Genomic DNA, 131,509 nt, shown 5'->3' on the forward strand with positions numbered 1-131,509 from the left:
CTATAAGGCAGCTATATCCAAATCTGCACCGATTTGGGGCAAGTTGAAGAAAGACGTCGAAGGGCCTAGCACAACTCACTGCCCCAAATTTCAGCAAGATCGGGTAATAAATGTGGCTTTTATGGGCCTAAGACCCTAAATCGGCGGATCGGTTTATATGGCAACTATATCCAAATCTGAATTGATCTAAGCCAAATTGGAGAAGGATGTCGAAGGGCCCAACACAACTCACTGTCTCAAATTTCAGCAAAATCGGACAATAAATGTGGCTTTTATGGACCTAAGACCCTAAATTCGCTATGACTTCCAACTACTGTGCTTCGTATGGTTCAAATCGGTCGATAACCTGATATAGCTGCCATATAAGCCGATCTTTGGCCTTGACTTCTTGAGCCTCTGGAGACCGCAATTCTTATCCGATTGGAGTGAAATTTTGCATGACGTGTTTTATTATGACTTTCAGCAACTGTGCCAAATAAATGTTCAAATCGGTTTATAACCTGACATAGCTGCCATATAAACCGAAACCGAAATCTCAAATACCAATCATTTAAGCCACATATTATCATGGTCGGTAAATTTGTATTCTTTGAGGAAGGGGCGGTGTCCCAAATACATGGTCACACATTTGGATATCAGATTCGTATTCTACTCCCAAATATCTTTATTTGAGCCCCATATGAGAAAGGAGTAGACCTCCAGAAAATTGAATCCAAAAGTGGGTATAAATTTTGCGCTCTACTCCCCAATACCTGTCATTTGACACCCAGAAGCTCTTAGCCCAAAAAATTATAAGCATCGTGAAATACTCTCAAATATCATTTATTTGAACCCCACATTGCCATTGGACTGAAAATTGGATATCAAATTCGTTTCCAAACCTCAAATACCTTTCATTTAAGAGGTATGGGCCCTAAAAACTATCAATAGCGAGCTCCACTCTCTTAAAGACCCAAATTGTCATGGTGAGAAAATTCGTCCTATTTGGGGTTTGTTATGGTGGTGGGTCGTGACCTAGACAGTTGGTCCCGAATGAAAGGTATTTGGGCTACTGCCAAAGGAGTAGTTGGCAAATATGTTCGGTTTGGGGGATGGGACGGCCACTCAGTGACTTATATAAAATATATATAAACTTCGTGTTCTAATCTATTAGGTTGCCCAAAAAGTAATTGCGGATTTTTTAAAAGAAAGTAAATGCATTTTTAATAAAACTTAGAATGAACTTTAATCAAATATACTTTTTTTACACTTTTTTTTCTAAAGCAAGCTAAAAGTAACAGCTGATAATTGACAGAAGAAAGAATGCAATTACAGAGTCACAAGCTGTGAAAAAATTTGTCAACGCCGACTATATGAAAAATCCGCAATTACTTTTTGGGCAACCCAATAAAAAATCTCTTGTTTGAACCTCCAATTGCAATGGTCAGCAAATACTTCCCATTTGGGTGGTGTTATGGGGGTAGGTTAGCCCCATAGACACTTTTCCCAAATATTCATATCAGATTCTTGCTTTATTTCCAAAGACCTTTGATTTGAGCCTCATATTGCTATGGTCGTAAATTTGCCCTCTTTGGGGGATGTTCTCGGGGATGAGCTCCCTCAAACACTTTGTGCCACATCTGGATATCAGATTCGTATTCTACACCAATAACCTTTTTTTTTAAGCCCAATATTGCGATGGTCAGTAAAAACGTCCTGTTTGGGGGGTGTTTTGGGGAAGGGGTGGACCCCCAATAACTTGGTCCCACAGTTGGATATCAGACTGGTATTTTACTCGCAAAAACCTTTTATTTGAGTCCCATATTGCTATGATCAGTAAATAAGTCCTGTTTGGGGGTCGTTTTGGGGAAGGGATGGACCCCTATATGTGTTAAATATGTTAAGGGGCTTAACTTAACTCACTGTCCCAAATTTCGGCCATATCGAACAATAAATGCGCATTTTATGGGCCCAAAACCTTAAATCAAGAGATCGGTCTATATGGCAGCTATATCCAAATCTGAACCAATCTGGGGCAAATTAAAGAAAGATTTCGAAGGGCTTATCACAACTCTCTGTCCCAAATTTCAGTAAAATCGGATAATAAATGTGGCTTTTATGGGCCTAAGACCCTAAATCGGCGGATCGGTCTATATGGGGGCTGTAGAAAGATATAGTCCGATATAGCCCATCTTCGAACTTAATATGTGCAAAGTTTCAGCTCAATATCTCTATTTTTATAGACTGTCGCATGATTTCAACAGATAGACGGACAGACAGACGGACAGACAGATGGACGGACATGGGCAGATAATTTTAGATTTTTACGCTGATCAAGAATTTATATACTTTTTAGGGTCGGAAATGGATATTTCAATGCGTTGCAAACGGAATGACAAAATGAATATACCCCCATCCTTTGGTGGTGGGTATAAAAATGGCGATAAATTCATAAAACTTTGACTCTAAGTTTGAGTATTGCCACTCTCTGCTTGCCATCCTTTCATGAAGGATATGAATTTTGCCTTACGCACACACAGCTTCTTTCTCACATATTACCCCTTTCCAATTTCACTTATCGTCTGTTTAGTTTTATAATAACAATATTTGGAAACATAACGCAGAAACATTCTCCCCCTTTTTGAATTGCTTTAGCCCTCATAACAAGGACGGCAAATAATCATAAATTTCATAACCATATGAAAGGGGCTGTGTAAAACCCTTCGAGTGTATAATACCCCACAACTTTGTTATGTCTGATTATATTTTCTTGTCGAAAAATGCAGACAGTCAACAAACAAACTCGGCATTCAAGCAAGCAATCTGCCAACCTGTCAACCCTCAAAACACGGAAGATTTTGAAAATGACTAAAGTATTGCAAAAAGAGGCGTTAAGGCATGTGAATGGCGGCTTTATTGCAGATAATAGCAAGAAATTTTTGTGCCCCAAAAAAAAAAAAAAAAAATTATTTCATATTCGTATATTAAACACGTGTCTCTAGAATTTATATTTTCGAGGAATTTTGAATTCAGTCATCAGTAAAAGAAAAAGGTCCACCACTGGGCTGGGGTCGTTCCCTGTAGCAAAAAAAAAAAAAAAGAAGTATACAAAAAAATTTAAGCTATTTTCCTAAAATGAGGAATAAGAGAATGGCAAATGTAATGAAAATGAATTATTTCAGAAAAAAAAAAAAATGATGGAAAACAGCGCACAAATGTCATTTTTATTTGCAAATTCCTTGAACCTAAGGCATCATTTTGTGAGGGAGTATGAGAAAAAGGAAACATTTTATGCTCATTTAAATGCAAGACAATACACAGAGTTTGAATTGTTTTTTCTCTTTGGTAGGCTCACTGTCAGCAATAAGTAATTTGTATTGCTCGTATTACTTCAACTAAATATTCAAGAATTTATGAAATTATCTTTACACGTTAATGTCATTTACACAGTGAAATTAAAACCAAGAACACGTTCTAGCATATCATAGCGGAATGTCAATATCATTAGAATCTTTTTAATTTGACAACAGAAAACAAGAGCTAAGAAAATAGACAAGAACAAGTAGAATGGTATTAAACACATCCGGAACGAACTTTGGTTGCATCTTATATATAACCAGCAAGGAAAGGCAAAAGTCGGGCGGAGCCGACAGTATAATACCCTACACATACCCAATAAGTATTTACAATGTGGGAGCTATATACGATTCTGAACGAATTTCGATGGACCTCGGCGAGCAAATATGTTATGTACTGATTTGAACTATTCTGAACACAGTTGTTGAAAATCATAACAAAACATCTCATGCAAAATTTCAGCCAAATCGGATAATAATTGCGTCATCTAGAGGCTCAAGAAGTCAAGACCCCAGATCGGCTTATATGACAGCTATATCAGGTAATGGACCGATTTGAACCGTACTCAGCACAGTTATTGGAAGTCATAATAAAACACCTCATGCAAAATTTCAGTCAAATCTGATTGGAATTGCGTCCTCTAGAGGCTCAAGAAGTCAAGACCCAAGATCGGTTTATATGACAGCTATATCAGGTTATGGACCGATTTTAACTATTCTTAGCACAGTTGTTGAAAGTCATAATAAAACACCTCATGCCAAATTTCAGCCGAATCGGATAATAATTGCGGTATCTAGAGGCTCAAGAAGTCAAGACCCCAGATCGGTTAAATGACAGCTATATCAGGTTATGGACCGATTTAAACCATACTCAGCACAGTTATTGAAAGTCATAATAAAACACCTCATGCAAAATTTCAGTCAAATCGGATAATAATTGCGTCCTCTAGAGGCTCAAGAAGTCAAGACCCCAGATAGGTTTATATGGCAGCTACAACAAGTTATGGACCGATTTGAACTATTCTTGGCATAGTTGTTGAAAGTCACAACAAAACACCTCATGCCAAATTTCAGCCAAATCGGATTGAAATTGCTCCCTGTAGAGGCTCAAGAAGTCAAGACCCCAGATCGGTTTATATGGCAGCTATATCAGGTTACGTACCGATTTAAACCATACTCAGCACAGTTATTGGAAGCCATAACAAAACACCTCATGCAAAATTGCAGCCAAATCGGATAAGAATTGTGCCCCCTAGCGGCTCAAGAAGTCAAGATCCCAGATCGGTTTATATGGCAGCTATATCAGGTTATAGACCGATTTTAACTATTCTTAGCATAATTGTTGAAAGTCATAACAAAACACCTGATGCAGAATTTCAGCCAAATCGGATAATAATTGCGTCATCTAGAGGCTCAAGAAGTCAAGACCCCAGATCGGATTATATGACAGCTATATCAGGTAATAGACCGATTTGAACCGTACTCAGCACAGTTATTGGAAGTCATAATAAAACGCCTCATGCAATATTTCAGCCAAATCGGATAATAATTGCGTCCTCTAGAGGCTCAAGAAGTCAAGACCCCACATCGGTTTATATGGCAGCTATAACAGGTTATGGACCGATTTGAACTATTCTTAACACAGTTGTTGAAAGTCATAACGAAACACGTCATGCAATATTTCAGCCAAATCGGATTGGAATTGCTCCCTGTAGAGGCTCAAGAAGTCAAGACCCCAGATAGGTTTATATGGCAGCTATATCAAGTTATGGACCGATTTGAACTATTCTTAGCATAGTTGTTGAAAGTCATAACAAAACCTCTCATGCGAAATTTCAGCCAAATCGGATAACAATTGCGACCTCTAGGGACTCAAGAAGTCAAGACCCCAGATCGGTTTATATGGCAGCTATAACAGGTTATGGACCGATTTGAACTATTCTTAGCATAGTTGTTGAAAGTCATAACACAACACCTCATGCAAAATTTCAGCCAAATCGGATAATAATTGTGTCATCTAGAGGCTCAAGAAGTCAAGACCCCAGATCGGATTATATGACAGTTATATCAGGTTATGAACCGATTTAAACCATACTCAACACAGTTGTTGGAAGTCATAGCAAAACACCTCATGCAAAATTTCAGCTTTTTTTCAGCTTCAGCTTTTGGAGGGCATAATTCTTCTACGATTTGGCTGTAATTTTGCACGTGGTGTTTTGATATCACATCCAACAACTGTGCTAAGTATGATTAAAATCGGTTCATAGCCTGATATACCTGCCATATAAACCGATCTTGGATCTTGACCTTTTAGTCCTCTAGAGGGCGCAATTCTTATCCGATTTGTCTCAAATTTTGCATGAGGTGTTTTATTACGACTTCAAAACACTGTGCAAATCGGTACATAACCTGATATAGCTGCTATATAAACCGATCTTGAGTCTAGTCTCCTTCAGCCTCCTTCAGCCTCAGCAATTCTCGTCCGAATAGACTAAAATTTGGCACGTAGTGTTCTGGTAATTACTTTCACTAACTGCACTATGTATGGGCCAAATCGGTTCATAACCTGATATAGCAGCCATATAAACCTATCTGAGGTCTTGACTTCTTCAGCTTTTAGAGGTCATAATTCTTCTACGATTTGGCTGTAATTTTGCACGTGGTATTTTGATATCACATCCAACAACTGTGCTAAGTATGATTAAAGTCGGTTCATAGCCTGATATACCTGCCATATAAACCGATCTTGGACCTTGACCTTTTAGGCCTCTAGAGGGCGCAATTTTCATCCGATTTGTCTCAAATTTTGCATGAGACTTTTTCTTATAACTTCAAAACACTGTGCTAAGTATGGTACATAACCTGATATAGCTGCCGTATAAACCTATCTGAAGTCTTGACTTCCTCAACTTTTAGAGGGCGTAATTCTTATCCGATTTGGCTGTAGTTTTGCACGTGGTGTTTTGGTTTCACTTCCAACCACTGAGCTTAGTATGATTGAAATCGGTGCATAACCTGATATAGCTGCCATATAAACCGAAAACTGGGATCTTTACTTCTTGAGCCTCTAGAGGGCGCAATTCTCATGCGCGTTGATAAAAATTTTGTACATCGGCTTCTCCCATCACCTTCAACATACGTGTCCAATATGATCAGAATCGATCTATAGCTTGATACAACTCCCATATAAACCAATCTCCCAATTTAGCTTCTTGAGCCCCTACAAGACGCAATTCTTATCCGAATGGACTGAAATATTACACAATGACTTCTACAATGTTCAGCATTCAATTCATTTGTGGTCAGAATCGAACTATAACTTGATATAGCACCAGTAGCATAGCAGTTCTTATTCATTATTCTTTGTTTGCCTAAAAAGAGATGCCGCGCAAAGAACTCGACAAATGCTATCCATGGTGGAGGGTATGTAAAATTCGGCCCAGCCGACGCTCAGATGTTCTCTCATGCAAACCTCTGCACTACTGTGGATTCCAAATGTGGTGCAATGTTTCAAGCGGATATTGTTATTCATTCTACCACAATCGTAGTTTCCACAGACGGATGGACCGACGGCCAGAGGGAGTGACTGATGGACAAACAGGCGGACATTGCTGTATCAACTTATTGGGTTGCCCAAAAAGTAATTGCGGATTTTTTAAAAGAAAGTAAATGCATTTTTATTAAAACTTAGAATGAACTTTAATCAAATATAATTTTTTTTAAACTTTTTTTCTAAAGCAAGCTAAAAGTTACAGCTGATAACTGACAGAAGAAATAATGCAATTACAGAGTCACAAGCTGTGAAAAAATTTGTGAACGCCGACTATATGAAAAATCCGCAATTACTTTTTGGGCAACCCAATAGAATATCAAGATTATCAAGAATTTATATACCTTAAAGGATAGCATATTTTAAGGCGTTGCCATCCTATGGTAATCTGTATAAAAGTTATGTGCTACCATTATATTTATTGCATAGGTACCATGGATAAAAGATAAAATATCCATCATTTGTGAATATTTTAGTATATTTTCTTAAGATACAACTAAAACAAAACAATAAAAATCATAATTCAGATTAGGAACATTTTAGTCTTCCTTGTCATCATCTTCAAAATGGTTATTCTTGCAGTTTTCTTCGCCATCATCCTCATCCATCATCATTTCTAAATGAGCAGGACCTTTGTCATCCTCAGTGGATTCAATCCCATTATTATTTTCTTTCAAATGGATATACCGGCGGTTTGTTACTCCATCATCTTCATCCATCATTCTTTTCAAATCTGCTCGATCTTTGCCATCCTCTATGGGTGCAATGAAGAGATCACGAACAACACGAAATTGTCCTACATTGTTGAGATGTTCATTTTCTAATCGTATGTAATTCCATAGAAAGCGTCTATAAAAAAAATATATATATCTTTAAACGAGTGTAAATACAGCGATACGTTGAAACACATAGCGTTAACAGGTACCGTGATGGTTACATAGACGGATGCATCAGGACTACAATATGGTGTAAACTAAGTGAAACTTTTTATTACAGTTGACTAAAACCTAAAGCTATAGACCATGTTGTACATGCATTATCCCAACCTACTTTATTCAACCAAATGACACTTCGAACTAATGCGTTTTGCATATCACCATTAGCATATCTCCAGATGTCTTCAAGAGGTTAAAATGGCCCTAAGATAATTATCTATGCGCTGGCCTTCCAAGCTCTGACAGTTGAGTTGAATATTAAAACATTTCCTCATTCCATACCCTTTTTTAGACAGTTTCTCAACAAAATTAAATTTTTAGATATACTCACCTAAAAATTTCCAAACATCCTGCTGCAGTATCCACTAAATAATTATTCACTCCACAATTTGCAGTTACCATCATAGCAAGCAGCCAAAAGAAACGCAGAAACAAATTCACCACAATGACAAAATAGTAAAATTTAGCTGGATATACAATTTGATTGCGTAAAAAAATATTTTCTCCTTGGAATTTTTCAAATAAACCAAAATCTCGTAAAATATCCCAACTATAGCAATACAATGATTGTATGCAAGTAGCAAAAAAGTAACACCAAACATATGGATTTTGGAAAAAAGGGGAATAGTCAGCTGAAACAAAAAACACTTCATTCTTCACAACTATATATTGGAATTTCATCAACTTCTTACCTTTATGATAGGCCATTAATGTTGCAAACAACACCATGGGGAAGGTGGTAAAATACTTTCCAGCATTCACCAAAAAGGGATGCACCTGTTTGGTATCACGATAACGCCTCAATGATTGGGCAAATCTAAACCAAGCTGGTAGACAAAGTACAATGGCATTTACCAAATAATCAGTTTCCAGGCATTTAGAAGCTTCAAAGTTATCACTCCACTTGGGATTGCAAGTGTAGAAGCACATCATATATTTAAGATCTAGCAAACATGATGCAAGAGAACATAGTTGATCACCAAACCAGAAGTCAGCAAAACCCACAGGGAAAAATGGAGCAGCAAACACCCTGCCCTATATATAAAATTAATTGTTTTAGCTAAAAACAAGTAAGAGCGTGCTAAGTTCGGCTGGGCTGAATCCTATATACCCTACACCATGGATCGCGTTTGTCGAGTTCTTTGCGCGGTATCACTTTTTTGGGCAAACAAACGCCTCCACCCAATATCTAAAAATTATATAGCCTATGTTTCCTTCCACACGAACAAACACAATCTCTGAAAATTTCAATAAAATCGGTTCATCCAAGTGTCATATAATCACAAAGGGTGTATTAGCGTTTTTGAGGGGCGGCGTGACCCCCTATACTTCGATCTGATTTTGTATGCCAGATTCGAAATCTACTCTCGAATACCTCTCATTTGAGCCCCATATTAAAATGAATTTCTAATATGTCTGTTTGGGGGAGTTTTGGGGTTGGGACGGCCCGATGGATTCTTAGACTCAAATTTTAATACCATATTCGTATTCTATTCTCCAACAACTTTCATTTGATTTTGAATTGTGTTTTTGGGGACCCGACCCCTTTCGATACCGAATAATTTTATAGCCTATGTTTTCTTCCAGACCAACCTACACAATATGCGAAAGTTTCGAGAAAATCGGTTCTGCAGTTTTTCAGTCTATACGTAACAAACAAACCGAGTCATATGTATCCGTGATTGGCTAATGTGCCCATTTTGGGCGTTTTTGTGGGGGTGGGGTGACCTTCTATACTTCCACATGAATTTGTATGCCAGATTCGTTATCTACTCCCGCATACTTATCATTCAATACCCATATTGTCCTTATCGGTCCACTTTCGATTTTTGGGGTAATGGGGGAGGGTCCGCCCCCTTCCGTATCAATAAATTGTAAAGCCTATTCCTAATTCCTGACCATATTCGTAATCTACTCCCGAATACCTTTCATTTGAGTCCCATATTGTCATGTCGGTCAAATAAACCTATTTTAAGAGGTTTTGGGGCTGGGGTGGCCCCCCCCCCCAAAAGAACTTGGACCCAACTTTTATTATGAAAATCGTACTCTACTCTTGAATATCTTTCATTTGAATCCCGATCGGCCCACGTCAATTTTTGGGCAGTACTTTTGTGGTAAGGGGGAGGGTCCGCCCCCCTCCTGATAACAAAAAATTATATATCCTTCCAGACCAACCTACACAATCTGTGAAAATTTCAAGGTAATCGGTTCAGCACTCATTGATATGTGAGAAGTTTACCCCTGTTCCTTAGTGGAATGTTCATGGGCAAAATTTCCATTTGCATTTCCGAAATTAGTATACCCCCAATCCTATGGTGGAGGGTATAAAAAAACATAAACCAATTAAAAAAGGCATTAAGTAAGGGCCGCACACAAATCCACAAATTCTGTGGAAAATGCACCATTAACGAACCCGAAGAAGCTTTGTCGGAATATGGTCTGATTTATGCCAACACCAGCACGGACGATGGTCTAACACCACTGTTCGAAAATTCAGCGAAATCGGGTTATAAATTAGTCGATTATGGGCGAAAGACCGTTAATCGGGAGTTCAGTGTATAGCAATTTTTATACCCTCCACCATAGGATAGGGTTATATTAATTTCGTCATTTTGTTTGTAACTCCTTGAAATATTCCTCTAAGACCCCATGAAGTATATATTTATTTTTGATCGTCATGAGATTTTAAGACGATCTTGACATGTCGGTCAATCTGTCCCTTCGTCGGTCCGTCTGCCCGTTCGTCTGTCGAAAGCACGCTAACCTTCAAAGGAGTAAAGCTAGGCGCTTGAGATTTTGCACAAATACTTCTTATTAGAGTAGGTCGGCTAGGATTGTAAATGGGCCAAATCGGTCCATGTTTTGATATAGCTGCCATATAAACCGATCTTGAGTCTTGACTTCTTGAGCCTCTAGAGGGCGCAATACTCGTCCGATTTGACTGAAATTTGGCACGTGGTGTCCTGGTATCACTTTCAACAACTGTGTTAAGTATGGTTTAAATTGGTCCATAACCTAATATAGCTGTCGTTTTAACCGATCTTGGTTCTTGACTTCTTGAGCTTTTAGAGGGAGCACTTCTCATGCGATTTGGCTGTAAGTTTACACTTGGTGTTTTGGTATCACTTCCAACAAATGTGCTAAGTATGGTTGAAATCGGTCCATAACCTGGAATAGCTGCCATATAAACTGATCTTGGGTCTTGACTTCTTGAACATCTAGAGGGCGCAATTCTCATCCGATTTGGCGGAAATTTTGTACAACGGCTTCTCTCATGACCTTCAACAGACGTGTCTAATATGGTCTGAATCGATATATATAGCTTGATGCAGCTCCTATAAAAACCGATCTCCCGATTTTGCTTCTTGAGCCCCTACAAGGCGCAATTCTTATCCGAATCATCTGAAATATTACACAATGACTTCCACAATGTTCAGCATTCATTTATGGTTTGAATCGGAATATAACTTGATATAGCTCCAATAGCATAACAGTTCTTATTCATTATTTTTTATTTGCCTAAAAAGAGATACCGCGCAGAGAACTCGACAAATGCGATCCATGGTGGAGGGTATATAAGATTCGGCCCGGCCGAACTTAGCACGCTCTTACTTTGTTTATACTTTCACATTTGTACATTAAAATGCCGTATAATTTGAGACACTTGCAAAATAAAGGTTTTTTGCTTCATGGAAGTATAATTTTTCAGTCATGAGTTGAGTAAAGCGTTGCTTAAACCAAATTTTAACTTGGCCATACCTAACTGATATAAAAATCAATCTATTTAACTTCTTACCATCAATTTAAGCAGCCACAATCTACCGCTCAAGTGAAAGACATTAAACGGCCAAAACAAAAATATCATCATTGCCATCAGCAAAATCAAAGGGAACCAATAACGGGAGATATTCAACTGTGGACCATAAATAAAACCCAAAACGCAGAGGCACCACAAAACCCCAAAGCCGCCATGCAATTCCAAGATATGGGAATAAGTTAAGCGCTTTCGGGGATTGATTTCAAATATCAAGACGTGGTTAACTCCATATTGGCGCCAATGCAAAACATTAATGCCCAAAAAGAACAAATACAGTATGACATAGAAGGGGCCGCGAAACAAAAGCACACCGTAAAACTTATCCTTGACTGTGGCGGGACGAACCAAATCTGGAAAAATAGTTTTTGGTTAATAACATGGTTTTGATTTTCAATATCTTTGCAACCTGTCAAAACCACTTGGATGAATAGCGCCATAAAAGCTCCCAGCAATAATCCCATTCTAAACACCGTTCCTACTTGTTGGACTTCCTCCAGGGGAGGAACCCTTAAACGTTTCATGGCTTGGGCTCGATCGCCATTTTCCAAATATTGCGTGACATTATACTCCGTCTCCTCTATAAGCCTATCCACTTCAGGATTTTTAAAGAAATAAGCCATGTCAACATTTTCGGAAAACCACCTGGATCCCAGATCATTGTGTAAAAGCTGCAAGACCAAAACGATAGCAAAACTGTCGACTTCATATTCATCCCTAACCTTATCATGTTTCTTCAGAATCTTCCGAAATCCTGTGTGATTTAAAAATTTATAGTTTTGCAGCAGCACCAAACTCAAGTATAGCTCGCTATAGGCATTGCGTAATTCTTCCAATGTGGCCTTTTTCGATCTTGTCGACAACTTGTCCTTGGCATTGATGCAGCTATAACGTGAGTGGGAGCTCTTTTTCAAACAAAATTCATCTACAATGGCAGTCAAGGATATGAATAGGGCGTTGTTACGCCTAGTAGCCTCGGCCAATTTTTCCGCATAGAACGTATTGATCTTTTTAAGTTCTTTTCTACATTCTGAAAAGAATTCCTCTTCGAAAGCTTGGTTAAAAACATTAATGGCTCGGCGAGAATCTATTTGTGGAATCGGGCCGTTCTCGCTGACATTTAGAATCATTTGCTTCAAGTCCTAGAAGAATTCCATTGTGAGGGTAATTTAGATGATTAATACACAACTTACCTTGTAAGAAACATATTGCTGGCGCCATTCAGGTGTTAAATGTGCTTCCAATTTTTTCGAAAATTTCATTATGAATGACCATACACTACTGCTTGCTTTGAAGGCAACTTAAAGGCAAATGAATGCTGGCACAATTTTTGGAAAAAAAATTGTATTGAAAAATAAATAAAACAAATGTTTTCTGTACATGCCAACTATGTTATTTAAGAACAATTAAAAGCGTGCTAAGTTCGGCCGAGCCGAATCTTATATACCCTATACCATGGATCGCATTTGTCGATTTCTTTTCCCGGCATCTCCTCTTAGGCAAAAAATGATAAAAGAAAAGATTTGCTCTGCTATAAGAGTGATATCAAGATATGGTCCATTTGGAGACCTGTGTAAAATGTGAGCCAATTCGAATAAGAATTGAGCTATTATGGGCTCAAGAAGTAAAATGGAGAGTTCGATTTATATGGGAGCTGAGCGATTCAGACCATAATAAACAGGTATGTCGATGGTCATGAGAGGATCCGTCGTATAAAAGTTCAGGAAACTCGGATAATAATTGCGACCTTTAGAGGCTCAAGAAGTCAAGATCCCAGATCGGTTCATATGATAGCTGCCATATAAACCGATCTGGGATCTTGACTTCTTGAGCCTCTAAAGGTCAGGTTAGGAACCGATTTAAACCTTATTTGGCATAGTTGTTAGATATCATAACAAAATACTTCGGGCAAAATTTCATTCCAATCGGTTTAGAATTGCGCCCTCTAGAGGCTCAATAAGTCAAGACCCGAAATCGGTTTATATGGCAGCTATATCAGGTTATTGACCGATTTGAACCATACTTGGCACAGTTGTTGAACATCATAACAAAACACGTTGTGTAAGTTTTCATTTCAATCGGATTAGAATTGCGCCCTCTTGTGGCTCTAGAAGTCAAGAACCAATATCGATTTATGTGGCAGCTATATCAGGTTATGGACGGATTTGAACAGTTGTTGGATGTCATTACAAAACACATTGTGCAAAATTTCATTCCATTCGGATGAGAATTGCGCCCTCTAGAGGCTCAATAAATCAAGACCCGAGATCGGTTCATATGGCAGCTATATCAGGTTATTGACCGATTTGTCAGGTTATTGACCGATACTTGGCACAGTTGTTGAATATCATAACAAAACAAACAAATATCATTCCATTCGGATAAGAATTGCGACCTCTAGAGGCTCAAGAAGTCAAACCCCAAGATCGGTTTATATGCCAGCTATATCAGGTTATGGTGTGATTTGATCCATACTTGTCAAAGTTCTTGGATATCATAACAAAACACATTGTACAAAATTTCACTCCAATCGGATAAGAAATGCGCCCTCTAGAAGCTCAAGAAGTAAAGACTCAAGATCGGTTCATATGGCAGCTATATCAAAACGTGGACCGATTTGAGCCATTTACAATCCCAACCGACCTCCACTAATAAGAAGTATATGTGCAAAATTTCAAGCGCCTAGCTTTACTCCTTTGAAAGTTAGCTTTCTATAGACGGACGGACATGGGTAAATCGACTTGAAATGTCATATATGCCGATTTATATTGTAGAATCGTCACGTTTAATTGTGGTAGGACACTCGATATTTGTATCGAGTATGATTCGGATTGGTATATAAAAATCAATTTGTGTTTGTTTGTTTGTTTGTTTGAAATAGGGTACGTGGTGAAAATAGGGTACTAAATTTTTTGATATCTGGAGGGGCGGCGGACCCTCCCCCTTACCCTAATTGTCAGAAACGACTGATCTGGGAGATAGGTGGTGCGTTTTAAGCGTTTTTGTGTGCTCTCATATAGTACCCTAGAAATAACAAGTAAAAAGGCGTTAAGTTCGGCCGGGCCGAACTTTGGATACCCACCACCTCGGCTATATATGTAAACCACCTTTCGTCAAAATCCGGTGCAAAACTCATAACTTATGTCCCATAGCAGAAATATGTGGAGGGGCTTAACTTAACTCTTTGTCCCAAATTTCGGCAACATCGGACAATAAATGCGCTTTTGATGGCCCCAAAACCTAAAACCGAGAGATCGGTCTATATGGCAGCTATATCCAAATCTGAACCGATCACTGCGATAATGCAGAAGTATATCAAGGGGCTTAACTTAAATCACTGTCCCAAACTTCGGCGACATCGGACAATAAATGCGTGTTTTATGGGCCTAAGACCCCAAATCGGAGGATCGGTCTATATGGCAGCTATATCCAAATGTGAACCGATCTGAGCCAAATCGACGAAGGACGTTGTAGGGCCTAACACAACTCACTGTCTCAAATCATAGCAAAATCGGCTAATAAATGTGGCTTTTATGGGCCTAAGACCCTAAATTTGAGGATCGGTCTATATGGCAGCTATATCCAAATCTAGACCGATCTGAGCCAAATTGACGGAGGATATCGAAGGCTCTAACACAACTCACTGTCCCAAATTTCAGCAAAATCGGATAATAAATGTGGCTTTTATGGGCCTATGACCCTCAATCGGAGGATCGGTCTATATGGCAGCTATATCCAAATCTGGACCGATCTGAGCCAAATTGACGGAGGAAGTCGAAGGGCCTTACACAACTCACTGTCCCAAATTTCAGCAAAATCGGATAATAAATGTGGTTTTTTATGGGCCTAAGACCCCAAATCGGAGGATCGGTCTATATGGCAGCTATATCCAAATCTGGACCGATCTGAGCCAAATTGATGGAGGATGTCAAAGGGCCTAACACAACTCACTGTCCCAAATTTCAGCAAAATCGGATAATAAATGTGGCTTTTATGGGCCTAAGACACTAAATCGGAGGATCGGTCTATATGGCAGCTATATCCAAATCTAGACCGATCTGAGCCAAATTGACGGAGGATGTCGAAGGGCCTAACACAACTCACTGTCCCAAAATTCAGCTAAATCGGATAATAAATGTGGCTTTTAAGGGCCTAAGACCCTAAATCGGCAGATCGGTCTATATGGGGGCTATATCAAGATATAGTCCGATATGAGATTAGAAAACGAATTCCAATCCGATTTTGAGGCCAATGGCAATACGGGGTCAAATTAATGATATATAGATATATGAGAGTAGAGCATGTTGCCGATATGTTTTCCGGGCTTAGTGGTTGGGGGACCACTCCAACCCCCAAAACACCCCTAAATCGGGCATATTTACCGACCATGTCAATTTGGAGCTTAAATGAAAGTTATTGGGGGGTAGAGCAAGAATTGAGCAATTTTCTGGGGGTCTACACCTTTCCCAAAATAACCCACAGATAGCAATTTTTTACTGACCATCGCAATATGGGGCCCAAATAAAGGTATTTCGGAGTAGAATACGAATTTGATATCCAAATTCAGGACCATGTATTTAGGGCATCACCCCTTCTCTAAAACACCTCCCAAAGGGCTAAACATTTTTCGACCATGCCAATATGTGGCTCAAATTAAGGGCATTTGAGATAAAAAAACAAATTTGATAAACTTTTTTGGGGTCATGTGTTTGGGGGACGCCTCATTGTGTAAACTCCCCTAATCCAATGGCAATATGGGGTTTAAATAAATGGTATTTGAAAGAAGAGCACGATGCTGATATGTTTTCAGGGCCAAGTGTCTGGGGGACCACCTCACCCCCGAAAACACCCCTAAATCAGATATCATGAGAATATCGGGCTGAAATAAAGTATTTTAAGAATGGAGTATACCTTACATCCAAACTTAAATTCAAAGACCAATAAAGTTCATATGGGGTTCAGATAAAGCCACTTATATTATTAAATTGTTAGCTTTTTAATTGTCGAAAATAAATATTCCAAGGAAACTTTTGTCCCATATAAAGTAAAAGAAGGCGCAGCGGAGCGGGCCCGGGTCAGCTATAATTTATTCAAACCATAAATTGTTTCTATTGATTCAATTATATTTTTTATTCATTGACAAAAAAAGTCAAACTTCAAAACTAATTGAATAATATCCAAAAATGAAATCTATTATGCCCAATGTGGTAGGCCTTTGTTAGTATTATTCAAAAGGGGTTAGGCAAAGGGCTGTTTGCAATTTGTTATTATCCTTGAAACATATTTCTCTCTCTCTCTCTCTCTCTCTCTCTCTCTCTTGAGTAACTTTCTTAATCTAACTGGTTAATGGTTATTGCTTTCGACGACCGGCCATAAATCTTTGCCAGTCAAGTTTTCTAAAGTCATAATAATTCTTGGGGTTTTCAATAAGTCGACACCCGCCAACACACAAAACCACTCACCCATACCACATCATCGCATAGACTATACGTGTGTCAGCACTTTCCACCCTTTTGCTTAATATTTTCATATTTTCGCGTTCGATATTTAAAAACAACAAAAATAAAAGAAGTGGAAAATTTGTTTCTAATTCCTTTGTAAATCTCAAGTACTTGGCTTTGAGTTAGACAGAGGCCCTTTTGGGCTGTTTTGAGTTAAGGTACATTGTGAAAATAAATATGATTCCAAGAAGATAACAATTCATTCAAAAGTTATAATGAAGTTTCTACACCATAGGCAGACATAGACCGACGGACGGACGGACGGACATGGCTAGATCGACTTTAAATGACATGACGATTAAGAATATAAATACTTTATGAGGTCTCAGACGCATATTTCGAGGTGTTACAAACAGAATGATGAAATTAGTATACCCCCTTCCTATGGTGGAGGGTTGCATGAAGTGTTTTGCTAAGACTTCCAATGACTGTGCTAAGTATGGCGTAAATCGGTACATAACCTAATACAACTGCCATATAAACCGATCTGGGATCTTGACTTCTTGAGCCTCTAGAGGGCGAAATTCTAATCCGATCTGGCTGAAATTTTGTATTACAATGGCTTCTCCCATGCGTGTTCAATATGGTCAGAATCCATCTAGAGCTTGATACAGCTCCTATATAAACCGATCTCCCGTTTTTGTTTCTTGAGCCCCTACAAGGAGCAATTCTTACCCAAATGGACTGAAATATTACACAATGACTTCTACAATGTTCAGCATTCAATTCATTTATGGTCCGAACCAGACTATAACTTGATATACCTCCAACAGCATAACAGTTCTTATTCATTATTCTTTGTTTGCTTAAAAAGAGATACCGAGCATAGATCTCGACAATGGCGATCGATGGTGGAGGGTATATAAGATTCAGCCCGGCCGAACTTAGCACGCTCTTACTTGTTATTGTTTCATTTAAACCAGTTTTCATAAAAAATTATTTTTTTACCCATCAGCGAAGGATGAGGGTATATTCATTTTGTCATTCCGTTTGCATCACATCGAAATATACATTTCCGACCCATATCCATATATTCTTAATCAGCGTAAAAATCTAAGACGATCTAGTCATGTCCATCCGTCCGTCGGTCTGTTTAAATCACGTTACAGTCTTTAAAAATAGAGATAATGATCTGAAATTCTTTATTTGTCCATTGGCAGGTTAAGTTGGAAGATGGGTTACATCGGATATAGCCCCCACATAGATTGACCCGCCGATTTAAGGTCATAAACCCACATTTATTATCCGATTTTGCTGAAATTTGGGACGGTGAGTTGGGCTCTTCACCATTCGTTAGGCCCTTCACCATTCTCCTTTAATTTGGCCCAGATCGGACCAGATTTGGATATAGCTGCCATATAAACCGATCTCTAGAGTTATGGTCTTAGTCCCATGAAATGCGCATTTATGGTCCGATGTCGCCGAAACTTGGGACAGTAAGTTGTGTTGGGGCCTTCGACATCGTTCTTCAATTTGAGCCAGATCGATTCAGATTTGAATATAGCTACCATATAAACTGATCTGATTCATTTATTTTCTGATTTCGGCTAAATTTTGGGCAGTGAGTATAGTCAGGCCCTTCGTCATCCCTATTTAATTAGGCACAGAGCTATATCAGATTTGAATATAGCTGACATATAGATCAATCTCTCGATTTTAAGTCTTGGCCCCATAAAAGGTGGATTTATAATCCGGTTTCGCTGAAATTTGAGACTGTGACTCATGTTAGGCGACATCCGTGTCACATATGCTTCAGATCAGTCTATATATGAGGCCACCATTTGTAGCTAACCATGGCTTGTACTTATGGGGGCCACCGTAGCGCAGAGGTTTGCAAGTCCCAATCCTGACGAGACCATAAGAAAAAAATTTGTATACCCTCCAGCATAAGATGGGGGGTATACTAATTTCGTCATTCTGTTTGTAACTACTCGAAATATTCGTCTGAGACCCCATAAAGTATATATATTCTTGATCGTCGCGACATTTTATGTCGATCTAGCCATGTCCGTCCGTCTGTCCGTCCGTCCGTCCGTCTGTCCGTCCGTCCGTCTGTCTGTCGAATGCACGCTAACTTCCGAAGGATTAAAGCTAGCCGCTTGAAATTTTGCACAAATACTTCTTATTAGTGTAGGTCGGTTGGTATTGTAAATGGGCCATATCGGTCAATGTTTTGATATAGCTGTCATATAAACCGATCTTGGGTCTTGACTTCTTGACCCTCTAGAGGGCGCAATTCTGAATTCTGAAATTTGAATGAATTTTGGCACTACGTATTTTGTTATGATATCCAACAACTGTGCCAAGTATGGTTCAAATCGGTCCATAACTTGATATAGCTGCCATATAAACCGATCTTGGATCTTGACTTCTTGAGCCTCTAGAGGTCGCAATTATTATCCGATTGGAATGAAATTTCGCACGACGTGTTTTGTCATGATATACAACAACTGTGCCAAGAATGGTTTAAATAGGTTTATAACCTGATATAGCTGTCATATAAACCGATCTTGGGTCTTGACTTCTTGAGCCTGTAGAGGGCGCAATTCTTGTCCGACTTGAATGAATTTTGGCACGACGTGTTTTGTTATGATATCCAACAACTGTGCCAAATATGGTTCAAATCGGTTCATAACCTGATATAGCTGCCATATAAACCGATCTGGGATCTTGACTTCTTGAGCCTCTAGAGGTCGCAATTATTATCCGATTTGCCTGAAATTTTGTACGACGAATTCTCTCATGACCCGATACAGCTCCCATATAAATCGATCTCTCTATTTTACTTCTTGAGCCCACAAAGGGCGCAATTCTTATTCGAATTGGGTGACATTTTACACAGGTCTCCAACATATAATTTAATTGTGGTCCAAACCGGACCATATCTTGATATCGCTCTAATAGCAGAGGAAATCTTTTCTTATATCCTTTTTTCCCAAAGAAGAGATGCCGGGAAAAGAACTCGAAAAATGCGATCCATGGTGGAGGGTATATAAGATTCGGCCCGGCCGAACTTAGCACGCTTTTTTTTTTCATCTGTGGTTGTCCCCTCCTAGTGCTGGGAACATTTGTGAGGTACTATGCCATGTAAAACTTCTCTCCAAAGAGGTGTCGCACTGCGGCACGGCGTTCGGACTCGGCTACAAAAAGGAGGCCCCGTATCATTGAGCTTAAACTTCAATCGGACTGCACTCATTGATATGTGAGAAATTTGCCCTTGTTCCTTAGTGGAATGTTAATGGGCAACATTTGCATTTTCCTTGTACTTATTAGGCCACCACTCAATGTCCGTGCCGAATTTGGTCGATATAGATGCTAGGGGGGCATAAATTGTGCATTTTTCACCGGATTATGACAAAATGTGGTTTACATACATACCCGAGGTGGTGGATATCCAAATTTCGGCCCGGCTGAATTTAAACCCTTTTTACTTGTTTCTTCTAGCATCTCCTTCATAATTAAACTGCAGTCATTTTCAACAACAACAAATTTTTCAGCTGTAATAGCAGAACTATTTTTCAGCTGTAATAGCAGAACTATTGCTACAGTAGCAGCAAAACTAACTACGAGTAATCAGCAGACAGTGTTTGCTATTTTCAGAAAGCTTTTTTCTATGAGAGTAATCTCCTATTTTCTGTGTGTAAATCAAGTGGTCCTTAGAACTCTGCAACGGGTTTATAGTACATCCCTTAGCAATGCTTTACTCAATTCTTTTGTTTTACAACTTCCATTTTGGTCTTGTCCTATTCGCGCGTTTACATTGGTGTTATAATTTATGACAAGAAAGTGTCTGACTTTGCACGTGGTAACTTTTACACCAAGACTCTGTGTATCATCTGCACATAACCTGGTGATGGGATGGATGGATGATGGTTAGGACGTTGTCGGCGTTGGCATGGCTGTGGTGTTGTGCCAGACACCATGACTACGGTAATGTAATAACATTAATTCTTTATGGTCTTTTAGGCAAGGGTTCATAAAGTCAGGTAGTTGGCGGTCGGATAACTTCTTACCAAAAGGAACAAAAAACTTATTTATGTAAAATATTATAATTGTGGAAAAAGAAAAATTTTTAGAAATGCATACAAATTTTGCTTAAAAATAAATTTTTCATGAATTTTGCTTATAAAACTTAAAAAACTAAAAAAACGTTCTTAATGTGGCCGCTTCGAATTGGCAAACATTCGATATTTTCGATATTTCTATTAATATTGGGTTGCCCAAAAATTAGTTGCGGATTTTTCATATAGTCGGCGTTGACAATTTTTTTCGCAACTTGTGACTCTGTTATTGCATTCTTTCTTCTGTCATTAATCAGCTGTTACTTTTAGCTTGCTTTAGAAAAAAAGTGTAAAAAAAGTATATTTGATTAAAGTTCATTCTAAGTTTTATTAAAAATGCATTTACTTTCTTTTAAAAAATCCGCAATTACTTTTTGGGCAACCAGATATCGATAGTATCGATATTATTGTCAATTTCCCATCACCTATATTTTAAAAGAAACAACAATACACAGACCGAAAACATCCAAATTTAATAGATTCAGTTCAAAGTAATGAGAGAAATCATTGTAAAAAATTGTAGCCTAATCGGATGAAAATTGCGCCCTCTAGAGGCGGAGTTCCGTGCTGTTTCCGTTCGGTGCGGAGTTCCATGCTACTTCTCCCTAGGTGTTGGATTGGGGACAGCTCATCAGATATGTAGGGTACCGCAGAAATAAAATATGCGAGGCGAACCAACAAGTAAATACAAGCAAGGGGTGTCCCGCTTGCACGGATACGAATAGGATCACGATGGGTTCGTGCAAAAGGGTCGGCAGCGGATGAGCCAAAGGAAATGGCCAACGGGTGGCGCACACAGATCTTGAGAAGATACACCATCAAGAATGCACGGCCTAGTGGGTCGCTGGCAGCACAATCCGCCATCCATCTAAAAACAAGTAAAAAGGCTTTAAGTTCGGTCAGGATATCGGTCTATATGGCAGTTATATCTAAATATGGACCGTTCAAATTCTTATTTAGGTCAGATGTCGGACGGCTTAAAATAACCCACTGTTGCAAATTTCAGCGACATTGGGTAATAAATAAAGCTTTTATGGTCTTCAAACCCTTTATCGGGAGATCGGTCTATATGGCAGCTATATCTAAATATTGTCGGAATTGTAACTACTCACTGTTTCAAATTTCAGTGAAATCGGATGAAAAAATAAAACATTTATTAGACCCTTTAGCGTCAAATCGGTCTATATATAGCAGCTATATCCAAATATAGACCGATTTGGCCAGGAAATGGATATTTCGATGCGTTGCAAATGGAATGACTAAATTAATATACCCCCATTCCTACGATTACATTACCCCCGATGACGGCCTATGGATTTTGAACACGGTTTATGTTGGAACATGGGACGTCAGGTTAACTTCAAAATTGAGCAAAATATCCTTTGTACAATGCGCCAACCGAACCCGACGACGACGAAACAAACGATCAATTTTACTCCCAACTCGACTCAGTGACACGCTCTCTACCAAAATGAGACATTAAACTTGTTATGGGAGATTTTAATGCCAAGGTGTCCAATAACAGCTATATCGTACAATCAATCGTGGGAATGCAAGGACTTGGCGATACCAGAAACATCAATGGCAACAGATTGGTTAATTTCGGCGCAAGAAACCGATTCTTTATTGGAGACACAAAAAAAAGCCACGTAACAAGTAAAAAGGCGTTAAGTTCGGCCGGGCCGAACTTTGGAAACCCACCACCTCGGGTATATGTGTAAACCACCTTTCGTCATAAGCCGGTGAAAAATGAATATTGTATATTATGCCTCCATAGCCGTTTTATTGAAATATACTACGATTTGGACCACATTTGACACGGATATTAAGTGGTCTAATAAATACATGTCATTGTTCAATTTTGTAGATTGAAATATTGGTAATTTTGGTAGCTATATCCATATATAGACCGATCTGAATCATATAGGTCACGGATGTCGAAAAGCCAAACATAAGTCACTGTGTCAAATTTCAGCGAAAACGGATTATAAATGCGCCTTTTATGGGGCCAAGACTTTAAATCGAGAGATCGGTCTATATGGCAGCTATATCCAAATCTGAACCGATCTGGGCCAAATTGAAAAATATTTAAGAAGAGCCTAACGCAACTCACTGTCCCAATTTTCGGCGAAATCGGACAATAAATGCCTCTTTTATGGGCCCATAACCTTAAATCGAGAGATCGGTCTATATGGCAGCCATATCCAAATCTGGACCGATCTGGGCCAAATTGAAGAAGGATGGCGAAGGGCCTAACACAACTCACTGTCTCAAATTTTAACAAAATCGAATAATAAATGTGACTTTTATGGGCCTAAGACCCTAAGTCGGAGGATCGGTCTATATGGCAGCTATATCCAAATCTGAACCGATCTGAGCCAAATTGAAGAAAGATATTGAAGGGCCTAACACAACCCACTCTCCCAAATTTTTGCAAAATCGGATAATAAATGTGGCTTTTATGGGCCTAAGACCCTAGATCGGCGGATAGGTCTATATGGGGGCTATATCAAGATATAGTCCGATATAGCCCATCTTCGAACATAACCCGCTTATGAACAAAAAAATCGCAATCGCACCACATATCTCCGAGATATGGCGTTTCTGAAATTTAGGGTAAGGGGGAGGGTCCACTCCCCCTTCAGATATCAAAAAATGTAGTACCCTACTTTTACCACGGAATCATTGTGCACCATCAGAGAAATTTTTAAGAAAATCGGTTCAGCCGTTTCTGAGTCTATAAGGAATACACAAACAAACAAACAGACCTTCAAACAAACACAAATTGATTTTTATACCCTCCACCATAAGATAGGGGTATACTTCGTCAATTCTGTTTGTAACTCCTCCAAATATACGTCTTAGACCCCATCAAGTATTGTATATATATTCTTCATCGTCCAAACATTTTATGTCGGCCTAGCCGTGTCCGTCCGTCACTCAGTTCGTCCGTCCATCTGTCTGTCTGTCCGTCCGTCTGTCCGTCCGTCTGTTCGTCCGTCTGTCCGTCCGTCTTTCCGTCTGTCCGTCTGTCCGTCCGTCTGTCCGTCCGTCTGTCGAAAGCACGCTAACTTTCGAAATAGAAAAGCTAGCCACTTGAAGTTTTGCATAAAAACTTCTCATTAGTGTAGGTCGGTTGGGCTTGTAAATGGGCTATATCGGTCTATGTTTTGATATAGCTGCCATATAAACTGATCTTGGATCTTGACTTCTTGAGCCACTACAGGGCGCAATTTTGATCCGATTTGGCTGAAATTTTGCATTAGGTGTTTTTTATGATATTCAACAACTGTGCTAAGTGTGGTTGGAATCGGTCCATAACCTGATATAGCTGTCATATACCGATCTGGGGGCTTGACTTCTTGATCCTCTAGAGGGCGCAATTCCTTTCTGATTTGGCAAAAATTTTGTACGACGTATTTCGTTATGACTTCCAACAACTTCGCCAAGTATGGTTCCAATCGGTTCATGACCTAACATAGCTGCCATTCAAACCGATCTTGAATCTTGAAATTAACATTACACGCTTAAGTTCTGACAAATCGGACAAAAAATGTGGCTTCCAGGCGTTCAAGAAGTGAAATCGGGAGATCGGCTTATATCAGAGCTATATCAAAATCTGAACTGATATGGCCCATTGGTACTTCTCAAACGACCTACATCAATATTTAGTATCTATTTCAAGCGGCTAGCTTTAGGCGTTCGACCGCTATCGTGATTTCGTGCGGATTTTTTAAAAGAAAGTAAATGCATTTTTAATAAAACTTAGAATGAACTTTAATCAAATATACCTTTTTTACACTATTTTTCTAAAGCAAGCTAAAAGTTACAGCTGATAACTGACAGAAGAAAGAATGCAATTACAGAGTCACAAGTTGTGAAAAAATTTGTCAACGCCGACTATATGAAAAATCCGCAATTATTTTTTGGGCAACCCAATATATACCTTATGGGGCCGCAGATCAACATTTCGAGGTGTTACAAACGCAATGACTAGATTAGTATACCCCCGTCCTATGGTGGTGGGTATAAAAATGAATGACTGAATATATGAGAAAGTATGAGCGTACTAAAGCACTAGTATCCCCATGTGGCCCAGGAAATGATAATGCCTTTTTGTACTTTATTTTTATTCGTACTCGATGCCTGTATCCCAAATAGAAGAAAACGAAATCTATATGGGATATCAGAATATGGGTAGCATGAGCGAGCATAATCAATACTGCACGGATTTTGCCATCGCCCAACTTAGCACCCAGCCTGCATGCCCGGAATTTCCTATGGCAGTTATGGAAACTTTGGCATTGATACGCCCACTATAAAATCAATGATGCATAATTATTGTTTTATTTTCCTTCTCGGGTTTCCTTGGCCGGCTTTATGCCATAAAACAATTTTCTTCATATCTTTCCGTTTCCTTCGTTTTTTTGTTTTCTGGTTCCCCGAAGTTCATTTTGTTGATCCCATTTGCAGACATGGGCCAGCAAGGTAAGCTGCTGGGGGGAAAGTGTTGAGCAAGGAATATCTTACTCCTGCTGTTGATGGTGAACATGGTAAAAAGGGGGTTAGGTTTCTTCAACAGACACATTATGAAAATTATGTGATAAGGGTAAAGGTCGCTGCTCAGGATGAAAGGGTAATGGAACACCAGCATTGGCCAACCAAAACGTTGATGATGAAGATGACGATGAAGCGATGTAAAAAGGATGTGTGAATTATGGAATTATTAAATTTTATTTTCATCGGTAAATTTTCCATGCCATAGTAAATCTTTGGGCCAGAGCGCTTACAAAATTTTGTGTTGTAAATTGATTCAGGGTATGGTGATAATAATTTTCGGTTACGGCTGTTCAATTATTAATGAAATCTCACATGATAGGTGATTATGGGGTTGCGGGAATCTTTTGAACCCTTGTAGTGATAGCAAGCTAATTGTATGGTTAGTTGGCAATGTTTTGAGGTAAAGCATAAAGAAGATTTGAATATGGAAATGAACATTTGCTGGTAATAGTTACGTGGTTCAATAAAAAATTAATAATAATAATAAAACAAATAATATAAAACAAAAACAAGTAAAAACGCGTTAATTTCGGCCAGGCCGAAATTTGAATAACATGGGTCAGAAATTGCAGAAAGATTACGGGTGGCCTAACACAACCCACTATCCCGAATTTCAGCGACATTCGTCAATAAATGCGCATTTTATGAGCCCAAAACCTTAAATCGAGAAATCGGACTATATGGCAACTACATCCAAATCTAAACCGACCTGAGCCAAATTGTACACGAATTTCGAAGGGCCTAACACAACTCACTGTCCCAAATTTCGGGGACATCGGGCAATAAATGCGCTTTTTATGGGCCCAAGACCTTAAATTGAGAGATCGGTCTATATGGCAGCTATATCCAAATCTAAAACGATCTGAGCCAAATTAAAAAAGGACGTCGATGGGCCTAACACAACTCACTGTTCCAAATTTTGGCAAAATCGGGCAATAAATGAGCCTTTTATGGGCCCAAAACTCTAAATTGAGAGATCAGTCTATATGGCAGCTATATCCAAATCTGGACCGATCTGAGCCAAATTAAAAAAGGATGTCGAGGAGCCTAACATCACACACCGTCCCAAATTTCAGCAAAATCGGATAATAAATGTGGCTTTTATGGGCCTAACACCCTTAATCTGAGGATCGGTCTATATGGCAGCTATATCCAAATCTGGACCGATCTGGGCCAAATTGAAGAAATATGTCGTAAGGCCTACCACGATTCACTGTTCCAAATTTCAACAAAATCAGATAGTAAATGTGGCTTTTATGGGCCAAAGACCCTAAATATGCGAATCGGTGTACATGGGGTATATATGAAGATATAGTTCGATATAGCCCATCTTCTAACATAACCTGTTTATGGACAAAAAAAGAATCTGTGCAAAGTTTCGGCTCAATATCTCTATTTTTAAAGACTGTAGCGTGATTTCAGCAGGCAGACGGACGAACATGGCTAGATCGTCTTAGATTTTTCCGCTTATCAAGAATATATATACTTTACTAACCGAACCGGGCCCGCTCCGCTGCGCCTTCTATAACTCTCTAATATCCTTTTAGGGTGGGGGACACGTCGCCCTGAATGCGGATATCGAATTCGTGCCATTGTAGCCTATGACGCTAAACGCGTTCGAACCCTGGCGAGAACATCGTACAAAGCGGTGTTTATCCCCTCTTAATATTGACGATGTAAGCGAGGTACAAAGCCATGCGGGACGGTTCCTGGTGGTATTGTTCTTTCTTAGGGTATTGTTCTCATTAGGGTAGGGATGGCACCTCATTCGTTTCGACTTAAATATGGTTATCAAATTCGTGCTGCACATCCATATCCGTTTAATTTGAGTCCCATATTGCCATGGCCGGTAAATATGAACCATTTGGAGTTTTTGGGGTAAGGTCCGCCTCCACCAGATATCTAAAAATTATATAGCCTATGTTTCCTTCCAGACGAACAAACACAATCTATGAAAATTTTATGAAAATCGGTTCAACCAAGTATCATATAGTCATAATGGGTGTATTGGCGTTTTTGAGGGATGGCGTGACTCCCTTATACTTCGATCTGATTTTGTATGCCAGATTCGAAATCTTCGCCCGAATACCTTTAATTTGAGCCCCATATTGAAATGAACCTCCAATATGTTTGTTTGGGGGGAGTTTTGGGGTTGGGTTGGCCCGATGGGTACTTCGACCCAAATTTTAATACCATATTCGTATTCTATTTTCCAATACCTTTCATTTGATACCCATATTGTCCCGATCGGTCCACTTTTGATTTTGGGTTGTGTTTTTGGCATAAGAGGGAGGCTCCGTTCCCCTTCCGATACCGAAGAATTATACAGCCTATGTATGCTTCCAGACCAACCTACACAATCTGGTAATCGGTTCAGCAGTTTTTTAGTCTATACAGAACAAACAAGCCGAGACCCATATATCTGTCATTGGCTAATGAGTCCATTCGGGCGTTTTGGTGGGTGTGGGGTGACCCTCTATACTTCGACATGAATTTTGTATGCCAGATTCGCTATCTACTCCCGCATACTTTCATTTGATACCCATATTGTCTTTGTCAGTTCACTTTAGATATTCGGTGGTGTTTTCGTATCCGTATCAATAAATTGTGAAGCCTATTCCTAGTTCCTGACCATATTCGTAATCTACTCCCGAATAACTTTCATTTGAGTCCCATATTGGCATGATCGTCAAATAAATCTATTTTATGGGGTTTTAGGGCTGGGACGGCCCCCCAGGTACTTGGACCCAACCTTTGTGGCCCAAAAACCTTAATCGAGATTCAATTTGTGTTTGTTTGTCTGTTTGTTCCGTATAGACTCAAAAACGTCTGAACCGATTGCCTTGAAACTTTCACAGATTGTGTAGATTGGTCTGGAAGGCAACATTTCAATATAATTTTTTGATATCGGGAGGGGGGCGGACCCTCCCCCTTACCCCAAAAGTACTATCCAAAAATAAAAGTGGACCGATCGAGACAATATGGGATTCAGATGAAAGGTATTCAAGAGTAGAGTACGAATTTCATAATAAAAGTTGGGTCCAAGTACCTGGGGGACCGCCCCAGCCCCAAAACCCCTTAAAATAGGTTTATTTGACCATCATGACAATATGGGACTTAAATGAAAGGTATTCGGGAATAGATTACGATTATGGTCAGGAAGAAGAAATATGCTTTACAATTTGGTATCGGAAGGGGGCGGACTCTTTCCGTTCTCCCAAAAATACCACCCAAAATCACAAGTGGACCGATAAAGACTATATAGATATCAAATGAAAGGTATTGAAGATTAGAATACGAATATGGTATTAAAAATTGGGTCAAAGTACCCAGGAAGTCGCCCTAACCCCAAAATATCTAAAAACAGAAAAATTGGTTATCCATATCAATATGGGGCTTAAATGAAAGCTATTCGGGAGTAGATTACGAATCTGGCATACAAAATCGGATCGAAGTGTAGGGGGTCATCCCACCCCCCAAAAACTCCCCAAAAGGGCATATGACCCATCATTGCTATATGGGACTCGGTTTGTTTGTTTGTTCCGTAGAATCAAAAAAAGGAAACATAGGTTATATAATTTTTAGATATCGGATGGTGGCTAATCCTCCCCCTTACACCAAAAACGCCACCTAAATCCAAAAGAGGACTGATGGGCACAATATGGGTATCCAATGAAAGGTATTGGAGACTGGAAAATGAAAATCATATTAAATTGTGGGTCCAAGTACCTAGCGGGCCGGCCCAACCCAAAAACTTCTCTAAACAGAAATGTTCGACGTTCCTATCAATATCAAATGAAAAGTATCCGACAGTAGATTACAAATATGGCATAAAAAATTAGGTCCAAGTAATGGGAGGTCGCCGCACCCCCAAATCGGCATATCAGCCTAGCATGGCTATATATTGTTCGAATAAAAGATATTTTGGGATTAGATTAAAAATATGTCATTAAAACTTGCGTTCAAGTCGAGGTGGCTCTTTTCCTCCTAAAAATACGTCGAATAGATTTATTGACCCATTATGGCAATATGGGACTCAATTGAAAGGTACTTGAGAGTAGAAAACTAATTTGATATCCAATTTTGAGGGTACGCCCGAAATCACCCCTTAAACGGAACTTTATTTCCAACTATAGCAATATGGAGCATATTTGAATCGAAACGTCTCCCCTAAAACGCACTTCTCATTATCCTAATTTCAAAAATACTAGACCTCGGAGATTGGTAATGCGATTAGTTCAAAATTTTTCGCACTCTAAAAATCACAAAAAAAAAAAAGCATGGTGTCTATTGTTGGAGATGGGTGCCTCGGGGACAGCCCAAAACCCGCCAAATGGATATATAGACCAATCACGGCAATATAGAGCCGTGTGTTTGGGGAGCAGCCCCAACCCAAAATACCACCCTATTATATAAAAGCTATTTTGGGGTGGATATTTATGGATATTTACGGGACAAAGACCCTGAGGTCCACCCCACCTTCAAACACAACTTATTTACCGATCATGCCATTATGGGACTCTTACGAAATGTTACTGAAAGTAGAGATCGAATCTTATATTTACTTTGATGGCCAAGTGATCACCCACGAAATACCCCTTACACCCGAAATATTTACCAATTCAGTAATATGGGGCTCAAAGGAATAACATTTGGGAGTAGAGTAAAAATTTGCCAAGGAACCAAAGCAGGGCAAAATTTCTATACATCAGTGAGTGCTTTACGATTCAAGTTGGGTTTATCTACGATAAGGAGCATTTTTTATAGTCGACCCCGTACGGTGTGCCGCAATGCGACACCTCTTTGGGGAGAATTTTTTACGTGATCATTCATGGTACCTCATAAATGTCGACAGCATTAAAAGGGGGTAACCACCGCCAGGGCAGGCGTTCAGCGTCATAGGCGGACATAGGCTACAGTAGCACGATATCCCCATTCAGCGCGAAGTGTCCCCTCCCTATATAGAAGGCGCAGCGGAGCGGGCCCTGTCCTGCTAATTTTATATATAAGATAGGTTCGGAAATGGACATTTCGATGTGTTGCAAACGGAATAACAAAATGAAATATTATGCAAAATTTCGTGAAGATCGACAAAAAAAAATACGCTAGCAGTGGCTCTGGAAGCAAAAATCGAGCAAGATATGTATATCTCAGGTCAACATTTCGATGAGTTACAAACGGAATGATGAAAGTAGTATACCTCCATCAAAGATCTACGAGCCAAAGAAATATTTATTATTGAAGCGTTTGGCTCAAATCCTGAGTTATATGTCACCCAATACCATACACGTGATTGATCACTTTGAATCTTAATGCAGTAGATGCTATTTTCTCACTTTGAGGTATGCCATTTTTAAGGACGCACTTAGATTTCGAATACCATATCAAATAGTAAATGTTTATTGTGCCAATTAGGCATCAACTTGTAAAAGAACATGTTTTATTTTTTTATTGTTAATGGAACAGCCCTTTTCATGTTCCTTTTTTTTGGTAAGAGAATCACGTGCAACTCTAATTATATCCTGGAATGCTTGCTTAAATCTTACCCCAACCACATCTCTGCTATCTTAGAGTCTGTAACACTGCTTTTAGGTCTCAAGTACAACTACCTCTTCTCATTGCCCGTGTGCTGACCATAACAGTTGGTCCTTTTTACAAAGACACACAATGCCGGAGAGTGTTCATCATGCGAAAAATCATAACAATAACAATAATCGTAATTTTTATTTTATTTTTTCTTTCCTTTTTGCAATTTTCATTCCTGTAATTGGTATTGATACGGACGGATATTTTATGCGCTCACATTTATGAGGTTGCTCCAAAATAAATTTCAAGATATGTCGGAGGTGGTGTTACAATTGTTGGCCCGCACAGCATTAAAAAATGGGCTCTGCCGCAATGACTGTGATGCTGGTTGTGGTGGTGTGAAATGCAATGCAGGCTGCCATTTCATCCCTTTCATTTGGAAATTATTTGGTGTTTTACGTTGGTTTTTTCTTTTATTTTATTCTAAATCTCTCCATAGCCCTTAGATAACCAATTTTGTATATGCTGGTTTTTTTATAAGGATGTGTTTTTTTTTGCCATATGACTCATATGCCGAGTGTTGTTGAGAGAAGGGTTTGAAATTTAATATTTTTTTTTTTGTTTTTTTGGCAAGTTGTTTATGAGCATAGATAAAGTCTGCATGCATCATTCGACCATCATGATGGCCTAGGAAACCGCCCCCTTTGGAGTGATTTTGTGCACTTCATATTTATGTTCTACGCTAACATTGCAAAAGTACAAATCTTTGTTTTATTAAAAAAATAGTATACATTAGTGGGTGTGAGGAATATTTTGTTTCCGAACTAAAGGGGGTATTCAACACATGAAGAAATTAGTGTAGAACGCACTGAACAATAGTAGCAAAAACAGTGGTACAACAGACAGACAACTGAACATCATTTAGTAGATTTTAAAGATGATCGAAGATGGCTACATATATGTTACAATAAGTTCTTGGTATTTTTATACCCTCCACGACATAAGTGATTTTTACTAGCGTAGGTCGATTGGGTGATTGGGATTGTAGTTTGATAAAAAGGTTAGATATCTTATATAAAAAACTAGCTGACCTGGGCCGGCTCCGCTGCGCCTTCTTTTACTTTATATGGAACAAAATTTACCTGGGAATATTTATTTTCGACAATTAGAGAGCTTTTAGTAAAATACAATGCTACGAAAATAGTATATCGCTTGAAAAACAGTTTAGCAATATGAGTGCCCATTTGAATCCCATATGATCTTCACTGGTCTACGAATTTAAGTTTGGATATAAGGTGTACTTCATTCTTAAAATACTTTATTTCAGCCCGATATTCTCAAGATGTCTGATTTAGGGGTGTTTTCGGGGGTGAGGTGGTCCCCCAGACACCTGGCCCTGAAAAAATATATGCATCGTGTTCTTCTTTCAAATACCATTTATTTAAATCCCATATTGCCATTGATTTTGAAGGGAGTTTAGACGATGAGGTGTCCGCGAAATACATGGCCCCAAAATAGGTTTTATAATTCGTTTTCTAATCTCGAATACCTTTCATTTGAGGCCCATATTGCTATGGTCGTAAATTTGTCTCCTTTGGGCGATGTTTTTGGTGAGAGGTGGCCCCCCAAACACTTGGTCCCATATTTGGAAATCAGATTCGAATTCTACACTCAAATACCTTTTATTTAAGTCCCATATTCTCATGGTTAGTAAATAAGTCCTGTTTGGGAAAAGGGTGGACCCCCAGAAACGTTATCCCACATTTGGATATTAGATTCGTATTCTTCTCGCAAATACCTTTCATTTGAGTCCCATATTACCATGGTCGGTAAATATGTCCGATTTAGGGGTGTTTTGGGGGTTGGGGTAGTCCCCCTAACACTTGGTCCGACAATTGGATATCAGATACATTTTCTTATCCTAACTACCTTTCATTTTAATCCCATATTGGTTTTAGGGTGGGGCGGCCCCCCTAGGTGCCCCACCCAAAATTTGGATACCAAATTTTTATTTTTAGAGCACTATATGAGAGCACACAAAATTTTGCTTAAATCGCACCACACATTTTCACCACGGGGTCATTTGAAGAAAATCGGTTCAGCCGTTTCTGATTCTATAAGGAACACATAAACAAACAAACAAATTGATTTTTATACCCACCACCGAAGGATGGGGGTATATTCATTTTGTCATTCCGTTTGCAACACATCGAAATATCCATTTCCGACCCTATAAAGTATATATATTCTTGATCAGCGTAAAAATCTAAGACGATCTAGACATGTCCGTCCGTCTGTCTGTTGAAATCACGCTACAGTCTTTAAAAATTGAGATATTGAGCTGAAATTTTGCACAGATTCTTTTTTTGTCCATAAGCAGGTTAAGTTCGAAGATGGGCTATATTGGACTATATCTTGATATAGCTACCATATAGACCGATCCGCCGATTTAGGGTCTTAGGCCCATAAAAGCCACATTTATTATCCGATTTTGCTGAAATTTGGGACAATGAGTTGTGTTAGGCCCTTCAACATCTTTCGTCAATTTGGCTCAGATCGGTCCAGATTTGGATATAGCTGCCATATAGACCGATCCTCCGATTTAGGGTCTAAGGCCCATAAAAGCCACATTTATTAACCGATTTTGCTGAAATTTGGGACAGTGGGTCGTGTTAGGCCCTTCGACTTCCTGCGTTAATTTGGCCCAGGTCGGTTCAGATTTGGATATAGCTGCCATATAGACCGATCCTCCGATTTATGGTGTTAGGCCCATAAAAGCCACATTTATTAACCGATTTTGCTGAAATTTGGGACAGTGAGTTGTGTTAGGCCCTTCGACTTCCTCCGTTAATTTGGCTTAGATCGGTCCAGATTTGGATATAGCTGCCATATAGACCGATCCTCCGATTTAGGGTCTAAGGCCCATAAAAGCCAGATTTATTATCCGATTTTGCTGGAATTTGGGACAGTAAATTGTGTAAGGCCCATCTACATCCTCCATGAATTTGGCTTAGATCGGTCCAGATTTGGATATAGCTGCCATATAGACCGATCCTCCGATTTATGGTGTTAGGCCCATAAAAGCCACATTTATTAATCGATTTTGCTGAAATTTGGGATAATGAGTTGTGTTAGCCTCTTCGACATCTTTCTTCCACTTGGTCCAGATCGGATCAGATTTGGATATAGCTGCCATATAGACCGATTTCTTGGTTTATGGTTTTGGGCCCATAAAATGCTCATTTATTGTCCGATGTCGCCGAAATTTGGGACAGTGTGTTAGGTTAAGGGCCTTGACATACTTCTGCAATATCGCACAGATCGGTCCAGATTTGGATGTAGCTGCCATATAGACCGATATCTCGATTTAAAGTCTTGGCCCCATAAAAGGCGCATTTATTGTCCAATTTCGCCGAAATTTGGGATAGTGCTTTGTATTAGGCTCTTCGACATTTTTGTGCAACTTGACCCAAATCGGTCCAGATTTGGATATAGCTGCCATGTAGAGCGATATCTCTATTTAAAGTATTCGCCCCATAAAAGGCGCATTTATAATCCGATTTCACTGAAGTTTGACACAGTGTCTTACATTAGGCTTTTTGACATCCGTGTCGTATATAGTTAAGATCGGTTTATTTTTAGATTTAGCTAGTATATTTATTAGTATTTGATCCAAATCGGAACCTATTTTGATGTAACTGATATGGGACATAAGGTATGAAATTTTCACCGAATTTTGATGAAAGGTGGTTTACATATATACCCGAGGTGGTGGGTATCCAAAGTTCGGCCCGGCCGAACTTAACGCCTTTTTACTTGTTATATATAAGAGATTCAATTTGTGTTTGTTTGTTTGTCGGTTTGTTTGTTTGTTCCGTATAGACTCAAAAAACGACTGAACCGATTACTTTTTCACAGATTGTGTAGGTTGGTCTGGAGGGAAACATAGGCTTTATAATTTTTTGATATCGGTAGGGGTCGGACCCTTCCCCTTACCACAAAAATACAACCTAAGAATAAAATTGGACCGATCAGGACAATATGGAATTCAAATGAATGGTATTCAAGAGTAGAGTACGAATTTCATAATAAAAGTTGAGTCCAAGTACTTGGGTGGCCGCCCAGCCCCAAAAACCCTAAAAATAGGTTTATTTGACGGTCATGACAATATGGGACTCAAATGAAAGGTTTTCGGAAGTAGATTACGAATATGATCGGGAATTAGGAATAAGCTTTATAATTTATTAATGCCGGAAGGGGCAGACCCTCCACCGTAACCCCAAAAATACCACCCAAAATCAAAAGTGAACTGAGAAGGACAACATGGGTTTAAAATGAAAAGTATGCAAGAGTGGATAACGAATCTGGTCGAAGTATAGGGGGTCACCCCACTCCCACAAAAATGCCCAAACATTAGCCAATCACGGATATATGGGATTTGATTGGTTCATTCCGTATAGACTGAAAAGCGGCAGAACCAATTATCTCGAAATTTTCGCATATTTTATAGGTTAGCCTGGAAGGAAACATAGGCTATATAATTTTTCGGCATGGGGAGGGGGAAGGACTCTCCTTCTTATGCCAAAAACACAAACCAAAAACAAAAGTGGACCGATCGGGACAATATACATATCAAATAAAAGGTATAGAAGAGTAGAATACGAATGTGGTATTAAAATTTGAGTCTAAATACCCATTGTGCCGCCCCAACCCCAAAACTCCCCCCCAAACACACATATTGGACGTTAATTTCAATATGGGGCTCAAATGAAAGGTATTCGGGAGTAGATTTCGAATCTAACATACAAAATCAGATAGAAGTATAGGGGGTCACGCCACCCCTCAAAAACGCCGTTAGGACACATCATGACACTTGGCTAAAACGATTTTCTTAAAATTTTCATAGATTGTGTACGTGTGTCTGGAAGGAAACATAGGCTATATAATTTTTAGATACCGGATGGAGGTGGACGCTCCTCCTTACCCCAAAAACGCCATCCATATGCGAAAGTGGTCCGATGGGCACAATTAGGGTATCAAATGAAAGGTATTGGAGAACAGAAAACGAATATGGTATTAGCATTTGGGTCCAAGTAACCAGGGACCTTTTTTTATAGTCGAGTCCGAACTGCGTCCCGCAGTTTCTACACTTCTTTGAGGAAAATTTGTTAAATGACGATGCATGACATTGTACATCGCAAATGTCGCCAACATTAAGAGCGGATAAACACCGCTTTGTCCGATGTTCTCTCCAGGATTAAGCGTCATAGGCTACGAATTCGATATCCGCATTCAGGGCGAAGTACCCCCACCCTAAAAAGATATTAGAAAGTAAAAGAAGGCGGAGCGAAGCGGGCCGGGTTGTTTTCTTAGCCCCTGGCAGCAACAATTTTTGTCCGATTTGGCTGAAATATCGCATATAGTGTTATGTTATTACTTTCAACAACTGTGTCAAGTGCAGTCCAAATTGGTCAAGAATCTGATATACTTTCCATATAAACCCGTCTCCTGATTTGTTTTCTTTAGCTGCTGGAAGCCGTAATTTTTGTTCGATTTGGCTGAAATTTTGCATGCGATGTTCTGCTATGACTTCCGAAAAATGCACCAAATCGGTCTATAACCTGATATAGCTCCCATATAAACCGGTCTCCGTATCATGCTAATTCGGTTCCTAGAAGCTTTAATTTTTGCTGTTTTGACAGAAGTTTGGTATGTGGAATAAAATAAGTAAACAGAGTTCTAAGTTCACCCGGGCCAAATCTTATATACCCTCCACCTGGGATTGCATTTGCCGAGTTCTTTTCCCGGTATTTCTTTTCAGGCAAAAAAATGATAAAAGATAAGAAATAATGTGCTATTGGGGCTGTATCAAGTTTCGGTCCGATTAGGAGAATTGCAATCTTTAGGGGCTCAAGATATAAAATAGGGAGATCGGTTTATATGGGTGATGTTTCAGGCCATAGACCGATTCCGACCATATTTGACACGTATATTGTCATGGCAGGAACCATTGCACAAAATTTCATCCAAATCGGATAATAATTGCGCCCTAAAGAGGCTCAAGAAGTCAAGATCCCAAATCGGTTTATATGTCAGCGATATCAGGTTATGACACGATTTGGGTCTCAGGTCGATATTTGAGTTGCTACAAACGAAATTACTAGATTAGTATACCCCATTCCTATGGTGGTGGGTATAAAAATATCAAATTTCTTTGGTTTGGAAATAGTCTACCATTTCCGCTGACCTTTCTTAGAAATTTGAGACAATGCTGACAAACTGATGCAATCACATGATCCCAATTTTCCTTTTTCCCATTTGTGCTTTAAATAAAACCATGTTGCCCTCAAATGACCTTTTGATTTTTTTTTTTCTTATTTTCAAACCTTATTTTCTTATTCTCACAAATTTTAGCACATTAAGAAGAGAAATGCTACAAAAACAAATTGTATCGAATAAGTGTGGGTAAAATGTTAACAAGAAAATATGGCAAAAAAAAAACCAAATCTCCTGGGAATGATGAGATGTCGTAAACAATCTGCTGTATTGTAAAGGGTGATTTTTTTGAGGTTAGGATTTTCATGCATTAGTATTTGACAGATCACGTGGGATTTCAGACATGGTGTCAAAGAGAAAGATGCTCAGTATGCTTTGACATTTCATCATGAATAGACTTACTAACGAGCAACGCTTGCAAATCATTGAATTTTATTACCAAAATCAGTGTTCGGTTCGAAATGTGTTCAAATTTTGACAAATTTTGTTCAGCGATGAGGCTCATTTCTGGTTGAATGGCTACGTAAATAAGCAAAATTGCCGCATTTGGAGTGAAGAGCAACCAGAAGCCGTTCAAGAACTGCCCATGCATCCCGAAAAATGCACTGTTTGGTGTGGTTTGTACGCTGGTGGAATCATTGGACCGTATTTTTTCAAGATGCTGTTGGACGCAACGTTACGGTGAATGAACACATTTCGAACCGAACACTGATTTTGGTAATAAAATTCAATGATTTGCAAGCGTTGCTCGTTAGTAAGTCTATTCATGATGAAATGTCAAAGCATACTGAGCATCTTTCTCTTTGACACCATGTCTGAAATCCCACGTGATCTGTCAAATACTAATGCATGAAAATCCTAACCTCAAAAAAATCACCCTTTTGGTGATGAATTTTTTTTTTTTTTTTGCAAGTAAACCAACTGATTGTTGTGATGAAAGATAATTTTGATGATACACTAGAAAATAGCAAAGTCATGATGAGGATATAGAATATATTTTTACTTCAGTAAAAAGTGTCTCTTTGTGTAGGTGATTTGGAGATATTTAGCCGAACTGAATTCGATCCTGAGTAGCCGTCTTACTAAAAAATAAATCTCCTAAAACCCGCTTTCAAATATGTCCTAACAAAGAAACAAATAAAAAGGCGTTAAGTTCGGCCGGCCCAAACTTTGGATACCCACCACCTCGGGTATATATGTAAGACACGCTTTCATCAAAGTTCGGTGAACCATATATGACATGTATGTCGAAAAGGCTAACATAAGTCACTGTGTCAAATTTCAGTGAAATCGGATTATAAATGCGCCTTTTTATGGGGTCAAGACTTTAGATCGAGATATCGGTCTACATGGCAGCTATATCCAAATCGGGACCGATATGGCCCAAGTTGCAGAAAAATGTCGAAGAGCCTAGCACAAAACACTGTCCCAAATTTCGGCGAAATTGGACAATAAAAGCGCCTTTTTTGTTCCCAAAACCTTAAATCGAGAGATCGGTCCATATGACAGCTATATTCAAATCTGGACCAATCTGGGCCAAATTGAAATAGGACGTCAAAGAGCCTATCTAAACTCACTGTCTCAAATTTCACCAACATCGGACATAAAATGCGCCTTTTATGGACCCAAAACCTAAAACCGAGATATCGATCTAAATATATGGCAGCTATATCCAAATCTGAACCGATCTGTGCGATATTGCAGAAGTTCGTCAAGGCGCTTAACTTAACTCATTGTCCCAAATTTCGGTGACATCGGACAATAAATGCTCATTTTATGGGCCCAAAACCTTAAATCGAGAAATCGGTTTATATGGTAGCTATATACAAATCTTAACCGATTAGGGTCAAATTGAAGAACAATGTCAAAGGGCCTAACACAACTCACTGTCCCAAATTTCAACAAAATCGGATAATAAATGTGGCTTTTATAGTCCTAAAACCCTAAATCGGCGGATCGGTCTATATGGCAGCTATATCCAAATCTTAACCGATTAGGGCCAAATTGAAAAAGGATGTCAAAGGGCCTAACACAACTCACTGTTCCAAATTTCAACAAAATCGGATAATAAATGTGGCTTTTATGGACCTAAAACCCTAAATCGGCGAATCGGTCTATATGGCAGCTATATCCAAATCTGAACCGATTAGGGCCAAATTGAAGAAGGATGTCGAATGACCTAACACAACTCACTGTCCCAAATTTCAACAAAATCGGATAATAAATGTGGCTTTTATGGGTCTTAGTCCCTAAATCGGCGGATCGGTCTGTATGGAGGCTATATCAAGATATAGTCCGATATAGCCCATCTTCGAACGTAACCTGCTACGCTAAGAAGGAAAAGGGCTTGACCCATCGATAAGTGTACGGAACGGCTGAGAATCCCTTCCAAATTCGATTTAGCAATCTGTCTGTCTGTCCATATAATCTTGCAATCAAGGTACAGGTCGCATTTGTTGTCCGATTTTCACAAAATTTTGCTCAAGTGTCTTTCTTGGTCCAAGGACTAATACTGTTGATTTTTGATTATAGCTCCCATATATATCTTTCATCCGATATGCACTTTTAAAGCTGTAGGAGCCACAATTTTGGTGCGATCTCTACCAAATTTGGCATGAATTGTTTCGTGTGACGTTCCAATATGTGTGCAAAATTTCATCTAAATCGCTTCAGATTTAGATATAGCTCCCATATATAACTTTCGTCCGATTTGACCTATTAAGGCTGTAGAAGGCACAATTTTGGTCCGATCTTTACAAAATTTGCCATTAAGTGCTTTTTGTGACGTCACTAAAAGCACTCAAGCGAGGCGCTTGCTTCAAGTTCTGACGCTCGCTTCCAGCCGCCCCTAGAACACTCATAGAACACCATCTCCAAAATTTCAGGAAAATCGAGTAATAATTTCGCCCTCCAGAGGCTCAAAAAGTCAAACTGGGAGATCGGTTTGTATGGCAGCTATATCAGGTTATGGACCGATTTCAACCATACTTAGCACAGTTGTTGAAAATCATAGAAAAACACCTAATGGAAAATTTCCACCCAATGGGATAAAAATTGCGCGCTCTATTGGCTCAAGAAGTCAAGATCCTAGAACGGTTTATATGACAGCTATACCAGATTATGAACTGATTTAAATCATACTAAGCACAGTCGTTGGAAGTGACACCAAAACACTACGTGTAAAATTTCAGTTAAATCGGACGAGAATTACGCCCTATAGAGGCTCAAGAAGTCAAGACCCAAGATCGGTTTATATGGCAGCTATATCAAAACATAGACCGATTTGAACCATACTTGGAGCAGTTGTTGAAAGTAGTACCAGAACACCATATGAAAAATTAGCTTAGTCAAATCTGATGAAAATTGCGGCCTCTAGAGGCTCAAGAAGTCAAGACCCAAGATCGGTTTATATGGCAACTATATCAAAACATGGACCGATATGGCCCATTTACAATCCCAATCGACCTACACTAATAAGAAGTATTTATTCAAAATTTTAAGCAGCTAGCTTCACTCCTTCAAAAGTTAGCATGCTTTTAACAGACAGACGGACGGACGGACGGACGGACGAACGGACGCAAGGACAGACGGACGGACATGGCTAAATCGACGTAAAATGTCACGACGATAAAGAATATATTTATATATACTTCATGGGGTCTCAGACTAATATTTCGAGTAGTTACAAACAGCATAACGAAATTATTGGTTTGCCCAAAAAGTAATTGCGGATTTTTTAAAAGAAAGTAAATGCATTTTTAATAAAACTTTGAATGAACTCTAATCAAATATACTTTTTTACACTTTTTTTCTAAAGCAAGCTAAAAGTAACAGCTGATAACTGACAGAAGAAAGAATGCAATTACAGAGTCACAAGCTGTGAAAAAAATTGTCAACGCCGACTATATGAAAAATCCGCAATTACTTTTTGGGCAACCCATAGTATGCCCCCCATCCTATGGTGAAGGGTATAAAAGAGAATCTGTGCAAAGTTTCAGCTCAATATCTCTTTTTACAAAAACTGCAGCGTGATTTCAATAGACAGACGAACAGACATGGCTAGATCTTCTAAGATTTTTACGCTGATCAGGAAAATATATACTTTATGGGGTTGGAAATGGATATTTTGATGTGTTGCAAATGGCATGACAAAACAAATATACGCCCCTCCTTTGGGGGTGGGTATTTGATGGGTTATTGAAATTTTTGACCAATATTGCACAAAAATGTGCACAACTCTTTCCTCGATGCCTACCACAATATTTAAGGAGTTTACTTGAAATCGGTTCAGATTTAAATGTAGCTGCCATATATATGTTCGTCAGATTTTGGATAATTTGCAATAATGTTGTCATTGGTCAACCGTATTTATTACAGTTGGAACATATTTGCTCGAAATTTGAGAGGGATTATTTAACAACCCATCTGAAAACATTCACCGAGGCCCATCAAAATTGGTTCAGAATTGGATATAGCTCCCACTTTGTCCTAGGTGTAGGGTATTATAAAGTCGGCACGGCCCGACTTTTGCATACCTTTACTGGTTTTTATCGAAAAAAAAAACGTTTCATTTAGCAGTTTCAATAGACAAATAGTTGTTGTTTATTTATAAAGGCATTTTTAGGTTACATAGGTGCATACTAACTTTTGTAAGCCAGTGTACACGCCCCATTATAGTTTACATAGAAGGAGCAACATTTTCACCATTTCGGCGACTCTTTAGTTAGTAAATAGGACTAATCAAAACTTTATCGAGCGGTTAAGTCTTCGTCCTCAAGGGGTTAATAATGATGAAATGACTGCATTTAAACACTTTTCGAAGAGTTCAAATTGATGTCCCTGTACCTATAGACAAGGTAAAAGCAAGTTTAATGTAAGCCAAGTTAAAATGGTTAAAAATTTAAATCCAAAGCCCGCAGTCAAATTGAAATTTGTAGTAAGGGCTGCTGCTATGTTCGCCGTTACCGGCCTTAATGGGGCTCATGCCGTAACACCATGCCAGGGGCTATAATTGTTGAGCAACTTATCTATACATATATATATTGATTGTAGGTGGGTTCATTGTCCAGCGCACGTTTTTAAAAGCCCATATTTACACCGGATGTACACCAGCTCTGGTCATAGCAACCGTTTTGTTCCAGACAACCAAGAGATTGGGGATAACTTAGACAAAATTGTTGTTGACTAAGATAAGAACAGCTGAGCGATGGGCAAATATAGCGGCTACAATACCTAGAACACCTTTGGCCAATGCTCTGGCTGCATCCAGAGCAATCATAACCATCTGAAAGCAGGAAGAAGAAGAATATGTTAATTTTTAAGTGATTTGTTTTGAGGTTAATGGTCCTATTTATGATTTTTTTATTTAACTATGACGTGGTAACTGTTTTTGGAATCGATACCCGAGACCGAAAGACATGGAGTATTTTTTACAACTTTCCAAAGCAATTTTTAAGTCTTTTTATTACAGCTAACATTTTTGCTTTTTATACCCTCCACCATAGGAGGGTAACACCTCGAAATATGCGTCTAAGACCCCATAAAGTCTATATATTCTTGATCGTCGTGACATTTTACAATAAGTCAAACTAGCCATGTCCGCCCGTCTGTCCGTCCGTCTGTCTGTCCGTCCGTCTGTCTGTCCGTCCGTCTGTCTGTCCGTCCGTCTGTCTGTCCGTCCGTCCGTCTGTCTGTCCGTCCGTCTGTCCGTCCGTCCGTCTGTCTGTCTGTCCGTCCGTCCGTCTGTCTGTCGAAAGCACGCTAACTTTCGAAGGAGTAGAGCTAGCCAGTTTTGCACAACTACTTCCTATTAGTGTAGGTCGGTTGGGATTATAAATGGGCCAAATCGGTCCATGTTTTGATATAGCTGCCATACAAACCGATCTTGGGTCTTGACTTCTTGAGCCTCTAGAGGGCGCTATTCTCGTCCGATTTGGCTGAAATTTAGCATGAGGTATTTTATTATAACTTCCATCAACTGTGCTGAGTATGGTTTAAATCGGTCCATAACCTGATATAGCTGCCGTATAAACCGATCTTGGGTCTTGACTTCTTGAGCCTATAGAGAGCGCAATTCTCATCCGATTTGACTGAAATTTTGCACATAGTGTTTTGATATCACTTCCAACAACTGTGCGAAGTATGGTCCAAATCGGTCTATAACCTGATATAGCTGCCATATAAACCGATCATGGGTCTTGACTTCTTGAGCCTATAGAGAGCGCAATTCTCATCCGATTTGACTGAAATTTTGCACATAGTGTTTTGATATCACTTCCAACAACTGTGCGAAGTATGCTCCAAATCGGTTCATTATCTGATATAGCTGCCGCACAAACCGATCATGGGTTTTGACTTCTTGAGCCTTTAGAGAGCGCAATTCTCATCCCATTTGGCAGAAATTTTATACAACGGCTCCTCTCGTGGCCTTCAACACCTGTGCAATATGGTCCGAATCAATTTATAGCTTGATGCAGCTCCCATATAAACCAATCTCCCGATTTTGCTTCTTGAGCCCCGAATCGAACTTGATATAGCTCCTCCTCCTCCGTCCTTATTCATTATTCTTTGTTTGCCTAAAAATAGATACTGCGTTAAGAACTCGACAGATGCGACCATGGTGGAGGGTATATAAGATTCGGCCCGGCCGAACTTAACACGCTCTTACTTCTTTTTTCCTAACAAATCTCTCGGAGTGTACGACATTCGCCTAGATCGCTACCAACTGATCTACGGCGGGCGCTTACTAACGAAACATCGATGCGAATTGTCATTGGGGGCAACAATACCTTCTCTCTGTCCATAGATATAAGTTGGTGGCATGACAATAACATTTTGCTTTTCGTATATCTTAGGAGGTGTTAGATATATTGTTGGCTTAGTACAAAAGTCACCACAAGCTTTATATTGACGACTGGAGCATTTCCATTGTTTATCAGAAGGTGCGCAAGCTCTTGGGGTCTTTATAGTGCAACACCGATCTGATGGTTTTGGTGCAGCTGTGACCACCTCGTTATCGCAACATTGCTGTCCTGCCAGGTTAAGAGAAATATTTATTGGGATGTTATTGTTGTTGGGTATAATGATAGGATGCGATGAAGAGTTTAAGTGCGTTACGAAATGATGGTGGGTTGTGATGTTGTGGACAATTGGAGTGATCACGGCACACTTATCGCCATCCCAGTGCGTTCCGTCTGGGCAGACAATTTGAATGCACTTGTTATCCTCCATTCTAGTGCCCCAAGGACAGTACAGAGGTTGGCAGACAACACCGACGAGGATGGTTCCACTGGGACATCTAGTTAATGGAACAGGTGGTTGTGTTGTAGGTGGTAGTGTCGGAGCAGATGTCGGTGGTGGCCTTGTGGGAACTGGATAATTGGGTGGAATATGTGGTGGAATTGGTGGTGGAATTGTTGGTGGACTTGGATAAGGTTGGTTACAACATGTTTGACAGTTTTGGTTACAGCATGTCGGGCCGGCTTGGTTACAGTTTGTCTGACCATTTCCACAGGGTTGGTTAGTACATGTTTGACAGTTTTGGTTACAGCATGTCTGGCCGGCTTGGTTACAGTTTGTCTGACCATTTCCACAGGGTTGGTTAGTACAGGTTTGACAGTTTTGGTTACAGCATGTCTGGCCGGCTTGGTTACAGTTTGTCTGACCATTTCCACAGGGTTGGTTAGAACATGTTTGACAGTTTTGGTTACAGCATGTCTGGCCAACTTGGTTGCAGTTTGTCTGACCATTTCCACAGGGTTGGTTAGTACATGTTTGACAGTTTTGGTTACAGCATGTCTGGCCGGCTTGGTTACAGTTTGTCTGACAATTTCCACAGGGTTGGTTAGTACATGTTTGACAATTTTGGTTACAGCACGTCTGACCGGCTTGGTTACAGTTTGTCTGACAATTTCCACAAGTGTTTGCGCAGTTGGAACACAGTTGAGTTTGAGTGCAGACTCCATTATTGCAACATCCTGTGGCACAATTTTGACATTGGGATGTTTGAGCCGTAGAACCGATCGAAGTGCTAGGACTCGGTATTATTGCAGTTGGGTTTGTGTAACTTTGCTGATGCGAGACTGGAGCTACTTCCCTTGGCATACAACAATTCCAGCAGTTCTCACCCACACAATTATGCACACATACTTCAGAGCAGCATTCATGGTGGATAAGCAAATAGTCTTCGATGGCAAATTGCAAGTAGAGAATATTCAACGAATTAATACACCGAATTTATTTACAAAAATTTGAAAAACACTTACTTTGGGGGCAACCCACTCGTACTATTGAATAACACTCACGATCGAAAGCAATTGTGTCTTCGGGACAAAGCTGATTATAAACAATAAGACCATAAGATACAGTGTATAGACACAGGATGTTCATATTATTGAATCACTTACACAAAAGGCCACATTAAAAATTCCAAAAACTATTAACAAATAAATAATTGTTGACGATCGATGTACAATCATTGTCGCTTGCAGATGGAAACCGAATAGCAAGAATCGTTGCATCTGAATGGCTCGCCAGCAGTTTTTCTTATCATCAAATATAGCCTTAACCTAAACGATTGTTAACAACGAAGTTCACGTCTCAAGTCTTATCAACATGTTGTGAATCTTTGTTTCAAATAATCTTTTGAATGGAATATAAGTGGTGAATATTTAGTGACATAATCAAAACTGCGATTATGTGGTGGCACACAATAACTCTACGCAAGAAAAAAATTGCACACAAACTAGAGAGCGGCAAAATTGCACCTTTCGTTTATGGGCGGATTTTGGCCATAATTTGTATTTAGCCATAAATGCCTTAGGAAAAGCTCTAAAAGTGAAGTGAATTGGAAGATTTCTATGAAATGTACCCTTGACCAGAAGAGTCATAAGAGAAGCTTTAGTGCCAAATTGTTATACCGACCACCCAAGGATGGGGGTATACTCATTTTGTCATACCGATGGCAACACATCGAAATATCTATTTCCGACCCTATATAGTATGAATATTTTTGATCAGCGCAAAAATCCATGACCAACTAGCCATGTCCGTCCGTCCGGCTGTTGAAATCACGCTACAAACTTTAGAAATAGAGACATTGAGCTGAAACTTTGCACAGCTTCTTTTTTTTTGTCCGTAAGCTGGTTAAGTTCGAAGATGGGCTATATGGGACTATATCTTGATATAGCCACCATATACACTGATCCGGCGATTTAGGGTCTAAGGCCCATAAAAGCCACATTTAATATCCGATTTTGCTAAAATTTGTGACAGTGAGTTGTGTTAGGCCCTTCGACATCCTTCTTCAATTTGGCCCAGATCGGTCCAGATTTGGATGTAGGTATCATCTGGACCGATCCGCCGATTTAGGGTCTTAGTCCCATAAAAGCCACGTTTATTATTCGATTTTGCTGAAACTGAAGACAATGAGTTGTGTAAGGCCCTCCGATGTCAATTTTCAATTTGGCCCAAATCGGTCGAGATTTGGATATAGCTGCTATATAGACCGATTTCTCGATTTAATTTCTTGCGCCCATAAAAGGCGCATTTATTATCCGATTTTGCCAAAATTTGAGACAATTGGTTGTGTTAGGACCTCCGCCATCTTTCTTCAATTTGGCTCATATCGGTTCAGATTTGGATATAGTTGCCATATAGACCGATCTCTCGTTTTAAGGTATTGGGCCCATAAAAAGCGCATTTATTGTCCGATGTCGCCAAAATTTGGGACAGTGAGTTATGTTGGGCCCTTCGACAATCATCTTCAATTTGGCTTAGATCGGTCCATATTTGGTTATAGCTGTCATATAGACCGATTTCTCGATTTAAGGTTTTGGGACCATAAAAGGCGCACTTATTGACCGATTACTATGAAATTTGGGACAGGGAGTTGTGTTAGGACCCTTGATATCATTCTTCAATTTGGCTCATATCGGTTCAGATTTGGATATAGCTGCCGTATAAACCGATCTCTCGATTTAAGGCTTTGGGCCCATAAAAGGAGCACTTTTTGTCCGATATCGCCAAAATTTGGGACAGGGATTTGTGTTAGGACCCTTGATATCATTCTTCAATTTGGGCCAAATCGGTCGAGATTCGGACATAGCTGCCATATAGACCGATGTCTCGATTTAAGGTTTTTTGTCCATAAAAGGCGCATTTATTGTCCGATTTCTCCGAAATTTGGGACTGTAGGTTGTGTTAGACTCTTCGGCATTTTACTGCTAATTGGGTCAAAACAGTCCAGATTTGGATATAGCTGCCATATAGACCGGCCACATAAAAAGCGCCTTTATAATTTTGTGCAGATCGGTTAAAAATTTTAGTAATTACGTCGATTTAAGTGTAATTTGGACGATACGTAGATATGGGAGCTATATCTAAATCTGTACCGATTTTTACCAAAATCAATAGCGTCCGTCCTTGCGTTAATCATATTTGATTCAGGCGCCTAGAACTTTTATATAAGTTTAAGCAAAATCTGGCAATATATCCGAATTATTTTCAGCCCATGTAAAGTATTAGACTCTAACTTGGAAGATCGGTCTTAAACCATATTTGGAAGGTATGACGGGAGACTTTAAACAACTCCTTTCATCAAATTTCAGAGAAATTGTATAGCAAAAGCGACTTTTGTAGGCAGGCTTAACCATCTCCGACTGACGTGTAGTCTAGCAGCCACCAACAATTACAAAAAGTTATTTTGTGCCGTTATTTTCCAAGCAACTTCTTTCGCTTTCTCTATACCTTTTCATTATGTGTTCCCAGCAAAAAGTCTGATTACCAAATAACCAGAAAGGTAAGCTCATTCCTAAACTAATAACTACTTTATTTTTAGGTATCGTTTTTAATAACTTTTACATGCCGATATCCTTGGAGAAAAGTCCTTCCGCACATGCGGAATATATTTCGGAAATATTTCCTTATACCACAGCATACGAAAATATATACTTATACCACAGCATACAAGTTGTCAAAAAATAATGACATATTATCTAAGGTGAACGTAGGTTTGTTTGTTTGTTTGTGTGTTTCTTATAGACCCACATATGGTGTAAAATGATCCCGTGGTGAAAATAGGGTACTACATTTTTTGATATCTGAAAGGGGGGGGGGGCGGACCCTCCCCCTTACCCTAATTTTCAGAAACGCCCTATCTCGGAGTTGGTTCGTGCGATTTAAGCGAAATTTTGTTTGCTCTCATGTAGTACCCTAAAAATAAAAATATGATATTACAATTTCGAATGGGGTACCTAGGGAGCCGCCCCACCCTAAAGCATCCTAAACATATATTTACACCAATCACACCAATATGGGACTCAAATGAAAGGTATTTAGGATAAGAAAATGTATCAATATCCAATTGTCGGACCAAGTGTTAACACCCCTAATTCGGACATATTTACCGACCATGGCAATATGCGACTCAAATGAAAGGTATTTGCGAGTAGAATACGAATCTAATATCCAAATGTGGGAACACGTTTCTGGAGGTCCACCCCTTCCCCAAAACACCCCCCAAACAGGACTTATTTACTAACCATGGGAATATAGGGCTTAAATAAAAAGTATTTGAGTGTAGTATTCGAATCTGATATCCGAATATGGGACCAAGTGTTTGGGGGGCCGCCTCTTACCAAAAACATTCCCCAAAGGGGACAAATCTACGACCATAGCAATATGGGGCTCAAATGAAAGGTCTTTGGGAGTAAAGCACGAATCTGGTATCAATATTTGGGAAAAGTGTCTATGGGGCCACTCCACCCCCACAACACCACCCAAATAGGAATTATTGTCTGACTATTGCAATATGAGGCTCAAATAAGAGGATTTTTAGAGTAAAACACGAATCCGATATATATTTTTAAAGCCAACCCCAAAACACCCCCAAGCCGGTCATGTTTGCCGACTATGGAAATATGGTGTTCAAATTAAAGGTACTTGGGAGTTGACCATGGATCTGTCATCAACACTCGGAGCCAACTGTCTATGGGACGTCCCACCACCAAAATAGGACATATTTGCTCACCACGACAATTTGAGTCGTAAAGAGAGTAGAGCTTTTGGGGCCAATACCCCAAACCGGACATATTTGCTGACTTTTGCAGTAAGGAGTTTAATTGAGATTAGTAAACGAATTTGATATCCAATTTTGAGGTCAATGGCAATATGGGGTTCGAATAAATGATATAAAGATATATGAGAATAAAGCACGTTGCTGATATATTTTCCGGGCTTAGGGTTTGGGGGACTACCCCAATCCTCAAAACACCCCTAAATCGGTCATATTTAACGACCATGTCAATGTGGAGCTTAAATGAAAGGTATTGGGGGATAGAGCAAGAATTGATACCCATTATAGGGACCAATTTTCTGTGGGTCTACCCCTTTCCCAAAATATCCCACAAGCAGGAATTTTTTTGTGACCATCGCAATATGGGGCTCAAATAAAGGTATTTGGGAGTAGAATACGAATTTCATATCCAAATATAGGACCATGTATTTAGGGCATCGCCCCTTTCCCAAAACACACCCCAAAGGGTAAACATTTTTCGACCATGTCAATATATGGCTCAAATGAAAGGTTCTTGAGATTAGAAAACGAATTTGATAACCAATTTTGGGGCCATGTGTTTGGGGACGCCTCACTGTGTAAACTCCCCTAAACCAATGGCAATATGGGGTTCAATAAATGGTATTTGAACGAGGAACACGATGCTGATATTTTTTCAGGGCCAAGTATCTAGGGGACCACCTTTCGCCCGAAAACACCACTAAATCAGACATCATGAGAATATCGTGCTGAAATGAAGTATTTTAAGAATGGAGTACACCTTACATCCAAACTTAAATTCGTAGACCAATAAAGATCATATGGGATTCAGATAAAGGCACTTATATTGTTAAACTGTTAGTCAAGTTAGCATGGTATTTCACTAAAAGCTCTTTAATTGTCCAAAATAAATATTCCAAGGAAACTTTTGTTCCATATAAAGTAAAAGAATACGCAGCGGAGCGGTCCCGGGTCAGCTAGTATTTTATAATAATAACGCCAAAGTTTTTCCATCCTAGTACTACTAAGTGGTGTCGTGACCTCTGCGCTACGGTGGCTGCCAATTTACATAGGAACTATAAAACAAGTAAGTCGGCCGGACCTAATCTTATATACCCTCCACCATGGATCGCATTTGTCGAGTTCTTTTCCCGGTGTCTCTTCTTAGGCAAATAAAGGAAAGGAAAGGATAAAAGAAAAGAATTGCTATGCTATTGGAGCTATATCAAGTTATGGTCCGATTCGGACCATAATGGAATGAATGTTGGAGACCACAGTAGAGTCATTGTGTAAAATTTCAGCCAAATCGAATTAGGGTTTCGCCCTGTAGGGGCTCAAAAAGTAAAAAAGGGTGATCGTTTTACAGAGAAGCCGTATTAGGTTATTGACCGATTCAGACCATATTTGATACGTATGTTGATGGTCATGGCCGAAGCCGTTATATAAAATTTCATCCAAATCAGATAATAATTGCTCCCTATAGAGGCTCAAGAAGTCTAGAACACAGATTGGTTTATATGGCAGCTGTAACAGGTTATGAACCGATTTGAACTATTCTTGGCACAATTGTTGAAAGTCATAACGAAATGCGTCATGCAAAATTTCAGCGAAATCGTATAGGATTTGCGCCCTCTAAAGGTCCACGAAGTCAAGACCCCATATCGGTTTATATAACAGCTATATCAGGTTAAAGACCGATTTGAAACATACTTGGCACAGTTGTTGGAAATCATAACAAAATACTTCGTGGAAAATTTCATACAAATCGGATAAGAATTGCGCCCTCTGGTGGCTCAAGAAGTCAAGATTCAAGATCGGTTTATATGACAGCTATATGAGATTATGAACCGATTTGAACCATACTTGGCGCAGTTGTTGAAAATAATAAAAAACACCTCATACAAAATTTTAGCCAAATCAGATAATAATTGCGCCATCTAGAGGCTAAAGAAGTCAAGACCCCAGATCGGTTTATATTATTGTATATAACACAGTTGTTGAAAATAATAAAAATAAAAACAAGTAAAAAGGCGTTAAGTTCGGCCGGGCCGAACTTTGGATACCCACCACCTGGGGTATATATGTAAACCACCTTTCATCAAAATTCGGTGAAAATTTCATACCTCATACCGATCTGAACTATATACGACACGGATGTCGAAAAGCCGAACATAAGTCACTGTGTCAAATTTCAGTGAAATCGGATTATAAATGCGACTTTTATGGGGCCAAGACTTTAAATCGAGATATCGGTCTACATGGCAGCTATATCCAAATCTGAACCGATTTGGGCCAAGTTGCATAAACATGTCGAAGAGTCTAACACTAAGCACTGTCCCAAATTTCGGCGAAATCGGACAATAAATGCCTCTTTTATGGGCCCTAAACCTTAAATCCAGAGATCGGTCTATATGGCAGCTATATTCAAATCTGGACCGATCTGGGCAAAATTGAAGAAGGACGTCGAAGAGCCCAACCAAACCCGCTGTCTCAAATTTCAGCGACATCGGACAATAAATGCGTCTTTTATGGCCCCAAAACCTAAAAGCTAGATATCGGTCTATATGGCAGCTATATCCAAATCTGGACCGATCTGTGCGATATTGCAGAAGTATGTCAAGGGGCTTAACTTAACTCACTGTTCCCAATTTCGGGGACATCGGGCAAAAAATGAGCATTTTATGGGCCTAACACCATAAATCGGAGGATCGGTCTATATGGCAGCTATATCCAAATTTGAACCGATCTAGATCAAATTGAAGAAATATGTCAAAGGGCCTAACACATCTCACTGTCCCAAATTTCAGCAAAATCGGATAATGAATGTGGCTATTATGGGCCTTAGGCCCTAAATCGGAGGATCGGTCTATATGGCAGCTATATCCAAATCTGAACCGATCTGAGCCAAATTGACAAAGGATGTCGAAGGGCCTAACACAACTCACTGTCCCAAATTTCAACAAAATCGGATAATAAATGTGTCTTTTATGGGCCTAAGACCCTAAATCGGCGGATCGGTCTATATGGGGGCTATATCAAGATATAGTCCGATATAGCCCATCTTCGAACTTAACCTGCTTATAGACAAAAAAAAGAATCTGTGCAAAATTTCAGCTCAATATCTCTATTTTTAAAGACTGTAGCGTGATTTCAACAGACAGACGGACAGACGGACGGACATGGCTAGATCGTCTTAGATTTTTACGCTGATCAAGAATATATATACTTTATAGGGTCGGAAATGGATATTTCGATGTGTTGCAAACGGAATGACAAAATGAATATACCCCCATCCTTCGGTGGTGGGTATAAAAACACAAAATTTCAGCCAAATCGCATAAATTTGCGCCCCGTAGCGGCTCAAGAATTTAAGATCCAATATTGGTTTATATAGCAGCTATGTGAAAACATGGACCGATTTGGCCCATTTACAATCCCAACAAACCCACCTACCCTAATAAGCAGTGTTTGTGTAAAATTTTAAGCGGCTAGCTTTACTACTTCAAAAGTTAGCGTGCTTTCGACAGACAGACGGACGGACGGACAGTCGGACGGACATTTCAAGTTCGACTTAGAATGCCACTACGATCAAGAATATATACACTTTATGGGGTCTTAGACGCATATTTCGAGGCCATACAAACAGAATGACGAAATTAATATGCCCCCTTCCTATGGTGGAGGGTATAAAAATATACCTGAGATATCAACTCCTTTCCTACCGTGCAAAGCTAGAGAAGTCGGGAGTTCAATGTGTGGCTTTACGAAAGATAACACCCTGCAATGGTATGTGCCGAAAAAAAATAAAGCTGTTCTGCTTATTTTGTCTTCTCACCATTGTCAAGAGATAGATACTGACAAGAAAAAAACTGTTATGATAATCCTCTTATATATAAAACTAGCCGAATCGGGCCCGCTGCGCTGCGCCTTCTATAACTCTCTAATATCTTTTTAGGGTGGGGACACCTGAATGCGGATATTAAATTCTTGCCATTGTAGCCTATGAAGCTGAACGCGTTCGAATCCTGGCGAGAATATCAGACAAAGCTGTGTTCATCCCCTCTTGATGATGGCCACATTTGCGAAGAGCAATGCCATGCATGGTCATTTAAAAAATTTTCCCCAAAGAGGTGTCGCACTGCTGGACGCCGTTCGACTCGGCTATAAAAAAGGTCCATTATCATTGAGTTTAAACTTGAATCGGAAAGCACTCATTCATGTGTTAGAATTTTCTCTCGGTTTCTGGTGGCAATGTTCTTCCTTAGGGTAATGTTCTCATTAGGGGAGGGATGGCACCTCAGACATTTCGACTCATATATGGATATCAAATTCGTGCTGCACTTTTAATTTGAACCCCATATTGCCATGGACGGTAAATATGAACCGTTTTGTGGGAGTTTCGGGGCTGGGGCAGCCATCGGAACTTTGCACTGAAAATAGATATAAAATTCGTTTTTATTCCCAACGGAAATGAAGTTCAATTGAGGGGGTGCTTTAGGGCGTACCCCAAAACTCTTTGCTTCAAAATTGGATATAAAATTAATTTTCTACCCTCAAATACCTTTCATTTAAGTCCCATATTGTAATAAAGGTCAAACAAACCATTTTACGTGTCTTTAGGAGAAAAAGCGCCACCTAGACTTGAACGCAAATTTTAATGTTTTATTCGTAAACGACTCTCAAATACCTTTCATTTGAGTCCCATGTAGTCATGGTCGGCTAATATGCCCATTTGGGGGTATTTGGGGGTGGACGACCTCCCATTACTTGAACCTAATGTTTTATGCCATATTTGTAATCTACTGCCTAGTACTTTTCATTTGAGTCCCATATTGACATAAACTTCGAATATATCTGTTTAGAGGAGTTTTGGGGTTGGGGGGGCCCGCTGGGTACTTGGATCCAAATTTTAATACCATATTAGTTTTCTGGTCTAGAATACCTTTTATTTGATACCCTTATTGTGCCCATCGGACCACTTTCGGATATGGATGGCGTTTTTGGGGTAAGGGGGAGGGTCCGCCTCCATCCGATATCTAAAAATTATATAGCCTATGTTCCCTTCCAGACGAACAAACACAATCTATGAAAATTTTAAGAAAAGTATCATTTAGTATGGCATTATATATAAATGGCATTTCTGAGGGGCGGCGTGACCCCCTATAATTCGATCTAATTTTGTATGCGCCATTCGAAGTCTACTCTCGAATACCTTTCATTTGAGCCCCATATTGAAATGAATGTCTAATATGTCTGTTTGGGGGAGTTTTGGGGTTAGGGCGGGCCCGATGGGTACTTAGACTCAAATTTTAATACCATATTCGTATTCTACTCTCCAATACCTTTCATTTGATACCTATATTGTCCCGATCGGTCCATTTTATATCGGTCCACTTTGGGTTGTTTTTTTGGCATAAAAGGGAGAGTCCGTCCCCCTTCCGATACCGAAAAATTATATAGCCTATGTTTCCTTCCAGACCAACCTACACAATTTGCGAAAATTTCTAGAAAATCGGTTCTGCCGTTTTTCAGTCTATACGGAACAAACAAACCGAGTCCCATATATCCGTGATTTGCCAATGTGCCCGTTTTGGGGGGTTTTGTGAGGATAGGGTGACCCCCTTATACTACAACATGAATTTGTGTGCCATTGGTTATCTACTCCCGCATACTTATCATTTGATACCCATATTGTCCTTATCAGTGCACTTTTGATTTTGGGTGCTGTTTTTGGGGTAATGATGGAGGGTCCGTCCCCTCCTGTATCAATAAATTGTAAGGCCGATACCTAATTCCTGACCATATTCGTAATCTACTCCCGAATACCTTTCATTAGAGTCCCATATTGTCATGATCGTCAAATAAGCCTATTTTAAGGGGTTTTGGGACTGGGGCGTCCCCTAGGTACTTGGACCCAACTTTTATTATGAAATTCGTACTCTACTCTTGAATAGCTTTCATTTGAATCCCACATAGTACCGATCGGTCCACTTTTATTTTTGGGTAGTACTTTTGAGGTAAGGGGGACGGTCCGCCCCCCTCCCGATATCAAAAAAATTATATAGCTTATGATTTCTTCCAGACCGACCTACACAAAATTTAAAAATTTCAAGGTATTCGGTTCCGCCATGCAAATGCAAATACAAATTTTGCCCATGAACATTCCACTGAGGAACAGGGGCAAACTTCTCACATATCAATGAGTGCAGTCCGATTCAAGTTTAATTTCAATGATAAGGGACTCCTTTTATAGCCGAGTCCGAACGCCGTGCCGCAGTGCGACACCTCTTTAGAGAGAAGTTTTACATGGCATAGTACCTCACAAATGTTGCCAGCATTAGGAGGGGAAAACCACCGCTGAACATTTTTTGATGGTCTCGCCAGGATTCGAACCCAGGCGTTCAGCGTCATAGGCGGACATGCTAACCTCTGCGCTACGGTGGCCTCCATTCGGTTCCGCCGTTTTTGCCGGAACAAACAAACACAAAACCGACAAACAAACACAAATTGAACTTTAAATAAAAGATATTTGTAGAACGAAGGAAAGCCCAAAAGACAGGTTTATGCTTTGTGTCATTTCCAAACATTTGGGATCTTATTTGATACGAAATTAAGCCCTAACTTTTAAAGTGAAATAAAGTCACACTAAACGAAATAAACCCCTATAAATCGCAATAAAGCCCCAATTAACGTTGTTTTTGTTTCATTCAAAACATTTTGGGGTTTAATGTAATTTTCCGTTAGGTCTTAATACATTTGGGCCTAATTTCATTCAGCCAATTTCAACACTCGGACTCTTAGACACAGGGACATTGTTAGATCGTCTTAGAATTTTACGACGATCCGAAATATATAGAATTTGTATGGTTGGAAATGGATATTTCGATATTTTGCTGAGTGAATGACTTAATGACTATACCCCCTAATCTATGGTGGTGGATATAAACATGTCAAAGCGTGCTAAGTTCGGCCGGGCCGAATCTTATATACCCTTCACCATCGCATTCGCATTTTTCGAGTTCTTTTTCCGGCACGTCTTCTTAGACAAAACATATAAAAAGGCATTAAGTTCGGGCGGGTCGAAATTTGGATCCCACCACCTTGGGTATATATGTAAATCACCTTTCATCAAAATCTGATGAAAATTCCATACGTTATGTCCCATAGCAGTTATATCAAAATACAATATTATCCAACAACTGTGCCAAGTATGGTTCAAATCGGTTCATAACCTGATATAGCTGCCATGTAAACCGATCTTGGGTCTTGACTTCTTGAGCCTCTAGAGGACGCAATTCTTATCCGATTTGAATGAATTTTTGCACGAAGTATTTTGTTATGATATCCAACAACTATGCCAAGTATGGTTCAAATCGGTTCATAACCTGATATAGCTGTCAAATAAACAGATCTAGGGATTTCTTGAGCTTCTAGAGGGCGCATTTCCTATCCGATTTGGTTGAAATTTTGCATGACGTATTTTGTTCTTACTTTCAACAACAGTGTCAAATAAGTTACAAATCAGTTCATAGCCCATAGATGCCATATAAACCGATCTGGGATCTTGACTTCTTGAGCCTCTAGAGGTCGCAATTATTATCCGATTTGCCTGAAATTTTGTACGACGGATCCGATCATGACCATTAACATACGAACTTTATATGTTTTACATATATACCCTTCTCGGATATATATGTAAAACACCTTTCATCAAAATCCGGTGAAAATTGCATATACTATGTCCCATAGCAGTTATATCCAAATATGTTCCGATTTGGACCAAATACTTATAATTACAAGTAATTGTTCAATTGTGTATAACAAAATATTGGTCTTTTAAGTAGTTATATTTAAAAATAAACCGATCTGAACCATATACGACACGGATGTCAAAAAGCCAAATATAAGTCACTGTGTCAAATTTTAGCGATATCGGATTATAAATGCGCCTTTTATGGGGCCAAGACTTTAAATTGAGATATCGGTCTACATGGCAGCTATATCCAAATCTGGACTGATTTTGGTCAAGTTGCAGAAAAACACAACTCACTGTTCCAAATTTCAGCAAAATCGGGTAAAAAATATGGCTTTAATGAGCTTAAGACCCTAAATCGGAGGATCGGTCTATATGGCAGCTATATCCAAATCTGAACCGATCTGGGCCAAATTGACGAATGATGTCGAAGGGACTAACACAACTCATTGTCCCAAATTTCAGCAAAATCGGATAATAAATGTGGATTTTATGGACCTAAGACCCTAAATCGGAGGATCGGTCTATATGGGAGCTATATCCAAATCTGAACCGATCTGGGCCAAATTAATGAACAATGTCGAAGGGACTAACACAACTCACTGTCCCAAATTTCAGCAAAATCGGATAATAAATGTGGCTTTTATTGGCCTAAGACCCTAAAACGGCGGATCGGTCTATATGGGGGCTATATCAAGATGTAGTCCGGTATAGCCCATCTTCAAACTTAACCTGCTTATGGCCAAAAAAAGAATCTGTGCAAAGTTTAAGCTCAATATCTCTATTTTTAAAGACTGTAGCGTGATTTCAACAGACAGACGGTCAGACGGACTGACATGTCTAGATCGTCTTTGATTCTAAGGCTGATCAAGAGTATACATAATTTATAGGATCGGAAATGGATATTTCGATGTGTTGCAAACGGAATGACAAAATGAATATACCCCCCATCCTTCGGTGATGGGTATAAAAAGGATAAAAGAAAAGATTTGCTCTGCTTATTGGAGCGATATTAAGATATGGCCCGAGTCGGACCACAATTAAATTATATGTTGGAGACCTGTGTAAAATGTCAGCCAATTCGAATATGAATTGCACCCTTTGGGGGCTCAAGAAGTAAAATAGAGAGATCGATATATAAGGGAGCTGTATCACGCTATAGACCGATTCAGACCATGATAAACACGTATGATGATGGTCATAAGAGGATCCGTGGTACAAAATTTCAGGCAAATCGGACAATAATTGCGACCTCTAGAGGCTCAAAAAGTCATGATCCCAGATCGATTTATATGGCAGCTATATCAGGTTATTGACCGATTTGAATCTTACCTTTCACAGTTGTTCGAAGTTATAGCAAAACACCTCATGCAAAATTGCATTCCAATCGGATAAGAATTGCGCCCCCTAGAGGCTCAAGAAGTCAAGACCGCAGATCGGTTTATATGACAGCTATATCAGATTATGAACCGACTTGAACCATACTTGACACAGTTATTGGGTATCAGAACAATTACTTCTTGCAAATAGGATAAGAATTGCGCCCTCTAGTGGCTCAAGAAGTCAAGATCGGTTTACATGGCAGCTATATCAGGTTATTGACAGATTTCCACCTAACTTAGCACAGTTATTGGATATCATAACAAAACACGTCGTGTAAAATTTCATTCCAATCGGATAAGAATTGCGCCCTCTAGAGGCTCAAGAAGTCAAGACCCAAGATCGGTTTATATGGCAGCTATATCAAAACATGGACCGATATGGCCCATTTACAATCTTTTAAGAAGCATTTGTGCAAAATTTCAATCGGCTAGCTTTCTTCCTTAGAAGTTAGCGTGCTTTCGACAGACAGACGGATGGACGGACGGACGGACAGACGAACGGTCGTACGGAAGGATAGACAGGCGGACAGACGGACGGGCGGGCGGACAGACGGACGGAAATGGCTAGATCAACATAAAATGTCACGATGGTCAAGAATATATTGGGTTGCCCAAAAAGTAATTGCGGATTTTTTAAAAGAAAGTAAATGCATTTTTAATCAAAAAATTAGAATGAACTTTAATCAAATATACTTTTTTTACACTTTTTTCGAAAGCAAGCTAAAAGTTACAGCTGATAACTGACAGAAGAAAGAATGCAATTACAGAGTCACAAGCTGTGAAAAAATTTGTCAACGCCGACTATATGAAAAATCCGCAATTACTTTTTGGGCAACCCAATATATACTTTGTGGGGTCTCAGACGAATATTTTGAGTAATTACAACCAGAATGACGAAATTAATATACCCCCATCCTATGGTGGAGGGTATACAAGTGCAAAAAGTATGAAATATATGAAGTTTGTATAATATAAGCAAAATATGCAAAACTATATTAGCGTTTTTCCAATATGCATTAGATGGCAAGAATTTCTGTGTTTTCAAATTTGTTTTTCAATGCTCCAAAATATATATATTTGCATATGTTTTCGATGTCCCAAACCAAATTTCATAAAAAATTTGTTTACTTAAAAAATCATGAATGACTTTATGACCTGTTTTTTGGAAGTGGAAAAAAACAAGTTCTGACCTTTTAAGTTGTGGTTACTGTATTTATTAGAATTAATCAATATAAGTGTATGTTTATACCCTACACCACCACTGTGGTACAGGGTAATGTAGATTTGTGCATTTGTTTTCAACGCTAAGAAAGAGAAGATCTAGACCCTTCGAAAAGTATACGGATCGGCTTAGAATCACTTCCTGATTGGATTTGGCTATGTCCGTCTGTCTGTCTGTCTGCCCATGTATTCTCGTAATCAAGGTACAGGTCGAATTGGTTGTTCGATTTTCACAAAATTATGCATAAGTGTCTTTTTTGGACCAAGAACGAACGCTATTGATTTAAAAAAAATCGGTATAGATCTAGATATAGCTTCCATATATATCTTTCATCCGATGTGCCCTTTTACAGCTGTAGAAGCCACAATTTTGTTCCGAACTTTACAAAATTTGGCATGAAGTATTTTTTTTAACGACCTAAAATGCTAGCAAAATTTCATTGAAATCAGTCCAGATTTAGATATAGCTCCCATATATATCAGTCATCCGATATGCCCTTTTAGAGCAGTAGGAGCCACAATTTTAGTGCGATCTCAAATTTAGTGCGAATGCAAATTTGTTTGCAAATTTTTCCCATGAACATTCCTCTGAGGAACAGAAGCATACTTCTCACATATCAACGAGTGCAGTCCGATTCAAGTTTAAGATCAATGATAAGGGGTCTTCTTTTTAGAGCCGAGTCCGAACGGTGTGCCGCAGTGCGACACTTCTTTGGGGAGAAGTTTTATATGACATAGTACCTCACAAATGTTGCCGGCATTAAGAGGGGAAAACCACCCCTGAAAATTGATTTTTTTCCTGATGGTCTCGCCAGGATTCGAACCCAGGCGTTCAGCGTCATAGGCGGACATGCTAAACACCGCGCTACGGTGACATAACATAACATAACACCTCATGCAAAATTTCAGCCAAATCGGACAAAAATTGCTGATTCCAAGGGCTCAAGAATTCAAATCGGGAGATCGAATTCTTGAGCCCTAATAGCTAACCTAATAGCTATATTAGGTTATAAACCTATGTTGACCGTACTTGGCACCGCTGTTGAAAGTCTACGTGCAAAGTTTCCGCCAAAACGGACAATAATTGCGGCTTTCAGAATATGGTGAAGTTAAATCGGGAGATCGGTTTTTAATAGTAGCCAGGGACGTAGGCAGGGGGTGTGGTGGGGTCCTAGAACCCGAGCCATCGCCCTTGTCTTAAGAAAAAATTTAAATTAAATTTATTCTAAACAAAAATTTCATTAACATTTTTATACCCACCATCAAAGGATGGGGGGTATATACATTTTGTCATTCCGTTTGCAACACATCAAAATATTCTTTTCCGACCCTATCAAATATATATATTCTTGATCATAGTAAAAATCTGAGACGATCTAGCCACATTTATTATCCGATTTTGCTGAAATTTTGGACAGTGAGTTGTGTTAGGCCCTTCGACATCCTTTGTCAATTTGGCTCAGATCGGTCTAGATTTGGATATAGCTGACATATAGACCGATCATCCGATTTAGGGTCTAAGGCCCATAAAAGCCACATTTGTTGTCCGATTTTGCCAAACTTTGGGACAGTGAGCTGTGTTAGGCCCTTCAAAATTTTTCTTCCACATGACCCAGATCGGTCCAGATTTGGATATAGCTGTCATATAGACCGATCTCTCGATGTAGGGTTTTGGGCCCATAAAAGGCGCATTTATTGTCCGATGTCGCTGAAATTTGGAACGGTGAGTTGTGTTGGACCCTTCGACATCCTTCTTTAATTTGGTCGAGATCGGTATAGTTTTTTCTCTCGATTTACGGTTTGGGGCCATAAAAGGCGCATTTGTCGATGCCGACGTCGCCGAAATTTGAAACGATGGGTTAAATTAAGCTCCTCGACAAACTTTTGCAATATGGCACAGATCGGTCCATATTTGGATAAAGCTGCCATATAGACAGATCTCTCGATATAAGGTTTTGGCCCCATAAAAGGCGATTTTGCCAAAATTTGGGACAGTGAGTTGAGTTAGGTTCTTCAACATTTTTCTTCCACATGGCCCAGATCGGTACAGATTTGGATATAGCTGTCATATAGTCCGATATCACGATTGAAAGTCTTGGCCTCATAAAAAGCGCATTACATATATACTCAGACTGGTGGGTATCCAAAGATCGGCCCGGCCGAACTTAACGCCTTTTTACTTGTTACTTGTTTATAATGACGAAATTTCATATTTTGACTATTCTAGAAAGGCAACATTTTGCTGAGGCCTAATTGTTTTGAGGGCCGCCTTAAAATTAGTTTTCTAAGGACAAAAATGTTATGACAATCATAGTAAAAACAAAATTTGAATGAAATTTTGTTTTTGAAAAAATTTTAATATATTTCTAGAGACAAAATTTTAGCGTAATATTCTCTTATGGCATAACTTTGGCATGTGACAAAATTTCTGTCCTTTTGAAAGACAGAATTTTTATAAAAAAAAAATTTACTAATTTTTTTAAAGGCTGCATTTTAACGACATTTTTTAAAGACTAACTTTCATCGAAAAACTAACCTCAAGATTTTTTTTTAAAACCAAAATTTAAATTTTGCATAATTTTTTTTAAAGTCTTTTTATATTCCCTAAAATTTTTTTTGTAGCAACATTTTTTCGTTTCGTTGTTTTTCAAGTCGAGCTTAATGACCAAGCGAACACAACACCCAAAGGAGAGATTGTTTAATGAGCCTTGAAGAAAAGAAATTGCCAGTTCCTCAGACAAGACAGGACACTTGTCACCCCACTGGTGAATGCGTTTCGATAATTGGGTTGCTTTTATCTCATCGGGACCATCGTGAACCAAGTCCGTCCGTCTGACCGGCCTACAGTTCACAGCCTGTTGTTCGTAGTACTTATAATTTAGATCATAAGCTCAAATCCTATGTGAAATCTCAACTACTACTACAAGACAATGAAAATGAAATTTTTTTTCTATAATAAATATTTTACACATTACGTCTGACCCTCGATTACGTTGTTCGACTTTCACGACATTTTATCTCTATATATATAAAGGAGACGCGAGATTGACTGATTGGCTAACTGACGGATGGCGCTAGAATTATGAAATTGGACTCAAATTAAATGGTGTCTCTAAAAAATAAGATTTTGAGACAAAAATTTCCCGTAATACTACCGGAAGTGGAAAAATGATACGCAATTGGTATTTTTTTGTGCCTTGTTTGTTAGTTGAGCTAAAACTTTGAGTTTTGGGATTAAGGTACACTATGGCAACCTCAATTGGGGGTGACAAAAGAGTTTTTGGACATTTAGAAATAAAAAAGTACCATAACAGGTACAAAATAGGTGAACTTTGTAAACGGCGAACGGGTGGGCTGGAACTACGAAATTTTTCCTCAATGATTGTTGTTGCGAAATAATGGGGGGTAGAAAGAAAAAATATGAAAAATAGTAATGGAAACGGAAGAAACTTATATGACAGCTGTATCCACATCTGGACCGATCTGAGCTTAACCTAACTCACTGTTCCAAATTTCGACGACATCGGACAATAAATGAGCCTTTATGGGCCCAAAAACGGATGTCGAAAAGCCTAATACTATCCCAAATTGCGGCGAAATCGGGCAATAATTGCACCTTTTATGGTCCCAAACCCGTAAATCGTGAGATAGGTCTGTATGGCAGCTATATCCAAATCTGAACCGATCTCTGCTATATTGCAGAAGTATGTCGAGGGGCTTAGCTTAACTCTCTGTCCCAAATTTCGGAGAAATCTGACAATAAATGCGCCTTTTATGGACCCAAAATCGGATAATAAATATGGCTCTTATGGGCCTATATGGCTGCTATATCCAAATCTGAACCGATCTGAGCCGTATTGCAGGAGTATGTCAAGAGGCTTAACTGAACTCATTGTCCCAAATTTCGGCGAAATCGGACAAGAAATGCGCCTTTTATGGGCCCAAAACCTTAAATCAATAAATCGGTCTATATGGCAGCTATATCCAAATCTCAACTGATCAGCGCCAAATTCAAGAAAGATGTCGAAGGGCCTAACAAAACTCACTGTCCCAAATTTCAGCAAAATCGGATAATAAATGTGGCTTTTATGGGCCTAAGACACTAAATCGGCGGATGGGTCTATATAGGGGCTATATCAATATATATTTCGATATAGCCCATCTTCGAACTTTACCTGTTTATGGATAAAAAAAAGAATCTGTGCAAAGTTTCTGCTCAATATCTCTATTTTTAAAGACTGATTTCAATAGACAGACGGACAGATATGCCTAGATCGTCTTAGATTTTTACGCTGTTCAAGAATATATCTACTCTATAGTGTCGGAAATGGATAGTTCGATGTGTTGCAAGCGGAATGACAAAAGGAATATAGCCCCATCCCTCGGTGGTGGGTAAAAAAATTGAGGTATCATTACCATTTTCACAGTAACAGGAATTGTGGCAATTGTCGATTTTAAAAAAAATGTGGGTTGCCCCCCCCCCCCCCCCAAACACCCCAAAATAAATTCCTGGCTACGTCCCTGATGGAAGCTGTATCGAAATCTGAACCTATATGGCCCTGTGCAAAATTTCAAGCGAATGGCTTTACGCGTTCGACCGCAAACATTATTTCGACAATTGCACCGACGGACGGACGGACATGGCTTGATCGACTCAGAACGTCAAGACGGTCAGGAATATATATGTACCTTATGGGGTCTTAGACGAATATTTCGAGGTGTTACCAACGGAATGACTAGATTTGTATGCCTGGAGGTGGGTATAAAAACCAAGATAAGAAATTTTTTTTTTTTTTTTATTTTTGAAACACATTGAATGATAGCCTTTTGCTGATATGATGCACATTTTAGTACCTAGTTCAAATGTATTTAGGATGTCTCTGTCTTTTTTTTTTTTTTTTTTGTTTTTATGCGACACATTAAAATTTATATCATCCGGTTGTCGCTTCCAATTAAAAGCTGTCTCCATTTCCGGCTTCTGTTATGCGTTTTGTTCCATCTATCGTTCATGTGCTAAAAAATAAAGTAAACATGGCTTCAAGAAAATGAAAGTTGTATAAAACACCAGCTGACCCGGGCCCGCTCCGCTGCGCCTTCTTTTACTTTATATGGAACAAAATATTCTTTGGAATATTTATTTTTGACAATTAAAGACCTTTAAGTGAAATACCATGCTACGAAAAGAGTATATCTTTATCTGAATCCCATATGATCTTTATTGGTCTAGGAATTTAAGTTTTGATGTAAGGTGTACTCCATTCTTAGAATACTGTTTTTCAACCCGAAATTCTCATGGTATCTGATTAAGAGGTGTTTTCGGGGGAGAGGTGGTCCCCCAGACACTTGGCGCTTAAAAAATATCAGCATCATGCTCTTCTCTCAAATACCATTTTTTTAAACCCCATATTGCCATAGGCTTAAGAGGAGTTTACAGGATGAAGCGTCCCCCAAACACATGGCCCCAAAATAGATTATCACATTCGTTTTCTATTCTCAAATACCTTTCATTTGGGCCACATACTGGCATGGTCGAAAAATGTTTTCCCTTTGGGGGTGTTTTGGGAAAGGGGTGATGCCCTAAATACATGGTCCTACATTTGGATATCAGATTCGTATTCTACTCGCAAATACCCTTCATTTGAGTCCCATATTGCCATGGTCGGTAAATATGTCCGGTTTAGGGGTGTTTTGGGGCTTGGGGTGGTCCCCCTAACACTTGGTCCGACAATTGGATATCAGATACGTTTTCTTATCCTAAATACCTTTCATTTGAGTCCCATATTGACGTGATTGGTCTAAATATATGTTTGGTAGGTTTCAGGGTAGGGCAGCCCCCCTAGATACCCCATCCGAAATTTGGATACCAAATTTGTATTTTTAGGGTACTATATGAGAGCACACAAAATTTCGCTTAAATCTCACCACCCATCTCCGAGATCTGGCGTTTCTGAAAATTAGGGTAAGGGGGAGGGTCCGCCCCCCCTTCAGATATCAAAAAATGTTGTAGCCTATTTTCACCACGGGGTCATTTTGCACCATCTGTAAAAATTTCAAAAAAAAAAATCGGTTCAGCCGTTTCTGAGTCTATAAGGAACACACAAACAAACACAAATTGATTTTTATATAAAGGGTGATTTTTTTGAGGTTAGGATTTTCATGCATTAGTATTTGACAGATCACGTGGGATTTCAGACATGGTGTCAAAGAGAAAGATGCTCAGTATGCTTTGAAATTTCATCATGAATAGACTTACTAACGAGCAACGCTTGCAAATCATTGAATTTTATTACCAAAATCAGTGTTCGGTTCGAAATGTGTTCATTCACCGTAACGTTGCGTCCAACAGCATCTTTGAAAAAATACGGTCCAATGATTCCACCAGCGTACAAACCACCAGCGTCAAAATAGGGTGTTGTTCAAAACGTAAAGCGAATAATGCATTTCTTAAGAAATATTTATTTAGTGTCTTATGAGGTTATGATCCCCATATCCACTGCTACTGATGGCTGAGTTTTACCACCCACCACCATAGAACGGGAGTTTACCTATCTAGCCATTCTGTTGGTAACACCTTGCAATATTGATCTGTGAAAAAATAGGAACAGCTACTAGGCAGACAATTAACGGATTCTAAAGCGCGTTAAATGAGATCTAGCTCGATGGTTTCTTGCAATTTTTTAATGCATATAGATTGCAAACACATTTTCCGTTGTGTATACTGTTTTAATACCCACCATCGAAGGATGTGGGTATATCCATTTTTTCATTCCGTTTGTAACACATCGAAATATCCATTTCCGACCCCATAAAGTATATGTATTCTTGATTGCAGTAAAAATCGCAGACGATTTAGCCATGTCCGTTCGTCTGTCTGTTGAAATCAGCCTACAGTGTTTAAAACTAGGGATATTGAGCTCAAGCAAATCTTGATCGATCCAGGTCAAATAAATGTGGCTTTTATGGGCCTTAGACCCTTAATCGGCGGATCGGTCTATATGACAGCTGTATCCAAATATGGACCGATCTGGGCCAAATTAGGGGGCTCAACACAACTGAAGAGCCCAACACAACTCACTGTCCCAAATTTCGGCGACATCGAACAATAAATGCGCCTTTTATGGCCCAAAGGCCTTAAATCGAGAGATCGTTCTATATGTCAGCTATATCCAAATCTTGACCGATCTGGGTCATATTGCAAAAGTATGTCGAGGGGCTTAAGCTAACTCATTGTCCCAAATTTCGGCGACATCGGACAATAAATGCGCCTTTTATGGGTCCAAAGCCTTAAATCGAGATATCGATCTATATGGCAGCTATATTCAAATCTGGACCGATCCGACCGAGTATATCTAAGGGCTTAATTTAACCCACTTTTCCAAATTTCGGCGCAAGCCGACAATAAATGCTCGTTTTATCGGCCCAAAACCTTAAATCGAGATATCGGTCTATATCCAAATCTGGACCGATTTGGGCCATATTGCAGAAGTATGTCGAAAGGCTTAATTTAACTCACAGTCTCAAATTTCGGCGAAAGGAACAATAAATTTTCCTTTTATGGGTTCAAAGCCTTAAATCGAGAGATCGGCTATATGGCAGCTCTATTCAAATCTGGACCGATCAGAGCCATATGGAAGAAGGATTTCGAGGGTCCTTACACAACTCACTGTCCCAAATTTCGGCGACATAGGACAAAAAATGCTCCTTTATGAGCCCAAAACCTTAAATCGAGATATCGGTCTATATGGCAGCTTTATCCAAATCTTGACCGATCTGGGCCATATTGCAGAAGTATGTCGAGGAGCTTCAGCTAATTCACTATTCCAAATTTCGACGACAAAGGATAATAAATGCGCTTTTATGGGCTCAAAACCTTAAATCGAGAGATCGATCTATATGGCAGCTATATCCAAATCTGGACCGATCGGGGCCAAATTGAAGAAAGATGTCGAGATGTCAACTCACTGTCTCAAATTTCAGCAAAATCGGATAATCAATGTGGCTTTTAAGGGCCTAAGACCCTAAGTCGGTGGATCGGTCTATATGAGGACTATATCCAGATATAGTTCGATATAGTCCATCTTCGAACTTAACCTGCTTATGAACAAACAATTAAAAGCGTGCTAAGTTCGGCCGGGCCGAATCTTATATACCCTCCACCATGGATCGCATTTGTCGAGTTCTTGCCACAGTATCTCTTTTTTTAGGCAAACAAAGGATAAACGAAAAGAATTGCTATGCGTTTGGAACATTATCAAGCTATGGTTCATTTCGGACCATATATTGAATTGAATATTGGAGACCATAGTAGAAATCAATGTGTAAAATTTCAGCCAAATCTAGTAAGAATTGCGCACTTTTGGAGCTGAAGAAGAACAAGTAAAAAGGCGTTAAGTTCGGCCGGGCCGAACTTTGGATACCCACCACCTCGGGTATATATGTAAACCACCTTTCATCAAAATTCGGTGAAAATTTCATACCTTATGACCCATATCAGTTATATCAAAACATGTTCCGATTTGGACCAAATACTAATAAGTACAGTAGCTATATCTAAAAATTAACCGATCTGAACCATATACGACACGGATGTTGAAAAGCCTAACATAAGTTACTATCTAAAATTTCTGTGAAATTGGATTATAAATGCGATTTTTATGGGGCAAAGACTTTAAATCGAGAGATCGGTCTACATGGCAGCTATACTCAAATCTGGATCGATTTGGGCAAAATTGAAGAAGGACGTCGAAGAGCCTAACTAAACTCATTGTCTCAAATTTCAGCGACATCGGAAAATAAATGCGTCTTTATGGCCCCAAAACCTAAAACCTAGATATCGGTCTAATGCAGCTATATCTAAATTTGGACCGATCTGTGCGATATTGCAGATGTATGTCAAGGGGCTTAACTTAACTCACTGTCCCAAATTTCGGCGACATCGGACAATAAATGAGCATTTTATGGGCCCAAAACCTTAAATCAAGAAATCGGTCTATATAGCAGCTATATCCAAATCTTAGCCGATCTGGTCCAAATTGAAGAAAGATGTCGAGGGGCCTAACGCAACTCACTGTCCCAAATTTCAGCAAAATCGGGTAATTAATGTGGCTTTTATGGGCCTAACACCATAAATCGGAGGATCGGTCTATATGGCAGCTATATCCAAATCTAAACCGATCTGGGCCAAATTGACAAAGGATGTCGAAGGGCCTAACACAACTCAATGTCCCGAATTTCAGTGGAATCGGATAAAAGATGTGGCTTTTATGGCCCTTAGACCCTAAATCAGAGGGTCGGTCTGTATGGCAGCTATATCCAAATCTGAACCGAACTGAGCCAAATTGACGAAGGATGTCGAAGGGCTTAACAAAACTCACTGTTCCAAATTTCACCAAAATCGGGTAATAAATGTGGCTTTTATGGGCCTAACACCATAAATCGGAGGATCGGTCTATATGGCAGCTATATCCAAATCTGAACCGATCTGGGCCAAATTGACAAAGGATGTCGAAGGGCCTAACACAACTCACTATCCCGAATTTCAGTGGAATCGGATAAAAGATGTGGCTTTTATGGCCCTTAGACCCTAAATCGGAGGGTCGGTCTATATGGCAGCTATATCCAAATCTGGACCGATCTGAGCCAAATTGACGAAGGATGTCGAAGGGCCTAACAAAACTCACTGTCCCAAATTTCAGCAAAATCGGATAATAAATGTGGCTTTTATGGGCCTAAGACCCTAAATCGGCGGATCGGTCTATATGGGGGCTATATGAAGATATAGTCCGATATAGCCCATCTTCGAACTTAACCTGCTTATGGACAAAAAAAGAATCTGTGCAAAATTTCAGCTCAATATCTCAATTTTTAAAGACTGTAGCGTGATTTCAACAGACAGACGGACAGACGGACAGACGGACGGACATGCCTAGATCGTCTTAGATTTTTACGCTGATCAAGAATATATATACTTTATAGGGTCGGAAATGGATATTTCGATGTGTTGCAAACGGAATGACAAAATGAATATACCCCCATCCTTCGGTGGTGGGTATAATAAGGAGATTGGTATATAGGGGAGCTGTATTAGGCTATAAATCGATTCATACAATAGTCGACACGTATGTTAAAGGTCATGAGAGAAGCCATTGTACAAAATTTCAGCCCAATCGGATAAGACTTGCACCATTTAGAGGCTCAAGAAGTCTAGATCCCATATAGGTTTATATGACAACTATTGGGTTGCCCAAAAAGTAATTGCGGATTTTTTAAAAGAAAGTAGATGCATTTTTATTAAAACTTAGAATGAACTTTAATCAAATATACTTTTTTTACACTTTTTTTCTAAAGCAAGCTAAAAGTAACAGCTGATAACTGACAGAAGAAAGAATGCAATTACAGAGTCACAAGCTGTGAAAAAATTTGTCAACGCCGACTATATGAAAAATCCGCAATTACTTTTTGGGCAACCAAATATCAGGTTGTGGACCGATTTGAACTATTCTTAGCAGAGTTATTAAAAAACACAACCAAACACCTCATGCAGAATTTCGGATAATAATTGCGCCTTCTAATGGCTGAAGAAGTCAAGACCCCAGATTAGTTTATATGACAGCTATATCAGGTTATAGACCGATTTCAACTATTCTTAGCACAGTTGTTGAAAGTCATAACACAAAACGTCATGCAAAATTTCAGCTAAATCGGATAATAATTGTGCCCTCTAGTGGCTCAAGACGTCAAGACCCCAGATTAGTTTATATGGCAGCTATACCAGAATATGAACCGATTTGAACCATACTTAGCCAATCAGTTGAAAGTCATAACACATCATGTTTCAGCCAAATCGGATAATAACTGTGCCCTTTAGTAGCTCAAGAAGTCAAGACCGCAGATCTGTTTATATGACAGCTATATCAGGTTATGGACCGATTTCAAATATTCTTAGCACAGTTGTTGAATGTCATAACAAAACAACTCATGCAAAATTTGAGCCAAATCGGATAATAATTGCGCCCTCAAGAAGCTCAAGAAATCAAGACCCCAGATAGGTTCATATGGCAGCTATATCAGGTTATGAACCGATTTGAACCATACTGGGCACAATTGTTGGATATCATAACAAAATACTTCGTGCAAAAATTCATTCAAATCGGATAAGAATTGCGCCCTCTAGAGGCTCAAGAATTCAAGACCCCAGATTATTTTATATGACAGTTATAACAGGTTATGGACCGATTTGAACCATACTCAACACAGTTGTTGGAAGTCATAAAGAGACACCTCGTGCTAAATTTCAGCCAAATCGGATAAAAATTGTGCCCTCGAACGGCTCAAGAAGTCATGATCCCAGATCGGTTTATATGGCAGCCATATCTAAACGTGGACCGATTTGGCCCATTTACAATCCCAACCGACCTACACCAATAAGAAGTATTTGTGCAAAATTATAAGCGGCTAGCTTTAGTTCTTCAAAATTTAACGTGCTTTCGACAGACAGACGGACGGACGGACAGAAGGACGGACGGACGGACAGAAGGACGGACGGACGGACAGAAGGACGGACGGACGTACAGAAGGACGGACGGACGGACAGAAGGACGGACGCACAGACGGACGCATATGTCTAGATCGACTTAAAAAGTCATAACGATCAAGAATATATATACTTTATGGGGTCTTAGACGAATATTTCGAGGAGTTACGAACACACCGACGAAATTAGTATACCCCCATCCTATGGTGGAGGGTATAAAAAAGAATCTGTGCAAAGTTTATGCTACATACCTCTACTTTTAAAGACTGTAGAGTGATTTCAACAGACAGACGGACAGACGGATGGTTATGGCTAGATCGTCTTAGATTTTTACGCTGATCAGGAATATATATATGCTTCATAGGGTCGGAAATGGATATTTTGATGTGTGGCAAACGGAATGACAAAATGAATATACCCCCATCCTTCGGTGGTGGGTATGAACATATTTGTAAGCAGCGTCATAGAAAATCTGTTCTTATACATATTTACAGACAGTAGGAGATGACTTAACAAACATCGTTGCTTTGTTAAGATCAAAATGTTACTTTTGATGGCTGCCGTATATGAGCCTCCTCCAATGTCTAACAATTAACCATGACAACTCTATAAAAGGATTTAAATGATTCAGGACAAACTTACACACTTCGAAGACAGTGAGTGAGAGACGAAGAACAGGGGGAACAAGACAAAATACAATTTACCTAAGAAAGCAATCTTGGGTTAATGAGCAAGAACAACAATTTTGGGAGGAGAATGGAATGGAGTGCTACAGACTCGTAAAATCAACCTACAAAACACGCAACAACTTAATTACTTGACTTCTTTTTTATAATTGGTTTAATTAATTTATGCTTAACCATTTTACTTCTTGAGCATTTGTTAACGAACACTTGAAACGATAACAAGGGGACGGCACACAGCACAGAGGAATGTTTGATGGTGCCCCTTTACAACTAAGGATGAATGAAAGGTTAGCTGACAGAGGGCGGACTTGGTAGGTGGGAAGTTTGGTGGCTTGTCACAAGAAGGATTGGCAACAATTTGTTAAGGGTTATTGCTGGTACTTACTTATTTTCCCACCCAGAGGTATAAGGTGGCGGCGGCGGCACGTTTCCTCCCCCCCACCCCAGCTCTACATAGTGCAATAGAATCGGACCTATGTCCGTAGAGTAGCCTATGTTGGGTTTCGTGCGTTTCCCTTTCAGTTGTGATTTCGAATGATTTTCAAGTGATGTGTTTAATAAGAGACACGTGACAATTAAAAAAGATGAGAGAGTTTAGAATTGCCATTGGTGGGTAACTATTTGAAAGGATTTTGCCCAAACAAAAAAAAAATCTGGAAAAATGTATTTCAATCAGAACACAGAACACAAGGTAAGTCCAAATTGTATCAAATGTGGGAAAACATTTCTTTATCTATGCTATGCACACTATCCAGGTCCTTACAACTTGGGCCCTGGACATTCTCAAGTACCCACTTAAGAGGCTTACAAAGCAAATCGCACAAATTTGATAATCCCACCCTTATCCATGCACTCATTCATTTGATTTCATCTACATTTAGCACGAGTACAAATTTATGCGCTTTTGTGTATGTGTGTGTGTGTGTGATGGCCCCCTGATCGTCTGTATTTTAAATCTCAAACATTTTGCCAGAGTTGATGACACCTTTAATCCCATAAAAATATTTTATTCATTCACATCTTTGTCAGAAAAGCCAAAAACCAAAAACCAAAAATGCGCCAATAATTCACTGCCAGCAATGAAAATTAATTGCTGTGTTTGATTCTATGGCTCTTGCTGCTGGCACTGCTGATTGTACTGTCCTCTGGCTCCACAGGAAGGGAGAGCAAAAATTCCATAAAACAGCGGAAGCCTATTTTTAGCTTTCTTTAGCACAGTTTCAAGGATGGCGAGTATTGAATAACAACCATGGATTTGATAAAAGCGAACAACCCACCCAGTGTGAGATTAAAACAAATTGCGGGTTTTTTCTTTAAATGTAATGTTTTTTATACCCTCCACCAAAGGATGGGGTATATTCACTTTGTCATTCCGTTTACAACACATCGAAATATCCATTTCGGACCCTATTCTTGATCAGCGTAAAAATCTTAGACGATCTAGAGATGTCCGTCCGTCTGTCTACTGAAATCACACTAGAGTCTTTAAAAATGAAGATATTGAGCTGAAACTTTGAACAGATTCTTTTTTTGTCCATAAGCAGGTTAAGTTCAAAGATGCGGTATATCGGACTATATCTTCATATAGCCCCCATATAGACAGATCGGTCGATTTAGGGTCTTTGGCCCATAAAAGCCACATTTATTATCCAATTTTGCTGAAATTTGAAACAGTGGGCTGCGTTAGACAATTTGACATCCTTCGTCAATTTGACTCAGATCGGTCCAGATTTCGATATAGCTGCCACATAGACCGATCTTCCTAATTAGGATCTTAGGCCCATAAAAGCCACATTTATTATCTGATTTAGCAGAAATTGGGACAGTGAGTTCCGTTAGACCCTGCGACATTTGGCCCAGATGGGTCCAGATATAGATATAGCTGCCATATAGACCGATTTTCCTATTCAGGGCTTTGGGACAGCGAGTTGTCTCGGGCCCATCGTCATCATTCTCCAATTTAGCCCTGAACGATTCAGATTTGGATATAGCTATCATATAGACCAATCTCTTGATTTAAGGTTTTGGGCCTATAAAAGGAGCAATCTTTTTCCGATGGCGCCAAAATTTAGGACAGTGATTTAAGTTAAGCCCCTTGACATACTTCTGCAATATGGCACAGATCGGTTCAGATTTGGAAATAGCTGCGACATAGATCGATCTCTCGGTTTTAGGTTTTGGGGCCATAAATGGCGCATTTATTGTCCGATTTCGCCGAGATTTGGGACAGTGCGTTGTGTTAGGCTTTTTGACATCAATGTCGCATATGGTTCAGATCGGTTTATTTTTAGGTATCTTCTTCTTATATATAAAAATCAATTTGTGTTTGTTTGTAGGTTTGTTTGTTTGTTTGTTTGTATGTTTGTGTGTTCCTTATAGACTCAGAAACGGCTGAACCGATTTTCTTGAAATTTTCACAGATGGTGCATATTGATCCCGTGGTGAAAATAGGGTACCACATTTTTTGATATCTGAAGGGGGGGTGGACCCTCCCCCTTACCCTAATTTTCAGAAACGCCTGATCTCGGAGATGGGTGGTGCGATTTAAGCGAAATTTTGTGTGCTCTCATATAGTACCCTAAAAATTTGGTATCCAAAATTCGTATGGGATACCTAGGGGGGCTGCCCCACCCTGAAACCTACCAAACATATTTTTAGACCAATCACGACATTATGGGACTCAAAAGAAAGGTATTTAAGATAAGAAAACGTATCTGATATCCAATTGTCGGACCAAGTGCTAGGGGGACCACCCCAATCCCCAAAAGACCCCTAAATCGGACATATTTACCGACCATGGCAATATGGGACTCAAATGGAAGGTATTTGCGAGTAGAATACGAATCTGATATCCAAATGTGGGACCAAGTTTCCTGGGGTCCACCCCTTTCCCAAAACACCCGCCAAATAGGACTTATTTACTGTCCATGGAAATATGGGGCTTAAATAAAACGTATTTGAATGCAGAATACGAATCTGATATCCAAAAATGGGACCAAGTGTTTACGGGGCAGCCTCTCCCCAAAAACCATCCCCCAATGGGGACAAATTTACGACCAAAGCAATATGGAGCTCAAATGAAAGGTCTTTGGGAGTAAAACACGAATTTGATATCAAAATTCGGGAAAAGTGTCTATGGGGCCACCCCACCCCCACAACACCACCCAAATAGTAAGTTTTTTCTGACTATTGCAATATGAGGCTCAAATAAGAGGGTTTTTTAAGTGAAACACGAATCCGATATATATGGTCAAGGCCAACTCACTGAGTGGCCGCCCATCCCCCAAAACACCCTCCAAGCCGGTCATGTTTGCCGACTATGGAAATATGGGGCTCAAATTAAAGGTATGTGGGGGTAGACCACGTATCTGATATCAACATTAGGGGCCATCTGTCTAGCGGATATCCCACCTCCATAACAACCCAGAAATAGGACGTATTTGCTCACCAAGGCAATTTGGGTCTTAATGAGAGTGGAACTAAATCTTCATAGTTTTTAGGGCCAATACCCCAAACCGGACATATTTGCTGACTTTTGCAATAAGGAGTTTAAATGCGATTAGAAAACTAATTTGTTATTAGATTTTGAGGGCAATGGCAATATGGGGTTCAAATAAATAATATATAGTTATATGAGCACGTTGCTGATATATTTTCAGGTCTTAGTGTTTGAGGGACCACCCCAATCCCCAAAACACCCCTATATCGGCCGTATATACCGACCATGACAATGTGCAGCTTAAATGAAAGGTATTGGGGGGTAGAGCAAGAATTGATACCCATTTTCGGGGCCAATTTTCTGGGGGTCTACCCCGAGTCAGCTAGTATATATACATATACTAGCCGAACCAGGCCCGCTTCGCTGCGCCTTCTTTAACTTTATATGGAACAAAAGTTTCCTTGGAATACTTGTTTTCGACAATTAAAGATCTTTTAGGATGATGACACTTCGTACTGCATGCGGATATCGAATTCATGCCATTGTAGCCTATGACGCTGAACGCGTTCGAATCCAGGCTAGAACATCGTACAAAGCGTTGTTTATCTCCCCTTAATGTTGGCGACATTTGCAAGGTAGAATGCCATGCCTGGTCATTTAAAAAATTTTCCCCAATGGCTATAAGAAAGAGCCCATATCAATGAGTTTAAACTTGAATCGAAAAGCTTTCATTGATGTGTGAGAGTTTGCCCCTTCTCGATTCCTGGTGGTAATGTTCTTCCTTAGGGTAATGTTCTCTTTAGGGGATCGATGGCACCCTAGACATTTCGACTCAAATATGGATATCAAATTCGTGCTGCACTTCCAAATGTCAAAAAGCTTAACATAAGTCACTGTGTTAAATTTCGGCAAAATCAGATTATAAATGTGCAGCTATAACTAAACCTGAACCGATCTGGACCAAATTGCAGAAAGATGTCTATTGGCCCAACACAATTCACTGTCCCAAATTTGGGTGAAATAGGAGAAGAAGGCCTAACACAATTCACTGTCGCAAATTGCACCAAAATCGGATAATAGATGAGGCTTTTGTGGGCCTAAGACCCTTAAACGGAGGACCGGTCTATATGGCAGCTATATCGAAATCTGGACCGATCTGAGCCAAATTGGCAAAGGATTTTGAAAGGCCTAACACAACTCACTGTTCCAAATTTAAGCTAAATCGGATAATAAATGTGGCTTTTATGGGCCTAAGACCCTAAATCGGCAGATCGGTTTATATGGGGGCTATATCAAGATATAGTCCGATATAGCCCATCTTCGAACTTAACCTGCTAACGGACAAGAAAAGATTCTGTGCAAAATTTCAGCTCAATATCTCTATTTTTAAAGATTCTATCGTGATTTCAACTGACAGACGGACGGATAAGTCTAGATCGTCTTAGATTTTTTCGCTGATCAAAAATGTATATACTTTATAGGGTCGGAAATGGAAATTTCGATATGTTGCAAACGGAATGACAAAATGAATATACCCGCATCCTTCGGTGGTGGGTATAAAAAAAGACTAAATGATGACTATTTAATAGGTAGTCATATGGTATGGTGGTTGTCTATGAATGACTATTCATAGACATCCACCATACCATATGATCCACTCTAAACGAGTAGCACTATCATTTAAATTAGCGCCATCTGGCAGTCTTTTAGTTGATACAATTAAAATCATGCCAACATAAATAGAGAGAGGGCAGTGTGGTAAAAATTAATCATCAGCATGTATTTTTGTTATGACAATCTATCGGTTCTTTGAATAAAGAAAAATAAAATATAGAAAGGATCTAAAAGCAAAAATTTTGGTATCAAATTCTGGGGTGGGATGCCTAGGAGAGCCGCCCTGCCCAAAACCCGGCAAACGGATTAATAGACCAACCACTACAATATGGGACTCAAATTAAAGGTATTTGAGAGTAGAAAACGAATCTGATACCCAATTGCGGAACTAAGTGTTTCGTGGGTCACCCCACCACTATAAAACCCCTCAAATCGGACATATTTACCGACCATGGCAATATGGATCTTAAATGAAAGGTCTTTGGGAATAGAGCACGAAATTGACTTTCACTTTTCGGACCAAGTCTCTGGGGGTCCACCACACCCCAAGAAGGACTTTTACCGACCATTGCAATGTGGGGTTTAAATAAGAGGTACTTGAGTGTAGAAAAATCCATAGGTAAAATGGAATATATTTTCAACTACAATTAGGCAGAAATTTTCAAATTTAGAGTACTCCTCTCCAACATAGCATAATCGGGCGCAGCAGAGCGGGCCGGGCTCAGCTAGTGACATATATATTGGATCACTCAATGTCCGTGCCGCATTTGGGTGCTTAAGTTACCCAATTTTCACCTGATTGTGACGAAATGGGGTTTACATATATACCCGAAGTAGTGGGTATCCAAAGTTCGGTCCGGTCGAAAATAATGCCTTTTTACTTGGTTTATAGCTTGATATAGCTCTTATATATATTGAATCTGGAAGAAGTAATTGCTATCCGATTTGGCTATAATTTTGAACAAAGTGTTTTTTCATGACATCCAACAACTGTGCAAAGTACGGTTCAAATCTGCCTATAACCTTAGGCTTATACGGCCCTAGAAACTTCAATTTGTGCCTGATTTTCTGAAACATATTCTTTATGTTGCTGATAACTTCAATCTTGCTCCAGAGAATTAATCAAGCGAATTACAAATAGAAACATATTTTTGGTGAACAACTAATAGAATGCCAAAAACAGAAATAAACAAGCGTTCAACGCATAATGCGCATAAATTACCTGGTTGAGAGGTGGGGGTCGGGTCCAGGTAAAAAAGTATGTTTTCATAGTTTATAGAACATGATGATTAATAGACATTGGAAGCAAGGTTTATGGCCAACGCCCCAATGCCTCTCATAAATTCACGCAGTCATCGTTCATTGCTGTCGTAAATTAAATTCAAATATTGTTGAAAAGGAAACAATGCCGACATACGCAAAACTGTCAAGATATTGAATTATTTCCATGAGAACTTCCCAGCGAATCGCCACCATTTGCGCAATCATAGATGAAATGGTTGCCCAACAGAAATTTGTTGCTGCCACCACGAGTAAGCGGGCGCACGTAATGGTCAGTGTGGAGCGTCCATAAATCGAATGGATTTCGGGGTTTCCTTTATGTTTTTCGTTTTTGCTTTGAAAAGAGGGTTAGCAGCAAATGCCGAAGAGTGAATAAAAGTCCCAGGTACCAATATTAGGCCTACATACATAAGTCCTGTGATCACTTGCGAGCCGTTCCAAACAACTGCTACGCGAATAACTTCCGCCAGAAAGTCATTTGGCTCTTTCTAATTTTAATGGATGTTTGGTAAGCACGACATTTGTACCCCTTTTGCTGGTTGGTTTTTTTTTCTTCTTCACTGGGCTGTTACTTAGTAATGGGGAAGAGTTTCTTTTTCATTTTTGGTTTCTCTTGGGCCAAAATGCTGAAATGAAAGAGTTTGAACACCAAAAATTGTTTGCCCCACCTAAGGGATGTTCGAGTGACCACCAACGCTAAGCTACTATGGCTATGAAGGACAACAGATTGTTTGTCTCCGATAAACGAGTACAGAGTTTTATTTTTCTTCTTTTCTCTGGTAGCAGTTCTTGAATGTAACAAACTGTGTGCTTGAGTATAGAGAAAGGTGTTGGTATTTTGGAGTGACTTTTTTTAAACTCAAAAAATTTAACCCAATTTTAAATAGAGGGAATTAGACATTAATATCTAAATATCTTTATTTTCCAAGGATGATGTGTCAAGAGAAAGGTGTTGGTATTTTGATGTGAAATTTTTTATACTTTCCACCATAGGATGGGGGTATACATGGTGTTCAGGTATCACTTCCAATAACTGCGCTAAGTATGGTTAAAATCGGTTCATGTTTGTAGGAAGTGACACCAAAACACTTCGTGCAAAATTTCAGTACAATCGGACGAGAATTGCGCCCTCTAGAGGCTCAAAAATTCAAGACCCAATATCGGCTTATATGGCAGCTATATCAGGTTATGAACCGATTTGAACCATACTTAGCGCAGTTGTTGGAAGTGATACCAAAACACCACGTGCAAAATTTCAGTCAAATCGGACAAGAATTACGCCCTCTAGAGGCTCAAGAAACAAGTCCCAAGATCGGCTTATATGGCAGCTATATCCAAATCTTAGCCGATCTGAGCCAAATTGAAGATGAATGTCGAAGTGTCTAACACGACTCACTGTCTTAAATTTCGGCGAAATCGGACAATAAATGCGTCTTTTATGGCCCCAAAACCTTTTATCGAGAGATCGGTCCATATGGCAGCTATATCCAAATCTGGAGCGATCTGGGCCAAAATGAAGAAGAATGTCGAAGGGCCCAACACAACTTACTGTCCCAAATTTCGGCGACATCGGACAATAAATGCGTCTTTTATGGCCCCAAAACCTTATATCGAGAGATCGGTCCATATGGCAGCTATATCCAAATCTGGACCGATCTGGGACAAAATGAAGAAGAATGTCGAAGGGCTCAACTTAACCCACAGTCCAAAATTTCGGCGAAATCGGACAATAAATGCGCCTTTTATGGCCCCAAAGGCTTAAATCAAGAGATTGGTCTATATGGCGGTTATATCCAAATCTGTACCGATCTGGGGCAAATAAAAGAATGATATCGAAGAGCCCAATACAACTCACTGTCCTAAATTTTGGCGAAATCAGACAATAAATGCGCCTTTTTAGGGGCCCAAAACCTTAAATCGAGAGATCGGTCTATATGGCAGCTATATCCAAATCTGGACCGATCTGGGCCAAAATAAAGAAGAATGTCGAAGGGCCCAACACAACTTACTGTCCCAAATTTCGGCGAAATCGGACAATAAATGCGTCTTTTATGGCCCCAAAACCTTATATCGAGAGATCGGTCCATATGGCAGCTATATCCAAATCTTCGCCGATCTGAGCCAAATTGAAGATGGATGTCGAAGGGCTCAACTTAACCCACAGTCCAAAATTTCGGCGAAATCGGACAATAAATGCGCCTTTTGTAGCCCCAAAACCTTATATCGAGAGATCGGTCTATATGGCAGCTATATCCAAATCTTAGCCGATCTGAGCCAAAATGAAGAAGAATGTCGAAGGGCTCAACTTAACCCACTGTCCAAAATTTCGGCGAAATCGGACAATAAATGCGCCTTTTATGGCCCCAAAACCTTATATCGAGAGATCGGTCCATATGGCAGCTATATCCAAATCTAAGCCGATTTTGGCCAAATTAAAGAATAATGTTGAAGGGCCTAACACAACTTACTGTCCCAAATTTCGGCGACATCAGACAATAAATGCGTCTTTTATGGGCCCAAAACCTTAATCGAGAGACCGGTCTATATGGCAGCTGTATCCAAATCTGGACCGATCTGGGCCAAAATGAAGAAGAATGTCGAAGGGCCCAACACAACTTACTGTCCCAAATTTTGGCGAAATCGGACAGTAAATGCGCCTTTTATGGCCCCAAAACCTTATATCGAGAGATCGGTCCATATGGCAGCTATATCCAAATCTGGACCGATCTGGGCCAAAATGAAGAAGAATGTCGAATAGCCCAATACAACTCACTGTCCAAAATTTTGGACAGACAATAAATGCGTCGTTTATGGGCCCAAAACCTTAAATCGAGAGACCGGTCTATATGGCAGCTATATCCAAATCTGGACCGATCTGAGTCAAATTGAAGAAGAATGTCGAAGGACCCAACACAACTTACTGTCCCAAATTTCGGCGAAATCGGACAATAAATGCGTCTTTTATGGCCCCAAAACCTTATATCGAGAGATCGGTCTATATGGCAGCTATATCCAAATCAGGACCGATCTGGGCCAAAATGAAGAAGAATGTCGAAGGGCTCAACACAACTTACTGTCCCAAATTTCGGCGAAATCGGACAATAAATGCGTCTTTTATGGCCCCAAAACCTTATATCGAGAGATCGGTCCATATGGCAGCTATATCCAAATCTTAGCCGATCTGAGCCAAATTGAAGATGGATGTCGAAGTGTCTAACACAACTCACTGTCCTAAATTTCGGCGAAATCAGACAATAAATGCTACTTTTATGGGCCCAAGACCATAAATCGAGAAATCGGTCTATATGGCAGCTATATGCAAATCTGTACCGATCTGGACCAAATTGCTGAAAGATGTCGATGGGCCTGACACAACTCACTGTCCTAAATTACGGCGAAATTGGACAATAAATGCGCCTTTTATGGCTCAATACCTTAAATCGAGAGTTCGGTCTATATGACAGCTATATCCAAATCTGAACCGATCTGAGCCAAATTGAAAATGGATGTCGAAGGGCCTAACACAACTCACTGTCCCAAATTTCGGCGACATCGGACAATTAATGCGTCTTTTAGGGACCCAAAAGCTTAAATCGAGTGATTGGTCTATATGGCAGTTATATCCTAATAAGGACCGATCTCTGCCATATTACAGAAATATGTCGAGGCTCAGACCCTTAACCGGCTGATTGGTCTATATGGCAATTATATCTAAATATTGTCCCATCTGAACCATATGTGGGTCGGATGACGGGAGGCTAAGGACAACTCGCTGTTTCAAATTTCAACGAAATCGAGTAATAAGTGCAGCTTCTATGGGTACCAGACCCTGAACCAGCGGATCGGTCTATATGGCAGCTATGTCTAAATAAAGTCCGATCTCAACCATATTTGTGTCAGATAATGGAAGGACTAAAGCTACTCACTGCATAAAATTTCAGCGAAATCGTATAAAAAATAAAGCGTTTATGGGCTTTAGACCCTTTATCAGGAGATCGGTCTATATGGCAGCTATATCTGAATATAGTCCGATCTAATTCATATTTGGTTCAGATGTTGGCTTAAAATAACCAACTGTTTTAAATTTCAGAGAAATCGGTTAAAAAATTAAGCTTTTATAGGCTTAATTTTTTTAACCGAGATCGGTCTATATGTCAGCTTTGTCTAAATATAGTCCGATCTGAACCATATTTAGGTCCTATGTTGGAAGGCCTAAAACTACTCACTGTTTCAAATTTCAGCGAAATCGGTTCAAAAATAAAGCTTTTATAGGTTTCGGACCCTTTATCGGGAGATCGGTCTATATGGCAGCTATATCCAAATATAGTCCGATCTGAACCATATTTGGGTCGGGAAGGCTTAAGCTACGTTCTATTTAAAATTTCAGTGAAATCGGATAAAATATAATTATTATGGGTTTCAGACCCTTTATCGGCTGATCGGTCTATATAGCAGCTATATCCTATAGAGTGATTACAACAGACGGATTGACAAACGGACAGACACACAGACATCGTTAAATCGTCTTAGAATTTTACGACGATCCAGAATATATATACCTTGTAGGGTCAAAAATGTATATGGTGGTGGGTATAAAAAATCGGTCATTCCTTTGTACACTCACTTTCAGCTTCAAACACTGAAACCCATAGCGGCGAGAAAACACGCTTGTATTAGCGCACTTTCAAAAAATGATATTTATCTCACAATAGGGGGCAATGGTCATTTAAATTTACTATTACTCTCCAAACCACGATGCCATTGTGTTAAGGTCGAAAATCCAGGGCACAAGGGAGAAAGTGTAGTGTAGTGGCACGTCTTCTAGGCGTAGAAGGGCCACTCGAATTGTGCCACCATATATGGTATTATGAGCTTTGTAATGATATTTGGTATTGGATTTGTAGGGGTTTAAATTTTGCCTTGGGTTGCCCTTAAAGGAAATTGCTTAGGGATAGTTGAAAACCACCACCAACGTGATGCATACAGGCCTGGATAAATTAAAATAACACTCTGGCCCCCTACCATTGTTGGGTAACTTGTCTTCTACTAACTCTCTGCCGAAACAAAAGTGTGTCAATGTGGTGTATGAGTGCTGTTGGTATCCTTTTCATTTAGTTTGGTGAAGATGCACCCGAGTGCGAGGACTCCTGTGGCGAATGACACAAAAGGAATGATGCGTTTCCCTAATATGGGCCTTAATGCCTAGCCATTTCATTTCATTCCATTCACAAGGCACTGTTTAGTGGCTCACGAACGTTTTTGCGCATTTTCGTGATCCTGTTTAGTTTATGATACTTGAAAATGCACCGATATCCTGAGCTTGCCTGTGAATCTCCCCCAGTATATGTGTGTGTGTGTGTTGCACGATATTCTATCAAGGGATGAATAAATGTTTTGTCATTAGTTGGCTATTAGAAAATATGTGTTCATGTTCTTCAAACATTGTTGTTGGGTAAATATCCTTTACAAAGTTGTCCTGCCTTGGCCAAGGATATGCAAGTCATTAAATTAGCCATTATCATATTAGGATGACTTAATCCATGGCCTGATGGATAATAAGAGGACTCTTCGCTTTGTATCTGATGCAATTATCGCGACTGTTCAGTGGGTGATAAAGGAACAAAAAACCTATTTACAATTTTGTGTTTTTGGGTGAGTGTTTAGGAACGCTAGGCACAAAATGTTTTCCTAAACTTGCTGAGAATGTAGTGTAATGAAGCATTGGGGTTAATTACACCAAGTAAAGTAATGACCCATTGAAACATTTGCTTTACCTTTTCTGCCGCTAGGTAAGCCATTTTTATACCCACCACCGAAGGATGGGGGTAAATTCATTGTGTCATTCAGATTGCAAGACATTGAGATATTCATTCATTCATTGATAGTCGTAAAAAGCTAAGACGATCTAGACTTATCCATCGGTCTGAGGTGAAATTTTGCACAGATTCTTGTTTTTATACCCTACACCATAGGATGGGGGTATACTAATTTCGTCATTCTGTTTGTAACTACTCGAAATATTCGACTGAGACCCCACAAAGTGTATATATTCTTGATCGTCGTGATATTTTATGCCGATCTAGCCATGCCCGTTCGTCTGTCCGTCCGTCCGCCCGTCTGTCTGTCGAAGGCACGCTAACTTTCGAAGAAGTAAGGCCAGCCGCTTGAAAAGTTTTGCAAAAATATTTCTTATTAGTGTAGGTCGGTTGGGATTGTAAATGGGCCAAATCGGTCCATGTTTTTATATAGCTGCCATATAAACTGATCTTGGGTCTTGACTTCTTGAGCCTCTAGAGGGCGCAATTCTTATCCGATTGGAATGAAACTTTGCACGATGTGTTTCGCAATGACTTCCAACAACTGTGCCAAGTATGGTTGAAATCGGTCAACAGCCTGATATAGCTGCCATTTAAACCGATCTTGGGTCTTGACTTCTTGAGCCTCTAGAGGGCGCAATTCTAATCCGATTGGAATGAAATTGTGCACAAAGTGTTTTGTCGTGATATCCAACAACTGTTTTAATCATGGTTCAAATCGGTCTATAACCTGATATAGCTGCCATATAAATCGATCTTGGGTCTGGATTTCTTGAGCCCCTAGAGGGCGCAATTCTTATCCGATTGGAATGAAACTTTGCACGACGTGTTTCGCTATGACTTCCGGCAACTGTATCAAATAAGGTTCAAATCGGTTAATAACCTGATATAGCTACCATATAAACAGGTCTCGAATCTTGACTTCTTGAGCCACTAGATGGCGCAATTCTCGTCCGATGTGAATGAAATTTTGCACGAAGTATTTTGTTATAATATCGAACAATTGTGCCGAGTATGGTTCATATCGGTCTACAACCTGATATAGCTGTCTTATAAACCGATCTGGGGACTTGACTTCTTGAGATTCTAGAGGACGCAATTCCTATCCGATTTGACTGAAATTTTACATGAGGTGATTCGTTATGACTTCCAATAAAAGTGCTAAGTATGGCGCAAATCGGTACATAACCTGATATAGCTGCCATATAAACCGATCTTGGATCTTGACTTCTTGAGCCTCTAGAGGCCGCGATTCTCATCCGATTGGACTGAAATTTACAACGGCTTCTCTCATGACCTTAAACATACGAGTCTAATATGGTCGACATCGATCAATAGCTTGATACAGTTCCCGTATAAACCTATCTCTCGATTTTGCTTCTTGAGCCCCTACAAGGCGCAATTCTTATCCGAATGAACTGAAATATTACACAATGACTTCTACAATGTTCAGCATGCGATCCATGGTGGAAGGTATATAAGATTCGGCCCGGCCGAACTTAGCACGCTTTTACTTGTTTGTTTTTGGTGACATTAGGTTAGGTTAAAAAGAGGGTGCAGATATTAATCTGCCCCATGCCACTATAGACATACACCTAAGCCAGTAATCGGCGTGTTATGCGATTACTGGCTTAGGTAAATACTAAAAAGTAACCTCGAAGAAGAAAATTTTAATTTTTAGGAAATGCTTCAACGTCTCATCATCTTCCTAACATGCCCCACACATGCTATCACTTGCCTTACAGATTTTGCATAAGTGAGCTCGTGGTCTTATGTGTCCCGTTATGCCATCAAAAGCAATACTGACCTTCATCTTACTTCCTTTCAGTAATAGCCTCGTCCCCTTACGATCCGCATCACCCCATAAGATTTTCGCCGTCCTACCTACTGTTTCGCTGTTCCACAGTATTTCATGCGTTTATCGCCCACGCTCTTAAATCGGACTGCGTCGACCTGAAAGGCTTCGGGATAACCAAGTGTATTGACGACAGTCCTCTGGTTTTCACAGCCAAATGGTCTGACGTTTCATTCCCTTTTTCATCGTTATGGCCCGGCAACTCAATTGAGGAGGCAACCGTAGCGCAGAGATGAGCATGTCCGCCTATGACGCTGAACGCCTAGGTTCGAATCCTGGCGAGACCATCAGAAAAATTTTCAGCGGTGGTTTTCCCCTCCTAATGCTGTCAACATTTGTGAGGTACTATGCCATGTAAAACTTTTCTCCAAAGAGGTTTTGCAGTGCGGCATGCCGTTCGGACTCGGCTATAAAAAGGAGGCCCCGTATCATTGAGCTTAAACTTGAATCGGACTACACTCGTTGATATGTGAGAAGTTTACCCCTGTTCCTTAGTGGAATGTTAATGGGCAATATATCGATTTCCAGATCTAAGTCCAGAGGCCATGGAAGGTGCATTTATTACCTGATTTCGATGATCGGACCACATTTGGATTTGGTACGGGGTGCATTAGTGCATTGGTAGTAACACCCAGAAGGAAGAGAGCAGGACCCATTGATAGGTATTCCGATCGACTCAGAATCGCTTTTTGATTCGCATTAGCTATGTCCATTTGTCTGTCTGCCCATGTTCTGAGTAGATCTAGCCATGTCCGTCCGTCCGTCTGTCGAAATCACGATTGCGGTCGAACGCTTAGAGCTAGCCACTTTAAATTTTGCAATGATACTTAATACTCATGTAGGCCGTTGGGGATTGCAAATGGGTAATATCAGTTCAGATTTAGATATAGCTCCCATATAGACCGATCTCCCGATTTGACTTCTTGAGCCCTTACAAGCCGCAATTTTAGTTCGAATTGGCTGAATTTTTGCATGTGGTGTTCCGTAATGATCCATATCGGTTCAGATTTATATATAGCTTCCATATAATCCGATCTCCCGATTTGACTTCTTGAGCCCTTACAATCCGCAATTTTTGTCCGATTTGGCTGAAATTTTGCATGTGCTGTTCCGTTATGACTTCCAACAACTGTGGCAAGTACGGTCCGAATCGGTCTATAACCTGATACAGCTCCCATTTAAACCGATCTCACGATCATCCTTGTTCGGTTCCTAGAAGCTTTAATTTTTGCTGATTTGATAGAAGTTTGGAATGTAGAATAAAATTATGCCCATCAAGAAAATTAAGTTTGTAGGAATTTTTAGCAAAATACATGGTGCTGGGTTTCCAAGATTCGGACCGGCCGAACCTTGGGTATTCCACGAAAATCCCTTGCCAATGATCTGAACGCCCGCTTGCTGGTAACCGACAAAAAGAGGCTCCCTTCTCTGTCTTTGGTTTTCAGCCTTTTGCCCGTTGGCAAACAAACAGCAAAATTATAATAAAAAGAAGCACCGCACAACGCCTTTGGGGCAAAGGAACAAATAAGCACCACTGATTAAAACACTAGCGGGTTACTATTTAGTTTTATTGAGTTTATTTTGAATTCAGTCTTTTTGTGATTTATATTATGTGTTTGACCGAATATATGTATATTACCGAACACTTTTCTTGCCTCTGTGGAACAAAACAAAGTTCAAATTTTCTTGCCTAGTAGCGCGAGCTGAGCAACAATAACAATAATTGAAACAAACAAAAGTCCTAGGCGTTCAATATTATATGCTACCGGCGACAAACAAACTGCAGACGGCGACGTTCACGGAGAACTAGTTATTGCAACGCAACAAATCTCAGCGTGAACACACCCTTATATATGTTCGTCCGATGTGAATTAATCTTAAGCCCATAATAGCCACATTTATTATCCGATTTTGCTGAAATTTGAGATATTGAGTTGCGTTTGGCCAGTCGACATCCATCTTTCATTTGGCCCAGATCAGTTCAGATTTGGATATAGCTGCCATATAGACCGATCCGCCGATTTAGGGTCTTAGGCCCATAAAAGGCGAATTTATTATCCGTTGTCGGTGAGATTGGGGACAGTGAGTTGTGTTGGGCCGATTTCTCGTTTTAAAGATTTGAGCCTATAAAAGACGCATTTATTCTCCGATGTCGCCAAAATTTGGGACAGTGAGTTGTGTTAGTCTCTTCGACAACTTTTTGCATTTTGGCCCATATCAGTCCAGATTGGGATATAGCTGCCATATAGACCTGATCCCTCGATTTAAGGTTTTGGGCCCATAAAAGGCGCATTTATCGTCCGATTTCGTTGAAATTTAAGACAGTGAGTTGTGTTAGGCTCTTCGACATCTTTTTGCATTTTAGCCCATATCAGTCCAGATTGGAATATGGCTGACATATAGACCGATCCCTCGATTTAAGGTTTTGGGCCCATAAAAGGCGCATTTATGGTCCGATTTCGTTGAAATTTGAGACAGTGAGTTGTGTTAGGCTCTTCGACAACTTTTTGCATTTTGGCCCATATCAGTCCAGATTGAAATATAGCTGCCATATAGACCAATCCATCGATTTAAAGTTTGGGACCCATAAAAGCCACATTTATTATCCGATTTTGCCAAAATTTTGGACAGTAAGTTGTGTTAGGACCTTCGACATCCTTTTTATACCCTCCACCATATGATGGGGGGTATACTAATTTCGTCATTCTGTTTGTAACTACTCGAAATATTCGACTGAGACCCCATAAAGTATATATATTCTTGATCGTCGCTACATTTTATGTCGATCTAGCCATGTCCGTCCGTCTGTCCGTCCGTCCGTCCGTCTGTCTGTCGAAAGCACGCTAACTTCCGAAGGAGTAAAGCTAGCCACTTGAAATTTTGCACAAATACTTCTTATTAGTGTAGGTCGGTTGGAATTGTAAATGGGCCATATCGGTCCATGTTTTGATATAGCTGCCATATAAACCGATATTGGGTCTTGACTTCTTGAGCCTCTAGAGTGCGCAATTCTTATCCGATTGGAATGAAATTTTGCACGACGTGTTTTGTTATGATATCCACCAACTGTGCCAAGTATGGTTCAAATCGGTTCATAACCTGATATAGCTGTCATATAAACCGATCTGGGGTCTTGACTTCTTGAGCCTCTAGAGTGCGCAATTCTTATCCGATTGGAATGAAATTTTGCACGACGTATTTTGTTATTATGTCCAACAACTGTGCCAAGTATGGTTGAAATCGGTTCATAACCTGATATAGCTGCCATATAAACCGATCTTGGGTCTTGACTTCTTGAGCCTCTAGAGTGCGCAATTCTTATCCGATTGGGATGAAATTTAGCACGACGTGTTTTCTTACAATATCCAACAACTGTGCAAAGTATGGTTCACATCGGTTCATAACCTGATATAGCTGTCATATAAACCGATCTGGGGTCTTGACTTCTTGAGCCTCTAGAGTGCGCAATTCTTATCCGATTGGAATGAAATTTTGCACGACGTGTTTTGTTATGATATCCAACAACTGTGCCAAGTATGGTTCAAATCGGTTCATAACCTGATATAGCTGCCATATAAACCGATCTTGGGTCTTGACTTCTTGAGCCTCTAGAGTGCGCAATTCTTATCCGATTGGGATGAAATTTAGCACGACGTGTTTTCTTACAATATCCAACAACTGTGCAAAGTATGGTTCACATCGGTTCATAACCTGATATAGCTGTCATATAAACCGATCTGGGGTCTTGACTTCTTGAGCCTCTAGAGTGCGCAATTCTTATCCGATTGGAATGAAATTTTGCACGACGTGTTTTGTTATGATATCCAACAACTGTGCCAAGTATGGTTCAAATCGGTTCATAACCTGATATAGCTGCCATATACACCGATTCTTATTCGAATTGGCTGACATTTTACACAGGTCTCCAACATATAATAATTTAATTGTGGTCCAAACCGGACCATATCTTGATATCGCTCTAATGGCAGAGAAAATTTTTTCTTATATCCTTTTTTTGCCTAAGAAGAGATGCCGGGAAAAGAACTCGACAAATGCGATCCATGGTGGAGGGTATATAAGATTCGGCCCGGCCGAACTTAGCACGCTTTTACTTGTTCTATTTGTTCTAGATCGTTTCAGATTTGGATATAGCTGCCATATAGACCGATTTCTCGATTTAAAGTTTTCGGCCCATAAAAGGCGCATTTATTGTCTGCTTTCGCTGAAATTTGGGACAGTGAGTTGTGTTAGGCCCTTCGACAACTTTTTTTCATTTTGGCCCATATCAGCCCAGATTGGGATACAGCTGCCACATAGACCGATCCCTCTATTTAAGGTTTTGAACCCATAAAAGGCGCATTTATTGTCCGATTTCGCCGAAAGTTGGGACTGTGAGTTGCGGAAGGCCCTTCGACATCCTTTTTCTACTTGGCCTAGATCGGTCCATATTTAGATATAGCTGCCATATAGACCGATTTCTCGATTTAAGGTCTTGGGCCCATAAAAGGCGCATTAATTTTCCGATGTCGCCGGAATTTGGGAGAGTGAATTTATTTAAACCCCTTGACATACTTCTGCAATATGCCACAGATCGGTCCAGATTTGGATATAGCTGCCATATAGACCGACCTCTCGGTTTTAGGTTTTGGGGCTATCAAAGGCGCATTTATTGTCCGATGTCGCTAAAATTTGAGACAGTGAGCTGTGCTAGGCCCTTCGAAATTTTACTTAAATTTCGCTCAGATCAGTCCAGATTTAGATATAGCTGCCATATAGACCGATATCTCGATTTAAAATCTTGGCTCCATAAGAGACGCATTTATAATCCGATTTTACTGAAATTTGATACAGTGACTTATGTTAGGCATTTCGACATCCGTGTCATAAATAGTTCAGATCGGCTTATTTTAAGATATAGCTACTTTACTTATTATTACTTACTTATTATTACTTATTAGTATTTGGTCCAGATCGGAAGATATTTCGACATAACTGCTATGGGACATAAGGTATGCATTTTTCACCAGATTTTGATGAAAGATGGTTTACATATATACCCGATGTGGTGGGTGTCCAAGGTTCGGCCCGGCCGAACTTAATGCCTTTTTACTTATTTTTGATATAAACTTTTAAAGAAGCCCCATGATTAAACATGCTTTTTTGATCCTTTCAATGCGGTACATTGTCGTCTCAAAGTCAATTTCTAAACATTTAACAACATTTTATCTTAACTAATTTTCGTCTTCAAAAATAATTTTTGTCTTAAATGCTTGGAAGCGTAGATATCTTTTAATTTAGTTCATTATCTTTGGCTTAAACTTTTAAATGTACACAAACAAAATTTATAATACCAGATAAAGCTCCTCTTTTCCATATTGCATTCCATACAACGATTTTCTTGCTAAATACTTTTTTCTGCCATTCTTTGGTTTCCTCTCTCTATGGTTTTTTATCTTGTTCTGGCGAAAAGCTTTTAGTGAAATCTAAACGTTAATTACAAACTTATCAAGGTCATTACCGCATATCCTTGTCGTTATTATCTGCGGATTATGTGGTAATACTTTTCATTAAAATTTTGTATAAGAACCAACGCAATTTTGATGTTAAAGGAAAGGTTGAAAGAAAAAACAACAAACAAGTATAACAAGTATGGATGAGCTAAAGTCGGGCAAATGCGACCTTTTGATATCCTACACCACATTGGGTATGCAGGTTAAACCGTCGAAACTACAATTGCCTTAAATTTGAAATGGGGAGATATAGAAAACCAGTAAGGAAGGGCAAAACCCTACACCTACCATATAAGTACAATGTGGGACCTAAATCCAATTCTGAACCAATTTTGATGGACCTCTGCGAGCAAATTTGTTTAAACTGTAAAAACTACGGTTGACAAATGACAACATTATGGCAAATTACCCAAAATCTTACGAAGGTATATATGGGTGCTATATCTAATTCTGAACCGATTCCGAGCAAACTTCTCAGATAATGTGGTAGTCGTCGAGGAAAGCGTTGTGCAAAATTTTGGTAAGATTGCTCAAACAATGCGCTTGCCGTGGTTCTTGGGATGAAAATCTGGCGATATACATATATGACAGCTATATTTAAATCTGGGTCGATTTCTATGAAATTCACCAGAAATATTGAGAGTCATAAGAAAATCCTTCCTGATAAGTTTCGACAGAATCGGGTAATAAATGATCACTTTTTTGGAATATTTCTCAAAATCGGACGAACATATATATGAGAGCTATATTTAAATCTGAACCGAAACGACTCCACGACAAATTTGGTGAATATCGGAGCAAAATTGTGGCTCTACAGCTTTAATATTGGGTTGCCCAAAAAGTAATTTCAGATTTTTCATATAGTCGGCGTTGACAAATTTTTTCACAGCTTGTGACTCTGGAATTGCATTCTTTCTTCTGTCAGTTATCAGCTGTTACTTTTAGCTTGCTTTAGAAAAAAAGTGTAAAAAAGTATATTTGATTAAAGTTCATTCTAAGGTTAATTAAAATGCATTTACTTTCTTTTAAAAAATCCGCAATAACTTTTTGGGCAACCCAATATATGGGAGCTATATCTAAATCTGAACCGATTTTTACCAAAATCAACAGTGTTCGTTCTTGGGCCAAAAAGTGACATGTGCAAAATTTCGTGACGATTAGTTAACAAATAGGACCTGCACGTTGATTACAAGGATACATAGACTCACCGACGGACAGGCGGACGGACGGACATGGCTAAATCAAATCAGAAAGTGATTCTGAGCCGATCGGTATACTTATCAATGGGTCTATCTCTTCTCCTTCTTAGCGTTGCAAACAAATTCACAAACTTATAATACTCTGTACCACAGTGGTGATGTAGGTTGTAAAAATGCTGGTCTTTTTAGTAGGTATATCTAACAATAAACCGATCTGAACCATATACGACACGGATGTCAAAAAGCCTAACATAAGCCACTGTGTCCAATTTGAGCGAAATCGAATTATAAATACGCCTTCTATAGGGCCAAGATTTTAAATCGAGATATCGGTCTATATGGTAGCTATTTCCAATTCTGGACCGATTTGTGCCAAGTTTTAGAAAAATGTAGAAGAGCCTATCACAACTCACTGTACCAAATTTCGGCGAACTCGGACAATAAATACCCCTTTTATTGGATCAAAACCTTAAATCGAGAGATCGGTCTATATGTCAGCTATATCCAAATCTGGACCGATCTGTGCCACATTACAGAAGTAACTCGAGGGGCTTAACTTAAGTCACTGTCCCAAATTTCGCCGACATCGGGCAATAAATGCAACTTTTCTGGCCCAAAGCTTTAAATCGAGAGGACGGTCTATGTGACAGCTATATCCAAATCTGGAGCGATCTGGGCCAAATTGAAGAAGGATGTCGAAGGGCCTAATACAACTCACTGTCCCAAATTTCCGCGAAATCGGACAATAAATGCGACTTTTATTGGCCCAAGACCTTAATATGAGAGATCGGTCTATATGGCAGCTATATCTAAATCTAAACCGATCTAAACCAAATAGAAGGAGGATGTCGCAATACCTAACACAACTCAATGTTCCAAATTTCGACGAAATCGGACAATAAATGCGCCTTTTATTGGCCCAAGGCCTTAAATCGAGAGGACGGTCTATATGACAGCTATATCCAAATCTGGATCGATCTGGGCCAAATTGAAGAAGGATGTCGAAGGCCCTAACACAACTCACTGTCCCAAATTTCCGCGAAATCGGACAATAAATGCGACTTTTATGGGCCCAAGACCTTAAATCGAGAGATCGGTCTATATGGCAGCTATATATAAATATGAACCGATCTGGACCAAATTGAAGAACGATGTCGAAGGGCCTAGCACAACTCACTGTCCAAAATTTTGGCAAAATCGGATGATAAAAGTGGCTTTTATGGTCCCAAGACCTTAAATCGATAGATCGGTCCATATGGCAGCTATATCCAAATCTTGACCGATCTGAGCCATATTGAAGATTAATGTCGATGGGCCTAACTTAACTCACTGTCTCAAATTTCGACGCAATGGGACAATAAATGCGCCTTTATGGGCCCAAAACCATAAATCTAGAGATCGGTCTATATGGCAGCTATATGCAAATTGGAACCGATCTGAACCAAATTGAAGAATAATATTTAAGAACCTAACCTAACTGATTATCCCAAATTTCGGCGCAATCGGACAATAAATGCGCCTTTATGGGTTCGAAACCTTAAATCGATAGATCGGTCTATATGGCAGCTCTATCCTAATCTGGACCGATCTGCGCCATATTAAAGATAATTTTCGAGGGGCCTAAACAAACTCCCTGTCCCAAATTTCGACGACATCGGACAATGAATACACCTTTTTTATGCGCCCAAAACCTTAAATTTAGAGATCGGTCTATATGGCAGCTATATCGAAATCTAGACCGATCTGGGCCAAGTTGAAGAAGGATGTCGAAGGGCCTAACACAACTCACTGACTCAAATTTCAGCATTATCGGATAATAAATGTGGCTTTATGGGCCTAAGACCCTAAGTCGTCGGAACGGTCTATATGGGGGCTATATCAAGATATAGTCCGATATAGCCCATCTTCGAACTCAACCTGCTTATGGACAAAAAATAATCTATGCAAAGTTTCAGCTCAATATCTCTATTCTTAAAGACCGTAGCGTGATTTCAACAGTCAGACGGACAGACGGACGGACATGGCTAGATCGTCTTAGATTTTTACCCTGAACAAGAATATATATACTTTATAGGGTCGGAAATGGCTATTTCGATGTGTTGCAAACGGAATGACAAAATGAATATACCCACATCCTTAGGTGGTGGGTATAAAAATTAGTATCGCTTAAAAGCTGTATGCATAAAACCAAAAACTATCAGAGAGACACTGGACAGGCACTCAAAAAGCAAAGGACCTTTTTTGTAGCACAAATGTAACATTTGTTGTGATTAAAAGGAGAAACACAAATAAGGGAAACATTGTTATGCCCACCACCATAGGATGGGGGTATATTAATCTCGGCATTCCGTTTGCAAAATCCCAAAATATTGATCTGCGACCCCATAAAGTATATATATTCTGGATAGTCTCGACATTCTGTGTCGATCTAGTCATGTCCGTCCATCCGTTTGTCTGTTGAAATCACGATAGCGGTCGAACGCGTAAAGCTAGCTGTATGAAATTTTGCACAGATACTTCTTATTGATTTCCAATAGGCCATATCGGAGATTGCAAGTAAGCCATATCGGTTCGATTTGGATACAGCTCCCATATAGACCGAACTACTGATTGAGGTTCTTAGGCCAATAAAAGTCATATTTATTATTCGATTTCGCTGAAATTTGCCACAGTGACTAATGTTAGGCTTTTCGACATCCATGTCCTTTATGGATCGGATCGGTCTATATTTGGATATAGCTGTCAAAAAGACCAATATTTTGTTCTACACAATGCAGCAGTAGCTTGTATTTTTAAGACTACTCAATGTCCGTGTCTATTTTGGTCCAAATTGGACCACATTTGAATGTAGCTTCTAAGGGTGCATAAATAATGAATTTTTCACCTGATAATGACAAAAGGTGGTTCACATATATACTCCAGGTGGTGGATATCCAAAGTTCGACCCGGCCAAACTTAATGCCTTTCAACTTCTTTTTATGCCTAATAGAGACTAAAGGATATTCCAACCACCACATTACCAAATCATCATCCATATGCCTCCTTGAACTCCAGTCAGCAGCCTTTAATCCTTCCTTACACAACCATTGACAACGAATTGATATAAAAGCATTTATCACACTGATAGATCTTTTTTAAACGGCTTATAATTATTAAAACTGCACTTTATCAACATCTTTGAAAAATACCAAGCAACGAGTTTTCGCTTTTGAAGTATTAAATCATTGCAAATCAATATGAGCTCACACGGAAATCGCCTGCTCAGCACGAAACAGACAACAAAAAGAATTTCAGTGAATTTGCAAAAGGGGCATTTTTTTTGAACAGCTCCACACAGTCTGTTAAGCAGGATGGCATTGCGACGACAGCGACGACCATTGTTATTGAGTTATAAAATATGTAAAAAATTTCTTTACTCTCTTCCAATATGCAATGCTAACAAGTGTGGTTAATGGTATTGGTTATGCTATGCCCTGGAGTACAGTGTGTCAAAAAACGGGCAACAGCAAAAATTTATCGATTTACTTTTTATACCCACCACCATAGGATAGGGGAGTATATTCATTTAGTCATTCCGTTTGCAACACATTGAAATATCAATTTCCGAACCTACATCGAACAATCGTCGCAAAATTCTATGACGATTTAACGATGTGCGTATGTCTGTCCGCCCGTCGGTTCAGATTTGGATATAACTGCCACATAGACCGATCTCTCGATTTAAGGGTTTGGGGCCATTTATTGCCCAATGTGCCTTTTATGTCGCCGAAATTTGGGACAGTGAGTTGTGTTAGGCTCTTCGGCATTTTTGTGAGACTTGGGCCAAATCGGTCCAGATTTGGATATAGCTGCCATATAGAAAGATCTCTCAATTTAAGGTTTTGTGCCCATAAAAGCCGCATTCATTGTCCGATTTTGAAAACATTTGGGACAGTAAGTTAAATTAACCCCCTCGACATACTTCTGTAATATGGCACAAATCGGTCCAGATTTGCATATAGCTGCCATATGGACCGATCTCTCGGTTAAAGGGTTTGGGCCCATAAAAGGCGCATTTATTGCCCAATGTCGCGAAATTTTGGACAGTGAGTTGTTTTAGGCCCTTCGACATTCTTCTTCGATTTGGCTCAGAGAGGTCCAAATATAGCTCCCATACGACCATTGTCTCGATTTAAAGTCTTGGCTCCATAAGATACGCATTTGTAATCCGATTTTACTGAAATTTGATAAAGTGAGTTATGTTCGGCTGGCTTCCACGTCATATATGGTTCAGATCGATTTATTTTTATACCCCCCACCATAGGATGGGGGTATACTAATTTCGTCACTCTGTTTGTAACACCTCGAGATATGCGTCTAATACCCCATCAGGTATATATTCTTGATCGTCATGTCATTTTAAGTCGATCTAGCCATGTCCGTGCGTCTGTCCGTCCGTCCGACAATTGAAAGCACGCTATCTTGCGAATAAAGGAGTAAACCTAGCTGCTTGAAATTTTGCACAAAAACTATTTATTAGTGTAGGTCGATTGGTATTGTAAATGGGCCAAATCGGTTTTTATATAGCTGCCATATAAACCGATCTTGGGTCTTGACTTCTTGAGCCTCTAGAGGGTGCAATCGTCCGATTTAACTGAAATTTTGCACATAGTGTTCTAATTTCACTTCCAACAACTGTGCTTAGAATGCATAAAATCGGCTCATAATCTAGTATAACTGTTATTTAAACCGATCCTGAATCTTGACTTCTTGAGCCAATAGAGCGCGCAATTCTCATCCGATTTGGCTGAAATTTTGCATGGTGTGTTTTTATACCCTCCACCATAAGATGGGGGGTATATTGATTTCGTCATTATGTTTGTAACTACTCGAAATATTCGTCTGAGACCCCATAAAGTATATATATTCTTGATCGTCGCGACATTTTATGTCGATCTAGCCATGTCCGTCCGTCTGTCTGTCCGTCCGTCCGTCCGTCTGTCTGTCGAAAGAACGCTAACTTCCGAAGGAGTAAAACTAGCCGCTTGAAATTTTGCACAAATACTTCTTATTAGTGTAGGTCGGTTGGTATTGTAAATGGGCCATATCGGTCCATGTTTTGATATAGCTGCCATATAAACCGATCTTGGGTCTTGACTTCTTGAGCCTCTAGAGTGCGCAATTCTTTTCCGATTGGAATGAAATTTCGCACGACGTGTTTTCTTACGACATCCAACAACTGTGCCGAGTATGGTTCAAATCGGTCCATAATCTGATATAGCTGCCATATAAACCGATCTTGGGTCTTGACTTCTTGAGCCTCTAGCGTGCGCAATTCTTATCCGATCAGAATGAAATTTTGCACGACGTGTTTTGTTATTATATCCAACAACTGTGCCAAGTGTGGTTCAAATCGGTCCATAACCTGATATAGCTGCCATATAAACCGATCTTGGGTCTCGACTTCTTGAGCCTCTAGAGGGAGCAATTCTTATCCGATTGGAATGGAATTTCGCACGACGTGTTTTGTTATGATACCCAACAACTGTGCCAAGTATGGTTTAAATCGGTTCATAACCTGATATAGCTGCCATATAAACCGATCTTGGGTCTTGACTTCTTGAGCCTCTAGAGGGCACAATTCTTATCCGATTTGAATGAGTTTTTGCACGAAGTATTTCGTCATGATATCCAACAATTGTGCCAAGTATGGTTGAAATCGGTTAATAACCTGATTGAGCTGCCATATAAACCGATCTGGGATCTTGACTTCTTGACCCCTAGAGGTCGCAATTATTATCCGATATGCCTGAAATTTTGTACGACGGATCCTCTCATGACCATCAACAAACGTGTTTATTATGTTCTGAATCGGTCTATAGCCCGATAGAGATCCCATATAAATCGTTCTCTCTATTTTACTTCGTGAGCCCCAATGGGCGCAATTCTTATACGAATTGGCTGAAATTTTGCACAGGTCTCCAACATATAATTTAATTGTGGTCCGAACCGGACCATATCTTGATATCGTTTTAATAGCAGAGCAAGTCTTTTCTTATCTCCTTTTTAGCCTAAGAAGAGATGCCGGGAAAAAAACTTTACAAATGCGATCCATGGTGGAGGGTATATAAGATTCGGCCCGGCCGAACTTAGCACGCTTTTACTTGTTTTATGGTACTTCCAATAGCTGTGCTAAGTATGGCGAAAATCGGTATAGAACCTGATATAGCTGCCATATAAACTGATCTGGTATCATGATTTCTTGAACCTCTAGATGTCGCAATTGTCATCCGATTTTGTTGAAATTTTGTACAACGGCTTCTCCAATGACCTTCAACATACGTGTCTAATATGGTCTCAATCGATCAATAGCTTGATACAGCTCCCATATAAGCATACCTCCCGATTTTGTTCCTTGAGCCCCTACAAGGCGCAATTCTTATCCGAATGAACTGAAATATTACACAATGACTTCTACAATGTTCAGCATTCATTTATGGTCCGAATCGGACTATAACTTGATAAAGCTCCAATAGCATAAGAGTTCTTATTCAATATTCTATGTTTGTCTAAAAAGAGATACCGTGCATAAAACTCGACAAATGCGAACAATGGTGGAGGGTATATAAGATTCGACCCGGCCGAACTTAGCACTCTCTTACTTGTTACTATTCCTATATTTCTAATAGTGATTTTCATAGTTCTTCGGGGGCGAGTTACTGGCCCGAAATTTGATGCGGATGTTTTAATAACCCAACTGAAAACATCCGCCGAGGATGCACCGCCCTACTTATGCATTTCCTTGCTGGTTTTTCTTAACTTATTGTGAAATAACGTTCACACATTTAAAGCATTGATTTCCCTGATCCTACACATTTTTGATCATGGGTTAATTCACATAATAAACTGAAAAGGTTTACCTCTCCCCCCTCCAGGGAATTAGATAGAATGTCATGTATCATTTGCCATAATTTAGAATATCAAAGCTAATGAAATATTTTCGTGGCCCTTCTGTATATCAATTAACAATGAGAAATATAAGTCTCTCAAATCTTCCAATACCACCACCAAAGCAAAGATGCACATATGCTTAACACACTCGCATTGTGTGTTTCCTATCCACTGTAACATCCGGCAATGTCATTGCCATCGGGAGAAGTAGCATTTTTATTATCTTCCCAACGCCGATGGCTGTTATAGTTAACCAGTCACATGGAAAACGAATTTAGCGTTTTTTTATCCATTGCCTCCTTCATCCCTTTCCTTTATGCATTGTTTCCATAAACTGCCACCAACCTAACTGCCATACCATTCTCGTTCCCGGCGACTTGATCCATTTGCACGTAAATTGCTCTATCGACTGTTCGAGTGAACGAACACAAAAGGAGGCAAGTAGACAGACGGGCTTGAAGGCTTATTGTGTGGCCTTTGTGTCCTTAACATTCATAACACTTAAATGGATACCCAAGCAACAATCGACCAAAACCCACCAACCCTCCCACCAACCCACCAACTAACGGACGGCCACTTTAAGCAACAATCGCCAAAAGAAAAATATTTTGCGAAAAAATTTAATCGTTGCAATGGAAAAATTGCACTTTACTCTTTCTGCACCATAAACTTTGAAAAATAGAGGAAAATTGGGTGCAAGCTACTCACTAGTCCTACATTGCCGTTGAAGTAGCGAAAGTTCATAAAAACCATATGTGTTAAAAATTTTTTTTTTCGCTGCTGACACTTTTAGTACTTTGCAAGTGTGTTACAGCTCTCGGCAATCGGCAATATTATGAAAGTTTGTGCTGTACAACCACTCAAACCCTCTTTGCAGGAATTTCTAATTGCCCTTAAGCCATGCGTGAAATATGCAATTTAATTTTATTGAAAGAGGGAGAGGAGTGAAAGCATTTCATGAATTACTCCGTATTGTTCGAGTGCTACCATTTTCCAATAATAACTGAAAATTTTTGATTATGATTAAGGTTTATAGGAATTTGTAAGGCATTAATTACATATTAATCACATCACATACTTTTACAGTTTTGCAACAAGCATCAAGATTGAATGCATAAGTGAAACAGCAAAGCTGGCAGATTGAATCTGTGAAGGATGCCAATAATGATTTGTATACCATATGCAAAAATTGTAGTACAGGACTTTGAAACTTTGGATATTTGTTAGTATCATGCAAAAGGAAACAAGTAACAAGCCGTTAAGTTCGGTCGGGCCGAACTTTGCATAACCTCCACCTCGGGTATATATCTAAACCACCTTTCGCCAAAATACGGTGAAAAATGCATACCTTATGTCCCATAGCACCTATATCGAAATATGTTCCGATTTGGACCAGACACTAATAAGTCATTGTTCAATTGTGTATAACAAAATATTGTTTTTTTTAGAAGCTATATCTTACAAAAAAAAACTCGATCTGAACCCTATATGACACGGATGTCGAAAAGCCCAACACAAGTCACTGTGCCAAGTTTCAGTGAAATCGGATTACAAATGCGCCATTTATGGGGCCAAGACTTTAAATCGAGATATTGGTCTATAGAGCAGCTATATTTAAATCTAGACCGATTTGGGCCAAGTTGCAGAGAAAGATCGAAGAGCCTAACACAACTCACCGTCCCAAATTTCGGCGAAATCGGACAATAAATGCGCCTTTTATGGCCCCAAAACCTAAAATCGAGAGAGCGGTCTATATGGCAGCTATATCCAAACCTGGACAGATCTGAGCCAAATTGAAGAAGAATGTCGAAGGGCCCTACAAAAGTCACTGTGTCAAATTTCAGTGAAATCGGATTACAAATGCGCCTTTTATGGAGCTAAGACTTTAAATCGAGATATCAGTCTATATGGCAGCTATATTCAAATCTAGACCGATATGAGCCAAGTTGCAGAAAAAAATCAAAGATCCTAACACAACTCACCGTCCCAAATTTCGGCGAAATCGGACAATAAATGCTACTTTTATGGCCCCAAAACCTAAAATCGAGAGAGCGGTCTATATGGCAGCTATATCCAAATCTGAACCGATCTGTGCTATATTGCAAAAATATGTCGAAGGACTTAACACAACTCACTGCCCCAAATTTAAGCGACATCGGACAATAAATGCGCCTTTTATGGGCCCACAACCTTAAATCGAGAGATCGGTCTATATGGCAGCTATATCCAAATCTGAACCTATCTAAACCATATTGCAGAAAGATGTCGAGGGGCTAAATTTAACACACTGTCCCAAATCTCGGCGCCATCGGACAATAAATGCGCCTTTTATGGGCCCAAAACCTTGAATCGAGAGATCGGTCTATATGCCAGCTATATCCAAATCTGAACCGATCTGTGCTATATTGCAAAAATATATCGAGGGACTTAACACAACTCACTGTCCCAAACTTCAGGGACATCGGACAATAAAAGCGCATTTTAAGGGCCCACAACCTTAAATCGAGAGATCGTTCTGTATGGCAGCTATATCCAAATCTGGACCGATTTAGGCCAAATCTAACAAAAATGTCGAAGAGTCTAACACAACTTACTGTCCCAAATTTCGGCGACATCGGAGAATAAATGCGCCTTTTATGGGCCCAAATCCTTAAATCGAAAGATCGGTCTATATGGCAGCTATAGGCCAAATTGAAGAGAGATGTCGAGTGGCCTAACATAACTCACTGTCCCCAATTTCAGCAAAATCGAATAATTAATGTGGCTTTTATGGGCACTTAACCTTAAATCGAGAGATCGGTCTATTTGTCAGCAATACCCAAATCTGAACCAATCTGAGCCATATTGCAGAAAGAAGTCGGGGGGTTTATATAACTCACGATCCCAAATTTCGGCGACATCCGACAATAAATGCGCCTTTTATGGGCCCAAAACCTTACATCGAGAAATCGGTCAATTATTGTCTGATTTTCCCAAAACATGGGGACATTGAGTTGTGTTACGCCCTTCGACATCCTTCTTCAATTTAGGCCAGATCGGTCCAGATTTGAATATGGCTACTATATAAACCGATATTTCGATTTAAGGCTTTGGGCCCATAAAAGGCGCATTTATTGACCGATGTCGCCGAAATTTGGAACAGTGAGTTGTGTTAGGCCCTTCGACATTCTTCTTCAATGTGGCTCAGATAGATATATAAACACGAGATGGTGGGTATCCAAAGTTCGGCCCAGCCAAACTTAACGCCCTTTTACTTGTTATACCCTCCACCATAGGATTGGGGTATACTAATTTCGTCATTCTGTTTGTAACTACTCGAAATATTCGTTTGAGACCCCATAAAGTATATAAATACTTGATTCTCGTGACATTTTAAGTCGAACTAGCCATGTCGGTCCGTCTGTCCTTCTGTCTGTCGAAAGCACGCTAACTTTTGAAGGAGTAGAGCTAGCCGCTTAAAATTTTGCACAAATACTTCTTATTAGTGTAAGTCGGTTGGGATTGTAAATGGGCCAAATCGGTAAATGTTTTGATGTAGCTGCCATATAAACCCATCTTTGGTCTTGACTTTTTCAACCTCTAGAGGGCGCAATTCTTATCAAATTGGAATGAAATTTTGCACTTAGTGTTTTGATATCACTTCCAACAACTGTGAGTAGAATGGTCTTAATCAGTTCATAACCTGATATAGCTGCCATATAAACCGATCTTGGGTCTTGACTTCTTGAGCCTCTAGAGAGCGCAATTCTCGTTCGATTTGACTGCAATTTTGTACATAGTGTTTTGATGTCACTTTCACCAACTGTGCTAAGTATGGTTCAAATCGTTCTATAACTTCATATAGCTGCCATATAAACCGGTCTTGGGTCTTGACTTCTTGAGCCTTTAGAGGGCGCAAATCTCGTCCGATTTGACTGAAATTTTGCACATAGTGTTTTTATATTACTTCCAAAAACTGCGAGTAGTATGGTCCTAATCGGTCCATAACCTGATATAGCTGCCATATAAACCAATCTTGGGTCTTGACTTCTTGAGCCTCTAGAGGGCGCAATTCTCGTCCGATTTGACTGAAATTTTGCACATAGTGTTCTGATATAACTTCCAACCACTGTGAGTAGTATGGTTCTAATCGGTCCATAACCTGAAATAGCTGCCATATAAACCGATCTTGGGTCTTGACTTCTTGAGCCTCTAGAGGGCGCAATTCTCTTCCGATTTGACTAAAATTTTGTACAACGGCTCCTCCCATGGCCTTCAACATACGTGTGCAATATGGTCAGAATCGATCTATAGCTTCATACAGCTCCCATATAAACCGATCTGCCGATTTCGCTTCTTGAGCCCCGAATCGGACTATAACTTGATATAGCTGCTCCTCCGTCCTTATTCATTATACTTTGTTTGCCTAAAAACAGATACTGCGCAAAGATCTCGACTCGATGCGACCGTGGTGGAGAGTATATAAAATTCGGCCCGGCCGAACTTAGCAGGTTCTTGCTTGTTTTTATTTAACGGATTTTGTCATCGTAAGCCCTCGCAATATCTATATCCTGCAAAGATCAGGTTCATAGTCCCATTACAAACTTGCGGTGTGAACCTTAGAGTACGAAAAGCTGCAAAACTGCTGCCTATAGAGATTTAATAATATTTGAAAAACAAGGTGGACATTGTCCTTCACACCGTTTCCCCGGCGCATTAAGTGTTCTAATAGCCTATCGGCATGAAATATATTTACTCAGCTTTGGTGTCCTTTTGTCTAACACTCCTCACTCATTAGTGGGTAATAAAGTACGAGTATGTATGTTAACTATTTGGGGAAATTGTTGGCTACAAATTAGTGTAGAAAAACATTTGGTTGCAAGGCTAATTAGTTGCACCCTTAGACGGCAAGCCTTTGACTTGGTGTCTACCCCGGCCCTTTTCCGCAAGGACTTGTCATGGTGTCAGGCTGTCTATAGTTCTGAGCAACTTCAGACGATTACTAAATTCTCAGAAGAGTTGAGGAGGGGGATGTTTTTAGCTTGAAGCAGTTGTAGTTGCAGTTGCAATAATAAGGGGTTTTTTGTGCACTCAACCTTGACGTTATGGTTATTTATCGCCCAATGGCGTGTAGAGCGACTAATTTTCTAGAAATGTGCCAGTCAAATGTTTTGGTTAATATCTTCCCTTTACGTTTTTTTTTTATTCTTTTGTTTGTTTTATCATATCTCAGCAATTAATTTGTACAAATATGTGCATACACGTCCCAAGATTTTACTGGGGTACCGCTCCGGTAGGTGTGAGTGGAAGAGTGGGAGGTGTTGTTAATTTAAGACTACGTTTGACTAGCAAGTACAGTGTGTGGCATAAGTTTGGTGATAACATCAAATTTCACAAGAATAAAAATTAGGCCTATATCAAAAATTTAAATATGTAATAAATGCTTGCCCCTGTAGTTCTAGGAAGTTGTGTGATTTATTTGTTTTTTTTTTTTGTTTTTCGTGAGCAATAGGCAAACTTATTTACTCTGGTAATGAAGTGAATATCCGCTAATGGAAATCTGTTAGGAAAATTAACTTTGTTTGCCTTATTTTTCCAGGTATTCATATAGTACGCATAAATAACAATAATAACAAAAAATAAAATGGAAACTTGTTTGAATTGAAAAATAGATGTCGTTTATCAAGTTGTGTGCCTTTTTGTTCCCAACGAATAATAATTTTGGAATAACTAAGACAAAATATTAAAAATTCAGTTCGGAGTAAGGCACGCTTCAAGAAAAGAGTCTGTTGAGAATAGCACACTGCTGTTATAGCTGTTTGCAATTTTCAAACAGCAGACTGACTGCTGGAAAGTCTGTTGTTTGCCAAAAATGTTTGCTACTCAATTTTTTGGTGGTAAACATAAAATAAAACAAGTAAAAAGGCATTAAGTTTCGCCGGGCCGAACTTTGGATACCCACAACCTCGGGTATATATGTAAACCCCCTTTCGTTACAATCCGATGAAAATTGGATAACTTATGCACCCAAATTAGGCACGGACATTGAGTGGTCTAATAAATATAAGTCACTGTTGAATTTTGTATTTCAAATTTCATCGAAATCGGATAAAAAATAAAGTTTTTATGGGCTTCTGACCCTTAACCGGCATATCGGTCTATATGGCTGCTATATCCCATCTTTACCATTTTTGGGTCGGAGGGCCTAAAACTACGCACTGTTACATATTTCAGCGAAATCGGATAAAAAATAATGCTTTTACGGGGTTTGGGCCCTTTATCGAGAGATCGGTCTGTATGGCAGCTGTATCTTAATATAGTCAGATCCGAACTATATTTGAGAAAGACATCGGGAGACTTGAAACTATACACTATTCCAAATTTCAGCAAAATCGGGTAATAAATAGGGCTCTTATGGGCTTCAGAACCATTATCGGAAGATCGGTCTACATGACAGCTATATCTGAATATAGTCCGATCAGAACCATATTTAAGTCGGATATCGGGAGACTTAAAACAACCCACAATTTTAAATTTTAGCAAAATCGGGTAATAAATAGGGATTTTATGGGCTTCAGAACCTTTATCGGGAGATCGGTCTACATGGCAGCTATATCTATATACAGTCGGATCTAAACCATATTTAAGTCAGATGTTGGTAGGACTAAAACTACTTACTGCTTTAAATTTCAGCGAAATCAGGTAAATAATAAAGCATTTATGGGCTTCAGACCCTTTATCGGGAGATCGGTTTATATGGCAACTATATATAAATATAGTCAGATCGGAACCATACTTGGGAAGGACATCGGGAGACTTAAAACTATCCACTGTTTCAAATATCAGCGAAATCGGACAATAAATGCGCCTTTTATGGGCCCAAACTCACTCACTAAGGCAACTCACTGTCCCAAGTTTCAGCAAAATCGGACAATAAATGTGGCTTTTATGGGCCTAGGACCCTAAATCGGAGGATCGGTCTATATGGCAGCTATATCCAAATCTGGACCGATCTGAGTGAAATTGAAGAAGGATGTAGAAAAGTTAAACACAACTCACTCTCTCAAACTTCAGCAAAATCGGATAATAAATGTGGCTTTTATGGGCCTAAGACCCTAAATAGGCGAATCTATATATATGGCAGCTATATCCAAATCTGGACCGATCTGAGCCAAATTGACAAAGGATATCGAAGGGCCTAGCACAACTCACTGTACTAAATTTCAGCAAAATCGAGTAATAAATGTGGCTTTTATGGGCCTAAGACCCTAAATCGGAGGATTGGTCTATATGACAGCTATATCCAAAACTCTACCGATCTGAGCTAAATTGAAGAAGGATATCGAAGGGCATAACACAACTCATTGTCCCAAATTTCAGCAAAATCGGATAATAAATGCGGCTTTTATAGGCCTTAAACTATATGAAGGCTATATCAAGATATAGTCCGATATAGCCCATCTACGAACTTATCCTACTTATGGACAAAAAATATCTCTATTTTCTCAATATCTCTATTTTTAAAGACTGTAACGAGATTTCAACAGATAGACGGACAGATGGACGGACGTGTCTAGATCGTCTTAGATTTTTACGCTGATCAAGAATTAAGCCCCTGGAAGTCGCAATTTTCATCCGATTTAGCTAAAATTTTGCAGATCGACTTCCAAAAACTCTGCCGAGTACGGTTCAAATCGGTCAAGAACCCGATATAGCTCCCATATAAACCGATCTCCCGATTTGATTTATTGAGCCCCTGGAAGACTCAATTTTCATCCTATTTGGTTGAAATTTTGCACAAAATGTTCTATTGTGACTTCCAACAACTGTACCAAGTACGGTCAAGAACCTGATATAGCTCTCATATAAACCGATTTCCCGATTAAACTCTTGTGCCTCCGAAAGCCTTAATTTTCATCCGATTTGCCTGAAATTTTGCATGTAGTATTCAGTTATGACTTCTGTCAGTTATGACTTCGTCCGATTTGTCTGAAATTTTGCACATGGTGTTTTGGTATCACTTCCAACAACTGTGCCATGTATGGTTGAAATCGGTCCACCGCCTGCTATACCAGGCTATATAAACGGATTTTGGATTTTGACTTCTTGAGCCGCTGGAGGGCTCAGTTTTTAAAATTTTGCGCCAGGTGTTTTGTTATGACTTCCAACAACTGTGCTAAGTATGACGCAAATCGGTACATTATCTTATATAGCTGTCATAAAAAACCGATCTGGGATCTTGACTTCTTGAGCCTCTAGGGGGCGCAATTCTTATCCGATTTGTCTCAAATTTTGCCTGATTTGTTTTGTTATGACTTCAAAACACTGTGCTAAGTATGGGACGCAAATGGGTACATAACCTGATATAGCTGCTATATAAACTGATCTTGGGTCTTGACTTTTTTCAGCCTCTAGAAGACGCAATTCTCGTCCGATTTGACTGAAATTTGGCACTTGGTGTCTTGGTTTTACTTTCAACAACTGTGCTAAGTATGGTTCAAATCGGTTCATAACCTGATATAGATGCCATATAAACCGATCTGTGGTCTTGACAACCCGTAGCTTTTAGAAGGCGCAATTCTTATCCGATTTGGCTGTAATTTTGCACGTGGTGTTTCAATTTCACTACCAACAACTGATCATATAAACACATCTGGGATCTTGAGTCTCTAGTGGGCGCAATTCTCATCCGATTTGGCAGACATTTTATACAACGTCTTCTTCGGACCATTCTTTATGCATCTGCAGGAGATCATCGTGCAAAAAAAATGGCTAAATCGGGTAAGAAGTGCGCCCTCTATAGGCTTAAGAAATATCATTATATACTACACTACTACTGTGGTACAGGGTATTATAACTTAGGGAATTAGTTTGTAACACCCAAAAGGAAGAGAGATAGACCCATTGATAAGTATACCGATCGACTTAGAATCACTTTCTGATTCGGTTTAGCTATGTCCGTCTGTCTGTCTATGTTAATTTGTGTACAGAGTACAGGTCGCAGTTTTCATCCGATCGTCTTTAAATTTATTACAGGCATGTTTTTTGGCGTAGAGACTAAGGCTATTGAAATTGGAAGAAATCGGTTCAGATCTGGATATAGCTCTCATATATATTTTCGTCCGATTTTCAGTAATAATGCAATAAAATTGCTATTTGTTAACCGATTTTCTCGAAATTTGGCTGGAAGGATTTTTTTACGACTGTCGACATTACTGGTGAATTTTATGGAAATCGGCTCAGATTTAGATATAGCTCTCATATGTATATATAGCCCGATTTTCACTCCTAGAGCCACTGCAAGCACATTTATTCACCAATCTTGCCAAAATATTGCACAACGCTTTCCTCGATGACTACCACAATATACATTGAGTTTGCTCGAAATCGGTTCAGATTTAGATATAGCTCCAACATATATGTTCGTCCGATTTGCAGTAATATTGCAATAAAATGGTCACTGGTTAACCGAATTTCTCGAAATTCGGCAGGGGGAATTTTCTCTTGACTCTCAATATTAATAGTGAATTTCATGGAAATCGGTTCAGATTGAGATATAGCTCCCATATCAATATATCGCCCGATTTTAGCTTCTAGAGTCACAGCAAGCGCATTTATTGATCCATCATGCCAAAATTTTGCAAAACGCTTTCCTCGATGACTACCAAAATATACATTGAGTTTGCTTGAAATCGGTTCAGATTTAAATATAGCTCTCATATATATGTTCGTCTGATTTTGAGAAATATTGCAAAAAAGTGATCATTTCTGATTCGATTCTGTCGAAATTTTGTAGGGATTATCTTCCTTTCACTCTCAATATTACTGGTGGATTTCATAGAAATCGGCCCAGATTTAGATATAGCTGTCATATATGTATATCACCCGATTTTTACTTTAAGAGCCACTGCAAGCTCATTTTGTGACCAATCTTGCCAAAATTTTCCACAACGCTTTCCTCGACGACTACCACTTTATCTGAGAAGTTTGCTCGATATAGGTTCAGAATAAGATATAGCTCCCATATATATGTTCGTCAGATTTTGGTTAATTTGCAATAATGTTGCCATTTGTCAACCTTAGTTTTTATAGTTTGAACATATTTGCTCGCCGAGGTCCATCAAAATTGTTTCAGAATTGGATTTGGGTCCCACATTGTACTTATAGGGTAGGTATAGGGTATTATACAGTCGGCACCGCCCGACTTTTGCCCTTCTTTACTGGTCCTTACATCAGTTTGGCCCATTTACAATTTCAATCGAACTTCATTAATAGGAAGTATTTGTGCAAAGTTTCAATCGTCTAGCTTTCCGCCTTCAAAAGTTAGCTGGCTTTCAACAGACAGACGGATGGACGGACGGACATGGCAAGAAGGACATAAAATGTCATGATAGTCAAGAATATATATATTGGGTTGCCCAAAAAGTAATTGCGGATTTTTCATATAGTCGGCGTTGACAAATTTTTTCACAGCTTGTGACTCTGTAATTGCATTCTTTCTTCTGTCAGTTATCAGCTGTTACTTTTAGCTTGCTTTAGAAAAAAAGTGTAAAAAAGTATATTTGATTAAAGTTCATACTAAATTTTATTAAAAATGCATTTATTTTCTTTTAAAAAATCCGCAATTACTTTTTGGGCAACTCAATATATACTTAAAGGACGAAGTAAAATAGAGAGAACGATTTATATGGGATCTGTATCGGGCTATAGACCGATTCAGATCATAATAAACACGTTTTTTGATGGTCATGAGAGGATCCGTCGTACAAAATTTCAGGTATATCGGATACTAATTGCTACCTCTAGGGGTCAAGAAGTCAAGATCCCAGATCGGTTTATATGGCAGCTATATCAGGTTATGAACCGATTTGAACCTTATTTGACACAGTTATTGCAAGTAAAAATAAAATACGCCATGCAAAATTTCAGCCAAGTCGGATAGGAATTGCGATCTCCGGAAGCTCAAGATGTAAAATCCCCAGACCTGTTTATATGACAGCTATATCAGGTTATAGACCGATTTGAACCATACTTGGTACAGTTGTTGGATATCATAACAAAACACGTCGTGCAAAATTTCATTCTGATCGTATAAGAATTGCGTACGCTAGAGGCTGAAGAAGTCAATACCCAAGATCGGTTTATATGGCAGCTATATCAGGTTATCATCCGATTTGAACCATACTTAGCACAGTTGTTGGGTATCATAACAGAACACGTCGTGCGAAATTCCATTCCAATCGGATAAGAATTGCGCCCTCTGGAAGCTCAAGAAGTCAAGACCCAAGATCGGTTTATATGGCAGCTATATCAGGTTATGGACCGATTTGAACCATACTTGGTACAGTTGTTGGATATCATAACAAAACACGTCGTGCAAAATTTCATTCAAATCGGATAAGAATTGTGCCCTCTAGAGGCTCAAGAAGTCAAGACCCAAGATCGGTTTTTATGGCAGCTATATCAGGTTATTAACCGATTTGAACCATACTTGGCACAGTTGTTGGATATCATAACAGAACACGTCGTGCGAAATTCCATTCCAATCGGATAAGAATTGCGCCCTCTAGAGGCTCAAGAAGTCAAGACCCAAGATCGGTTTATATGGCAGCTATATCAGGTTATGGATCGATTTTAACCATACTTGGCACAGTTGTTAGATATAATAACAAAACATGTCGTGCAAAATTTCATTTCAATCGGATAAGAATTGTGCCCTCTAGAGGCTCAAGAAGTCAAGACCCAAGATCGGTTTATATGGCAGCTATATCAGGTTATGGACCGATTTGAACCATACTTGGCACAGTTGTTGGATGTCATAACAAAACACGTTGTGCAAAATTTCATTCTGATCGTATAAGAATTGCGCACGCTAGAGGCTCAAGAAGCCTAGACCCAAGATCGGTTTATATGGCAGCTATATCAAAACATGGACCGATATGGCCCATTTACAATACCAACTGACCTACACTAATAAGAAGTATTTGTGCAAAATTTCAAGCGGCTAGCTTTACTTCTTCGGAAGTTAGCGTGCTTTCGACAGACAGACGGACGGATGGGCGGACAGACGGACGGACATGGCTAGATCGATATAAAATGTCGCGACGATCAAAAATATATATACTTTATGGGGTCTCAGACGAATATTTCGAGTAGTTACAAACAGAATGACGAAATTAATATACCCCCCATCCTATGGTGGAGTCTATAAAAATCATGGGTTCTTACAACAGCAGATAATTCAGTGCTTTTTACATGATAAAGACCCCTAAGTGCTAAGTTACGACAAAATGCTCATGTTTATCAAGTTTCAACTAGGTCGCTTCGATTATTTATAAAGTGGCTTGATAACAGCCTACATACAGAGAGATGAACGCAACCAAACTGTATAATCAATCCCATCATTTTAAACCTAACTTCTCATCCCAAAGTGCTGCACTAAAAAACACACTTAAAAATGTTATAAAATATTAAAAACTAAATGGGCATTTGTAAATTGCTGAGTTATGCTTAAATCCAGTCCCTTCTGTAAACAAAAACCGTCTCTGTGACAAGTGATGCATGGAGGCGATGTTAAATAATTAACAGCGTTTCATCTTGACCTATCAATATAAAGGTATTTATTTGTTAAGCCTCTATTCTCACTTGCTTGTAGTCAATAATGCCGGGTACATAAATTTCTTATTGAGTTAAAGGATTAACAGATAATTTGTACTTGATAAATGGGCCAAATGACAGCTTTGTTATCTCATTAATGACATTAATTTAACAAAGAGTCTTGTGGCAGATTTCTCCAGAATATTGATGGCTGCTTATAGGGACTACACTGTGTTCAGGGTAGGCACATTCAAGTGTGTCTGCAAGAAAAATGTTCTTTGAATATTTAATGTGACAGATTTTGTGTAATGACAGCTGTGATACTGGCACTCTTTTTTTTCCCTTTCCAAAATTAAGAAAAAGATAGGAAGGTGTTTTTTCCGTTCTAATAGGATTAGCAAAATAAAAAAGTTGCATACCAATGGAAACAAATTTTGGCTAAGAATTTATGGATATAAACGTTGAGGCATTATTTAAATAAGAAAGAAAATATAATCGGTACATACAATTCTTATAATCAGATCACACTAACCACTTGAATTACCGTTCCATGTAGCATCGTTCAAACTATACAACAGTCACAGTGCTTCACCCCCTTCTCCATCTTCCAATAATAGGATAACAGCGTACACCATAAGCCACAGAAGAAACAGACCCTGCTAAAAGCAGCCAGAGTTTTATACCCTCCATCATAGGATGAGGGTATACTAATTTCGTCATTCTGTTTCTAACACCTCGAAATATGCGTCTGAGACCCAATAAAGTGTATATATTCTTGATCGTCATGTCATTTAAAGTCGAACCAGCCATGTCCGTCTGTCTGTCCGTCCGTCCGTCTGTCTGTCGAAAGCACGCTAACTTTCGAAGGAGTAAAGCTAGTCGCTTGAAAATTTGCACAAATACTTTTTATTAGTGTAGGTCGGTTGGGATTTTAAATGGGCCAAATCGATCCATGTTTTGATATAGCTGCCATATAAATCGATTTTGGGTCTTGATTTCTTGAGCCTCTAGAGGGCGCAATTCTCGTCCGATTTGACTGAAAGTTTGCACGTAGTGTTTTGGTATCTCTTCACTTGATATAGCTGCCATATAAACCGATCTTGGGTCTTGACTTCTTGAGCCTCTAGAGGGTGCAATTCTCGTACGATTTGACTGAAATTTTTGCACGAGGTGTTTTGGTATCACTTCACTTGATATAGCTGCCATATAAACCGATCTTGGATCTTGACTTCTTGAGTCTCTAGAGGGCGCAATTCTCGTCAGATTTGACTGAAAATTTGAACGTGGTGTTTTGGTATCACTTCACTTGATATAGCTGCCATATAAATCGATCTTGGATCTTGACTTCTTGAGCCTCTAGAGGGCGCAATTCTCGTACGATTTGACTGAAATTTTGCAAGTGATTTTTGGTATCACTTCACTTGATAAAGCTGCCATATAAACCGATCTTCGGTCTGATCTTCTTGAGCCTCTAGAGGGGGCATTTCTCAACCGATTTGACTGAAAGTTTGCACGTAGTGTTTTGGTATCACTGTACTAGGTATGATTCAATTCAGTTCATAATCTGGTATAGCTACCATATAAACCGATATGGGGTCTTGACTTCTTGAGCCTCTAGAGGGCGCAATTCTCGTTGGATTTGACTGAAATTTTGCATGAGGTGTTTTGTTATGACTTCCAATAACTGTGCTTAGTATGGCGAAAATCGGTATATTACCTGATATAGCTGCCATATAAATCGATCTGGGATCTTGATTTCTTGAGCCTCTAGAGGGCGCAATTCTCAACCGATTTGAAAGAAATTTTGTACAACGGCTTCTCTCATGACATTCAACATTTGTGTCTAAAATGGTCTGAATCGATCAATAACTTGCTGCAGCTCCCATATAAACCGATCTCTCGATTTTGCTTTTTGAGCCCCTACAAGGCGCAATTCTTATCCGAATGAACTGAAATATTATACAATGACATCTACAATGTTCAGCATTCATTTATGGTCCGAATTGGACTATAACTTGATATAGCTCCAATAGCCTAAAAGTTCTTATTCAATATTCTTTGTTTGCCTAAAAAGAGATACCGCGCATAGAACTCGACAAATGCGATCAATGGTGGAGGGTATATAAGATTCGGCCTGGCCGAACTTAGCACGCTCTTATTTGTTAGATATCGGGTGGAGGCGGCCACCCATATCCGAAAGTGGTCCGATGGGCACAACAAGGGTATCAAATGAAAGGTATTTGAGATCAGAAATCGAATACGGTTTTAAAATTTGGATCCAAGTACCCAGCGGGCAACTAACCCCAAAAATCCTCTAAACAGATATATTCGAAGCTAATGTCAACTGAACTTCATTTCCGTTGGGAATAAAGATCGAATTTGACATCTAATTTCAGTGCCGGTGGCCTCCATAACCCCAAACCTCCTTCAAACGGTTCATATTTACCGGTCATGACAATATGGTGCTCAAATTAAGCGGATTTGGTAGTGCTGCACGAATTTGATATCCATATTGGAGTCGAAATGTCTGAGGTGCCATCCCTCCCCTAATGAGAACATTTCCCTAAGGAAAAACATTACCACCAGGATGGTGGTAATGTGAAATTTTATGTGTGAAATTTTCACAGATGGTGCAAAATGATCCCGTGGTGAAAATAGGGTACTACATTTTTTGATATCTGAAGGGGGGCGGACCCTCGCCCTTACCCTAATTTTCAGAAACGCCAGATCTCGGAGATGGGTGGTGCGATTTAAGGGAAATCTTGTGTGCTCTCATATAGTACCCTAAAAATAAAAATTTTGTTTCCAAATTTCGGATGGGGTACCTAGGGGGGCCGCCCCACCCCCACAAAAAACCACCCAACCCCCAAAACACCCCTAAATCGTACATATACCGATCATGGCGATATGGGAGTCAAATGAAAGGTATTTGCGTGTAGAATACAAATATGATATCCAAATGTGGGATCACGTTTCTGGGGGGGTGGACCCCTTCCCCAAAACACTTCCCAAACAGGACTTATTTACTGACCATGGGAATATGGGTCTTAAGTAAAAGGTATATGAGTGTTGAATACGAATTTGATATCCAAATATGGGACCAAGTATTTGGGGGTCGCCTCTTCCCAAAAACATCCCCCAAATGGGTCAAATTTACGACCATAGTAATATAGGGTTAAAATTAAAGGTTTTTGCGAGTAAAGCACTGATCTGATATGAATATCTGGGGAAAATGTCAATGGGGCCACACCACCCCCACAACACCACCCAAATGGGAAGTTGCTGACTTTTGCAATATGAGGCTCAAATAAGACGGTTTATAAAGTGGAACACGAATCCGATATATATTTTCAAGGCCAACTCACTGAGTGGCCGCCCATCCCCCAAAACACCCCCAAAGTTGGTCATGTTTGCCGACTATGGAAATATGGGGCTCAAATTAAAGGTATTTGGGAGTAAACCACGTATCTGATATCAACATTAGGTACCAACTGTCTAGGGGACGTCCCACCACCATAACAACCCCCAAATAGGATGTATTTGCTCACCAAGACAATTTGGGTCGTAAAGAGAGTGGAACTAAATAGTTATAGTTTTTAGGGCCAATACCCCAAACCGGACATATTTGCTGACTTTTGCAATAAGGAGTTTAACTGCGATTTGAAAACGAATTTCATATCCAATTTTGAGGCCAATGGCAATATGGGGTTCAAATGAATGATATATAGATATATGAGAATAGAGCACGTTGCTTATATATTTTTCGGGCTTTGTGTTTGGGCGGACACCCTAATCCCCAAAACACCCCTAAATCGGGCATATTTAGCGACCATGACAATGTGGGCCTAAATGAAAGGTATTGGGGGGTAGAGTAAGAATTGATACCCATTTTCGGGACCAATTTTCTGGGGGGGTCAACCCCTTTCCCAAAATACCCCACAGACAACAATTTGTTAGTGACCATCGCAATATGGGGCTCCAATAAAGGTATTTCGGAGTAGAATACGAAGTTGATATCCAAATGATAACATATTTTAGGGCCATGTGTTTGGGGGACGCCAATTTCCATATTGAAATTGACGCCAAACAAACAAATGTAAACAAAATTTCGCGCATTTTTTTTCTAAAGCAAGCTAAAAGTAACAACTGATAACTGACAGAAGAAAGAATGCAATTGCAGAGTCACAAGCCGTTGAAAAAATTTGTCAACGCCGACTATATTACTACTATATTACCGACAATTACTTTTTGGGCAACCCAATATATACTTCAATAAGTTCGGAAATTGATATTTCGATGTGTTGCAAACAGAATGACAAAATGAATATACTCCCATCCATCGGTGGTGGGCATAAAAATGTGATAAATCTCTTTTCCTTTCCCGAAAAGAACTGCACAATGGTATGTTTTTACACCCAACACCACAATACCCTGTACCACTGGTATTGTTTGTATTACCCAGAAGGAAGAAAGACAGTTCCATTAATAAGTATACCGATTGACCCTGAATCACGTTCTGATTCGATTTAGTTATGTCCGTCTGTCTGTCCACGTTAATTTGTGTACAAAGTAGAGGTCGCAATTTTCATCCGATCGTCTTCAAGTTTGGTACAGGCATGTTTTTCTGCCTAGAGACGAAGTCTATTGAAATTGTAAAAAGTAGTTTCAGATTTGGATGTAGCAATGCCCGACTTTTGCCTTTTTACACTCTTGAAAGGAAAACCACACCATATAAAATAATATCAACATTTCTAATTTATTTAACTAAAACTAAAAAACAATCAACAAAAACAACAATGATCTTTGGCTACGACTACGACGTACTTAAGCGCGGAAACGCAACACCGACGAAGGCAAATAAGAGTTCTGGGGAGTATGAGGAGCAGCAGAGCGAACTTGAGCTTGAGAAGCAAAGTTGATGACGGGAGCAACACCACCATTGACATTTTGGGAGTTTCCGCCCAAGGAGTCGTATTGAGATTGGATGGTTCTTTGGGCATTGGCGGCATCCTCAGCGGTGCGGTATTTGACAAAGTGAACCTCGGGTTTGGTGCTGGAAGCGCTGTTGATGGCATTCAGTTTGTTGGCCAAATCTCCGATATCGGTTTGTTTGTTCAGCACATAGATGGCGGTCTGTTGGGCAGAGGCTTGTTTGGCCAAGGCGAGGGCAGCATCTTCGAGTCCCTTGTTTTCGGGGCCCTTGATGAAGACCACACGCAGAGCTTGTTTCAAATTGTTGGCAATTTGTTCAGCAGCATTAGGATCTTCGAAGTCGCCTTCGGAAGCAGAATAGGTGATGAATTCCTTTTCAAATTCAGCTGAGGGAGCAAAGTTAGAGGGGGCATCGTTGGCAGCACCACCAAGGGCTTGACCGCCGAAACCACCAGCAGCGGGACCTCCAGCAGCTGGACCACTAGCAGCTGGACCACTAGCAGATTGACCACCAAAACCACCAGCAGCTTGACCACCAAAGCCTCCTGAGGAACCAGCCGCACCAGGAGTGAAAGACAAACCATTGTCTGAGTGACCAACTGGTTGATAGTTATAGCCCAATTTATCGGCGCACGCCACTGCGACCAAGCACAAAACCTTAAAACATAAACAAAATTTTCACGATTACTATGGTCCTCGATCTTGTGTGTAAATGACAATAATGTAACGCTGTCGTTTACTTACAATGAAAGCACGCATCTTTGTTATTCGTTTATTATTGTTGTTCTTCTCCCGCTTAGTCTTACTTGAACTCGCAACTGTTTCTGTTTATATCGATCTAAGCAACGACCTCTTTTATTTATACCCAAAATACTTTACAACGCTACATCTGTTTGCAAAGAAACGCCACCATCATAGGCATCATCATCATCACTCCATTCCACATCTCCATCGTTTAGTGAGCTATATGCGATGGTGTCTTCTTTTTGACCCTAAACAAATACCGGAAGTTTTGGTTGGAAGCCACCTACAAATCGTTAAACGACCCATAATCACCTTTGTTGTTGGCATTGTTAATGCCTTTCGGCGACACTCATCGCTGATGAGTGCTGACTGCGGCTAATGTTGGCCTACACTTTGAAATGGTAACCTGTTTTGGAACGTTTTAAAACCCTACTTTGATACGCTTGACATAGGTCAATTTACATTTTTTGGCCGGCTTTCATTTGTATTTTAGCTGTAAACTTGTCATAATTGAATTTTTGAGGAATGCATAGCTCCCTACCAGCATCTTTTATCTTTGGCTTTGGGTTACAAGAAAACTTAAAAAGCGTGCTAAGTTCGGCCGGGCCGAATCTTATATACCCTCCACCATGGATCGCATTTGACGAGTTCTATGCGCGGTATCTCTTTTTAGGCAAACAAAGGATAATGGATAAGAACGGCTATACTATTGGAGTTATATCAGGTTATGAACCAACTCGAGCCATACCAGGCTTGACTAAATTGGAAGAGAATAACGCCCTCTAGAGGCTAAAGCCTTTCATTACCGATAACCTCTATAGAGGACATGACTTTGAGAGTCCTATTTTTATTACTCATATTCCGAAATAGTCATTTCATTGTTAGTGGACATCGGTAGCTAAAGATTATAAAATCATTGCAATGTATTTAAGCAATAAATATTGGGTTGCCCAAAAAGTAATTGCGGATTTTTTTATATAGTCGTCGTTGACAAATTTTTTCACAGCTTGTGACTCTGTAATTGCATTCTTTCTACTTTCAGTTATCAGCTGTTACTTTTAGCTTGAAAAAAAGTGTAAAAAAAAGTATATTTGATTAAAGTTCATTCTAAGCTTTACTTAAAATTTACTTTCTTTTAAAAAATCCGCAATTACTTTTTGGGCAACCCAATATGTTATAATACCGTTGTATACCTATTTAGACCAAACTTGTCATATTGAAACCCATAACAGAATCATTGTACATTGTACCGACTCCTTGGGCGGAAACTCCCAAAAAAAAGTACCAAAAAGTACGAATTGGTACATATTTGCCCACCGCAAACAGAAAGGGCTAAAATTATCTTTTTGAGCTCAAAAAAAAGCGTCTCAAAAAAAAGGTGTGGTAAAAAAGAAATTGGAAGATCGTACCGGAAGTGGGGGATTAGTACGTTTAGTGACACAATTGGTACCATTTGGTACTTTCTGTACGGATGGAAATTGAGGTTTGAAATTTGGGATGCAGATACAACTATATATATACTATGGTTGACTATGTCCTTTTTATACCCACCATCAAAGAATGGTGGTATATTCATTTTGTCATTCCGTTTGCAACACATCGAAATATCCATTTCTGAACCTATAAAGTATATATATTCTCGATCAGCGTAAAAATCTAAGACGATCTAGCCATGTCCGTCCGTCTGTCTGTTGAAATCACGCTACAGTCTTTAAAAATAGAGATAATGAGCTGAAACTTTGCACAGATTCGTTTTTTTTTTTTTTTTTGTCCATAAGCTATGATCGAAGATGGGCTATATCGGACTATATCTTCATATAGCCCCCATATAGACCGATCCGCTGATTTAGGGTCTTAGGCCCAAAAAAAGCCACATTTATTATTCGATTTTGCTGAAATTTTAGACAGTTAGTTGTGTTAGGCCCTGCAACATCTTTCTTCAATTTGGCCTAGATCGGTCCAGATTTGGATATAGCTGCCATATAGACCGATCCGCCGACTTAAGGTCTTAGACCCATAAAAGCCACATTTGTTTTCTGATATTGCTGAAATTTGGGACTATGAGTTGTATTAGCCCCCTCGACAACTTATCTCAATTTGGCCAGGATCGATTTAGATTTGGATATAGCTGCCATATAGACCGATCTCTCGATTTAGGTTTATTTTCCGATTTTTCCAAAATTTGGGACAGTGAGTTATGTTAGGCCTTTCGACATCTTTCTTCAACTTGGCCCAGATCTGTCCAGATTTGGATATAGCTGTCTTATAGACCGATCTCTCGATTTAAGGTTTTGGGCCTAAAAAAGGCGCATTTATTGTCTGATGTCGCCGAAATTTGGGACAGTGGGTAAAGGTAAGCCCCTCGACATATTTCTGCAATTTGGTTCAGATCGATCAAGGTTTGCATATAGCTGCAACATAGACCGATCTCTCGATTTATGTTTTTGGGCCTATAAAAGGTGCATTTATTGTCCGATATCACCGAAATTTGTAACTGTGAGTTGTGTTACGACCTTCGACATCCTTTTTACAATTTGGCACAGTTCGGTCCAGATTTGAATGAAGCTGATATTGGATAGCAGATTTAGATATAGACCGATCTCTCGATTTAAGACTTTGGGCCCATGAAAGGCGCATTTATTGTCCAAGGTCGCTGAAATTTGTGACAGTTAGTTAAATTAAGCCCCTCGACATACTTCTGCAATATGGCGTAATCGATCCAGATTTGGATATAGCTGTCATATAGACCGATCTCTCAATTTTAGGGTTTGGGCCCATAAAAGGCGCATTTATAGTCCGATGTCGCCGAAATTTGGGACAGTGAGTTATATTGGGCCCTTCGTCATACTTCTGCAATTTGGCTTATATCGGTACAGATATAAATATAGCTGTCATATAGATCGATCTCTCGATTTAAGGTTTTGGACCAGTAAAAGGCTTATTTTTAATTCTATTTCGCCGAAACTTGGGGCTTTTCGACATCCGTGTCATATATGGATCAAATCGGTTTATTTGTAGATATTGCAACTAACAAGATCAATATTTTGTTATATACCCAGTTGAATGGTGACTTGTATTTATTAGGATTTGGTCCAAAACGGAACATATTTCGATATAGCTGCTATGGGGCATAAGGTAAGCATTTTTCAACGGAGAATGGAATGGTTAACTTATCCATGTTGGTGGGTATTTAAAGATCGGTATGGCCGAACTTAACACGTTTTTATACCCCCCACCATAGGATGGGGGTATACTAATTTCGTCATTCTGTTTGTAACACCTGGAGATATGCGTCTGAAACCCCATAATGTACATATATTCTTGATCGTCATGTCATTTTAAGTCGATCTAACCATGTCCGTCCATCTGTCCGTCCGTCCGTCTGTCTGTCGAAAGCACGCTGACTTTCGAAGGAGTAAAGCTAGCCGCTTGAAATTTTGCACAAATACTTTTTATTAGTGTAGGTCGGTTGAGATTGTAAATGGGCTATATCGGTTCATGTTTTGATATAGCTGCTATATAAACCGATCTTGGGTCTTGACTTCTGGTGTTGTTTTGGTATCACCTTTCAACAACTGCGCTTACTTCAAATCGGTTCATAACCTGATATAGATGTCATTTAAACCGTTCTTGGGTCTTGACTTCTTGAGCCTCTGGAGGGCCCAATTTCTATCCGATGTGGCTGAAATTTTGCACGTGGTGTTTTGGTATTAGTTCCAACACCTGCGCTAAGAATGGTCCATGTTTTGATATAGCTGCCATATAAACCGATATTGGGTCTTGACGTCTTGAGCCTCTAGAGGGCGCAATTCCTATCTGATGTGGCTGAAATTTTGCACGTGGTGTTTTGGTATTACTTCCAGCACCTGCGCTAACTATGGTTCAAATCGGTTCATAACATGATATTGCTGCCATATAAACGGATCTCGGGTCTTGACTTCTTGGACCTCTAGAGGGCGCAATTCTCGTCCGATTTGACTGAAATTTTGCACGTAGTGTTTTGGTATTAGTTCCAACATGTGTGTTAAGTACGATTCAAATCGGTTCATAATCTGGTATGGCTGTTTTATAAGCCGATCTTGGATCTTGACTTCTTGAGCCAATAGAGGGCGCAATTCTCATCCGATTTTGCAGAAATTTTGTACAACGGTTTCTCGCACGACCTTCAACATACGTATCTCAAATGGTCTGAATCGATCAATAGCTTGATACAGCTTCCATAAAAACCGATCTCCCGATTTTCCTTTCTGAGCCCCTACAAGGCGCAATTCTTATCCGAATGAACTGAAACATTACACAATGACTTCTACAATGTTCTGCATTCATTTATGGTCCGAATTGGACTATAACTTGATATAGCTCCAATAGCATAACAGTTTTTATTCAATATTCTGTGTGTGCCTAAAAAGAGATATCGCGCTTCGAACTCGACGAATGTGATCCATGAACTTAGCACGCTCTTACTTGTTACTTGTTTATACCCTACACCACTACTGTGGTACAGGGTATTATAACTTAGTGCATTTGTTTGTAACACCCTTCCTTTGTAACGCCCAAAGGAAGAGAGACAGACCCATTGATAAGTATACCGATTGACTCAGAATCACTTTCTGGTTCGATTTAGCTATGTCCGTCTGTCTGTCTGTCTGTCCGTCCGTCTATCTGTCAGTTCGTTTTTCTGTCCGTTTGTCCTTGTTAATTTGTGTACTAACTACAGGTCGCAATTGTCATCCGATTGTCTTCGAATTTGGTACAGGCATGTTTTTCGGCCTAGAGACGAAGCCTATTGAAATTCGAAAAAATCGGTTCAGATTTGGATATAGCTTCCATATATATGTTCATTCGATTTGCAGTAACAATGAAATTGGGCAGGAAGGTTTTTCTTATGACTCTCGATATTGTTGGTGAATTTCATAGAAATCGGTTCAGATTTAGATATAGCTCTCATGTGTATAGCCCGATTTTCACTCCTAGAGCCATTGCAAGCGCATTTATTGACCAATCTTCCCAAAATTTTGTACAACACCTTTCTCGACAACTGCCACAATATCTGTGAAGATTGCTTGAAATCGGTTCAGATTTAGATATAGCTCCCATATATATATATATATATCCGTCCGATTTTGAGTAATATTGCAATAAAGTGCTCATTTGTTAACCGATTCTCTCAAAATTTGGCAGGAAGAATTTTCTTATGATGAATCAGTCCAGATTTATGTATAGCTGCCATATATATATATTGGGTTGCCCAAAAATTAATTGCGGATTTTTCATATAGCGTTGGCGTTGACAAATTTTTTCACTGCTTGTGACTCTGTAATTGCATTCTTTCTTCTGTCAGTTATCAGCTGTTACTTTTAGCTTGCTTTAGAAAAAAAGTGTAAAAAAAGTATATTTGATTAAAGTTCATTCTAAGTTTTATTAAAAATCCATTTACTTTCTTTTCAAAACTCCGCAATTACTTTTTGGGCAACCATATATCGCCCGATTTTCACTTCTATGATGACTGCAAGCGCAGTTATTGACTAATCTTCCATAAATTTTGTACAGCGCTTTCCTCGACGACTACCACAATATCTTTAATGTAAGCTCCAAATCGGTTCAGATTTAGATATAGCTACCATATATGTATTTCGCCGGATTTTCACCTATAGAGTCACTGCAAATTTGATACGGATTGTTTGATAACCCATATGAAAATATCCGCCTAGGTCCATCAAAATTGATTCAATTTCAAATATAGCTCCCAATTTGCCACTATAGTGTAAGTGTAGGGTATTATTAAGTCGTCACCGCCCGACTTTTGCCTTTCCTTACTGGTTTTGGATTAAACTAAAGATGAAAGGTCATATTTTGCAAAATATTTACTTACATGTTTGATTCATCCTATTGGCTTAATGGCAACTCTGCTTAGGAATCTAGTGTTAACCGAATGTGGGTTAGAATGAGTTTGTTGAACTTGTGTGAACCAGCCAATTTGGCCCAGAATCTATTTTAAATGCCTACTGCTATGTGGCATGGGGCTGCTCGCCTCCTCTTCCATCTCCAACCCAACATGTGACCCCTACAATGACATCTTAAATTATGCGAGGTTAGATCTGATTAGTCTCTTTTTTCTTCTTTTGTTCGCTTCTATTTTTTTTTTTACTTCTTTAGGCCTAGTCTAGATGGGCGCCAGTATTTGATTATTTGTTTTTTAATTTTTTTCTTTCGCTATCGTTACCAGCTATACCCTTTCAGCACTGACAGCTGAAAGATAAATTAATTAACTTTGAACAAAGAAAAAACACACACACACAAAGCAACACAAAAAGATCAAAGCGAGGCTTAGCAATGAACATGTCAACGGCACTACTTCAAACCTTGATGGCCAGTTCAATGTGAACTTCGAACTTCGTTGAATGGAGATGCATTTTTTTCTTTGTTGCTTCTTGTGGAAAACCCAAAAATAACCAAAATTGATTTTGCTGCAGATTGAAAAAGAAGCCATGCTGCTGTTAATCGCATCTTCTACAGAGGCGGATTTGATCTTAAATTGAAAATTAAAATTTGATGAATGGCATTAAATGTTTATGCTTAGCCGCCTTTAAATTTATTTCAAAACTGATAAACCGACCAGAAATATTAGAAAAGTTGTTCAGCTAGCAAATAGGCCTAGTAGTTTGTGTTGTGAAGCGCTGGGTGGTTAGACGAATGGTGTCCATATTAAAGGAACGTTTAAGATTCAGAATTTGTCTAATGATAAACTCACCAATCCGATCCTAATATGATTCTTAATACATTGTTTCAAATATTCAAAAATTTTTACAGTTTTAAACTTAAGCAGCCTCACACAAATGTTAACTGTGAACATTAAACAACATTCTAAACTATTTTCCCGAACATTTTAAAAATATTGGGTTGCCCAAAAAGTAATTGCGGATTTTTTAAAAGCAACTTCACACAAATGGTAACTGTGAACATTAAACAACATTCTAAACTATTTTCCTGAACATTTCAAAAATATTGGGTTGCCCAAAAAGTAATTGCGGATTTTTTAAAAGAAAGTAAATGCATTTTTAATAAAACTTAGAATGAACTTTAATCAAATATACTTTTTTTACACTTTTTTTCTAAAGCAAGCTAAAAGTAACAGCTGATAATTGACAGAAGAAAGAATGCAATTACAGGGTCACAAGCTGTGAAAAAATTTGTCAACGCCGACTATATGAAAAATCCGCAATTACTTATTGGGCAACCCAATATGTTAACACTGACAACATTTTTGTTGAAAATCTGTCTACCTTACTTCTCGCACTTACTTCACATGCAAACCTTTTCACCCCTTCATTCTCATATGAAGAATACGTACGCCCTGCTACTATTTTGTATCGGGAAAAATATCCTCTTGAAAAGTTGCTGTATATCACGGTACAACAAAAGGAATATATGGGAAATGAACTGAGATTCCTTGATATGAAAGGCTGTCAATTTGTCACCAAGGTGAAGCCCAAAAAGTTAATACGAATGCATGTGGAGGCATTCGAGGTTTGGAAAGCAGATAAATTTACGCCTTTGCTCCCCCATTGATGCTCACACGACTATAAAAACGTATTTCTTCTCTGACAGTCTGTCGTAGTTGTTGGCGCAAGGATTAAATTCTTAACTGATTGAGGAGGAGGAGGAGGAAACCAACAAAGTGTTGGCATTCATTCTGGTTTCGCCACCAAAGTTACTTATATTTATACGGATGGCATGGCGATGACGATGATGAGGAATTAATCATGATCGGCGAAAGTTGGCAGAATTTGTTTGCCTACCTTAAAGGCTTGATACCCTACTCCACTTTTGATACCCACCATCGAAGGAGGGGGAGTATTTTCATTTTGTCATTCCGTTTGCAACACATCGAAATATCCACTTCCGACCCCATAAAGTATATATATTCTTGATCAGCGTCCGTCTGTCTGTTGAAATAAAATGAAATGAAAGCTGAAACTTTGCACAAATTCTTTTTTTTATCCAAAAATCAGGTTAAGTTCGAAGGTGGGCTATATATATCGGCATATCGGACTATATCTTGATATAGCCCCCATATAGATCTATCGGCCGATTTAGGGTCTTAGGTGCAAAAAGCCACATTTATTATCCGATTTTGCTGAAAATTAGGACATTGAGATGTGCGCGGCCCTTCGACATCCCATTTAAATTTGGCCAAGATCGCTCGAGATTTGGATATAGCTGCCATATAGAGCGATCCTCCGATTTAGGGTCTTAGGCCCATAAGAGGCACATTTATTATTCGATTTTGCTGAAATTTGGGACAGTGAGCTGCGTTAGGCCCTTCGATGTCCTTCTTCAATTTGGCGCAGATCGGTCCAGATTTGGATATAGCTGTCATATAGACCGATCCGCCGATTAAAGGTCTTAGGCCCATAAAAGCCGCATTTATTATCCGATTTCGCTAAAATTTATACCAGTGAGTTGTGTTAGGCCCTTCGATATTCTTCGTTAATTTGACCCAGATCGGTCCAGAGTTGGATATAGCTGCCATATAGATCGACCCGACGATTTAGGGTCTTAGGCCCATAAAAGCCACATTTATTACCCGATTTTGCCGAAATTTGGGACATTGAGTTGTATTAGGCTCTTCGATATTTTTCTGAAACTTGGCCTAAATCGGTCCAGATTTGGATATAGCTGCGATATAGACCGGTATCTTGATTTAAGGTCTTGCGCCCATAAAAGCCACATTTATTATCCGACTTTGCTGAAATTTGAGACAATGAGTTATGTTAAGCCCCTCGACATACTCCTGCAATATGGCACAGATCGGTCCAGATTTAGATATAACTGCCATATAGACCGATATCTCGATTTCCGGTTTTGGGCCCATAAAAGGCGTATTTATTTTCCGATGTCTCCGAAATTTGGAACAGTGAGTTGTGTTAGGCCCTTCGACATCCTTCTTTAATTTGGCCCAGATCGGTTCAGATTTCAATATAGCTGTCATATAAACCGATCTCTCGATTTTAGGCTTTAGGCCCATAAAGGCGCATTTATTGTCCGATTTTGTCAAAATTTGGGACAGTGAGTTGTGTTAGGCTCCTTCATATCCTTCTTCAATTTGGCTCCGGTCCAGATGTGGTTATAGCTGTCGTATAGACCCATCCGCCGATTTAGGGTCTTAGGCCCATAAAAGATGCATTTATTATCCGATTTTGCTGAAATTTGGGACAGTGAGTTGTGTTAGGCCGACTTTTTCAATTCGACAACCTTTTTCAATTTGCCTCAGATCGGTTCAGATTTGGATATAGCTGCCATATAGACCGATCTCTCGATTTAAGGTTTTGGGCTCATAAAAGTCGCATTTAGTGTCCGATGTCGCCGAAAATTGGGATAGTGAGTTGTGTCAGGTCCTTCGACATCCCTCTTCAAAATTGGCTCAGATCGGTCCAGATTTGAATGTGGCTGCCATATAGTCAGATTTCGCCGAAATTTGGGACAGTGAGTTAAGTTGAGCCCTTCGACATCCTTCTTCAATTTGGCCCAGATCAGTTCAGATTTGGGTATAGCTCCCATATACTCCGATCTCTCGATTTACAGTCTTGGCCCCATAAAATGCACATTTATAATCCGCTTTTTCTTAAATTTGTCACAATGATTTAAGTAAGGCTTTTCAACATCCGTGTCGTATATGGTTCAGTTTGGTCTATATTTGGATATGGCTACCAAAAAGGCCAACATTTTGTTTTGCAAAATTGAACAGTGGCTTGTACTTATTAGCCCGTTCAATATCCATATCGAATTTGGTGCAAATCGGACCATATTTCGATAAAGCTGATACGGGGGCATAAATTTTGCATTTTTCATCGGATTCTGACGAAAGGTGGTTCATATTTAAACCCGAGTTGGTGGGTATCCAAAGTTCGGCATGGCCGACTTTAACGCCTCCTTTTTTAAACACTCACCCATAGGATGGGGGTATTTTCGTCATTCAGTTTATAACACCTCGAAATATGCGTCTGAGATCCCATAAAGTATATATACTTTTGATCGTCATGTCATTTAAAGTCGATCTAGCCATGTCCGTTCGTCTGTCCGTCCGTCCGTCTGCCGTCCGCCTGTCTGTCGAAAGCAAGCTAACTTTCGAAGGAGTAAAGCTAGCCGCTTGAAATTTTGCACAATTATTACTTATTAGTGTAGGTCGGTAGGAATTGTAAACGGGCCAAATCGATCCATGTTTTGACATAGTTGCCATATAAAGCGACCTTGGGTCTTGACTGCTTGAGCCTCTAGAGGGCGCAATTCTTGTCCGATTTAACTGAAATTTTGCACATTGTGTTTTGGTATCATTTTTAACAACTGTGCTAAGTATGATTCAAATCGGTTCATAAACTGGTATAGCTGTCATATAAACCGATCTGGAAACTTGACTTCTTGAGCCAATAGAGCGGGCAATTCTCATCCGAATTGGCTGAAATTTTGCATGAGGTGTTTTGTTATGACTAATGTGCTAAGTATGGTAATCAGTACATAAGCAGATATAGCTGCCATATAGCTAGCCGCATGAAATTTTGCACAAATGCTTCTTATTAGTGTAGATCGGTTGGTATTGTAAATGGGCCATATCAATCCATGTTTTGATATAGCTGCCATATAAACCGATCTTGGGTCTTGACTTCTTGAGCCACTAGAGGGCGCAATTCCTATCCGATTTGACTGAAATTTTGCACGTGATGTTTTGATATTTGACTTTTAAAACTACACTAAATACGGTTTAATTCGATCCATGCTTTGATATGGCTGCCATATAAACCGATCTGTGATCTTAACTTCTTGATCAGCTAGAGGGCGCCATTCTTTTCCGATTTGCCTGAAATTTGGCATGAGGTGTTTTGTTATGACTTCCAACAACTGTGCTAAGTATGGCACAAATCGGTACATAACCTGATATAGCTACCGTATAAACCGATCTGGGATCTTGATTTCTTGAGCCTCTAGAGGGCGCAATTCTCATCCGATTTGGCAGAAATTTCGATCAAAGGCTTCTCTCATGACTTTCAACATACGGGTCTAATATGGTCTGAATCGATCAATAGCTTGATGCAGCTCCCATATAAACCTATCTCCCGATTTTGCTACAAGGCGCAATTTTTATCCGAATGAACTGAAATATTACACAATGACTTCTACGTTGTTCGGCATTCATTTATAGTCCGAATCGGACTATAATTTGATATAGCTCCAATAGCATAACAGTTCTTATTCAATATTCTTTGTTTGCCTAAAAACAGATACCGCGCATAGAACTCGACAAATGCGATCCATGGTGGAGGGTATATAAGATTCGGCCCGACCGAACTCTTGCTTATTCGATAAGTGTACATTCTTCTAAGGCGATCACAATGGACCTAAGGTCTCCGAGTGAAGCGGCATGCTTGTCACCTAACCTAACTTAAATACCCAACACATACACTAATGTTGTAGTGTAGGACAGCTTAAAGCTGCCCTCACCCAACTAAAGTTCTCCCATTCATCTTCAAATATCATAACACAGTAGAATTTATGCATATATGTTAGTCTCTCGATATATGTATATAGTGTCTGAGGGTGTTTTTTTAGTAATGGCGACACCATTCATACATCCATTTTCTCATTATTAAGGATAATCATAGTCATCATAATTTAATTGAAATGCTAAGAGCTCAACAACAGATTTTTTTTGATTTTTTTCATCATGTCTGCTCTTTGCTTTGTACAAAATATTGTTTGTTAACTTTTTTTACTTACGTATTGTATTTACAACTTTTTCCGCTGATGTTGTTGTTAATGGTGTTGGTGGATAAATGACAGCTTTCATCAGCACTATTAAACAAGATTGGTGCTCTGTTCTGTGAATGAACAAAATATTGACATAAGTGAAATGTGCCTATAGGATTATTAAATTGGAACAAAAGAAAATAAAAGTATCGCCATAGTAAAAATTTTAGGGCAATTCACAACAACAGGTCTCATAAAGTCACATAATGTATAAAAGAATCTTTGATATTGATTTAGCCTTTGAATTCAAACGACTTTCTTTTAGAGTTTCTTTTGTATATAAAAGAATCACAAGAGTTCCATCTGTTCAGAAGCGGTTAATCATATTCTTCTTAAGTCTACTAGCTAAAAAATAGCCAAGCTTACCTTTCCATAAATTATATTTTTTTGAAACGAATAAATAATATCCAATCACCAAAAAAAAAAAATAACTTTAACACCTCACCTTGCAAAATTTATATGCTGCCAATTTTAATATGCAGATTTTTATTGCGTTTCAATCCTATTAATGTCATAAGCCGTTGCTTTGGAGTCACCGCATGCTAAATCAAATATAAATAGTTAACAAAACCCGTTAACGTTATTTAATTTTGCAGTGATTCAAATTGAATACATTAAAGTATCAAATGAAGATAGTTCCATAAGCAAATATAACATTGAAAACGCCATATGGGAAATTACTCTTGTCGATTTTTTTTCTCCAAATATCTTAAACACAAATGACGTTATTTTAACATATCGACAGATGTCAACAGTTCGACATTAATGTTATTTTTTTCAATGGATATTCATTGCCTTAATTGATAAACATGTCTTTGTATGAAATCTCATGGGCTCATCAATAACGCATAATGCTATGGCAACCCTAGCAGTGATATATGTACTATGGTTGTTGATGGTATTTTTAAAAAACGGCTACACCTGCCAGATTGAAAAACACTGTTTTATTTTTTTTTTTTTTTTTTTGCAAAAAATAGAAAACTAGTTTTCTATTTAGTGTTATATATAAACAAGTAAGAAGTAAAAAGGTCCAAAGTTCGACCCGGCCCACCACCTCGGGTATATATGTAAACCACCTTTCGTCAAAATCCGGTGAAAAATGCATATCTTATGCCCCATAGCAGCTATATCGAAATATGTTCCGATTTGGACCAAATACTAACAAGTAAGAGCGTGCTTAGTTCGGCCGGACCGAATTTTATATACCCTCCACCATGGATCGCATTTGTCGAGTATCTCGATCGGAATCTCTTTTTAAGCAAACAAAGAATATTGAATAAGAACTGTTGTGCTATTGGAGCTATATCAAGTTATAGTCCGATTCGAATCATAAATGAATGCTGAACATTATGGAAATCATAGTGTAATATTTCAGTTCATTCGGATAAGAATTGCGCCTTTTAGGCACTCAAGAAGCAAAATCGGGAGGTAGGTTTATATGGGAGTTGTGTCAAGCTATTGAACAATTCAGTCCATAGTAGACACCTATGTTGAAGGTCATGAGAGAAGCCGTTTTACAAAATTTCTGCCAAATCGAATGAAATTGCACCCTCTGGAAGCTCAAGAAGTCAAGATCCCATATCGGTTTATATGGCAGCTATACCAAAACATAGACCGATTTGAACC

The 131,509-nt window shown here is 39.4% G+C and overlaps 3 protein-coding genes across 3 annotated transcripts; all 3 read right to left on the minus strand.

The window, feature by feature from the left end:
• Positions 1-7,324: 7,324 nt before the first annotated feature.
• LOC106092473 (xenotropic and polytropic retrovirus receptor 1 homolog) lies at positions 7,325-12,969 on the minus strand. Its single transcript, XM_059361401.1, has 7 exons — positions 12,828-12,969; positions 12,357-12,776; positions 12,044-12,305; positions 11,617-11,993; positions 8,513-8,855; positions 8,152-8,452; positions 7,325-7,734 (listed from the first exon to the last, which is right to left on the minus strand). The coding sequence occupies exons 1-7, from the start codon at positions 12,894-12,896 to the stop codon at positions 7,425-7,427; spliced, it is 2,082 nt and encodes a 693-aa protein (XP_059217384.1). The 5' UTR covers positions 12,897-12,969; the 3' UTR covers positions 7,325-7,424.
• A 29,425-nt stretch (positions 12,970-42,394) lies between these two features.
• On the minus strand, positions 42,395-87,863 carry LOC106092474 (protein jagged-1). The gene is made up of 5 exons (XM_059363887.1): positions 87,830-87,863; positions 45,964-46,125; positions 45,823-45,892; positions 44,347-45,741; positions 42,395-42,842 (listed from the first exon to the last, which is right to left on the minus strand). The coding sequence occupies exons 2-5, from the start codon at positions 46,075-46,077 to the stop codon at positions 42,637-42,639; spliced, it is 1,785 nt and encodes a 594-aa protein (XP_059219870.1). The 5' UTR covers positions 46,078-46,125; positions 87,830-87,863; the 3' UTR covers positions 42,395-42,636.
• Positions 87,864-117,229: 29,366 nt separating this feature from the next.
• LOC106094904 (spidroin-1-like) lies at positions 117,230-118,096 on the minus strand. The gene is made up of 2 exons (XM_013262141.2): positions 118,082-118,096; positions 117,230-117,994 (listed from the first exon to the last, which is right to left on the minus strand). Exons 1-2 carry the CDS (start codon positions 118,094-118,096, stop codon positions 117,230-117,232), a joined length of 780 nt encoding a protein of 259 aa, XP_013117595.2.
• Positions 118,097-131,509: the final 13,413 nt, after the last annotated feature.

Source organism: Stomoxys calcitrans, chromosome 2 (assembly GCF_963082655.1).
Source record: "Stomoxys calcitrans chromosome 2, idStoCalc2.1, whole genome shotgun sequence".
Classification (NCBI taxonomy): Eukaryota; Metazoa; Arthropoda; class Insecta; order Diptera; family Muscidae; genus Stomoxys; species Stomoxys calcitrans.

Coding starts and splice junctions, on each gene's coding strand:
- LOC106092474 (XM_059363887.1), bottom strand. CDS start 46,077: ATGCAACGATTCTTGCTATTCGGTTTCCATCTGCAAGCGACAATGATT. Junction 45,893..45,963: donor TTTTTAATGTGGCCTTTTGT/GTAAGTGATTCA, acceptor GTTTATAATCAG/CTTTGTCCCGAAGACACAAT. Junction 45,742..45,822: donor ACGAGTGGGTTGCCCCCAAA/GTAAGTGTTTTT, acceptor TTGCCATCGAAG/ACTATTTGCTTATCCACCAT.
- LOC106092473 (XM_059361401.1), bottom strand. CDS start 12,896: ATGAAATTTTCGAAAAAATTGGAAGCACATTTAACACCTGAATGGCGC. Junction 8,856..11,616: donor TGTGGCTGCTTAAATTGATG/GTAAGAAGTTAA, acceptor TTTTATATATAG/GGCAGGGTGTTTGCTGCTCC. Junction 7,735..8,151: donor GGATGTTTGGAAATTTTTAG/GTGAGTATATCT, acceptor TTTTTTTTATAG/ACGCTTTCTATGGAATTACA.